Source organism: Leptidea sinapis, chromosome 21 (assembly GCF_905404315.1).
Source record: "Leptidea sinapis chromosome 21, ilLepSina1.1, whole genome shotgun sequence".
NCBI classification, from domain to species: Eukaryota; Metazoa; Arthropoda; class Insecta; order Lepidoptera; family Pieridae; genus Leptidea; species Leptidea sinapis.
Genome location: NC_066285.1, coordinates 3,589,932 through 3,734,110, shown reverse-complemented (window position 1 = coordinate 3,734,110; position 144,179 = coordinate 3,589,932). Strand labels below are relative to the sequence as shown.

The following is a 144,179-nucleotide window of genomic DNA, read 5'->3' as shown; positions in this document are numbered from 1 at the left end:
TCACGGCGCGGAGTCCTTCTTTTTTTACTCGTCCGTGGCTGACTGTAATTGTTTGCTTCAGGCCTTGTCTCGATACTCAAAACAAAATCAAACAAATGATCTGCCTTGTCTTTCACTCGCCTCGCTATGCTCTTGCACTTTCATTGCAAAGCATATTTTTTGAGAATTTGTTATACGACGTTAGATGCGAATCCGATGCAGTTCAGTTTAGATACCCAAACTGAATCACTAAAATTCGTACCATGAAGTGCCTTTTACTGAATGGCGTTTGGATCGCTTATGAAGAATGAACGAAATAAAATTGCGGTTCGACACCTAAAATGATATGATTTTAGCGGTTTTTTTGCGTAGAAAATACTAAAAATACATTTTAAAATTACGCAATTGCGTCAAATTATAAACCATTAAGACCTTTTTTATACTTATTAAATAATAGTAATATAAATAAATATAGTTCTTTGAATTACAAATTAAATGTTTGCTTATGTGTTTTCGTAAAAATAACGAGTTATGAACGCACCTCCATTGAATTTTGATTTGACAGGACCACAGAGTACTTGTTTTAAATTCGTTCCTGCGAACAGGCTATAGCCCGGGCCCTTACTGCCTCGTATTTAGTATTTCATTTTTGGTATTTATTTTCAGTATTTTGTTTTACAAAAAAGTCGAATAAAGTATTCTCATCTCATCTTTAATCAATAAAAATTTTCTTTTCTATGTTTTCACTATTTTTTAAAAGTTATTAACAATACGATTCACTATCCTCTAAGTAGTCTCGAAGTAGCAACTTTTTTCGAATCGGTCACTTCGACAAATAAGCTATCCAGTTTAGGTTGAAATAACACCTCATGGTACGAATGAATGAACGAACTAAATCAGTTTGCGATTCAGTTGATATCATTTTTTCCATTCAATTGACATCATTGCGATTTAATCAGTTGATTTGACGTCAACCTAAATTAGATAGCTCTAATCACGTCGTGGTACGAAATAGCAAAGCAGTTCATTTTAGGTTGTCAATTGAATCGCAATAAGAGTTCATGGTAGGCCCGCAGAGAAGTGGTTCGGGTTGATACCAGCGGCCGAATTCCAACACCTGCGTGAAAATACGATTTACGATCTGGATCAGGCTGCAGATCTAGTATTCTACAACCACGTTTTGCGATTTTCTTGCCTCGCACAGACACTTTATGGTATCAATCGACTGCTGTATCCCGAACTGATACGACTTAGGGATTCAGGATTAAAGCATACAACAACTTTAAGGCCGGTAACGCATCTCTTGGCCCGTGGTGTGCGGATGTCCATGAGAGGTTGCCTCACCACTCCGCATCACGTAAGTCTCTCTTATGTGAGGGCAAACGGGCAAGGTATAACGGGCATATAAATAAAACAATGACTCGGAATAATAGTTACAAAATATCGTATCTTTTAATCTTAGATCATTTATATGCATAGAAAGACTATGACAGCTGTGAATACGTTGAAACAAAATTGAGGTTGACTGTTAATCTCTATTTTGAGCAATGCACGCACACTAACTGGGACTAGATTGTGATTATTTTATAGCGACTGTACAATATTGTATATTTTTATTGAAAAGAGCGCAAGAATGCTGGGAGAGTTTCTTGCGCCGCTTCTTCTCTCTCAGAGCGCCATTTGTTTCCGAAGCGGTAGTAGTATCTTGTAGTATAAGAAATGACATCAAAAAGAATTCTAAAGGAATAAATTTTGAGAAAATAAATGCCATCGCGAGTATAAGACGTAGCTTGTCACGCACACTGAAGTAATAAACCTGGCCTGTTTGCATTGGTCGTCTAGCAGCAAAAGGCTCTATGATATGATAGATGTATAAATTATATAAGCTTTCAATACAAATATTTTACGGACTAATTGTTGTAGGTGCAGAATAATCGTAACACTATTCAAAGTTAACATTTCACGGTGTAGTTGATGTTATTGTTGTAGCGAAGTGGAATCGCATAGCATTCAACGAGCCGGTACTATGCCGTTATGTACATTAAATGTTCAACTGTACACTACAGAAAACTATCATTATTATGTTATAGTCTATGTTTATAATTTTACTTCATATTTTATTTAGTTTTTGTGTTATAAGCATTTAATTATATATATTAACCGACATGTTTTACAATATCTACCAGCCCACCCGTGACTGACAGATTTTTGTAGTAAATCTTCTTTAGAATCGTTATGATTTGAAACTCGATGAAACGAAAAAGCAAGACGATAGAGACACAAACAGGTAAATGTATATTTAGAGACTGAGCGTTTGGCGATAAATAAAACAACTGCTTGACTGTGAGGAATATGTGGAAGATATGATTTATTAAAAAAAAATCAAATTCCAAATTTCTATATTTGATCTTAAAGTATATATACAAAATTACTTAAATCTACTTATTAAAGCAATTTACAATTAAGCCTTATATGTAGGTATCAGAAAACTTATTTCTACAACCCTATCTACGTATTGAGGGATAAAACTTTATTATGCTTAAAAAACTAATACATGAGGTTTTTGGGGGGGGGGGGCATCCAGGAAACTGGGAAAACCTGGCTATTTGCTATTGATATAACGTAATATTAATCGTAACCTATCACTTAACCTAACTTAAGACTAATGACTAGAACTTAAAACTAACTAAAAACTAAGGTAAATAAATACATAGATATGTATACATACATATATTATATATAAATATAAGAGGGGTGTGGGGAGCGGGGGATCTTGGGAAAGGGAAGGAGGGAGAGGGAATAGGAGGCCAGTTTTCGCCGTTATTTAATTCTTATAACTAAACCAATTTACAATATATTGGTTTTACATTTATTCAGACCTAGCTAGAACTCTGTGTGCGTGAGTGTGTGTGTGTGTGTATACGCTAGTGTTCTGTGAGCTCTAACCAGTTGTGATTTGGTAATGCATGTTTATAACGTTTTATGCTGAGGCAGTACTCAGTGAGTGACTTACGACTACAAGTCGACCGGAGGGCGGGGTTTATTCCGTCCTTCAGTCGGCGTAGCCCTCTGTAGAAGCTATGAGATATCTCTTATATGTGTTGTTCTAGTGTTGGGATGTTTTTCTTTACATGAAGTCGTTTAAGATTTGTACGCGGGTGGGTCCGGTAGATGGTTTTAAGGGATCTATTTTGCATAGTTTGTAGTTTACGATAATTGTTTTGATTTGTGTTAATCCATACCGGACTTGCGTATGTCATGACCGGGCGTATGTAGGACTGGTATAGCAGACGCTTGTTACTAGTTGAGAGAGTGGAATTCCTGTAGAAAATGGGTCTCAAGAGGCTCAAGGCAGTAAGTGCCTTAGAGCGGGCGTAATTAATATGAGGCGTGAAGGAAAGTTTCCGGTCGAGGATAAGTCCTAGGTATTAAGCCTGTGACTGCCATTCGACCGGGTGGTTATTAATATGTGGCTTTAAAGAGATATTGAGTTTACGGGAAGTTTTGTATGAGAAAAGAACCGCCTCGGTCTTTGTGTCATTGATTTTAAGCTTCCACTTAGAGAAGTAGTTGCTTACACAATGTAGGACTGTATTAAGGTGGGAGACTATAGATTTGATGTTCTTACTGCTGCACAGATAAGCTGTGTCATCAGCGTACAGGGCGAGGACCGTGTTCGGAGGTTTTGGGATGTCTCTCATATAGAGTAAAAATGCCCTCGGTGAGATGATGGAGCCCTGTGGCACACCTGCTACTACTGGATGTGGGGGGGATAAACTATTTTTGACTCTAACTCTAAGAAATCTATTCGTAAGGAATGATTTTATTATTCTACAAAATTCAAAAGGACGTGTGCTTCGAATAATTTGTGAACTAAGGCATTATGCCAGACGGTATCGAAGGCTTTCTCAAGGTCGAGTAGAACCATACCAATCTGGTGTCTCAAGTTAAATTGGTGTGTTATATGTTCGACTACGTGCGCCAGTTGGTGAGTAGTCGCGTGTGACCTTCGGAAACCGAATTGTTCCTCAGGTAAGTTTGATTCTATAAGTGAGTTTATTCTATTATTAATTAAAATTTTAATATTTTACTTTGAGTGCAAAGTAAACTGATTGGTCTGTAGTTCGCGGGGGAGATGGGGTCTTTTCCCGGTTTGTGTATCGCGGTGATTACTGCTATTTTCCAGGACGAGGGAAAATAGGTAAGAGAGAGAATAAAAGAGGAGGCACGCATTAAATATATTAACTAAGGTGTCTATTGCTTTTGAAGGGAGGTGTTTTAGAAGTATGTTCTGTATGTCGTCGTGCCCGGGGGGTTTTCGCGGTTAACAGGTTTTTAAAATCAATTTGACTTCGCGAGGTACAACTGGCGTACGTGCGGTCGGTCCGTTTATTTTGCAAAGGTGGTCTAGAGACCGCGACGCCTCGCGTTCGGTGTCGGGATCGCTCAGATCCACGGTGAGTCTATGCTGTCGCTCAAAGTGTGTACCTAGGGCCTCGGCCTTTTCAACGTCCGACCGAGCCGGGCCCGATGGAGTGCTGAAGCAGGGTAGAGGGGTGTGTAACCGACGCGTATGAAGTCTCTGTGCGTGATGTCGGTATTGGTTTTTTAGTTTGATAAGTCTTGTTATGTCGTGTGGAAGTTTGTTTGTTTGTTTCGGTGTGAACGTCGGGATGTTCGCGTTACGGGCTTTGATTATAGGGTCAGTCAGTGTTTGTATGGCGTTGTCCACTAATTCGGGTCGGTGTAATTTTAAGGAGCCGGGGGAGGGCTTCGTTAATATGTTTTTTATAAGTGTCCCATTTAGCATTACCGTATTTAAAGATAGGTCGCGAGATGCGCGGGATGAGGCTATTAATTTCGAAAATAATGGGACAATGGTCTGAGATAACGTCATAACTCAGTGGGTCTGTAACGTTTGTGATATTTTTGGCAAGGGTGAGTTGTAATTTTGCGGCAGAGTGCCTAGGGTTGGAGGGGAGGTGGTTCGCTTTGTCCGGAATTAAAATATTATATTCGTGACCTGCAAAGTGATTAAAAAGACGCGATCCATTGGAATTTGCTCGATTGCAATCTCAGTGTCTATGGCGGGCGTTAAAATCTCCGGAACAGATGACGGTGTTGCCGAGAGAGAGAGCTTTTGCGATGGCTGTCGTGATTCTACTGTCTTGCTTAGGGCAATAAAAGTTAACTATTGTGATGGGTGTCTGTCCGCGGTGAGACTCTAATCTAATTGCAATTATATCGCATATATCATGCTCCACCGGTGGAAGTGAATGATGCGATATATTTGAATTGACAAAAATTGCGACGCCACCTCGGGCGCGGTTGTCTGTCTGTCCGTCACGTCTGTAACAGGTGTAACCGGGAATTGAAAAACGTCATGTGGGAACGAGGTGTGTTTCTTGTATGAGTGTAATGTCGATGTGGTGTGTACCTAGGAAATGTATGAGTTCTCTTTTCCTACTCACAATACCGTTTATGTTAAGCGACGCTACTCGTAGAGGACGAGCAGTGCCAGTCGGGGGAGGGGTCGCCGTCTCTTCATCCATGGATGCTCAGGAACTCAAACACTGTGATGATTTGCTCCTCGTAGCTCATGCTGCGGCGGAGCAGAGGCTTCAGTTGACCTGCGATTTTAATTAGTTTTATAATTTCATGGGTTGACATTTCCTCAGAGTCTGGCTCTTCGGTTGTTTTAAAGGGGGCTGAGTCTATCTCGACTCTTTTAAAGTCACCTGGCATAGGGCCAGTGGGCCTAAGGCCTGGGAAGATTTGTCTTCCGGACTGGGTGCCCGTGAGGGGCGGCGGTCCGGCAGTGGACCGCGTTGTGGGTGGCTGAAGTCACCGATATCAGTGCTCTTCGGGAGCGTCACTTGGTACCTTGGTACCAGTGTGTCGCCCTTGAAGGCGACAACTTTGGTGGGTTTGAACCCCAGTTCCAGAAGTGCACTACCTAGCTCCTCTGCGGAGCTATAGTACAGACCTTGGACGACAGAGATGTGGGCTCTGTCGTCCTTGTCAGTGTATGTGTGGAACTGCAAACGTTCCACACCTTTGAGCGCTGCAAGGGCCGATTCTTTATCCGCCTTAGTCTTGCAGGACAGCTGTGCCATATGAGGCTGGATATTAAAATTAAAATTTTTAATGCCCGCGGCGAGAAGCGCCGCTCGGCACCTTTCAAAATCAAAATTCTCCTTGGAGATAATAATTGGACGTTACCTTGGCTCCCGGTGTCTCCTGTACCGGGAGCGGCTTAAACACGTTGGCCGTCGCCAACGTCTTGGGGCGTCCGTTGTCCGGGCGCGGCTCGGCCGCACGCCGCCGCGTCACGGCGATCCAGTCCGGCAGGCCGCCGTGCGGCCGCTGGCCGGACTCCTGCTCCGGCGGCGAGGCCGGGCTGTCCACATCCATCTCGGCGATCACCTTCGCCGAGGGTTGCTCACCGGGGCTAGGGCAGCCCCTCTTCATGTCCTGCGACACAGAAGTACGACACACTAATTAACTTTCAACTGCTTCGAACCGTTAAAAAGCGCGCCAAAGGGGCGCGTGTAATTAATAATACTAGGAATTGCGATAGTAAGTTCCACGAAAACCAGCGCGCAAACACGTCTCGTCCGTTCAAGCGCAGGTAGCGGAATCCGATATGATTTATTAAAAAGTTACACGATATATATAAAAAATCCTTAAAACTAGTTACCCAATTACAATCGTTACTTAAAAAATATTTACAAGTTCAGAAAATACACACCAATACTAGATGCTTACATTTTAACCAATAGTAAAACGTTTCATTCAATAAGATTTGAGAATAATATTATGTGTTCTATCACGCTCTAAAACTAATGCTATCGCAGTTTGTGTAAACTCGCGACGAACCTCGATCATACGATGTCAATGAGGATTCCGCACCTACGCTATTGCTCATTGATTAAAATTGCATGAATAGCGATCGACGCCCGAGTCCCGACGCGCCATTCGTCAGTCGAGTCCGCTCGGCCTTGCTGTGCGGTTGTGTAATGCCGAGCATATGACTGATCACGTGAGTATGTCTGCGATCGTCGAGAGAAAGTACGATGCTTGCAACTTCACTGATATGACTACTGGTGATCTGTATGATTCTATGAGTTGATGTACATCATTATGAAATGGTTCTTATCAGAGCTAATATTACGTTATATAAAATAAAATGTTCTTGTCAGACCTAATATTACGTTACATAAAATAAAATGTTCTTGTCAGAACGAATCTTTCGGCATACGCTTGTTACAGTTATTATGCACGATTACTATTTCTACGATCTATAATGCTACGTTACAAGTTAGGTATTTGACATTTGTATTAATTGATATTATTGGTTGTAGGTACAGCTACATATAGAAGGATTCAGCCGTCGCGGCGAGAGATTGGTATAGGATGGATTATACAGTGTTATGTTACCAGGCGATCATAGTTGAAGTAGAGATTGTCTTATGTATTAATTAGGCGATAATACCTTAATATATCTGAGGTCATGCGCATGACGTATTACAACATAGACACCAGGAGAACATAAATATGGTTGCGGTGATAGCAATGTCTTTCATAGTGGTTTAAATCATCTGTCTTCGTAGCAACATGTACCAGGACTTCATATGCAGCTTACAGGCTTAAAGTAAATTTTGCATCGGATACAGCGATTCCGTGGATTGAGTTTTTGGACGCCAAGTTTAATTTGTAATCGCGTTGTATCAACAACAAGTTCAAAAATTCTAAAGATATATTGACAATTTTCAGACCAAAGATACTTTACTTACCATAACCCTCTTTTATCATTTACTGAAAATGTAAGTGAAACTTTGTTTCACTATGATCATTACTAAAACCTACAATTATTGTCTTCCCGAAATTTTACATTTGTTTTATTTTCTTGTAGCCAAAAATTTTTGAAAGTTTCACTTCTACCTAATTCTAATTCTCAAAAATCTCGCGAACTCTTGATAAAAACGATATTTCAAATACGTCTCACTTCATTTGAAGTTTGATCAAAGTCATATCCTTCCTAATTTATTTCCTTACACATGATAAATAAACCTTTCATATTACGTCTTGTAGCATGTACTGTTTCGGTTTATTATGCAAATGAAGGCGTGCTTTATCTCTCCCTTGGATGTATCGCTAAATTATCATTTTGTAAAGTTCATATCTTCTTAGACTTCTCTCGGATTTGAGTTTGTGTTATTTATAAAACAGGCTAGGTTTATTACTTTAGCGTGCGTGATAAGGTACGTCTTAAACTCACGATTTGTATGTCACTTTGTGTAAGTGTCCGTGAATTGCTCTAAATACAGGTTAACTGTTAACCTTAAACGTTTTCACAGCTGTGACAGTCTATTTTACATATAAATAATCTAAGTTGTTGTACAATGATTCACCACCGTCGATTATTTTAGCAAACGATAATATTAGATTTATATAAAGAAGTTGTTTTTATTTTGAAGCCTTTAGCATTCAGCCTCTGTGAACATTTGCAGTTATAGGTAGAGAGCAGGTATTTCTAAATAAACAATATTATGTATATAAATTTTGTAGACATACAACGTGGACACTATCCGACTTCAGTGATGATTCGGTGGGATATGGAGCTATCAAGGAGTGACTGAGCCATACTTTTGTGAAAAAGGTATCAAAACATCAAGATACCATACTTGAGAAGGTAGTGAAGCCCCTTAACAAAACCATGTTGAATAACCAAGAATGGTCCTTCCAGCAAGACTCGGTGCCGGGTTATAAAGCTTGATCTACGCAGTCTTGGATGGAAACGAACGTTTCAGACTTCACCAGAGCTGGAGATCCGATCTCAATTCGCGTTATAATGATATTTATGGTCAGTTTTAAATAATACGGCTTGCTCTAATGCCATGATAATTTGGTGTACCTAAAACAATCTGTGCTTCTATTGATAACTGGCCTAAACTTTTAAAGGACTGTATTGCAGAAAACGGAGACCACTCCGAATGAGGTTTTTATATTTTAAATTATTTGATATTTATGTATTAAACTAACACACTGATTTGTTTTTAAATACAATGTGAGTATTGAAAAATTATATTTTATTATTATAAATACAATTTTGAAGTTTATATCTCATTGCAATTAATTTTGAAACATTCATAACATAACCGGATTCTAATGGGGCTGCTGCCTAACTAGAAAACGCAGAAATGCTCACAATCCATAAAGAATATTTCGTAGGTAGCCGTTGAATAAACAAAAACAAAGTTGATTCTTTTAGCAGGCGAATTTTATAAGACTAGTGCAGTCTTCAGATTCACTTTTACCTTTCATATATTCTTGGATTGTTTATGCCTAATAACTAAATCCTAGCTACGCCCTTGTTCGTATATTGCTTACAACATTCCAAAACAATTTATTTTAGACAGCATCCGACCGTGTAGCGACAGAGTTTGAATAATAATATTAATTGCACACGGCTTATGGCGTTAAAACGATAATATTATGCTTTGTTGATGGGTTAATGGCTTGTTAAATTGGTTAAATTTTATTAATGATACTCTGTTTTCAATGTGGATTTCAATGCTTACGTATTTTAGTCTCCGTGTCTGTTAATGAGTATGTCGTATAACTGTTAGAATATCTTAAAATGTTTAAACGAATTAAATCTAAACATTAGACAATTAACCGACATAGATACGGCGCGACTAGTATACTTTAGATATTTCCATAGTATTATGTCCTATGGTATATTGCTAGGGGCCAACGCTGCCGCTGTTAATGCAATATTTGTGCTGTAGAAAAGGGCTATTCGCGCTATTTATAACCTAGGTCCTAAAGAATCCCTGAGAGCGATTCAAAGAAATTAACATCTTGACTGTTGCTTCTCAATATATTCTTCATAATGTTATGTATGTTCATAGGCACATAAGTGAATTCGCTTGAAACTGTGATAACCATAATGTTAACACCAGGAACAGACATAAGCATATAATGCCTACTACTCGGCTAAATCGAGTTAGTAAGTCTTTTGTGAGGCGATGTATATTCTTTTGCAACAAGATCCCAGAAAATGTTCAAAACAAAAGTATTACGTTATCAAAAAGTATTACAAAATTCAAAAGAATTGTTAAAAAACGTTTGCGTGGTAAAGGTTACTATATCATAAATGACTTTCTTAATGATACCACAGATTGGGAATGGAGCGACCGCCCTCAGGCTTTTAAATAATAAGTTTAATTGTACAATATTACTTTGTAAACATATTTTTTGATGAAGAAAAAGCCCGCTGAGTTTGTTGCGCCCATTCTTCTCACGCCTGAGGCATTCATTTTGGAAAGCGTGGTAGTTTTTTTGACTTTCAATAAGTGATGTCACATCCTATTTTAAATTAAAATATTTCAATTTGAATGAAATTAGGCAAATATGAGACATACGCGGACCAATACAAGCATGTGTAAATCTAAAACTAATTGTTTTCTTGACATAGACATATTTTCGTTCTACGCAGCAGGGGGCGTTCAGACAAATTTATATTAAAATCGTTGTTATCGTTGCCCCAAATTTCATTTAATTTGTTTTAATCTTTTGTATCAATATGCATAATCAAATTAGTTATTTCGTTTGCGTCTGTGACAGTATACCTTTGATTTTTCTTGTTATTATTGAAGTAAAACTTCTTAAGGCGTGACTTGGGGGTAACTCAGAATATTTTTCTGACGGAAGTAACGTTAGTACTTCCGGCAGAAAAAAGTCAGTATAAACAATTTTTAAACATTATAATTTAATGGTTTAAAAAATTGTTTTAAATTGCTCAGTAATATTTTCTGAAAATCTCCAAGTGTATTTGGTGATTTATGACTACTTTTTAATCATCTTTATATATATAATTCTTGTGTGCGTGTGTATGTCACTGAACTCCTCCTAGACGGCTGGGCCGAGTTTATTGAAACTTTCTGTGTGTCTTCAGGTGGATTCGAGAATGGTTCAGATTCACAATTGAACTACCTCCTGAACGGCTGGACCGATTTTAATGAGATTTTTGTGTGTTCCAGTGAATTTGAGATTGATTTGTGTCTTCGGGTGGATTCAAGAATGGTTTACATTCACAATTGAACTACCTCCAAAACGGCTAGACCGATTTTGATGATATTTTGTGTGTTCCAGTGTATTTGAGATTGGTGTGTGTCTTCAGGTGGATTCCAGAATGGTTTAGATTACCAATTAAACTACCTCCTAAACGGCTGGACCGATTTTGATGACTTTTTGTTTGTTTCAGTGAATTTGAGATTGGTTTAGATTCTCAATTACGTCCATATAATATAATTCTCCTGCTCATGTGTCTGTTAGGGAACTCCTCCTAACGGCTGGACAGATTTTTCAAATTTAAGACGTGTGTACAGGACAACGTCTGTTGGGTCCACTAGTCTATATATATAAAAATGAATTGCTGTTCGTTAGTCTCGCTAAAACTCGAGAACGGCTCGACCGATTTGGCTAATATTATATTATTATATATAAAAGGTGAATAAATAGGAATTAGCTGGTAAATTAAATAAAAACACACAGTTCTACTGTGAAACAATTTCATTACGACAGCAGGGCGCATAATTTACGAAGTAATTTTTGATGTTATGATATATTATTGACAAATTCATATTATTTTATTTATTATATACAGAGCAAAGTCTGTCGGGTCAGGTAGTAAATAATAAATAAAAGTTCTCAGTCTGACGTTTGCGACATTCGTTAATTTTTCTTCGTCCATCGGACAGGCAAAAGGTCCGAGCCCATAGAGCCATATTCGTTGATATTCAATAACATTGTTATATTGTTATGTGTGATATTAATAATTTAATTATTTTTATTCAATTATTTATTAAGAACACGGCTTTAATTAATGTAAGTATTATTATAAGTAGTATTATATAATGGTATAAATTAAATCTTCTTGTCTTTCAACTTTTTAAGAATATTTATTATATACTTGGTGTCCTAGAATAGGTGGGACAAAAAAGGGAGAACGAAAATAACACATTTTGTCTATGAGCTTTCAGATAAGCAAAAACAGTATATATATGTATCTGTTAATTATTCCTAAAGTTAATTATAATTTAGCCTTACTTCAATCGCGCGTAAAGATACCACACACACACTTTTTTGTATCTGTGAAACATGTGTTAGGACGCATCTATATTTATATTTTATATCTCTTCCTATATTGTTCAGTTCTTGTGATGTATTTCTTATGTTTCCTTGTAATAATAATAAATAAATTATTATATAGTAGTGCATTAAGGTTTATGTTTGTTCGAGCTTAAAAAGTAAAAAAAATCTCTTGGGTGTTTGACTTTGCTTTTAATGCTATTCATATCAACTTTTACATTGTTCAGTGGTTTATCATGATAATTGGTATAAATTGGTATTTAGACAAAGATATTAATTGATCATTTCGCTTCAAATGGCCACGAGATGATTCTGCATTAATAAATTATACAATAGCAAAAAGCTACAGTGGTACGTGGACTGTAAATAATAATTATAACCCGTAAACGAATGTAAATGGATTTAGAAAATATTAAGATTTATGTAAAAGTAAAAAATAGGACCTTAGAATCGGATCGTGCTCAATAGACTGAAAATACACTATATATTGACCAACTCAAATATGTACAGAAATAATCATCAAAATCGGTGCACAGGCTTAGGAGAAGTTCATTTATATACATGCACACAGAAGATTTATTTATATGAAATAGTTCTGGTAGAGTTTGAATGTACACTAAATTCTGTAAGAGAAATGCATGCAGTGTAACTTTATAAAATATTGAATCTGTACTTATTTTTACTATTGGAAATAAATTCTTTCGTCTTTCAAACATTAAGTACTCCAGGATTAAATCTTACAACAATCATTGAAACTGTTCAAAAACGTCTCAGTTTAAAAAATCATTCTTTTATATAACACTTCACTAGACATTTGCTCACTAGTATTTGAAATCTGCTGTTCTTCTGTAGGCTTATCGAGTACAATAGTGGTGCAAACAATAGGTTTAAAGCTGCTTTACGTATTATTGCTGAAGGAAATGTTCAGTTTTCCTCCTTTTGTGTTTAAATAGTTGTTTCCTTAGAACTTACCGTAAGTAGGATTCTAATGATTCGCCTATTACATCCAACTGCGATTTTGTCATCATTGAGGTTTGAGAAGTTTTTACTGTTTGAATAGCTTTTATTCTTATGAACCATAAACCGAAAAACAACCGACAAAGAGAAGTGGAGAGTCGCAATCAAGCAGGGGCGTGCATTCCATATATTATGCCAATAGGCATAGCCTACCTACCATATTTAGATTCTAAATAATATACCTACACTAGATTCCAAGTTAATTCAAATAAATTTAGTTCTTTTATTCTATAATCGAACTTCTATTGAACACCCAATCAGTAAGTTTTTCGCTAAGCGATATACTAAATACGTTCCGATAAGATAGTAGTCTTTTCCGATAATGCCTACTCAAGGCTAGTAGAATACGTTAAATTTTTATAACAATATTTATTTGTCAAGGTTATACGACCACAGCAAAAAATATACAATGACTATGTAAATCGTTCTTAAATATGACCATCGCAATTTGACTTCTTTGGCACGTTTCGGGTAGGCAAGCTTATGACAGTTAGAACTGACAACTGTATCTGTCACGGATTAAGCCAACGAAAGAAATTATACCTACATTAAAGATTTATGAGTAATTATTATGACGTATCTGGTTCGTTTAGTGTCCGAGTTTCAACCTTATTGTGCTCCCATAAGAGTTTTGACATCGCACATGACGTGATTCATGATTGTGAGATATAAAATATGACATTTCCGGAAATAAAAATATATTGTTTAGTAATCAACAGCGCCATTTTTTTAGTTGTTGTGTTTTCGTGTACTTTATATCACGAGCGGGAAGTATAGAGCTAATTACATTAGTTATTTGTTTTGTGTTGATTTGTTTATTGTTAATTATATTTAGTGTTTGTATTGAAAAAAAAAAGAAGTTGCTGTGTGTTTTGTGTTTAAAATTGGTTACAAGAAAGGAATTAAAATATAATGGAGAAATTCCAGTGTCGCGATTGTGGCGAAAATACGATTTGTTTACAGAAATTAGGTACCTACGTATCCGTTTGCACGATTTTCGTTCGTAGATAAAATAAAAATTGTTTCTCTTAATAGACCAATACCAAATATAAGCTTAACTCAACAAAAAGTTAAAACTATGAGATATTCCAATACCAAGTATTACGAAAAATACACTTGGCTAGCTGGATGCCGCCATTCCAATTTATTGGTCTGCTTGACTTGCTGTTTATTTTCTACAACGAAGACTGTGTGGAATGATATTGGTTATTGGAATGTGGAATTGAATAATTTGTCAAATCTTGCTAAAAAAACACGATCAATCTGACAGAACGGTAGAAAAATGTTGTTAAGTGAACTTATATTTATTCTTATAACAGGAACTAAATTTTAAATATTAATCGCAACTACGACTAGTTACGCTTACAGTTCCTACCGCGCTACCGGAAAACCAATGCCCCCTGCAATCAAGCAAATTGCTAACGGAGTTCAAGAGGAGATTTAGAAGAAGAAGAAGAACTGTCATATTCGGAAAATACTTTACATACCATTTTTGAAAATAAAATAAAGTAGCAGTAATTATTTCAAAATCTTGAATCAGACATCTGAAAAAATTAGACTTAATAATATAATCCAGTAATATTATAAGGCCCGAGGGAAATCTCATCAAGAAAGTATAAGTTGACAACTTGACAAGCCTAAAAACTTTGTTAAAGTTATTTCACAAACAAATTATATTTCGGTAAATTGGGCTTAATACCCATGGAAATCTGTTATCTTCATCATTGTAACGTCACCATTAATTTTAAGAAACATAGAGAAATGTTACAATTGACAATTCTTATGGCACAGTGGTTAGTAACTCTGTCATCTAGGCTGGGTTTCCCGGGTTTGAATCCCAGTGGGTGCAAAGCATTGTTTCTGCATCATGGATGTTAATAGAAATATCGTATTTGACATCCTAATTTTGGCCCAGACAGTTTGACTGTAGAATGTAAATTTAATTGTAATTTAAATGTTAAATTATTATCATTTAAATGTTATGCACACATCAAATCAATTCATTATAATTTAAAATCAAACATTATATAATAAGATTAAGCCACGCAGTTTCAATGTATGTTAAATGAATACTCTTTCTTGGCGTACAATACTCCTATATTTTTTTCAGATCATAGAAGAGTCGTTCTGTGTCATAAAAAATAACTTTATGCACAGTTACACATAACGCGCGTGAACTAGGACAAGGAATTTATATTACAAAAGCTTAGTTGGTATCCTAACGAATGTTAATTGTATAAACTCACAAGACAAAGGCATGCACGGACCGAGCAATGACATGTAAATTGTTAATTATTTTAACAAAACTGCGTTCGTATTTTCAATTCTTTGAATGTCGTAAAGATTCTTATTTTAATTGAAAATAAAATGTCGTCGACATTGACAATGATTTAGATTAAGGATTGGTCTCCGCTGCGCTCCAACTAGATTTTATTACGGCAACTATTAGATGCTTGTGTGCGTGGCTTGGCATCTTTCAAATTTTTGTAACATATGCTTCGTGTATTGTACCGCCGCCCACATTCTCTTTCAACACCAGAGGAATCACAGCAGCGTTGCCGGCCTTTAAGGAGGGTGTACGCGCTTTTATTGAAGGTGCCCATGTCGTATCGTCTCCCGGAAACACCGCAAAAGCTCCTTGAAAACCGCACTGTGGAGAACCACCACATCGCCACGTCATTAGATGGCCTATTTCCAATAGTAGCCGATTTTATCGTGGATTGAATGCTTAGATCGACTTAAGAAACCTGTACATTCTATGGGCTCCTCTCTTGAGAAGGTCTCAGAATGCGGAACCCTTGTCTCTCAATTTGTCTCCTAGAAACACATGTCTGCGCGTTAACCGTTTTAGAATGGTACAATATTATATATATATAATTTTAGAATACAATAAATTTATTGTATCACCGGCCTCCAACAATACTCCCCTTAATGCCTCGTCGAGGAGCGGAATACTGAGTCTACAAATTTTGAGTGATTGCCCATTCCACGGTTATCTGAAAGGCAAGGCCAAATTGGATTCAATGAAACTTGAGATCTAAGTAGTAACGTTACCACCATCGACGACCATTAGCCCTGGCAGCATATAATGTCAAGACACTGCGGACCGAGGAGAAGTTGGAGGAGCTGGAAGAAGCTTTGAGCAGACTACGATGGGATGTCGTGGGGTTATCTGAGGTCCCAAGACAGAGTGACGAAGCTGAAGACCAGTGACGGCAGGTCGTTTTGCCTTAATCCGAACTTTTGAGTCGATAAGTTCTACGGTAAGTTATACACGACTGCACGGGCACCTGGTACCAAAAAGACTAAAGACCCAAGAGCCAAATTAACCCGACACTATACCGAAGATATCCCAGACGTCAGCCTGTACGAGATTATTATGGCCCTAAAACACCTTAAAAACAGCAAGGCGCCGGATGATGATAGAATTAAAGCCGAGCTTCTGAGAGCTGGTGGTATTCCTGTGTTTTAGCTACCTCCAGAAGCTGTTCAATTCTGTCATCCTCGAGGGCTAAACGCCGCAAGCATGGCACAGAGGTGTAGTGGTGCTATTCTTCAAAAAAGGCGATAAAACGCTTTTGAAGAACTTTAGGCCTTTATCTTATCACTTATGAGCCATGAATATAAGCGGTTTTCTAGGGTTATGACGAAACGTCTCGTGTGAAGGTTCGACGACTTCCAGCTTCTCGAACAAGCCGGCTTCCGAAAAGGCTTAGCACCATAGACATACGCTATGGCAGGTTATACAGAAGACGGAGGATTATAACCAACCTCTATGCTTGGCGTTCGTGGACTATGAGAAACCCTTGGTTTCGATCGATGGACAAAATATAATCCAGTTGGGCAGGTTCAATTTTGGAAAATAGGCAACGTTCGGGAAGCTCCGTAATATCTTCACGTCCAAAATACTACAGTGTCTGAAGACTAAAGTTATTATTAACCAGTGCGTGTTGCCAGTGATGACATACGAAACACAGATGTGGTTGCTAACTATGGGCCTTATGAGGAACCTCATTGTCGCTCAGAGGGCAATGGAGAGGGCTATGCCTGGAGTTTCCCTGCGAGATCGAATCAGAAATGAGGAGATCCGTAGGAGAAGCAAAGTCACTAACATAGCCCAGATGGTTGCGAAACAGAAGTGGCAATGGGCAGGACGTATAGCTGGACGGACAGATGGGCGTTTGGGCAGTATAGTCCTCGAATAGCGACCACGACCACGACGGAAGACGTAATGTACTGATAATCTGGTCGCCAGAGTATGTTGGTTGTTAGTTAGTTAGAACGAGGGCAGCGCAGGGGCCATCGTCATGGAGTTCTTCTGGTTAGGCCTTAGGACTCCTTATATGCTAGGCTTATTTTTGCTGCTACTAATCAAATTGAAGTAACCTGACCTGATATAATAATATAGCTATTAAATAAATTCAGATTGTAAGAGCAATATCTAGAGATGGAAACATTGATACACAGTTCATTAATAATGAAACAGACTATAAATGACATTGTTAGGCATCATGAATAAATTATAAGAGAATCAACGTCTAGTCTATATTTAATGGCATTGTATTGTTCTATTAATTCTTATTAAGATGTAAAAATTTTTATATTTATTTTTTAGTTTAAGCACACTTTGTAGAAAATAAAAGTCGCACCTACTGTTGGAAATAGTTGGGAACTGTACTCTCGAAATTGTTGACGAGTAGATTTGTAGACCTTGGACGAATAATCCAGTTGGGAATAAGTTAAATTGCAAAGTTGTAGGAAATAAAAAGATCTACTATTTGTGTGGAAATTTCAAAAACCACATTCCTTCTACTTATTCCTGCTACAAAATGTTTTATGGAATCCATATTTGAATTATGATTTTGGTGAAGCTGTTTGGTGGAGATGGCCGTTTGACGTTTTACAGTTCATAGTAGTTTATATGATTATATCTATCCCTGTTCTCTGGTTTCGTTAATGTTAACAAAGATATGAGAAAGCACAAATTGATGTTATTTACTCAGATAAATTATATCTCTAGGTAGGCTGTAGGTATGTAATCCATTTTTCGTTTAGCTAATGTGAAGAGACTGTTTAAAGAGGCATCTGAATTTAATTTTGTATAATTCAAGTGACGAATCGTTATCTACAGATATCTGTACTCGAATGTAGAAGATCATCAATCATTTAGGTCATGGCACAGTCATACATCATGCTGACAATATTAACGTTATGCTATTTATGTAACTGAAGAATAAATATGAAATGCTTAAGCGACAGAAACAATATAAATACTTGCATGTTTTATCAGATCCATTTGTGATATGCAACCTTTTCATTTCATCTAAATCTTACTGAAGGTAGTCGCGTTAATAAAGGTTGATGCATCAAATATAATATGATTAATTTATATAGTTTATTTTTTTATTTTTTGAGGGCCTGATGAGAAAGCTCATGGTCGCTCAGAGGGCAATGGAGAGGGCTATGCTCGGAGATCCCTCGAGAGAGCGCGATCGAATCAGAAATGAGAAAATCCGTAGGAGAACCAATGTCACCGACATAGCCCAAATGATTGCGAAACTGAAGTGGCAGAGAGCAGGGCACGATTCGACGGACAGATTGCCGGTGGGGCAGAAAAATCTTCGAATATTGTCATGCAGATCTTTGGGGGAGGCCTTTATCCAGCAGTGGACGTCTTCCGGCTGATGATGATGATTTTTTTATGAAATATTTGATATTTAAAAGTCCTTACAAAATTGAACATGATTCATATTATGTTGGATGTAATATGTTACAATCTAATTTGTTATGTATTATATCTATTGTAAAATACTCATTGATTTTAATAGAGTTGCAGTTGAGTTATTGTAAGTTTTTCTCACGAGCTCTACTTTTTCCAAACATAATATTAAGTAATTTAAATGAAATAACGCGTATTTGAATAAAGTTTATTTGACTTACCTGCATCTTGTTAATGATATTTAATTATATTGGATATGAAAATACTATTTAATATGAACTAGATTTTGATTCCCTTATAAAGTATTCATGATGCCTGACAATGTAATTTATAATGTGCAACATTATTAATAACCCATGCATCAATGTAGCTATCTCTAGTTAATATTGTTGCAACTATCTAAATTTATGTGCTAGCGTTATTATTATGCCATATATGATAAATTAATCTTTTTAATTATTGTAATTTATATTAGGTTATTTCAAAGTATTTGAAAAGATATAGAGGTGTGCAAGGAGTCTTAAAGTATTAAATTAAATAAAATTATTCGCACAAATTCCTATAGAATTCATAGATTTGATGAATTACACAAATTAAAATCATTGATAAGTACCAAACACACTGCGACCAATAAATAATAAAAGATACACGTGTAGTTGGTTGTTGCGTTAAAATAAATATTTCAATTATTTGTATGAAAATAATCAGATTTTTAAAGACCGAACAGTTCTAATATTCTTGTGCAAATAGTTTTCGAATAATAAAGAGCTTTTACTTTAATATTGCTTAAAATACGAAGAGTCGAGGAATTCTTTAAAAAAAAATTGGTAGGACTTTTTTTTATGGAATAGGAAGACAAACGAGCGTACGGGTCACCTGGTGTTAAGTGATCACCGCCGCCCACATTCTCTTGCAACACGAGAGGAATCACAAGAGCGTTGCCGGCCTTTAAGGAAGTTGTACGCGCCTTTTTTGAAGGTACCCATGTCGTATCGTCCCGGAAACACTGCACATGGAAGCTCGTTCCACAGCTTTGTAGTACGTAGTAGGACTAACTGTTGAATGAATGATGATGGACTGAATGATGGAATTTTTTAGGTTGTTTATTAGTGGAAGACAATAAAATTTACAATATTTGATTAAATGATTTTTTTTTATTTACTTGAATAGTCTTTTCATAGATCTTAAATCGTATCGTAATCCACAACATAATTCTTCATAAATCGGCATACAAATATAGTAAGTAGTAGTAGTTAACATTTTAAACAAATATTTCATAATTATATCATTAATTCATATTTAAAACAAGTCTTTTAGATTTAATATATTTTTGCCATCTATACAATGATGTTCTATACATATATCTACGTTCATACGTGCAATATAAAATTAAAATTTTTCAAGTTAAATTAAAATTATATTATACATTTAAATATTTATATAAATTATAGAAACATTTATCTACTAGACACAATTTTTTTTAATTAATTAAATTTTTAGGCCTCTCCTTAATATGGGAGATGGTTAAAAATCCTTATAAATATAACCTTAGCCTTAATTTAATCATTAATAGGCAAGTTGGTTTTCTTAATTCTAATATTGAGCAGTTCTTTGCTGCTTTGAAAAGTTGACGATGCTTTTTAATAATCGTAATATGTACTGATTTCTAAAAGTCTAGTTAGCGTTAAGGCACAGTACGCTATGAATAAAACTCCACACTATTCTAGAGGACCGACATTACATAGAGCCCTTATACTTATAAATAAATAAAATAAAATAGCTTTTATTATTACTAGTGACTTAATTTTTCTTATAAATAAAACTTAGATTAGCTTAACTAGTAATTTGTCTCTCAACAAAGGCCTCCTGAACTTCCACCTAATTTGGTCTCTAGCTACTCTCATCCAGTCCGGTCCTGCTATCCTTCTAAAATCGTCCTCCCACCTTCTAATCTGTCTACCTTGCCTTCGTTTCCCGCCTCTTGGATACCATTCTGTAACGGTTTTTGTCCATTTCTCTTTCTTTTCCCTCAAAATGTGTCCAGTCCATTTCCACTTTTGCTTTTGACACAACTTGTGTTCGTTTTTTAATTTTGTCTGACTCTTAATGTTTTCTAACTTCACTTTGTCTCGTCTCCTAACTCCAATTATGCTCCTTTCTAAGGAGTTTTGGCACACTTTAACTTTTTCCGAGAGATGGTCTGTTAGAGTCCAAGTTTGACATCCATATGTTAGACATGGGAGTATACACGTGTTATAGATATACTTACTGTCTTTTTAATAAACGCAATGTAAGGTTACTCCAAGCTTAAAATTACTTCATTCTGTCATGTAATTCTGTAGTGACAATTAACTTAACTTCGCGCTTATTAATTACACAATTAATTTGCCAGAAAATCATTTGGTACATTTGTTGGCGTACCCCATAATATTATTAGCCCACATCGTAAAACTGAATTCATATTAGCGGATACATTATTTTCGTTGAACCATGTCAGTATAGTTTCTAATTATGTTAACTATCATATTATTATTATAATAGATAGCTTCATGCGTGTCAGGAATAATTATGAATATATCATCAGCAAATAAAACACATTTTCAATAACTTTTTGACTCTCACCACGGAGCCCCCAGTTCGGATCCTCGTCCGCCACATTCCAATGTGTTTTCGATTTCAGAATTCATATGTTATATATTATTGTTATTATTATATATATTATTCCACGCTTTATAAGGTCTGTAACGCTCTTTAGATTCCTCTGGTGATATAAGATAGAATAGGCTGCGATGCTACCTTACCATCAGGTGACCCGTATGCTTGTTTGTCCTGCTCTACCATAAAAAAATTAAAATACAATGGATCCCATAATGTTACCTTGGGGAACTCCAAGTATTTTAACCAGTTACGGTGACTTGTATGTAGTAGTATCTCCAGTTTCTACAGATCTACATATTGAACTAGTGAAATTAGTTATGGTCAAAGTAAAAAATTACATTCGTTAGTGTCAATTTAGCATTTTATCATTAAAAGTGAAAAGATGTTGTAGGAATCTAAAATAATATTAATCATAAAAAATTGCAATCAATTATCATTATTTGAACTATAAAAGTACAAACGGCAATCGTTGCTACAAATGAATTGCTTTAATTAAATATAATTTCATTTACAAATTACGCAATAGAACTGGAAGCGCGGTAGGTTTCTAAATGAGACTTAGCTAATTAATTTGTGAAGATGTCTGTTTCCAGCGCGGAGGCTAATTGGCTCAAATGTTTTAAATGAACTTACGAATTCCTCACATTTAAAAATGAATTTTTAATAACATTTATTTAACTTTCAGCGTTCATATGTAAGTAATCCATTTAAATATTTGCACCAATTCCTGTAGACCTACACCTATGCAATTTTTCGAACTGCTTCTATTCTGATTACACTAAATGATAGAAATATCCTTATACGACATCAAAAGTTGTTTGTTTCCACATGAGCGTACTCCTTGGATGTTAGTAAGAACGACATGAAAGTTTGATTATACGTTTTTTTCTAATATGTTCACCTGATCTTTATTATTAACTAATTCAGCAAGACCTGCGGGCATAAATACACCTCAATTAAATAATTTACTAAAAGCTTTTCATAAAAATATTTTTCGTTCCTATAATTATTATCTCATTAAATTTAAATTTAAATATTTTCGCGTTTTATAACATATAAAGTTACGTATTGTGCGAGGGTGGATGTGGGCAGCAGAGGTCATAGCAACTCGGCTTCTCGGAATTCTCCCCGTAATAATTACTTTAACGACACACAACGTAGCGACAGCGAAGCTTAAAGTCATCACGATTACAGAGTACTGGATCTCCGATGATTCGAGTAGCTCTGCATTACACGCGGTCAAATCATACTGAAGCACCATATCAGACATGACAACAATAGGACATAATATGTGGCTGGTGCCTTGCGGAGTACTAGAATGTGGACAAGTATTGCCTCGTTCTACTGATCTGCTTCGAAGCTAATTTGGCTTTGCCTTTCCAATGATCACGGAATCAGCGATCGTTCGACACTTTGAGATCCTATATTCCGATAATGGGCGAGGCGTTATAGTCCGGTCAATTTACATAAAGTCATTCTCAATTACACAATCTCAATTTACACTCAGATACGGTGGCTCATAAGAAAAAAAGTATTCAAACATTTTTTATAGATAATTTTATGATCTACAATTTTTGTCAGAGGTACTTTTATGATAAAACTTACCGTTTTGCTGAAAATCGCGAAAACTCATTTTTTGACCTTTGACCTTGAGTCAAATTTTTTCAATACACGAGAATGATGGGGAACTTTTAAACATTGCTTATAATTATGTTTTGAACAATTTCACTGATTATACAAATTATTTAAGTTCTCTTTAGTGTTAATTCCGCCAATATTTCCAATATTCCGCCAATTTCACTGACTTTCAGCTTGTTGGGACTTTATGTAACTTCACTCTCATTTTTTGGTCTAAATTGACCGGACTATAAGAGAAATGTTGTTAAAGAACGTACGAAATTCGACAGATACGGTTTGTCGCTTAATTGAGCAAGGTTCATATCATTATTCCGATTCACGACTATCTCAAGAGAGTACTCGATTGAAGACACGAGATTCTTCCGGACTGGTCGACGATTTCCCGAGAGAATATATTATAGGGACTTTTAAGCAACCTCATTTTATTCCAGATTGCAACTGTCCAGTCCAATTCAATCGTACAATTTTCGCAACAATCCGATTTTTCTGATTAAGCTACGATATACTACATGCAATCATGTAAAACTATTCCTGACATGCGTGTCCTAAAAGTAAATCAGTCTAAGTTAATTATTAGTTTGTTGTTAAGCTTTCACTAATCCAAATACAACTTGAGAATACCGCAAATACAAACCCCTAAACTTGAAACTTGGCAAGAATCTTCCTTATCACTTCTAGCTTCTCTGAGACGTGATTTCGAGATATTGCTACAGGAGCAACAGACAAGTGGAAAGGTTGCATTAAACTGGCCAAGTTTATGTTGTTAAATATTATTTAGTTACATATTTTATTTAAATTATATATAAAAAAAATTGTCTTACAATTTTTCTTTGTTAAAGAGATTTTTTTTTATATTCAAGCCTACAAATTACTTCCCAGTTAGCACCAAGGGCTTTCCTATTGCTTGTTTTTTTACTGAGTCTGGTGGTGACAAGTTTCTTCTCTCCCAAATCTGTTTCCAAAGCGGTGGAAGTTCTTTAACTGACATCAAACAAAATTCTAAGGGAATCAACTTTGAGTAAATAAATAACTAATCACTTTTACACTTTCAACCAATAATAATAAGTTATCAGTTTCAATTTCTAAGTAACTAAAGATGCCTGATTTCGCAATACATCAAAGCGAATAAGTTCTTGCAATTCGGAACTAACCAGCGATGTCAGCCGTACGAATAATATGAATTTTGTATGAACTTCCTGAAATTTATTGATACTAGTAAATCTTATGAAACTGTAAATATATGGCAGATATGTGTTATGGCTTTCGAGCTGAAGCCTTTAAATTTATGACACTGTATAATAAATCGGAGCTTGTCGCTGATATTATAGTTTTCAACAATGTAGATGATTATGACTGAAGCACTTTTCTATTTATAAGTTATAGTCAATCTTTGAAGCACTATCTCTTCTAGATTTGACTTGTCAAACATTAGGTCTGACAAGGAGCCTTCTTTCTATGAAAATAAGGGAAGAGACGAACAGGATGTTCAGCTGATGGTAATTGATACTCCCTGCCCATTACATTGCAGTGCCACTAACGATTATTAAAAAACCCCAAAAATTCTGAGCGGCTCTACAACTGTGCTCGACACCTTGAGACATTAGATGTCAAGTAATTTCACTAGCTACGGCGCCCTCCAGACCAAAATACAGTAATGTTTAAGGGACTTAGTCTAAGGGCTATTTTCACTGGGAGACCAGGGTGGTGCAACCAGTCGCACCACCGTGTCCGTAGGCTACCAAACTAGACACCATACAGACACCTGAGTCATAAAGCGTCGGAGCTGGTCGCGCCACCAAATTGGTTGCGCCACGGACACCAGGTGAGTAATTTCTATAGAGCTGTATTACCAGTGGAAAGCTCGTTTGCACCGGATGCCGGCTAGATTATCGGTATCAAAACGGCGCCTATTTCTGCCATGAAGCAGTAATGTGTAAGCATTACTGTGTTTCAGTCTGGAGAGCGCTGTGGCTAGAGAAATTACTGGGCAAATGAGACTTGACATCTTCTGTCTTAAGGTGACGAGCGCAGTTGTAGTGCCACTAGTTACGGCGCCCTTCAGACCGAAACACATTACTGCTTTACGGCAAAAATAGGCGCCGTTGTTGTACCCATAATCTTGCCGGCTTCCTGTGCAAAGGAGCCTCCCACTGGTGAATTTATATGGTATATGAACTAAAAATAATTCATATATCTAAGTTACAATGAATTTCATGTATTAATCATCTCACAGTTAATCATTGATTTACAGTATTGTGTGTAACGTACCAGAAGTAGTAGTTGGAGAACTACGACACTTCTGGCAGGCTTCCGAGAAATACTATTAAGCAAAATATAGGACATATTATATCTACACTAATATAAAAATAAAGAGGCACCGCTTTTACCCGACAGCGCAACTCAAAAGAGGCTTTTGTGTTTATAAGTCTTTACTCTTCATAAACGTATGTTATAAACATACTTTGAACCCGCAATACTACTATTACCCGCGACATCGTCCGCGTGGGATAGTTACTTTGGGCAATTTTTTTATTTGTTAGGATATACTAACTGCTCTTTACGCTGCCAGCGCGGCGCTATTCTATGATACAGCGGGTATCCCTTGTCAATGTGGACAGTCTCTTTAATAGTAGTCCTTTTATGTATTTTAAAGTAAAAAAAAATAGTTTATATCTGCCTACTTCATAGTATGTATTAATTAATCACTACATTTACTCTTTATACTTCTAATAATAAATTCTTAAGAACTTTATTCTTAATTTATTTATAAAACTTATAACACAATGTACTAGCGAACATAATACAATGTGTATTATGTTCGCTATATCATCACATACACACTTACTCACACACGCACACATAAACACACACCCACACGTTATTAGTGTTAAGTAGGTACCTACTTAGTGATTATAGATATGGTAGAGTGGGATCTTCTGACACAGGTTTTGTCACCTAAAAGAAGGCCCTCAATTATATCAAGTTAGTTAACTTTTGGTACCGATAAAGAAATTTGTATTGAATTTGAATTTCCCTGCGAACTTTTAATCTCCTATTTCATATCCATGTAGGTCTAAGTTCATTCCTTTTGTTACAAAAAATGGTAGCTTATGTCCTTTCCCAAGGTCTTTTAGGCGTAAGAGCGTGACGTTGTTTGGGCCCCCATACATACGAATTTTCATCCTTACAGGTCGATTTAAGAAACGCTAGACTAAATATTTATCCACTTCTTATCAAGTGCCTAAATACAAAGTTTTATGAAGTCATCTTCGGTAATGACAAATTTCCATACAAACTTCAACCCCTCCATTTATTTTTTCGCAACAAAAGGTAGCCTATGTCCTTGTCAAGGCACTATTCTATCTCTGCATTAAATTTCATAGAAATCGATTGAGTGGTTTAGGCGTGAAAGCGCAACAAATAAACGAACATTCACATTTATAATATTAATAGTGGGGATGTCTAAAAACAAAACGCGTTGGTCGATTCACTTAATTCACAAGCCAATTGCAATCACAGTCGCTCATTTTTTTCATTCATAATTTAAAGAGGGCGCTATTAAAGCTTCATTACTTTAAATTAATGAAATTGTAATGGAAATTTATAGAATAGAGGCTGTAAGCAGACAGTATATTAAATAAATTTAGCTAGCTGCTCTATAAAATAAAATTATTTTGTACAGATGTAATAAATGTATATCAAATTAATTTAAAAAGATATTGGTATCCAATAAGCGCATCACGTTTTACGTTAAAATAATTAATATGATAAATAAATTTACAATTTATTAACAGGTACACCCCTTAGAGTTGTCTTGTACCTTCAAAATAAGCGCGTACACCTTCCTTAAAGGCCGGCAACGCTCCTGTGATTCCTCTGGTGTTGCAAGAGAACACACACACTTTGAACTTAATACCAGGTGAACTGTACGCTCGTTTGTATATTTTTCATAAAATAATAGTTATCTCTGGAACCGAAACCAGAAATTATTTTAAAATTGTTATGCTGTCCCTGCCCGATATTTAAATAGCTATATTTTTTATTTGTAAATAATAAATATTTACAAATAGGTCAGAGTAACCTCTTAACCGGACGTTAGCAAACTAAAATATTTTTGAGAAGCCATTAGAACTATTTTGTATTCAAAATAACTCTTACAAAATCTTGTATTGGACATACTAGACAACAATGTTAATAAATTTAATTGTAAATGCAGATGCAATTCAAATTCAATTCAAATTCAAATATTTTTATTCAAATAGGATGTGAAATCACTTATTGAAAGTCAAAAAAGACTACCACCCATTCTAAAGTGAATGCCTCAGGCCTGAGAAGAATGGGCGCAACAAACTCAGCGGGCTTTTTTTTTTTCATCAAACATATGTTTTACAATTAAAGTAAGATTTACACAGTAACATTGTACAATTATACTTATTATTTAATAGCCTGAGGGCGGTCGCTCCATTCCCAATCTGTGGTATCATTAAGAAAGTCATTTATGTTATAGTAACCTTTACCACACAAACGTTTTTTAACAATTCTTTTGAATAACGTAACACCTTTGTTTTGAACATTTTCTGGGATCTTGTTGTAAAAGCATATACATCGCCCCACAAAAGACTTACTAACTCGACTTAGCCGAGTAGTAGGCATCATCAGTTTATGTCTGTTCCTGGTATTAACATTATGGTTATGACAGTTTCTGGCAAATTCACTTATGTGCCTATGAACATACATTACATTATCAAGAATATATTGAGAAGCAACAGTCAAGATGTTAATTTCTTTGAATTTTGCTCTCAATGATTCTCTAGGACCTAGGTTATAAATAGCGCGAATAGCCCTCTTCTGCAGCACAAATTTTGTATTAATATCGGCAGCCTTGCCCCATAGCAATATACCATAGGACATAATACTATGGAAATAACTAAAGTATACTAGTCGCGCCGTATCTATGTCAGTTAATTGTCTAATTTTTTAAACCGCGTATGCCGCAGAACTAAGTATGTTCGCCAATCCTTCAATATGGGGGCCCCATTGTAATTTGGAATCTAGAGTATGTAATCTATTATCAACTCCTGAACACAAATTTTTATGCAATGTATCTATCTATCCACTATATTCACGTAAAAGATCTAAAAAACTCATAAAGTTTCAAAATGCTTTCAGTGAAGATAAATTAATATAAATCAGAGATCAATTCTTATCCTGCAAGATACCTCTAACAATAAATTTGCTAATGGACCAAGCACTAACTAAATCTAGTTTTGTTCAGAAGCACTCGTTGACGATGCAATTCCTGTATTCTTTTGCCAAGATTAACGGCACCTGTCCTAGTGCATTACAGATAATCCTAACCACAACACAGACTTATCTAACTAGTGTGAATTGCAGAGCACTTACGATATTAAATTCCATGCGATGAAAAATATAATGTTACTTACTCTAGTAAGATACTAATACTTACCACATCAGCCAAGTTCTTATAAAAAAAAACATATTATATTATTACCATATTGATAGAGTATCTAGCTATCATTCTTTTTATTTATTTATTTTATTTATTAAACAACACTACCTCTATCATTACAGGTTTGACTTAAAAAAAGCGACAGAGTATGGAACATATAAAGTTACATATTGTTATATAAAACATATTTGGTAAAGAAAAACTTGGGTTACTAGAAAATGTTATTCTCGTTGAACACAAACGGTACTATAAGCAGCTCTAGTGAGCTCACCATTCACCAGCGAAACCATATGTCAACAAGCTACTGCAACAATCTGTAAGACAATAATAAAAATTCAGCTATTGAAGATTTTGATTGATAATTGGACGATCTATCAATCTATGTTAACATAGTAAAGTGACGCTGCAGAGTAACAAAGGGGGACTTATTATACTATTAACAAAATTGAAAAAATTTTTGATCAAAACGAAATCTGAGCTGGGACAATAGGGATAGTCTACAAATAAATATCATAAGACAAACAATATGACCGCCAAGTATAAGAACCAGCTTGGCGGGATATATATGCTGCAATTGTGCACTTCCAGCTCAGCTCGCAGACTCTGAAAACAGTACAATTTATTTCCAAACACATTATAAGTTTCGCAAGACTCATTCAAGTTTAACTTTGGCTTATTTACAGCTGTTGACCGTTTCCTCGCTTTGTGATTTAGAGTAGTAGTTAATCTTATTGTTGTTCATTTAGAGATTTCATTGAATATTTTGGTAAAGGTATTTTGCTAAGTTGGAAAGTAGTTTTGACAACAACATATACAATCAATATAAACGCTGTGAATTTTCAAGGATTTGAGATGCTTTCAAAACGTCTGAAACAGATTTAGGCTCGGGAAGAGTTAGTACTAATACTAACCAAATATAAGATGATATTAATAAAATAATTAACTACTATTGTACATTATGAAAAAGCTCTAAATCATTTAAAAGAAAGAAGTTTCTCTGACTTAATATTCTGTGATGATGCTAATTTACTTACTGATCTTCTCCTAAAAAAAAAAATAACTGACGCCGTTAAATTGAAAACTAACTCTACAACTACTATAATTCCAAACATAAAACCTGTAATAAACCATGGATTACCCCGGTAATACTCCGATATATCAAAAACCATAACAAACTACAATAAAAACTTTAAGTGAGACTCTAATAACACAATTTCAAAATAAAGATAATATTGTCGATAAAGGAATTATTGCAATAATCTAAATAAAATTTAAAAGAGGAGGGAGGAGATATGTGCGAGGACTTCTTATTAAATCATAAAAAAAAAATATCTGATCCAAAAGAATTGGAAAGAATTTTGAATAGGTTAAAATCAGATAGCACCCCAGAATGGGACAATATCACGACTAGATTTGTAAAGAATACTAGCAGTGAAGTTAGTATTTAAAAAGTTATAATTGTAGTAGCACTCAACTTGTATTTTTATATTTTTTGGTGCAAAAAATAAATAATATGTTTGTTCGAAGTAAATCCATCGAACAGCATTGTATTACAAATATTGCTTAGTAGATAAAATTAATTGTATTAAAACCATGTGTTGCCTTTAGTAAGGCAGTACGCGGGTGACCATTGATCGGGCCAGTCCTAGTTACCATTAACCATTACAAGACCGGCCCCAGTAACTATTTTAACCATTATTACCTATGCATAGCAGAGATGCAGTACGCGAGTAACCATTTTAACCAATTAATAGATCCGTGTACTCACAAATAGAACCATTAATTATAGTTATTTAGCAAGTGTCATAGATTAATTCAGTCTCTTAAGTAAATAAATACTTTTACCATAAAGCCAATATATATATCTACCCCTAAGTGCACCCCTTTTCAATGTTCATTCGGTTATTCATTCACATGCGTTAGGGACATAGGAATAGAGGAACTCTTGAAATGCATTTAAAAACCGACCCTGTTTAATATATGTTAAAATCGTATTTAAAATGATTTTGGTAACATTTAATGTGAAGTAATCCTATTTCTGTGTGAAAGTGTGCCTTGGCACGTTTCCAACAAATTGTTATATTTGGTTCAAACCGCGTCGTCTAAACACTGACGCTATGTTTTTGGTGTTTTAATTTAAACTAGAACTCAGTTTAAAGTGAATATTGAGTGTTTTAAACAATGCATAATAACACACGATATAAAAGTTTTGTAGTGTAAGTATCTATATTAGTGTTGTGACCTTGAGTGAAATCTCACGATGGATTTGTTCACAAATAACGTGATAAAAACAAGTAATGGGGTTTCCAGGCCAGTATCAAAAGAATGACAATGATAGATAATGTAAAGTTAAAAATTAAAAAAAAGCCAAGTGTGAGTCGGACTCGCCCATGAAGGGTTCCGTAGCATCAAGTAATAGTAATATAAAAGTTCTTTAATAAAAATAATAATATTTGCGTTGATTGAATGAAAGGTAAATTGCGGTTTATGATTTATGACGTATTTAAAAAAAAACACTTACTAGATCTCGTTCAAACCAATTTTTGGTGGAAGTTTGCATAATGTACATCATATATTTTTTTAGTTTTATCATTCTCTTATTTTAGAAGTTACAGGGGACACAAATTTTACCACTTTCGAAGTCTCTCGCGCAAACTATTCAGTTTCGAAAATAATGATATTAGAAACCTCAATATCATTTTTTAAGACCTATCTATTTATCTACCTATATATACATGTATGGGTTTGATGAAAAAAAGTTTTTGAGTTTCTGCTCTAAGTATGGAATACCGTTTTTTTTTCTATTTTTGTGTAAAAATCTTTATTCGGTTTATAGAATACATCAACTTACCAAGTTTCAACAGTATAGTTCTTATAGTTTCCGAAAAAAAAGTGGCTGTGACATACGGACAGACATAACTACGACTGAGTAGACTAAAATTCCAGATGCCGAAATCTAAAAGTCTATCAAAGGAAATATATAGGGTTTATTGGTAATTCGACGATCTCCTGTAAAAGGTGATAGAAGTGTCTATTTGCAATAATTTTATGCACATGCCCATATGCATTTTGCAAAAGTCAAACATTTTTGAGTTATAAGGTTTTATGCTTTATTGAAAATAAGTAAAAAATGTAACATCAAAAATTAAAAAAAAAATACTTATACATTTTAATCAAATTTTTTTCTTCGTTCGCTTCTTCTCATTTATAAAAACGATTAATCACTGGTTATTTATTAATATTAAAAAAACAATTATCAGTCCAAATAAAATGCGAGACGAAAAACGATATTGTTTCAATATCTTTTTTTGAGATTTTGTTCACTACAACGCATTAAATACAAAAATGGATTGTGTGGTTTTATGAAACCACGGTAAAAGTGAATCTTTTTTTCACATTTTCTTAAACACACAAAGTTCTCAAACTTTTTCGTCTGTGTGATGTTCTCGATGTAATAAAAGTTACACTTGAGATTTTTCACTAAAATTCCTAAAAAACTAATTAAAACGTTATGAAACTAGGCTTGCAGATTACTTCAAAAACTGATTGATGATTAATATTGAATTAATTACCAATTGCAGGTTGAATACACTGATTATTTTAGTGTCTGTCATAAATACAGCGACCGGCCAGTTGGGTCGCTGTGATCAGACTCCAACACAAGCGGACGTCACCACGCCCAGCGAAAACAACGGGATCTACAGGATGAGTATCAGTACTAAGGGGAATGATACCAACATATACAGACCTGATCAGACATATGTTTGTAAGTGCCGTGGTGGATTACTTGGAATCAAATTTTACCAATGGGAGGCTCCTATGCACAGGATGCCAGCTAGATTATGGGTAAAACATTATTATGTTTCGGTCTGAAGGGCGCCGTAGCTAGTGAAATTACTGGGGAAATAAGACTTAACATGCTTGTGTTTTTCAAGAATCCTGAGTGACACTGCATTGTAATGGGCAGGGCGTATCAAATACCATCAACTAAACGTCCTGCTCGTCTCATCCTTTATTATGATAAAAAAAACAATCTAAGGCCAAATTTATATATTTATTTTAAGCACACTATATCGTATAGGTACAATACAATTTTCTTAATCTTATGTTACAATTAGTAATTCTAAAGTATAAAAAAATAAAATTTATTTAGATTTAGCGCAAATTCAGCCTCACTGTCTCTGAGGGCTTCAATTACGGAGGGGGAATTAAAAATTTGATTTAAAGTACTTCAATATAATTGTGCAAATGGCGCGGGCGCAAGCAAAATATTGCAAGTTGATGATATATTACAAAATTAATATTCTCGTAAGAAAGAAACATTAAATAGGACCTTTGAGCAATTATAGTTTTATATAGCTTACAGCTGAAAACCGCTCAGAATTTTTGGGTTTTTCAATAATCTTGAGCGGCACTGCATTGTGCGGCACGGCAGGGCATATCAATTACCATCAGCTGAATGTTCTGCTCATCTCGTCCCTTATTTTCATTTAAAAAAAAACTTAGCAGTAAGCTAAAGTTAACAGAGGCTCTCACATTGTTCCCAGTGAAACAGGACTGCACAGAACTGTAATAAACCGCTTTCCAAAACATAATGTATTTGTTATGTTTCAGTAAAATTAACATCGAACAACCCAACTCGTCCGTTCCGATGGTTTATGATAACAGTAGAAGACCCCGACGTTGACAACAGTCCACAGTTCGACCACAAATCTGTCGACGTCGGCAGTCTGAAGACAATAGACACCAACCGGCAGGCACGATACAGCGAGCGATGTTATAATTCCGTTGAAAATACAGATAATTCTGATAAATATAAGGTTGAGGTACGTCGTATTATTTTATATACAAAACTAGTTTTTACCCGCGAGTTCTTCCGCGTTGAATAGTTTCATTGGGTAATTTTTCTAGCTTTTAGGATACTTTTCTAATAATACACATATATAAACTGCTCTTTCCGCTGCTAGCAGCGCTTCCTGATTGCTTGTCATTGTGTACAGTCTCTTTAATAGTATCTCCCTAAACAATATGTTGTTTTTAAAGTGATAGGGTTATCACTTTAAAAACAACATATTCTTTATAAACAACACACTTCTAGGATTAATACACAAATAAAATTTTATAAACAATGCGGGACTCGAACCCACGACCTCCGCCGTTCCGTGCCGGTGCTCTAGCCACAAGCCACAACCTGAGAGTTGAACAAAGCAAACAGTATTTCCCTGTGAACTTTAACGGCCGTTTTCAATAACGTATCTCTACATACGGATAAATTACTGTCACCGTTTAATGACTAGATCTTATCTATCCATACTTATGTCCAATATAGGTTAGATGTTAGACGATAGGTTATTGAAATGTAAGTTAGGGTAAAAGAATAGATTTGTCTTCCTCTAATAAGTTAAACTAAAGATAGATAGCTTATTGAAAACTCTAGTGTACTCCTACTGACGTTACTATGACGTCATTAAGATGGCAGTCTGTCCCTATTTGAACGCGTCGCGATTGTATTAAAGGTACTTGTAAAATGCTTTTATGAGAATTCGCTCTTATTAGACTGTATGTTACCAGATCCACTGGGTGTCACCAAAGCAAAATGATAGAAAGCAGACAGTTCGTCTTCGAGCAATGGTCGCGGAGAACAGCGAAGTGTGGTACACCGGCGAGAACCTGACCATCATTTTGGAGAAAGACAACAGGAAACCACTGGACAGTCCTCCATATTCTCCGACAGACACTTGCAATCTGTGCAGCGAAGCAAGATACGAGGTACTCGCATTGTTATATCATAGTTATAAATGTAGTGAATAAAATTATATTAACACAATTCACTTTATTTAATCATGTATAGAAAGTAAAGATTGAATTACGCTGAACTGTGAACGAACAAAATAATGATTTATTGATATTATAATTTTTTCAGTTTGGTATACTTTACTGTGCTGTATTAAAAGCAACTGTCTTTATCCGGGGTAGCACTGCCAACACACCGATGCCAGTGTACCTAGAACCACATTTACAACCACACTTTGTGCTTATTGGAGTGCACTTCACTTTACACCTTTCGTCGTTTTATGATGCTTTGCAATTGCTTGATTCCACAGTAAAAAACATGTTTGTACACACTTTTGTACCGAAATTACTGCTCATTGTTTTTATTCTGGACGTGAGCTTTCAATCGCAATTTTTCGTCAAACGTCATGCCTAAATATATGAATGTACATACTTACAAACGGTATTTCATATTTTTAAATATGGAAAGCTTGTTTTCTCTTTTTATCCCGAAATAATACTCGACGAATTAAAATCCCTCATTATCTTGTACAAACCAGTTTTGCTCAACGTTTTCCTTTGCCTTTCCTTATTTATTTAGTCAAGTAAATAAGCTAAAAAATATTACTAATTAGTCTAAATATGAATTTAAAAAGATAACTAATGATATACTGCATTCCCTAGACTACGACTCTACCGAAGCCTTGCTTAAAATAACCCACTAAGATTTTTTCAAAACGCACTCACACACGCACACTCACACATACTGTGACAGATCACTAAAATCATAAATAAATATTATGTACGTGCTTAAACACATAGATAATGGTTACTTATAACATAATATATTAATTTAAGAAAGGAGTAGGTACTTTACTTATCAAATATTTTCAGAACTCATTTAAACATTTAATTTGAAGCTCACTCATGAACCTGTTTTGTAACTTAATTGTACTTGTATGTTCACTTTTCCGCGATACAGGCATGCCTAGTGCGGAAAGCGGAAGTTCTTATGAATCCATATTTAATCATTTAACTTTACAATTTTGACATGATTGCTAATAAAGAGGTTGGTCTAAATAATTTCATGTCAGTAGTTTTCCTCTTTGAACTACTAATAGTGGTAATAAATACCTCAGATACTTTCTAAATATCTGTCACATATTTCAGTATTATTGCCTTGATGTTATGGTTCATTGCTCCAAGTCCAATCCCATTCTGGTGATTATTTTTTTTATGATTATAAGGACGAGACCAGCAGGACGTACAGCTAATGGTAATTGATACGCCCTGCCCATAACAATGCAGTGAAGCTCAGGATTCTTGAAAAACCCAAAAGTTCTGAACGGCACCACAATTGCGCTCGTCACCTTGAGACATAAGATGTTAAGTCTTATTTGCCCAGTAATTTCACTAGCTACGGCGCCCTTCAGACCGAAACACAATAATGTAGACCTAAGGGTCTATTTTTATTAGACGTATTTGGGTAATCGAATGTTGAAAGTTTTTAATAGCCCTCAAAACGAAAAGTTTCAAATGCACAGCATATATAATACACACGAATGATATCCCCTTCTTTTTTTGACATCACTTTAATAAACTATTTCAGGTTATATTCAACGGTCGCTGGTCAAGAATGACGCATCCGCGCTACTATCCCAGCCGTCCGGATGATAATGGTTACAGTTACATGGTTGGAGCTTCCCATTCTTACGATTACATCCTGTGGCAGCCGGGAGACAAAGCTAGTCCAGGATTGCAGAAGTTGGCAGAAGAAGCCGACATCAGTGTCGTTGAGAGGGAAATCATTAACGCGGTACATTTCACTAAAACGATTAAAATTAACCATAGACAATTATCCAAATGTTTTGAGACTATTGAGTCTCGTGCCAGAGTTTGGCGAGGCAACATATCCTGAGGATGCCTTGTGTAGAGGCGAAACACGTGTCGAATTTTTTAAGGACAAATATTGACGGAATTAACACTAACGAAAACTCAAAACATTTGGATATTTGGATGTAGTTCCTGAATTCGTGTTTAGTGTTTAATAAATATTAGTGTATTCCATACATGTGGGTTGGGCTACTAAGTCATGATGTGATTTAAAGAGTGACAGTAGGGCTGCCATTTTTTGTCAGTCCGTAAATATGAATCATTGTGACCAGTTTTGTGTTCTTTCATCAATATCGACATGAATGTGGTTTGGAACATTTTTCTGGAATTACGTCCAATTATGGATTTCCGCAAAGTAACGTCTACTTCAATAAATTTTCACAAACAAATATACAGTGTATTTAAAATAATACGCCAAAAACCTTCATCCCTAATAAACACGAGATTTATTGTTTATGCAATATATGGGCAGAAAAATATTAGATGCTCCTTTCACGATGACGAGCTAGTGGAGCGCTATCTCTGATCACAATCGTATATAAATGATTAGGACCGATAATCTCGTTAAAATTGAATGGGGGTTTGAAACATTTCATATAAGTTAAAGAATCCATTGGTGCTTTACTAATTCACTCATATAGTATTTTTTTGAGAGAGCAGTGTGGACTTAAAGAAGGTGAAGCCACAGAAGATAATGATCTTAGCCTCTGCTGTGATCCAACAAAATACAGCAGTTCTACCTAAGAACAATAGCTTATTTATTACGGCAACAATTAGTTTCGTGTTATTTTACATTGAAATTAATAAAATACTTACTGATGATATGTGATCCCAGAATCTTTCTTATTTCTTCTAGTATTATTTTTACAAAGTTTTACTACTCAACCCGGCATTTTAGTTTCAATTATTAGCAAAGTCCAACAGAACATGTGGCACGTCAACGACTTGCATTTTTCGAGACGAACTCGAGTAGTTATTATTTGTAATACGGCCCAAATGGGCTAGTAGTGCTGCAAACCGCACTTTGCAACTACGCCTGCGGTATCTAGTTGGAGCGGAGACCAATCCTTAATTTAAGATAATGATGAAGTAATGTGCTAATATAGTAACGATAGAACAAATATGTTAAAAATAAAAGAGCATAGACTAGAGGTTTCATACGAAGTAGAAAAGCCGAGTACAGAATGTTTTTCTAAACCTTTGGGAGACAGACGTGAATTTTATGTATGTCTTGATCCAATTTCTAGATGTCACTTCACAATGGCACCCGGACCTTGATTAGAGGTAAGCGCCATTACCATCCAGACATGCACGCACCTTCGCATGCGGTGTTCCGTGTGGATCGAATACACCATCTGTTCTCAGTGCTGGTGGGTATGAAGCCTTCTCCAGACTGGTTCCTCGGTGCCTCGCGGTTTGAGCTCTGCACGGATATCGGCTGGCTGGAATATTCGGAAATACCTCTATACCCTTGGGATGCTGGCACCATGGATGGCGTTTCATATGAGGTTTGACAATTGATATTTCATATTCATCTTTTTTTATCAAGAAGAAAGATACAGTTTTATTTTTAACGTACATAATATCGATGCAAAAAATATTTTTATGTATCAATATCCGAGAATTTGTTATAATAAATTTAAAAACTAAAAATTAGCATGCATTTTAATTAATTTTTATCGTTTTAAGTCTAAAAATAGCATCAAAAGTACTCATTCGTATATACTCTTTTTTTTCGGACGTATGTTAATATTCTGAGGATCCAAGATATTTTGTATTTATTTTTATGGAATAGGAGAACAAACGAGCGAAGGGGTCACCTTGTGTTAAGTGATCACCGCCGCCCGCATTCTCTTGCAACACCAGAAGGATCACAGGAGCGTTGCCGGCCTTAATACGCATTTCTTGACGCATTTTTCCTCAATTTCTACGTCTTGAAGCGGATAAGAATGCTTTCAAATTTTCATTTAAATACATACAGATGAAGTTATATATTATAAAGATTAAACCTTATAAAAGTAGAGTTATCTCTCCTTAAATATCTCCTTTAATAATCTCCTTATATCTTTTAACGAGCAATTCTTGTATATATTATATAATCTGAATCTCGGAAACGTCTCCAACGATTTTCATAAAATTTAGTATACAGCGGATTTTGGGAGCAATAAATCGATCTAGCTAGGTTTCAATAAAAAAAAATGTAGTTTTATCCATGTTTTAATGAGAAACAGCTGCAAGAACATTAAAATACAAAGGTACATACATAATATTATCTATTAATATTATGTGTTAGACTTTAATACATAATATAGCTCAGATGGGACATTGGGTGATCCGGAAAGCAGAAGACCCCGGTTTGAATACAGACTTTTATTCCTATTAGTTTTTTTTTTGTTCAAGTTTTCTACATTCTTAAAAATACGAGCAAGGCTCGGTCGTCCGGATATTGATAATAAATCTAAGTAATTTCCACAGTCGCCAACGTCCATGACACAACCCGTAGACACTGTAGACAGAGTAGCGGTTGGTTCGTTCAACCAGGAGTCCCCCTTCTATCAGATGAACCTCAATGAACTGAAGCCGTTTGCTATTCTGCAAGTGAGAAGACTGGACGTCTACCCATTGAATGGAGTTGAATGCAGTAATGATAAGGGTTGGAATGTAATCTGATACATATTAATCATCATCATTTCAGCCGGAAGATGTCCACTGCTGGATAAAGGCCTGCCCAAAAATCTCCACGATGATCGGTCCTGCCCTGCCCTCATCCAACCTACTCCGGCGATCGTCGGTCCATGTTGTGGGGGGCCTACCAACACAACGCCTTCCGGTACGTGGTTGCCATTCGAGGACTTTACTGCCCCAACGGCCATCTGTCCGCCGAGCTATGTGCCCTGACCACTGCCAACATTAGTTTCGCAATCATTTGGGCTATATCGGTGACATTGGTTCTCCTACGGATCTCCTCATTTCTGATTCAATCTCGCAGGGAAACTCCGAGCATAGCCCTCTCCATTGCCCGCTGACCAACAATGGGCTTCCTCATCAGGCCCATAGTTAGCGACCACGTGTGTGTTCCGTATGTCATCACTGGCAACACACATTGGTTAAAAACCTTTGTCTTCAAAACATAATAAGATGGAACTTGCTAAGATATACGTATTAATACTAATAACTAAATGTTGTTGCCTGTACTTTAAATATTCATGAAGGATGTTGGTACTTATCGAGAGCAATCGTTTTTTGAATTTTTATGTCTATGTGTTTTTCTTGGCATTTTTTACTTGTACGAAGTCCCATAAAACCATAAGGGACACTCATATGAGCATAGTTTGACTGTGAGATCTAAACAGAAATTAAATGTGACATTCGTGCACATATTTTATTATATAAGTACAAAAATATGCATGAAATGTCTTCAATTCGAGAGATATTATTTAAAACCATAAGGGGCACTCATATGAGCACAGTTTGACTGTGAGATCTAAACAGAAATTAAATGTGACATTCGTGCACATATTTTATTATATAAGTACAAAAATATGCATGAAATGTCTTCAATTCGAGAGATATTATTTAAAACCATAAGGGACACTCATATGAGCACAGCTTGACTGTGAGATCTAAACAGAAATTAAATGTGACATTCGTGCACATATTTTATTATATAAGTACAAAAATATGCATGAAATGTCTTCAATTCGAGAGATATTATTTAAAACCATAAGGGACACTCATATGAGCACAGCTTGACTGTGAGATCTAAACAGAAATTAAATGTGACATTCGTGCACATATTCTATTATATAAGTACAAAAATATGCATGAAATGTCTTCAATTCGAGAGATATTATTTAAAACCATAAGGGACACTCATATGAGCACAGTTTGACTGTGAGATCTAAACAGAAATTAAATGTGACATTCATGCACATATTTTATTATATAAGTACAAAAATATGCATGAAATGTCTTCAATTCGAGAGATATTATTTAAAACCATAAGGGACACTCATATGAGCACAGTTTGACTGTGAGATCTAAACAGAAATTAAATGTGACATTCGTGCACATATTTTATTATATAAGTACAAAAATATGCATGAAATGTCTTCAATTCGAGAGATATTATTTAAAACCATAAGGGACACTCATATGAGCACAGTTTGACTGTGAGATCTAAACAGAAATTAAATGTGACATTCGTGCACATATTTTATTATATAAGTACAAAAATATGCATGAAATGTCTTAAATTCGAGAGATATTATTTAAAACCATAAGGGACACTCATATGAGCACAGTTTGACCGTGAGATCTAAACAGAAATTAAATGTGACATTCGTGCACATATTTTATTATATAAGTACAAAAATGTGCATGAAATGTCTTCAATTCGAGAGATATTATTTAAAACCATAAGGGACACTCATATGAGCACAGTTTGACTGTGAGATCTAAACAGATATTAAATGTGACATTCGTGCACATATTTTATTATATAAGTACAAAAATATGCATGAAATGTCTTCAATTCGAGAGATATTATTTAAACTTCATTTTTAATTTAATATTATTGTTTTCATGTCTGATGTACAGGGTTCAGCTATACTCTGCTACTTTTGGCAAAAAAATCATCCTGCAGTAGCCAGTGTCATTTTCATTCGCTATACCAATTTCATTTTATGGTGTATAGCAGAGACAAGAACAAATTTTCGAATATTAGCTTTTTAGCAATGAATACAAAAATGAATTTATTAATTATACTGCGCATTTCAGGTACCGATGAAGCAGTTATCAATGATGAAGGCATCTCAAGTTATATTGATGAGTACGTAATATTTATCTAAAGATTTATAAGCTGATAAAAGTTTTCCGGGCTATCTACTACACTTCAATATGGGTGTATTGGAGATGTTCCAAATAATTTGATCGGTCAAGCCACCACCATGCCAATTACAACAGTTCCCTAATATCTAGATATATTACTTGATTTTTATTTATAACTCATCTTTACTTAAGAATTAAGCCTTAAAGTAGGGACTTTAAGGCTTAATTCTTAACTGTATGTCATCACTGGCAACACACATTGGTTAAAAACCTTTGTCTTCAAAACATAATAAGATGGAACTTGCTAAGATATACATATTAATACTAATAACTAAATGTTGTTGCCTGTACTTTAAATATTCATGAAGGATGTTGGTACTTATCGAGAGCAATCGTTTTTTGAATTTTTATGTCTATGTGTTTTTCTTGGCATTTTTTACTTGTACGAAGTCCCATAAAACCATAAGGGACACTCATATGAGCATAGTTTGACTGTGAGATCTAAACAGAAATTAAATGTGACATTCGTGCACATATTTTATTATATAAGTACAAAAATATGCATGAAATGTCTTCAATTCGAGAGATATTATTTAAAACCATAAGGGACACTCATATGAGCACAGTTTGACTGTGAGATCTAAACAGAAATTAAATGTGACATTCGTGCACATATTTTATTATATAAGTACAAAAATATGCATGAAATGTCTTCAATTCGAGAGATATTATTTAAAATGTAACTTTAATTTGTAAATGTAAATTTCCATGTAACTTTTTTCTTTCTATCTTCTCTCTTTTGTAATCATATTAAAAGCAAATATTATTTATATGAAGTGGAATAGTGTATTAAAAATATTATCTATTCGCAATAGAAATACATAGTTCATCCTTTGCAAAGGCTACATAAGTCACAAATATTATATACTAGCTGACCCAACAGACGTTCTGTTCATAATAAAAAAAATTGCGAGAGGAATTTCAAAATATCCGTTCTTAGGTGACCTCTACTCGGCGATAGGAATATTCCTACCAAATTTCAATTCTCTACGCCTAATGGTTCCAGAGATATCGTGATGAGGGACTATATACGTGGAAATCTCTTATATATAGATTTAAATAGATATATTATAGCTAAGCATTGGCTATTATATCTGAACTACACGAATTCTGAACTAAATAACATGGGAATGATATAAATGACTGATCCTGTGATTTCTCTTGTGCAGTAAGAAAGTGTGGTTTGCTTAGATGGATTTTTCATTCTTAGATTGTATTGTTCCTTTAGCATAAGGTGTCCCGTTTGCTATTTTATCTTTTTAGTCCACAGAAGATCATTAATATTTTCTTCATAGAGAACCAAGAGTACTATCGTCGCGACAAAACACTGAGGAGTGCGTGATGAGTGACTGGAGCGAGTGGTCGGAATGCAAACCTGACTCTGGTAACTGCGGACTTGGAACACAGATTAGATCTCGCAGAACACAAAGGAAGTTGAATTACGAAGGCTATTTGGTGAGTTGTACTATATCGAACAGAATGTGTGTAAAGTATAACGTTCTAACGCTCTGTAAGATGCAGGTCTAACCACAAATGGAGTATTTTAGTCTGGTGACCCAAAACATCAGCTTGAACCATTAGACCTCGTGCTACGTGGGGCTACTCCAATTGTAGGCTTGATCGCTTCATTATGTATCTTGTGTCAGATTTATCACGGGGAGTTTTCCACAGACTTGTTTTACCTGATTTCTACCCTTGAATTTAATCTTTTCACCACATAAACTAAAACAATACTGGGCTAAAAAGACTTAACATCTTATCATTAACATCATATTATGTCTCAAAGAAACGAATGCAATTTCGATGTGCGAGGGACGGAACATATATTATAAGATTGTGTATTAAAAAGTGAATAATTTTATTTCAGGTACAAACAAATGAACAAATTCCTATAGAAAACTGTCGCACAAATGAAAATGACGCCTTAGTTCAATCTCAGCAATGTTTTGTAAATTGTTAACCCAAATAAAATATTATCATATTTAGAATTGCCTATTTTTAATAGATATCATTTCAGCAAGCCCTTTTTTTGTATTTGTAGCACTTAAATTTATTTGATGTTAATTGTTCATATCTATTGTACTTGTAAAATATTTGGTGGCAGTTTTTCGCAAATAAAAAATTATTATTATTATTAAATACGTGTATCTTTGTGTCCTTTCATGCGTAGCTCTTCTGTAATGTCATCAGTTTGACTCCAAGGCTTTAAGGCATTTCAGTCTAGCTGAGAATGAAGGCATAGAATACCCTGCGGCTTACTTTGTCATGTCCCATCATCATCCCATAACGAGCCATATAGCCGAATGGTTAGTGACCCTGACTACTAAGCTGGAGGTCCCGGTTTCGAATCCCGGTAGGTGCAAGCATTTATATGACGAATTAAAAAGGTTTGTTTCGGAGTCATAGATGTTTATATGTATTGTATAAAATATATCGTTGTCGTGTAGCCATAGTACACGCTATGCCTAGTTTGGGGCAAGATAATTTGTATAAAGGTGTGTCAATATTATTATTACACAGAAATACAAAAGCGGCGTAAATAGATGTGCTGGCAGTATGTGCTTCGAAGGAATGCTGATTAAACGAATATTCATTTTATTTAAGTCCTTCAAAATGTTAAACAAGGAGGTAGCTTCATAACAATTATAGTCATAAAGCCACGTATTCAGAAAAATCTATCATGACCAATCTTAAGTTATTACCCGCTAATTCCAGATGCAGCTGAAAACATTCAAGTGTCTGAAGTATTTTAAGTTATTAAAAAAAATTAGGATCCGGACTTTTGCATAAATTAATTAATTATTATTATTAACGTCTCTTGGGTTTTGTAACTATTTATAGTAGTATGGTTATATAAAAAAATTACGATACATATTTTTATGCAATATTTTATTCTCCGATGAAGCGAACATTTCCAATAATGGTTTTCATATCAGAAAAAATATACATTATTGGTCTCGCACTTAGATAATTTTATACGTCTAGATAGAGCCTCTTGCTGCTAGACAACCGATGAAAACAGGCCAGGTTTATTACTTTGGTGTGCGTGACAAGCTACTTCTAACACTCGCGATTTATATGTCACCTTGTTAATACAAAGTAGAGTGTTAACAAAACACGTTTGCACAAAATAGAGGTTAACTGTCAACTCAATATTTTTAAGCTGTCACAGTCTATCTATGCGTATAAATAATCTAAGGCCACGCACTAATCTTTGAAGGATAACCGAAGAACATTTTCAAGTGCGTTTTTCATTAAATTGCAGGTGCGGTATTTTGAAGTATAGAATAATTTATTTTAAAATTTATGATGAAGTTTTGTTCACCTTAAAATGAACTGCTTGAAGAGCTAGATAATTTGCCTTGTGCCCAGACCGACCATTTATTTTTTCAACAAGATGGAGTCCCAGCCTGTCTTTAATTACAAACAAACCCTTACAACAGAGATCCATTTAAAAATATATTTTAATAACCACAAACATTAAATAGCATGCACGAATTTCTTTTTATATCACAACAAAGGCTCCTTGTACCAACAGTCTGGAATTTTTGCAACGTTTCATCCTGACCTAATGTTTACTGCCTAGTAACTAATAAACGTTGCTTAACTTTATGTTCAAAATATCCAGATAAGGGTCCACATTTACGATAATGTGGGCGGCTTCGGTTTTATGGTTCTGAATTAAATAACACTTACGTCAGTTATGTCCTCACCATAACTTATTTATCTTGATATATTAGGTCTTTAGTCTATGATTTTTTCATCTAACAGTTTAACGAATTTTTGAGGGACTGTTGCGTTACTGAAAAACCACAGTAAGTATTTTTTATTATTGACACACCTTTTGCACAAATTATCTTGCATCTTGAATCTAGGCGTAACCTGTACTATGTGACAAACTTAAATTTAATACGATATACAGACTTAAGCATACATAGATACATATAAACATCCATTAATCTGAATCATACATCGTATTAAATTTAAGTATCGAATTGTTTCGTATTCGAACCCGGAATAACCACTGGGCCATAATATTATGGTCGTCGTAAGTTTTTCGTCACAAATTGTAAGTTATCGGCGCTGACCTATTACTCTTGCAACGCAGCAGAAATTTCAGGAGTATTAGAAGGTATCTCAAGTCAGCTCACTACAAAATATATAATTAAATTCATTATACCATCATTGTCGCAGTGAAACAGTATTAAAACCGCGTTACCAAAGAAAACCGGCTCTTTAAGGAAGGTCTACTCGCTTTTATCAATGGTCCTACCCGGTTATCTCTGGAACTGACGTCGATGACGTCACATCGTCGCTTTGTTACGGTGTGCATAACAAGGATCACTAGGACATTATCTATATAAATAAAAATGAATTGCTGTTCGTTAGTCTCGCTAAAACTCGATAACGGCAGGTCCGATTAGGCTAATTTTGGTCTTGAATTATTTTTGAAAGTCCAGAGAAGGTTTAAAATGTGAATTAATATGAAAATATTTGGAATTAAATAAAAACAACAATTTTGTTTTTCCTTTGATGTGTCCCCCGTTGTTCAGAAATCAAATTGAAAGAATAGCATAAAATGAATTGTTATTCTTATATATATTAATTAGTTACTTAGAATCTTTATATTCTTCTCAGGAGGTAAAAAACAAACTTAATTTTAGCTACCTATAGTTAGTATATTAACTACAATTGTTAACTATGATGGCAATACAACGTTTGCTGGGTTAGCAAGTTATTAATAAATAAACAACTATTTATTTTATTTTATCAGTATTATAGATTGATGTAAACACAACAGTGTTATGATGCTGATTATTATTATAATAATGAAATATCAATGAAAGAATCTGGGTTAGGTAAAAAAGTGTTTAATTTTCTGGCAGTACAACAGAAACTACAGAACTATCAATAACAAAAGTTTTTGAATGAATTGATTGAAATTAAGAACACGTCACCCTGTCACCCAGCTGTCAAAACTCAAATGTCACTACGCTACGCTCTGTCATTATTTTCCCGCTATAAAATCCCCCTCTGTCTGTCTATGTAGTAATTTAATAAAACAAGTATTGAGTCTTTTCACGTATTTTATGTGTTTAATCCTTCAAAAGTGAAACCGTAACAAAGAAAAATTCAAAATCAAAGCATTGATAGCATGAAAATATCACAACATGTACCTACATGTTGTGATATTTTCATGCTATCAATCGTTAGGTATCATTAGGTAACGGCAATGAAACTGCAAACTTTACTCTTGAATAAATAAATTGAAAATAAGTTCAAAAGATAAAGAAAACATTGCCAGCCGTTACCCATCTTAGCGAAGAATATTAATTACAATCCAATGTTTGAAAAGTCTTAGAAACATATCAACTTAATATAAATTTCTTCACTCTTCTCGGACTAAAATCGTGGGAAGCTGTTAAAGTATTATAGAGAATTTTATATCAAAAACCCTTCCTTTTATCAAAAAGACAAAATGTAAAAAAAATGTTCTATATAATTAAGAGATCATTCTTCCGTATCTACATACAGTCAAGTCATTTTGTGTGTACTATATATTTTTATTTTGAGTCTAATTATATTATTCAGATAAAAAATTACTTTGTATTTATTAATTCATAGGAATTGGAATAATAATTTTTGTTAGTACAAAGATAATATCATTCTCACATTTCTTTGAATTAGAAATTTAACTTTCTACTTGCTGATCCGACAAACGTTGTCTTCTTCTTCGTCGTTACACTCTTGACAGAGCGGTCGTGGTCATCACGAAGTGGAATCTTTTGGGGCAGATGTGATGCCCCCCATGAGACTTCGCCACTTTTCCCTGCTAGCCGACAGTCTTGTGCACTCATTCAATGGACCGCCTACAGCGGACTTAATTTGGTCGGTCCAACGCATGGGTCACCGTCCCCGCCGTCTGGTACCCTCTACTTTGCCCTGAACGACAAGGCGCTCAATGCACTCACTCTCGCGCCGGGAGACGTGTCCGAAGAACTTAAGAATGCGATTCTGTATTAACACCGAAAGGCGTTGTTTTATTCCAAGTTCTTGGAGAATGGAGACGTTGGTGCGAAACTCGGTCCATGAAACTCCTAGCATTCTCCTCCAGCACCACATCTTCAGAGCATCAATTTTCTTTTTCTCGGCTTGTCGCAACGTCCACGTCTCTGCAGCATACAAAAATATGGGAAAAACAAGTGTATGGACGGGTCGGATTTTCGTGGCTTTTGTTATGTTTCTGTTCTTCCATATTTTTTTCAATTTGTCAAACGTTGTACGTAATAAAAAAAATAGTTTTTTTATGAATTTGTCCATAATATTTCAGAACAATTCGTTAAATCAGGAATTATTTCGTAAAATATGCTCCCTGTTGTAATAATGAAATTGTTCCACAGCAGAACTGTCAAACCGGGCCTCAATAAATTCTCTCATAGAAAATATTAAGTCCATACAAAACAAATATTGGAAATAAAAAAATAAGTTGGACTAAACTGCACTCCATGAAGTAATCCCTATTTAAGTCCATTCATTAGTTTAGGAGTTCACTGACAAACAAACATCAGAACACTAGATTTATATATATTATATCTATATTTCTATAGAAAGGAGTGCTTAAGTTAGAATTGACAGCAAGGGCTAGAATATTGTATGAATTACGGTCTCTAATATTATGACGTCATCGGGATACATTGTAATAAAAGTAATGACGTAACTTTGTAAAGGACTGAAACGCTTTTAACATACTTTGAACTATATATACAAGAAACATTATTTTGAAGATATTAATACTAAAGAGTCTTCACATTATACCGTACCACACCAAGTACTCTTTTAACTGTTTCTAAAAACACTTTCTTCTAAAATAAGAACATCTTTCCTACTAGTTTTGATTGACGCACTTGTAAATTATTATTGTTAATTCATTTTACGTTCTTTTTTTAATTGTTTATATTTATTTTTTCTTTTTTTAGTTTTTATCAATATTGGGCCCAAAAATCCGTTCAGTATTTGTATGTTGATATTCCATGTTTGATATTGAATGGTTTCGGATTTGACCATCCACACCCAAATAAAAAATCATCCTGTAAATCCAATTGATATGACATAAATTAACAGAACCGTAAATAATTAATCGAATTGCAAAATTAATTAATTGATTGTCAATATCGAATCTTAGAATATTAAATTTAGCAGTACAATGCGGGAGTTACTTCACAAGTTCATACGTCCAGCTTGAAGTGCTCACCAAATAGCACCGAGTGCATATTGCCGAGACTTTCAATAAACCGATAGCAATATATCTGAAGTGGCTGGCTAGAGCTCTAAGTCCAACTTTATGACATACACGAACCATACGTCTACAGATTTCAGCCATGTTATGATTTGAATTTTTCGCTTTTTAATTTTTTATCATAGATTGCCACTAGTCGTTAGTTTATTGCGGAGTAGTGCAAATAAATGAATTCATTTATAATTGTAGTTTGACAATGGTTTTATTACAGACTAAAATGTTGTTTTAAGGAATATGGGGATGAAGACCATTTCATTTGCAGCTATGTAACAACCAAACAATAACCAAAGTAAATATCAAGAATTACTCTTGTAGAATGGGTTTAATTTTCCATGTGCAACACCAGGGAATAAAACGAATGGGCTAGTCCTAAAAGACCTCTCTCGACGCCCCTCTTAGCATTCCCGACTCGTCGTCAGACCAAGGGTTTTACTACACCCAGTGTTGGTAATTGATATAAGTTTTGTGTCAATTTCTATTCTCATGATCTCGACATTATCGATAGTTTAGACAACGAATGACTATGGACGAAAAATGTTTTTTTCTTCGTCTTCAAACCACGGGTTTTACTACACCTTTTATAACTTAACGTTAGTAGTGTGATAAGTACAATCTGTCAAAATAGGCAAAGATGTATAACTTTTGTACATAGGTATATTAATCAACGTAGTATTTCCATAAAATGGCCTAAAGATATTTAATTACTTACAATTAATAATCAATTTATCTTTTTCAATTTGTCTTTTATTCCTTGGGCTTTTTTCAATGTCAATTTCCATGTCCTCTTTTATGACAGTTAATAGTTTAATAACTGTCACATAATTTTTGTTAGTTAAGTATTTTGTTTAGTGAAGAGTGCCAACTTTCGTAAACATTATTTGTTCTGTGTGTGTGTCTTTCTCCGTAAAAGTTTCTGCAATGAAACTTTCATATGTGAGCCAGTATTTCTTCATGTAGGTACGTACGTACATTTTTTAACGTTAAAAAACATTTTACTTTGCGACCAACAGCAAGCACTGTGCATAAACCAACAAATCGTCTGTGTAACCATTTATACCAATCGATTTTGCTTTGCCAAAGATTTGAGTACCTTCGTTGGCAAAGTAAAAGATTTTTAACGTACATGTAGATTACAATAATTTTTTCGTATTCCCGTCATTCTTCACACCATTGCTATACAAGTCCCTCAATGTCCGGAGCTTTGCAAGCGTACGTAGCAATGTAATAAACGTAAATGTATAATATGTTACCAGCCAAATTTTGGGACAAACTAGATTTTCCTAGGCCAAATCAATTCAACCTTTAGGTATTAGTATAAACCGGTACAGACTAAGACAAACTAGTTTCTACTATCGGCCTTTGGACAAACCTGTTTGTCTAGGCTGAACTAGTAAGCCTAACATGAATAAGTACACCTCAGGATAAACTGCTTTGGGCAATTCAAACTCATTTTGTTTGCTTTAACAAACGAAATGAAGTGTTGTCTATACAAGTTACGTGAGCTATAGAGAGTCCGTAGACAGTATGTGTAGAGAATTTTTTTTTCAAGTTTTGAGTATATAATATATATTCTCAAAACTTGAAAAAAAATGCGTGATTTTATAGTACGAACCCATTATTAATTAATTAATTTAATATAATCTACTAGCTCCTTTTGTGGCAATTTATAATGTTTTTGTCATAAGTTTTATACTCTGTATTAGATCAAATTGAACATGCAAGCGAAGTCGGCGCAAGTGACTCTAAATTAATACAATGATTCCCTTGTGTACCAACAGTGTGGTAAGTATTAGTATTCATGGGGTTAAACGACTGGATTACCATCGTGTAAATATTTGAATTGGACGGTTAATTTGTTTACATCCGTAGATATATTTACTAACTAAATAAAACAAGCTATGTAATTCCACAGGTAATTGGACATATTTATTGCGTACTGCGTGAGTGTAATAGAAATAGACTTATGCATATAAGGTCTGTAGTCTGTACACGATCAGACCATATATACCTACGTATACCTACGTATTGTTTATATGTATTTATTTAAGTATATTGTATTAAATATATCGTTGTCTTGCAACCCATAGCACAGGCTATATTATGCTTAATTTGGGCCAAGATAATTTGTGTAAAAGTGTGTCAATATTATTATATTATACCACGTACCAACCTCATGCACCCTTTGAGGAAAAAACTTAGACCTAGGTCTATATGTATTTCAATAATTATTAGTACGGGCAGTGTTACAGGCAAATGTTTTGTGGTGACGCAATTATATGAGAGTATCATTGTGTCGAGTTTTGTTGAAAATGGTCTCCATACTATGCAAATGAATAGTATTTTTGAATCGATATATGTGTGACTAATAGTGTAAATTTTGTTTCAAGGTGTATAAAACACCGGCTGATAAGCCCTACATCCGGGATAGTTTCCTAGTTATGAGAAAATGCAATTTAAGCATTCTTCATTTATTAATCCAAAAAAAATAAACATTTAAGTACTTACGTGGATAAATTTATTTTTAGAAAATTTATTTAAAAAATACAAATATTTTTAAATACCTAATTACTTATGTGATGTGATCACCGCTGCCCACATTCTGTTACAATACCAGAGGGAGCAAAGCGCTGCTGGCCTTTTAGAAATGAGTACGCACTTTTTTTTAATCCAGCTGGTACCCATGTCGCATCATTCTGGAAACACCATGCAAAGAAGCTCATTTCACAGCTTGTTTGTATGTGAAAGTAAGTTCCATCAAAGCCGTACTGTGGAGGAACGCCACACATCCAGGAACCAGGTGAAACAGCTCTTCGCACACATTGAGGCGACGTCTCTACGCAAAGCCAAGTGATGTAGCCGGTTATGACGTCAGGCGGTGATTTCTACTACAAATATAATTGTCAGGTGTATACAATCGCATCAGCTCATTATGAATATCAGAGGCATCTATTAAGCCCCGGCTAACTTTAAGTAAGGTAGTTGCCTGGTCGAGAGCCCGTCTGGTTTCCAGAGTGTTGTATCCGAGGCAAGCGACGAGATACGCCGTCGGGTACAAGTACGGGTAGTAACCCAGTTTCCGCTTATACAGGAAACGCAAAAATGCTTTTTGTACTTTCTCCATCATAAGGGAATAAGTTACTTCGTAGGGATTCCATACGCACGAGCTCGCTTCAAGCTTACTACGCACGAGGGTACTGTAAAGCAGTTGTATAATATTAACGCTGTGGAATCGCGCGCAATCCTTAATTCGTAATAAGTCCCTAGTCTCATAAAGGACTCTTGAGTGACTGTTATTATATGGTCGTGGAAGGTAAGCTTTTGGTCAAATGTCACACCCAGATCTTTCATTGAATTCCGTCTACTTATGAGCTTACCATTAATACAGTACTGAAAAGTGATTGGTTGTCGCATTCGACAAAAAGTGACAATATAGCTTTTAGTGAGGTTAAATTCCATTTTATTATGCACACCCCAATTATAAACAGCATCTACGTCAGCCTGAATAGCCTCACATTGTGCCTTATTTTGGATGATCGCATATAATTTTAGGTCATCCGCGTAAAGGAGACACTGCGCATATTTGGGAATCTCGGGTAAGTCATTTACCATTAATTAATTATTATGATTATCATAACTTACAAATTAATACATGGCTCTGGACTTTGCTGGAACGTGTATACCCCTCCCGATACCTTTTCACCCCCTCGCGCTCATCCTGTTGCGTCAGTACGGTTTGAAGTTCATGCATGTCGTTCATAAATTATGTTGTTCTGTATCGCTATAATGTACTTCCAGAAAATTAAATACTTATTTACTTAACCTAGATTTTTCATTATTATGTTAATAAGAATCAATGTCAAAACACAACACCTTTACATCTTTCTATAATACTGAAAAAAAAATATTTGTTAATAATATTCTAGTGATGCTTGTATTGTATACATACAGGGCGGCAAAGAGGATATAAATACTACGAAATAAGAGGCGGGACTGCCTAAGTACCACTGACCTGTTTATACAGGGTGTCCCAAAGCTATGGGACATGAAGGGAAAGTACCTTAAATATCGTAGATAGGGTATTTTATTGAAAGAAGACTTTATTTTTTTTTAAGTGAGAAATTCTGCATTCAAAGATTTTCTAAAAACTACTTGCCTCGTCTGGGATTCGAACCGACTTAAATGTAAAAAAAAAACACCCCTACTTTTATGATGCCAACCGAAAGAATGGCCAAAAACTAATAACTCTTCTTAAGTAACATAGTATTTTAAAAGAAAGGAGCAACGTAAAATGTTTGAGTCAAATTTCAAGAAAGTTAAATATTGCCGACGATGACGTTCGAAAAGTAGAGAAATTATCATTCCATAGATAGCATTGATTATTCGTAAATAAGTACTCACTTCATAATTAAAATAGTTTATAGTATAGTTTTTTTTTAGTTTAAAAGCGATACGAGAACGTGGACGTGTTACAAACAAAATTGTGCCATATCATATCGAGTATTCACCATAAAAGGATAAGAAAATCAAAAGGCAGTGGACTCATTAAATGATTATAAATATATGTATATTTCTAATAGCCAATTAAACTACACTTAAAATAAAAAATAAAATATCGACAATCGATAAGAAAGGGTCAAGCACTACCGATAGGTTATAATATTATAAATTTTACTCTAGATTAATTAAATCAATACTCAATCACTCTTACCATTCTTTAATAGCTTATTATTTGTTCTCTATACTTACTTTTCTTTATACAAAGGGAATTTAGCCATGAATTGAATGAATGAATTCTCTTATCATCTTCCCATCTGACAGGCCTGATTTTAAACCACATGTTTTATAATACATTGTATAGCTTAGAAATGTTACACGAAAAAAGTAAAAGAAAATGACAATACGTACGTGCGTACGAACATGTCACTTGACTGATGACACTCAAACCAAAACAAATAAAAGAGTCGAATATAATATGTTAGAGCAAGATTCACCACCACTGTTTTTAGTACGCGTTTCATACAGCTTCAAGTATGTATAATGTACTTGTACTGTTCATTGTCTCTGACCTGTATAAATACCACTAGTAGAGGTCAGTTGTACTATTATAATATATTATTTTTTGCTAATAGATAATTATGGGAGGCTGAGAGCGACGATGTGTCGTCATCGACGTGAGGTCCAGAGATAATTATTTAACCGGGTAGTAGGTATTTCCTATGTTGTGGAATACTTTACGCTATCTATCTACGCGCGTTCATTGCGACTTGGAAAAAAAATAGCCTAAACACATAATCGGATTTGGTACGGTCGACGCCTTGCGCCAATTGGTCCGATGACATACTCGGTATGATCCGGACGGTAATAATAATAATTTGATGGGATGATGACCGCGTCCGATGGTTCGGCCGTACCAAATCTGATCATGTGTTTAGGCTATAAGGCTTGATAATTGCTCTGAGCATTGCGACGGTTTTTTAGTTTTCACAGCTGACGACTTACAAATTACAATTGACATTTGATATTACATAAGCTTAACCTCAACAGTCAACGCGAAAAAATGTAGATTATAAAAAATGTATCAACACTCAACCATCAGATTGAGCATCAATAGCTCGTTATAAGTGTTCTATTGGTGTTCTGTGATCAACATTCAATAGTGAACTGAACAGACGAGAACTTAAAACTGCAAAGTTTAAAAAATATCAACATTTAAAAACTTACAATCACTTCAATCTGATACTTATGTGAATACATCTTGAAAAATTAAATGTAATTAATCAATAAATTATAAACGATGGCCCTAACCCTTAGACGAAAATTAGTAAGTAATGTTTACAAATCTTGTAGAAGTTATAGTGATGCAGAAAAATCGATTTATCAAAAGCATGAAGAGGCTAAACATGTCAAAGAACTTTACGAATGGCGAAAACCTTGGATAAAAAGGGACGGAGAAAACCGAAGTACATTGAACATTTTTGTTGAAAACAATCCTAAAATGAGTGTTCTTTATGCGATGCAAAGGCTGCCCCATATAACATTTCAAGATGTGAAGGATTGGTGGGCTGACATAAAAGATATACAAGAAGTAGAGAATCAAAAGTATTTACCAGAGCGAGTAGCAACCCTTGGTGTTAATTTAGCAGCTGTACATTACTTTACATATAGGCAAGCAGTAGTAAGGTAAATTATTTATTTATAACATTCTTTATGTAATAATATTAATAAAATTCACAAATTATGATTTTAAATCACAATTGACAAGTTTTTGATACATAGAATCAATTCAATTTACTAACTGAATCTATATTTCAATATTCGTCCCAAACAAATAAGATCTTTGTACTTATGTTTTGCTGCATAGGTGACTGAATTATCAAATAGTTATTTTTCGATTGCAAGTATTCAATCACCTTAAAAATTGGATTTTGTTTTTCTTGATTGCCAAGATCTCTACTACTATTATCATTTGCCACTTTATTGAAACTGTCTCAAAATATGTCATGAGCTTCACATGTAAGTTGTATCTAGTTTCTTCTTCTTTCATTTGCTTAGCAGATGTTGAAAAAGTAACTGATTGTGAAGACAATAAGGGCTGGATATCCAGCCGTCCAGCCTGATAGCTTGCCTAATCTAATATATATAAATTACGTGACATCTTGTTTGTCTTCGATGGACTCCTAAACTAATGAACGGCATTTAATGGGGATTAATTCATGAAGTGCAGTTTAGTCCAACTTGAGAGATAGGATAGTTTTTATTTCGATTTGGAACCCATAATTGTTTTCATTTCCAATATTTGTTTTGTATGGACATATTTTCTATGACAGAATTTACTGATGCACGGTTTGATAGATCTGCTATGAAACAATTTCATTATAACAACAGTGAGCATATTTTACGTAATCATTCTTGATGTTATGAAATATTTTTGACAAATTCATAAAAACAGTATTTTATTTATTATCTACAGAACAAAGTCTGTTGGGTGAGATATAAATAAATATATGATTTTAAGTTTTTTCTGTTTCCTTCACTGAATTAGATAAATAAACACAAAATAATTAACAGACCTGCAAACCAAGCTTGTTTTTTATGAGTGTTTTTAGATGAATACATGCCTTTAAAAAAATTGGACACCTTAAGCAAATGAATACTATATATCAATACTTGTTATTGAGGGGTTTCATTTGTAATGGAATAGGGCAACAATTAAGTATAGCTTTTAGTTAAACTTACATTTTGAAGTTTTTCGATCTTAAATGTGTCAGGGATCTTCAAGCATAGCGCTTACTCCCACCTTAAAGTAACAATTCTAGAAAGCAGGTGAGTTTGGTTTTTCAATCTTAAATGTGTCAGGGATCTTCAAGCATAGAGCTTACTCCCTTAAAGTAACAACTCTAGAAAGCAGGTGAGTTTGAATATACATAATTTTAAAGAAATATCATGACTAGCATGGTTTACACCACATGGTGATATTATGACCATGTAATAAAAATGTAAATGTGTAATAATAATGTGTTAAACTAGTCAATACTTAGTTCTGTTGATATTACAGACTAAAAGGTAAAATGGAGTGGATATCTGGTGATATAACTACATTAAATCTTCCCACTACTTATGCTGATGGATATCAAGTTGAAGCAGTAGACTGTTCTAAATTTCACCTCAAAGGAATCAGATATGAAGGCTTGCAGAATCTTTCAGGCCTCAACTTCCTCAAATGGCTTTCATTGAGAAACAATAAATTTATAGATGTGTGGTGTTTCGACAGATTGGCTGGCCAGAATGGTAAAACTATTGAATTCTTAGACATTAGCGGCTGTAATTTGTGTGTGGGCTCAATATTTGCTCTTTCTAGAATGTCAGCTCTTAAATATTTAGTAATTACTGACCCTGGAGAAAACATAGAAATTCAAGCTGCCATTTCTGAACTAGAACAAGAACGACCAGAACTTACAATTAAAACATTAGAAAATATAGAACATTTAAAGAAATCTATTGATCATTAATACTTACCAACAAGTAATTTGTGGATGTACTTCTTAATATCAACTAGATATGTTAAAGTGTTAAATTTAGGAACTAATGAAATAAAACACAAAAATTGTTTTGAGGTTTATCATTTAACATAATTTGACAATGATCCAATATGCTCAACACAACATCCATGCAATATTGTACCTGCTTTTTTGTGTCATTAACATTTATCTTTTTAACTGATACTAAATATTGGTCCTTAATTTGGATTTAACAAAAAAACCTTCCATTTTGAAATGATATTATGTGTATACCTTCTAGGAGGTAGTACATCAAATTGAACACTTACTTCTATATAAACTGTTCTAACCAAGATATATACATTACGCCATTCCGACTAAACATTTAGACTAATACCTTATTTAGAATCAAATAAATAACAAATATGAAATGCGTCAATAAAATGTAGATTTTTTTGAAATTATCACTATATCTTAAAATATAACATTAATTGTTATGCACAAGCAAAATAATTCAGTCTAAAATTAACTGCATACCTAATGTGCATTGACAAAACAAGGTCTAGCTGTGAACCAATTATTTAACATTCAAGTTGAAAGTCATTAAGGCACTATACATATGCAGTTATAAAAAAATTTCATATTTAATAATACACTAAAATATTGATGACAACCCTTCAAACACAAAGTAAAAGTGAAATACAAATTCAGAAGCAAAATAAGTCCGTATTTACTATTGTAATCAATGACATTCTATACACATTCAAGCACATATCATTCACATTCTGACAGTGGAACAGCAAGTGTGATTAAAGAAAATCTAAGCACACTTTTCTCCTTAATCATATATGAACTGACACGGTCCGAATCAGGTTCTAAATTCAACATATTTTTATGTTTTATATGATTTGATTTTTATATGACATGATTTGTCTATATGTATAGAACATCATTGTTTGTAATGATGAATATTTAAATGTGTTTAATGAGTTTGTTTTAACTGTTTTTGTGTTTCTGTCATGGTAATATATGAAACAATAAATAAGTAATATAAAAAAAATATTCCATTCTATTTTGCTCAGCAATAATGGTGTGCTCCATATCTTAGAAAATTGAGAATAGACAGGTAATGCATGTGCATGCATGCAATAATATGAGCTTTTAATAATTTTATAACATACTCTGTCAATATAATTAACAAGTAGCAACCACATTAATATGTAATTAATGCAATATGTTAATCCTGATCATCAAGTACTTCTTTTCATTACCTTATTAATATTATTTTTCATTACTTTGTTTTTCTGATGAAATCAATTTTGAAAGTGATTAATAATTTGTTTGATAATTTTAAAATTTAAACTGAAGTTACAACTATCAATTAGTAATCTGATGAATGTGATTTAGCTGTAACACTAAAATAATATGGATATTTATAAGTTGAATACAAAACAAATCTTTGGATTCTCTATATTTTTTATTTCCTTATTTATGACATCTGTTTACATGTTTAACACAGTGGCACATATTAAATAATCTTCAAAATGTCGCCTGTGAGAGAGAAGTAGTGTAACTCAATTTCACTTCTACCCATATTTAAAAATATAGTTTAATTAATGATATAATAAAAACTTCTCTAGTGATTCAAGAGTACTACCACAACATATAAGTGCTTCATTGTATGACTTCATACTTCATAAAACATCCAGTAATATGTATTAAATATTTTCTTACAAGTTATATTTAATCACTATTGCTCATGTAACAATAACTGAATTACGGTTTTGTTATAGTATTATGTTGTATCTATGATATATCAAATAGATACTAAAATATTCCAATCCGAATGGATTTTTGTAATAAAATAAGTGAATAACTGTAGCCCCTGTACTCTTGTTCCACCATAGGAGTTTGTTGTGTGAAGGTACCAACTATCTATGAATACTCAACTTGGTTTATTGACAAAGAGACTTAATTATTTTGTAAATATTATAATTATGTACCACAACATCTTGTGCTATGAAAATTGAAACTACCTTCACAAACAAACAACATTATGTACTTTATATGGTAACAATATAATGCATACATATCTGTATAATATGAACAACAATCATTTGCGAATTGACTAAGTTTCACATTTGTATATATCGTTCAATCTCAAGGAGTAGAATTAGAGTCGTTTCATCTGTATTCGGTACTCGGGTCGTTGAGTTTCGCATTAACTTTAAAACTACACAACTATAAAGAAGTTTCAACAGTGCGAAAATATTCTCTTAAATTACATAATAATTTTAATAAATTCTCTGCACTTCCGGACTCCTAAAGCAATTACATCTAACTCGAAAGAGATCATTTAAAAAATACAATTTTGATACAATTTGTATTGGCCGAAAATTTCACATATATATAAATAGCTATCATAATATATAATAGTATCTCATCTAATATTAGCATCATTAATTCTTAATTACTTTGAGAGCCTGGAAACTTAACTCTATGTTATAAAATTACACTAATCATATTTACAAGTGAGATTGTTAATGTATAAGTATTGATTTAACTAATGTCGATAATAATTTGAGCTGATTCCATCAACCACTGTCTTTACAACTGCAGCTTCATTTGAGACAATGATTTGGGACACGCCACATGAAGGTAATGAAACGGACAAGAATCTACTTATGTTGAAAGTTTTATGCAAACAAAGAACTCTTCATTTACAACTTACACTCTACTAGTACCTTTGCAAACTTTAGAACAGAAAAAAATATATAAAGGTGTTTGTCCACTTTATGTAAGAAAATCTTACTTGGCATTATCGAAAGTGCTTATGTGTGAATGACAATTTAGAAAAGGGAAAATGGATGATACCAATCCTTTTACAAAAATGTCTGTAATAAGAATAATGGTATCTATACATATGTGATTGAACATTAGTCTGTGTCTAAATGTCTGTTTCATTACCCATGTGTTCTGTTTGTGTTGTTTCTCTTGCTGTGAACAAAGCTTATTAGTGGATAACTATATTATTGGACAAAATGAACAAATTGATTAAATTAAGATATGAATTACATGTAACATAAAAAATGGCATATGGGACCAAACTCCTCTCTCCACCAATTCTCTAGTCATTTAGATAAATAAGTAGACATTTTATAAAAGTGATTTTATAAACCGTGGAAGACGAACATCACAACATAAATAGAAACTGATAAGACCTAAAAGATAAAGTATTACTAGTGTTATTTAATAATCCTCGAAACTTACACACCTTTGCTATTAAAAAATAGGTTTGAAAGTAATCTTTTCCTATGAAGAATACATCAATTTTGCACCAAATTTCTAGCCCTTTTAATATACAAGATATTTAATAAGGCTAAACCCACTACTATATTGCATCAACATCAGTGCACACCAAATACAATTGCATATTATACATCTACAATTTACACAGTGCAATGAAGACCTATTCCTAAACATAATAAGTATTGGGGTTGTCAGTATTCCAACCTACATAGAAAATAAAGGAATTTTAATACCAAAAACTGAAATACATGGTCAATATAAAGTAATAGTTATGAAATAATAATAAAGAAAAGTCAGTACAGAATAGATACAAAGGGCAGTTATATGAAACTTTTGATGTTAAAAAATAATATTTGATGTCAATGTTTAAAATATTAACATGCAAATGCAATCAGTGTACACATGTCATTACTACATTTGGAATTCTGTGATAAAACACACAACAAATGAACACAAATATCTACAATATAAACTTAAGATCAATTAATAATTGTACATAAATCTGATTATACAAATATTATATCTAGATAAGAATTATATACTCAACAAAATACAAATAAAACATTGAGATCGTGCACATATGAGTATAATATAAAAACTATAATGTCAAACTCGCACATTTAACTAAAATCAAGTGCATAATAAAAAGAAAAACACAAACCTCCCAAGTGTTTACGAAACAATATAATAAACAAATAAAATTCAGATTTACTATCAAAATAATATCTATAATTTTCAATGATATTCAAATTCTAAAATTTTCTATACATAAGAAAATGATTATAATATGATAATAATTACCTATTGATTTAAAACTGATTTACTGTTTGTTACAGAGATATTGTACAGAATAAAGTGCAGTGAATACTAATATTATAGAGAGGGGAAGATTAATTAATTCAAAGATGAATCACATCCACTTGCAGTCAGTCATTCACAAACATTTTTATTTGTTTTTTATTTTTATATTTTTGCAACCTTAATTAATATTGTTATTAGCTAATTACGTTTACAACCAATTAAACATCTTTCCTTAAATGCTTTCTAGCAATCTCTAATAGAAAAGAACACAAGTTCTCAAATCTAATTGCCTTCTTGCTATGGAATTTATATTAAGGTACAGAGTTTGAGCTGATGAGGAAACAAAAAACATTTTGTTAACTATAAACCAAAACCAAACATTACACTTTAACTTTTGTTACACTGGGCTTTATGATTGATAAGAACAATTTCTTATATATCAAGATCTTGATCTCAAAAAAAAACATTAATTGAAACATTTTTAAAGAAATGATTCCATACATTTGCTGTATATACAAATACCCCCATATATGTACTCATTACATCTTGCTTAAATCATCCACAGTTCTTTTTTGACAAATATGTAGTGTGTAATTTTTGCTTCAAAGATTTTGGTAGACACACTTCTCGAGAAAAAATAATCACCACACTTTCTAACAGGTAATACTTAATTTCTTTCTTGTACAAACAAGGACTTACATACTTTAAAGTATCTGTGATGATATCCAACTTTAGTAACATTGGTGCACCAAAACCTTCAATAAAAACCCCCCAATAAAACTATCAAATCATTCATCACTTAGCTGGCAACATTGTTTCTGACCGGCAATATAATGGCAACACTTATTGCCTCGCCTCAACCAATACAAACTAACAGACTCTTAGAAACAGCAAAGATATCTTCAGTTTGAATGCTCCATAATATTTTTCTGTATACAATCTTGTAATTGCTAACTGGCAGTTGACGTTGGCTGCAATACTGCGGAAACAAGCGGCGAATTCACATCTGCAAATAAACAATAACTGATTTAATACACGCACCTGGCCAGTTAAAACATCAGTAAGTTCAATGGCATGTTTGCGTGCCCATTAAACACTGAACAAAATCCCATTTGTAGTTGGTATCTACGCTATTTCGACTGGGTCTGGACATTTCGAACAATTGCCAATTCAGAGGTCGCGCCTGGAAAGAAAAACCAAATTGGAGGCCATCCATTGAGCGAGATATTTTTAACTCTCTAAAGTGCAGATTGAGTCACATATTAAGTATTGCTCTCATTTCTGGTCTGGTGCACCCCAATAACCCATATTTTGAACAATATACAAAATTCCAAAGAGGCAATGAATATTATTGCGCAAAAATCTGGGCCAAGTTGATTTTAAAACATCTACACAAAGTAAATTATTAAATGGATGTCGATCAGATACGGGTTGCTTACCATACGGTTCGGGTCACCCGATGTTGAGTGATCCCCGCTGCCCACAATCTACAACACCCGAGGAATCACAGAAGCGTTACGTGCCTGTTTTGGATGTACGCGCTTTCTTTCATGTCAGGTGTTCCATGTAGTATCGTCCTTTAAACGCCGCGCACAGTAGCTCATTCCACAGTTTGGTTGTCATCATATCAGGCGGAAGAAATCCATTGCTGGACAAAGGCCTTCCCCAAAGATCTCCATAGTGATCGGTCCTGCGCTAACCTCATCCAACATATTCCGATCAGTTTAGTTGTATGTGGCAGAGAAACCTTGAAACCGCAGTAAAAAGAATGAAACGAAACTCAAATAAATGCAGATGAATATAAATTCGCCGTCGCTTGCTAATATAATACGGCATTTTATTATATTACGGTAAATGTTAGAAGCAGTTGTTCAGGTTACACCAACAGCCGAAATTACATCTGCATCACGTCGATGTCTGGTTTTCACAACGATTTTTCAAGTACTTTTTGCCTCGTAAAGCCACTATGTTGGCGCCACTTGTATGCGTATGCTACGCCATGCTATGCCATGGAGCAAGAGTAGGGAGAGAGCGAGATAGAAAGGGATCGAAAAAAATAGACGCTATTATTTTCCATCAGGTGAGTTCGTTTGCTGTGTTAGATATTAAAAACACAACTTACTGGTTGGCGTATTGAGTTCGGAGTGCGGCGTAAGGTTGCTTTGCGCCATCAACTTCTGCCGTACCTCGCGGATCTTCAACTGCAGCGATACCTTCGTCGGGAATATATCCGTGTGAGAAGCCTGGAAGTATATTAACAGATTTTTAATCGCTGCTCGTTTATACAGGGTTGCGCCATCTTAGTGACGTCAGGTCCATGCAGATACATCAAAAACGATCATTTACTCTAGTGTTCGGAGAACTAACAGTTTTATAATCATAATACAAATAAAGCTTGGGTTACATTAAACCAATTCCAGGTTCTCGCTTAACCTACAAACTTCATGGTGATTTTGACACAACTAATGTCTGGTACAATAGTCGGAGGATGGCTAATAAATCTCGTAACTTGACTTAACATTGAGAAAAGCCGTGTAGAAATATATTGAAAGGCCTCACAAAATTAAAATTGTTTTCAAATTCAAATGAAGTAAAAATCTGTGTTTATGTGTAAAAGGTATAGTGTACCGGGCCAGGAGACTCATAGCACAGGTTCTACCTAGTTTTAGTTCCTGTCTCCCAACTGTAGTTTAACATTTTAAGAATAAGTATTGCTGTATACTACATATTGGGAGAAATATACGTATTGGAGTAAAACTTCTTTAGGCGTGACTTGGGGGTAACTCTGAATATTTTTCTTACGGAAGTAACGTTAGTAATTCCGTCAGAAAAAAGTCAATTGAAATAATTTTTAACCATTATAATTTAATGGTCAGTAATATTTTCTGATAATTTCCAAGTGTATTTGTTCGTTTATGACTACTTTGTAATAATAATAAATAAAAGTTCTCAGTCTCACATTTGCGACATTCGTTATTTTTCTTCGTCTATCGGACAGGCAAAAGGTTCGAGCCCATAGAGCCATATTCGTTGATATTCAATAACAACATTATATTGATATGATTGATATCAATAATTTAATTATTTTTATTAAATTACTTATTGATAACACGGCTCTACATGTAAGTATATATTTAATGGTATAAACTAAATCTTCTTGTCTTTCAACTTTTTAAGAATATTTGTTATGTACTGGATGTCCTAGAATAGGTGGGACAAACAAGGACAAACGAAATCGACGATGTACCTGTTAATTATAACTAAGTTTTACTTCAATCGCGCATATAGATTACACGCACACATTTTGATTTGATTAGTACCTGGAAGGCGGTGGTGGCCTGTGTGCTCGGGAACATGCCGTGCTCGTGGAACAGTTTCAGCACCAGGTGGCGCCGCTGCTCCAGCACGCGGCGGTGGCCCGCCTCGCCCCGCGCTCCCCCCGCTCCCGGCCCTCCCGCTGAGCAAGGCGTGCGAGGGGACATGTCCTCGACGCTCTCCGACACTGTTTCACAACGTATCACATTACAAAACCAGAGTCAATAGGAAAATTTATTTTAAGTTTTTTTTATGGAATAGGAGGACAAACGAGCGTACGGGTCACCTGGTGTTAAGTGATCACCGCCGCCCACATTATCTTGCAACACCAGAGGAATCACAAGAGCGTTGCCGACCTGAAGGAAGGTGTACGCGCTTTTTTTGAAGGTACCCATGTCGTATCGTCCAGGAAACACCGCACAAGGAAGTTCATTCCACAGCTTCGTAGTACGGGGAAGAAAGCTCCTTGAAAACCGCACTGTGGAGGACCGCCACACATCCAGATGGTGGGAATGATATCCTAACTTGTGGCGTGTCGTGCGAAAGTGGAATTCGGCGGCAGGAATCAGGTTGAACATCTCTTCAGAACACTCCCCGTGATAAATCCGGTAGAAGACACACAATGAAGCGACGTCTCTACGCAACGCCAAGTGATCCAGCCGTTCAGAGAGCGCTAAGTCCCCGACAATTCGAGCTGCTCAGCGTTGCACGCGGTCAAATGGATCGAGCTGATACTGGGGTGCGCCAGACCAGAAATGACAGCAATACTCCATGTGTGTGGACCTGCGCTTTGTAGAGCGCGAGAATGTGGGCCGGCTTGAAGTATTGCCGTGCTCTATTTATGACGCCCAGTTTCTTCGAAGCCAATTTGGCTTTGCCCTCCAAATGGGGTTTTTTTAGTGGTAAACGCGCAAACAATTTAACCCCCAGAAGACTCATCTTCCGGGGGTAAAATTAGACAAGGTTCAACTTACCCCATTCCACGACCTTCTCGAGAGAAGACTCGACAGAAGACACAAGTTTCTCCCGGCACTCGTCGATGTTTCCCGAGAGAGACCTGCATGGCCCGTGTATACGGCATCACCAGTGCTGTCGTCTGCATAGCAATGAATGTTGGAGGTGTCCAACATATCATTGATATGCAGAAGAAACAGCGTGGGAGATAGCACACAGCCTTGGGGCACTCCAGCGTTCACGGGCTTGGGAATCGAGCAATAACCGTCGACAACGACCTGTAAGGTGCGCTCAGGAAGCTGGAGGTCCACTTGCATAAGCTCTCGGGAAGCCCAAATGATGGAAGTTCGATCAAAGGCCTTCGCTATATCCAGGCTAACTGCCAGGCCATCCCCCTTGCTTTCAATAGCCGCCGCCCATCTATGTGTTAGGTATACCAGAAGATCGCCAGTCGACCGACCATGGCGAAAGCCGTACTGCTGGTCGGACGGAGAGAGTAGGGAGGTAATAGCAACAGGCCTGTAGTTTGCCGGATCAGAACTGTCTCCTTTTTTTGGATCGGATGGACATGGGCTGACTTCCATGAATCAGGGACTACGCCTTTTGAATAAGAGTGCCGGAATAAACGCGTTAGCACCGGCGTCAACTCAGGGGCACACGTTCTAAGCACGATTGGAGAAATGCCATCCGGCCCGCTCGACTTCCTGACGTCCAACGAAAACAAAGCTCGCCTAACAGTTGTCTGAACTGTACTTCAGGCATGGAGCTCTGACACCGCGGGATGGTCGGCGGTGTTTCTCCGTTGTCGTCAAGATTCGAGTTGGAGGCAAAAAGAGTGCACAGGAGATGGGATTTCTCTTTTGCCGTATGGGCCAGGGTGTCATTCCTCATGTGCAACAGCGGCATGGACGGCTGGTTGAAGTTAGCAAGAGCAGCTTTCGACAACGACCAGAACATGCGTGTTCCGGTCGGGTAACTGGAAAGATGCTCGCCAATTTTGACGACGTGCTTCAATTTCGCACGGGCGATTTGTCCCTTAAAAAATCTGGAGGCACGGTTATATTTCCTCTTCAGAACTTTGCAGTTCGGATCCTTTGAGCCCAGCGCCGCAACCCAAGTTCGATACGGCGCAGGCACTAAGATCATCCGAAGGGAAACAAACCTTGCCCCAAGGGTAGGATGCAAAAAAGGAACGCATCGTATCCCAATCTGCTGACTTGTAGTGCCAAACGCGGCGGGTCGCTCGTGGTCTCCGACGTTGGCGTCGGATAGGCACTACACCAGGCAATGGTCGTTCCGAGAGGGGCGTCGACGGTGACCTGGTAACTATCGGGATGTGTAGTCAGCAGAAGATCTAATGAGGACGGCATTTGGCTATCCACATCCGGGAGCCGCGTTGGCGACTCAACCAATTGGGACAGACCATACGCCTATGCAAAATTATGCACAGATCGTCCTGCGTAATCTGTGGAACGTGATCCAAGCCATTCGGCATTGAGCCGTTGAAATCACCCAAGACTACGATTTCTGCGGAGGGGATCTGTGCAAGCACGTCATCAAATGCCGCTTGAACGCAGCCCATGAGGTGATCCGTTTCTGCGTTACCACTATGGGACCTGTAGACACACGCATAGATGCGGACGCGGTCCTCTAAATCTACGCGGAGCCAGAGAGTAGACAGGTCCCTACCCTCAAAATTGCCGAGACGACGACAGCAGATATCCTCCCTAACGTACACACATTCCCCGGCATGAGGCATAAAATTATACTCAATTTTGTACGCGGGGTACGTTAAATATGACGTATCGCTAGGTCGAGATATCTGCGCCTCCGTGAGGAAACACAAGGCCGGCTGCGCCGTCTCAAGGTGGTGGTGGACGGCGTTTAAATTGGAGTGAATTCCCCTGATATTACAGAAGTCCACATTAAGCGTGGAGCGGGGTGCCGTGGTGTTGCTGCCCTGTTTGTCCTTAGATATGCGCGGTACTGTGCCCTTCCCAGAATACGAGGGGCAGCCCAAGCGAGAATGCTCGGGGAGGGATTCTCCGGCTCTGGTAGAGCCGGCACCCTCCTGGGGTAATATCTTTTGAAGGACCGCTTCCATATTTGTTGGGATTTTTTATCAATATATAAGCTGTTTCACTTTTTTTTATATGAAAATAAGGGACGAGACGAACAGAACGTTCAGCTGATGGTAATTGATACAATTGCAGTGCCGCTCAGGATTCTTGAAAAACCCCAAATATTATGAGCGGCATTACAACTGCGCTCGTCACCTTGAGACATAAGATGTTAAGTCTCATTTGCCCAGTTATTTCACTAGCTACGGGGCCCTTCAGACCGAAACACAGTAATGCTTACACATTACTGCTTCACGGCAGAAATAGGCGCCGTTGTGGTTCCCATAATCTAGCCGGCATCGTGTGCAAAGGAGCCCCCCACTGGTTCACCTGATTCCTGCCGCTGAATCAACCTTCGCACGACACGCCACAAGTTAGGATCATCTGGATGTGTGGCGGTCTACCACAGCGCGGTTTTCAAGAAGCTGTCTTCCACATACTACAAAGCTGTGGAATGAACTTACTTTTGCGGTGTTTCCGGGACGATACGATATGGGTACCTTCAAAAAAAAATAGCGGACACCTTCCTTAAAGGCCGGCAACGCTCCTGATTCCTCTGATGTTGCAAGAGAATATGGGCTGCGGTGATCACTTAACACCAGGTGACCCGTACGCTCGTTTGACCTACTTTTCCATTAAAAAAAATATTGTTACATCACACACGCCGCAGTACTTACTGCGTGTAAAAAAATTGTACTTAATTAGTAAAATAAAATATTTACATTAATTGAAAAACATGTAAAAAAAAAGCTAGTATTTTTTGTGAACATAGGTAATGTTATTATTGAAGTTTACGCAATTTCCATAAATCACTCTATTGACTAGACTTATATACACAAATAAAATTTTATTTGTGTATTAATCCTAGAAGTGAGTGTTATCACTTTAAAAACATAACTAATTGTTTAGACTTATATAATATATGAAATATAAACACTCTAAGGGTAGAACGGCGAAAGTAAGATGCCGGGTTATTTTAGAGCCATGCGGCGACAATATAGCTCGATCACACAAGCGGTAAAGGAATGTTTCTGACTTCATCAGAGCTGATCACAAGCCGTCAATTACTCGCGAGCTTAAAATCCACATGTTTAAGATTTATGGTCGCTTTTAAGCTGTCGCTTGTTGCTGTTCATAATGCCATAATAATGTGTAGTCTCTAAAACATTTCATTTGATTGGCCGTGGCGAATTTTCCATTTCGAAAATGCCTGTTTCAATCCTTATACTGGCAATAATTTTTTAAAGAACAAAAAGATTATTTTGAACATTAAATATTTTCCCATAAAAAATATTATATCGTATTTTGTTCGCATTAACAGTGGTTTTATTTTTCAATTCAATAAATAAAAACATGTTTTTGCCGTTTTGTTAATTAGCCGGTACGAACAATCACAAATGTTTGAATTGATATACTGGCATTAATTCCATGTAAACATTCAAATACATTTAGTAGAATGCTGTCATCTTCAAACAGCTCAATTTATTTATAAGCATAGACACACTAATGCAACTCACCTCTAAAGCTATCAATATTGAAGTCGGGACCGAAGAACGTGTTCCCCACAAGCTTAGTGGTTGTATGCGGCGTCCCGAACGAGTGCGGGGTCGGGATTCCGTTCCCGTTCATCACTTCCGCTTCTACCTGGGGCGTGATCACAGTGGTTTCTTCATCTGTGGAAATGTTTCATTAATACTTATAATTGAAACCGAGATAGAAGAAAAATAAAATAAAAAAATTACGGTGATTAAAACGATTAAAGTATGAAATAAACAAATAATAATGAAGCCTTTTATAAGAAAAAGCCCTATGAGCTTCTTGCGCCCGTTCTTCTCAGGTCGGAGGCACACAATTTCAAATGGGTGCTAGTTTTTGACGATCATTAAGTGAATTTAAATCCTATTTTGAATAAAAAATATTTAAATTCAGACTGTTAAGTAAAACTGAAACTAACCTTCAACCTCAACAAGTCTGTGTGCTTCTTACGATAAGGCCCTCCTCCAACTGTGACAATTCTGAGTCACTAACCAACCTTGACACATACTACCTGCCGCGCCCTTAATTCATTAAACCATCTTCGTGTGCGCTTACCTCGCTTCCTTTGTTCGGTGTAAACCAGTATTACTGTTATTGACCCTTTTTCGTGGCCCCTGTTGTCAAGACCTGTACATTTCTACTTTGCCATTCTGATGGTTTATAGTTAAATGTTTTTCAAATGCTCTTATTATATTATTATTGCTCTTAAGACTTAGATTTGCACTTAGGCTTTTAGACAATATAACCAAAGGACACGAAACCTAGCAAGCATATACTGAATATTTATTTCCAGGTACAATATAGCCGGATTCGCTAAAACCTTAAATGTATCCTTAAAAATAATCATAACATCTATTTGTTATCTGTTTGTCGTGTGCCACTAACCCGCAATGTTCGCGTGTTTCTTCCGCAGCGCGTAGATCTGCGGACTGCGCGGGACCACGCCCCCGGGGCTACACGCCTCGGGCTTGAACTGCGGGAGTGAACTGAACTTGTGCTCGAAGTTCACTGTCTCCAGTACCCTGCACAAACAGAACAACAATAAAAAAAAGGATTTTAATGTAACTAGGTCCCACCATCGCATTGCATCAGTGAAAAAAGCAAAAAATTAGAAATTTTACTCCCAGAATTTCATGTACATGCTAGCCTTGCACAGACAGTTTGTAATCGGATGCCGCATGCAGTATTCCCGAATCCAGACGACGGTCACTTTCAAGCTAAACCATACCTCGGTAGAATCTACATTTCTAAAAATCTGATCTCTGGTATTGCAGATGTCCATGGGCCTATCAGATAGGTAGGCTAGTAAAAACGATGACAGGTAAGTCTCACCTGAGTACTAATCTGTCCGTTTGACATTTCCACATATTCAATCAAACCACTTTATACATTTTTATTAAAGAAATGATACACATGAATGTCCAAAGCTATCCACTTATGTACCCACCAACACTTTAGAAAAGGTTAAGCTTCAGTAAAAGAAGAGGCAAGAAACCCATTGCCACTCTTTGAAATTAATATTTACAGCTTCAAAGTTTTACATATAATTTATATCTACGTAAAGTGATGTTACAAAAGTTTTCAACGCATCACACGAGTAAGGAACATTTGTAACCTTATATTATATCTATAATATAAGGATCGTACAACATTTCCCGCTACATTCAACCCATAAAACCACAAAAGTGAAAGGTAACTTCTTCAGTCTTCTGCTTTTCTTTAACTTTTCAATTAGTATTTAAAGTTTGGCTAATATAAAAACATCCATGACATCTTTGTAAAAGCAAATGAAAAGCATGAACTTCTTTATATTAAACGAATTTAAGAACAAATAAAGCAGACAAGTTACACAAGCCCACAAAGGTACTGACTTGTCTCTTCCATCCTCATTGCCCTTCTTGAACAAGCTCTTCTTGAGCGAAGGGCTCGGCAGATTATCCATCTTCTTAGGCGAGGGGAGCGGCCCAGAGTTTTCCGTTTGCGTGTCGTTGTGCGGCACCGCACCGCTCTCTGAGCGTGGAACGATCTGTTCACAACTGCCGGTTGAACCGGTCGATGTCCCTGGTGAAAAGAATTGCAGTTTAGTCACACACACGAATAAGGTTATAAAATGCATTATCAAGTAAAAAGCGCTATAAATATTTTTTAATTCGTATGAAATCATTTTGTAAGTTACTATTTTGGTTTTTATTACACCAATTGCGTTCAAAATTATAATACTATGAGATAAAACTACAGTGAAAATACATTGACGTACAATAAACAAATAGACTACCAATAGTCTATTAAAAGGTCGTTAAAGATGTCCGAGTGTGTTGTATATCCGTATACAATAACTTATATAGATAACATTAAAATGTTCATTCAAAATAACACCTTATTTCGTGGCAGTAATGTTCAAAGTCTATTGCATACGCTCATAAGAAACTCTTTAATCATGATGCAAGACGTGCGCACATTTCGTCGCGGATGTATTTTGTTTTAGCAATTTAAAGATGTACTTATTTAAAATACGACACTCCATTCATAATAATTGTGGCGGTCCTCCACAGTGCGGTTTACAAGGAGGTTTCTCCCTTGTACTACAAAGCTGTGGAATGAACTTCCTTGTGTGGTGTTTCCGGGACGATACGACATGGGTACCTTCAAAAAAAGCGCGTACACCTTCCTTAAAGGCCGGCAACGCTCCTGTGATTCCTCTGGTGTTGCAAGAGAGTGTGGGCGGCGGTGATCACTTAACAACAGGTGACCCGTACGCTCGTTTGTCCTCCTATTCCATAAAAAAAAAATAAGTTTGGAGATGCTGTTATTTGGACAGATTTTCACTGAACACTTTGTCATTGCGTGGCGGCGGTCGAAACACAACTGAACGAAAACTCTGCCTAATAGACGAGTAGGCAGAGTTTGCTTCAGACAATTTTTGAGCTTGAATGTGAGTCTAGTTGTTGATAGTACATCAATGTGATAATAGTCCCATACCTCTGCTGAGCCTCTTCTGTAGCGGCGCTCGGCCGAGTTGAGCCGGTGTTGGAGCGAGCGGGAAGGGACGAGGCGTGTCGCTTTCCTGCTCCCACTCGCTGTTTGTCGAGTGAACAAAACAATCGGTTATTTTTTTTATTTGAGAACAAACTAACATGTTGCCTGATGATAATTGATCACCGCGGCAATCTTGAAACGTTATTGAATATTTTTATACTCATTTGAATTCATTCATACATGCCATTCGATTAAGTGCGTTCCTCAGATTCTGGCTGCCCACAGACTCATAAGCCATCGGTGCGGCAGGGGATAATGCGTAGGTGATTTACTTAAAATAGTCAGCTTGTGCATGTTCCACACTCATGTGAAGCAAAAAGAGCAATGTAAAAACGAACTTAACAAAATATACGTACGTGTTAGATTTGAGCGGCATTGTGTTGTTGTTGAGGCTGTTGTTATTCTGCGACACGATGACGGAGGGCGCGCTCTGCGGAGTCACATTCTCCCGCGAGTTCTTGTTCGCTTCTGATTCTGTAACAATTTGAAGTTGTATTCATGAACATTTGTTTCAATATCAGAGAAAGGAAACAATTTTTTTGTATGTTTGTTTGACGGCCGAATTAGAGTTCGCTGTCTATACTAAGGCCAGCGAGGTGAGATAAAGGATGTAAACAAACGGACCGCTACTGAGTTACACTGCAATAAGCAAGCAATATTAGTTGAAACACAAATTTATGATCTTATTAAGAGTTCATTTCATGTTAGTAAGGTATCTTTTCATATTTTAAATCCTGTGTTTTTATCACATTAAAACGAATACACACACCCACACACACACACGCATATAATTGTATACTGACTAGCATCTATCCGAATACATTCATGGTGTTTTACTGTGTTTATTGCTTAAAATGTTAATCCCCTTTGGCTGTCAGATCATATTTATATGTATTAATTAAATATTTTTAAGAGCTGTGGATTATGTATTAATTAATAAATAATTATTATCTCTGTCCCTATCGTACGCAGTAATGGTGTCAGTTGGTCGACGATAGCTGTCGTTGCGTAATTCGTGGTGCAGGAACGCAGTCAGAACCGCAGTTATCAACATTTAAACCGCCATTTTGTGAAAAGGATCATTCCTGTTTGAATTGAATGATACGTATTTTTCGTTTCCGTATTTACTTAGTTTTATTGTTGTTATTAATCCGTTACTGTTAGTTTTTTGTTGATTTTTGCTTGATTTTAATTATGGAATCACAGTCTCGCAGTTATAGACAAGCTTTGAAATATATCAATTCTTTTCAATGTTCAAAGATACCGATGAAAATATTGTGAACCCTTTTTGAAACATTGTTTACATTTTTTATCTCCTCTTGTTGGCCTTAATATAGATTATTATTATTTGTTGTTATAGCGGCAATAGTAATACACAACTTTCAGCTGTCAACTATTGTAGATTATGAGACAACGTACACAATGTATACAACATGATCGCTTGGTGTTGCCTAGAAATTAGCTTAGATGTGAGTCTCTACTCACGAGTATATCACGGGGAGTGTTTTGAGAGGCCGAGATCTCGACATGATACAAACTCAATATTATTAACAACATTAGTGTGTGGTATTTTTCCACAATTTTCAAGAATCTATGGAACACACAAAAGGCCTACAACAATTCCCCGAATCCTCTGGTCTCGCAGAAAAATACAGGCGCAGTGACCACCTAGCACAGCTGGTTACTCGTACGCTCGTTAATCCTCCTCTTCCATAAAATACAGACTCGCTGATAGGCATCCGAGCTATAGCAATAGGGTTCGCCATGAATATCTTTTGGGTGTCCGACCTCCGAATGAATCCCAGTTCATCCAAAAGTTATACTAAAACTGACCTCAATCGATCTGTTGTAGTTGTAATTTTATACACATATATTAATGCAAATTAAACCTTACCGCCCTAAATATTAGATTCAATAAATATTGCTATCTAAAAATCAACGATATTCAAAACCGAATCTTATCTACGATCAGTGTCCATTCAATGAGACCTATACTCTACAATTATACCTATATTAAAAAAAAGTCACCTCTTAATGAATTTGCTCTCTTCATTTCGAATTTGTACAAAAAAAAATATTAGGTATACGATAATTTCTTGACTATATAATCACAACTACAATATATTGATTGAAGAAATATTTATCGAAGACCTTTAGAGTAGTTAAACAATGTACCTTGGGTGAAGGAAGGCACGTAGAGCCGCTGTAGTTGCACGTAGTGGAGGGCGGGGCTTGGGTCGGCTGCGGGCGGGTCGCTCACCTGACTCGTCTTGATGAACAGGTTGCCGGACGAGTCCACCGACAGGGTTATTGGACCTGGAAATTAATAAACATGCTTCAATATTCATGCAACATCATTATATTTCATAATTTATTTCGCAAATTTGTGATAAATATTAGTTTTATGACGTACTGACACATATTACATTTTTTTTTCTGGGTTTAAGGGCACACGGCGCGCCCGAGAAACGCTGAGTAATATAGAATTTTAAGTACAAGCAGAGGTTAAGAAGTATAACTTTTTTTTGTAAAGGTGATATATAATAAAATTTATACAAAATATTATATGTAAAACATTATAGAGTGAATACAGATTATTAACCCTACCTGTAGCATGGTCGCCATTGTTCCTCTTCACCAACGTGACGCTCTTCAATAGCGCATTACTGATCGAATTCGGTGTCGATATCGATGAAGTAGAGTTAATCGAATGCGAGACGCCCGTTGATATGACTTGCACGCCGCTAGTGGCGGTCGGCGAGTTGATGATGGAGGCGATAGCGTTATCCAGCGCAGTCTGAGCCATGCTGGTCTGTGTGCTGAGGCCAGGGTTGGACTGGGAGAGCGACGTCACCGCGTGGGGGGTCGCAGGTTGACTCATGTTCTTCACAGCGGTGAACGCTGTCCAATTTCTGTGACTGTCGCCTGCGAATAAATCTCGATTAGACCAAAAGCTCACTGACAATACTAACTTAAAGGTCGCCAACGCATTTCTTGCCTCTGGTGTTGCGGATGTCCATAGGCGGATGCCTTAGCTCTTGCACATGAGCCTCTTAATTATACTCGTAGGGTTAAGAGCATCCGAGGCGTTATCCCCAGAGATTATTACCATTCGAATCCCGTATACATTACATACTTACATATATACATTAATAAAAAATAAGTTTGGCAAATTAGTAAACACACTCACCACTATCAGAGTGCATAGATTTGAAGGCACCGCCAGTTGGCTGGAACACTTTGGAACCGCCAGGACTTGAAGCTGTGATACCCAAGAGATTGTCGGAGGAGCCAGCCCTGTGTACAAACAAACGCTCAGTTAATTATATTTTATGCAATAGCCGATTTGTATTTATCGAAAGACAAAGATGACAGTAGGAATTTAAAAATTCTCCATTTCGGATTAAGTGTAAGGTAGACAATATTCCAAATCATATCAATTCTAAAGTGAAACTGTGGGACCGCCACACATCCACATGGTGGGGATAATATCCTAATTTGTGGGTGCCGTGCGTAGATGGCATTCGGCGGCAGGAATCAGGTGAAACAGCTATGATATTTATAAATTACACAACATACCTAGCCTTGATGGCCTTGGGTCGCCTGGTGTGGTCGTGGTGAGTGAGAAACTCCCTCGTGTCCACACCCTCGGAGTCCGAATCGTTCACTTTCTCGCCGCATTTCAGGTCTATTTCTGTGCTGCTCTGCTGTACCATATGATTATCTTCTGGTATTTGTGTTACCTGTCAAAATAACAAAACAAAATTTAGAACCATCATGTACAACAAAACCATTGTATTTTTGTGGTTTATTACTAGTTTTGATTAAATTATTTGCGTATATAAATGTTTAAAGGGATGTAAAAACCGTTGCTTTATTTAAAATAAATGCGAAAAAATACCCTGTAAGTTTGTTTTTGGTAATTTAATTAAGTTGGATTGATTTTTAAAAAAATTTAGGTGAAGTAAATTGGGCCTAAAAATTTTGTTGCAATTCTAACAAAAGAATCAGTTATTTGCTATTTCATATTGTATTTTAGAGTAAACTCTCAAGATTTTTATGTGTATTTATTTTTATTTGTATATGTGTTCGATATGTCTCACGTTTCATCATGGCGAACAGTCAATAAATGTTGAACAGTAAAATAATTCTAAATCTATATTAACTTTAATATAAGATTTCTTGAGTTTTCAAATATAACTTGAAGAAATCATTTTCTAACGTTAAATTTCTTATGATGGTTAACGGCAGTTCCCAATATTCAGTCTATCACTTACTTGAGATTAAAATCGTTACTCTCGTTGACTTTTCTGTCCCAATAAACCTATCAACGGTAACTCACCTTATCCATAAACGCTGTCTGTTAATGAGACGACGTATAGCTTACCAGCGATAGAAGTGTGTATGGAAACTGAAATTCACGCGTCCTAATATAAGGCGATAAGAATGACTTATCGGGTATATTGGGACAGCTTCAGATTATTGACAGCTAATTACAGACAGTAGAAGGTAGTAATTTATCTCTATCTGTAGATAGTGTATTGGGAACGGCCGTAAGTGAATCCTTCGTGTGCGAGTCCTACTCGCGTTTGAATTACTTTTTTACCTCTCGTGCGATGAGACCTTGTATTTCATAGCAGCCACGTACAAACTACAAACGTACCACGTGATGGTCGTCGTCGCTATGATGCGGGGACGGAAGTTGCGTGTACGTGCACGTGCTCGTCGTGACGTCACAGGCGGCGGAAACAGCGCTGCTCATGACCAGCTCGGAAGGCGTGCGCGGGCTCTGTATATTTGAAGAGTACAATCACATATAAGTTACGATTAAATAAATAAAGAAAAAACAATTTATCATCAATTTATTACCAGTGGGAGGCTCCTTTGCACAAGATGCCGGCTAGATTATGGGTACCAACGACGCCTATTTCTGACGTGAAGCAGTAATGTGTAAACGTTACTGTATTTCTGTCTGGAGGGCGCCGTAGCTAGTGAAATTACTGGGCAAATGAGACTTAACATCTTACTCATACTCGTACCTATTACGTAATTACGCGTACCTGAGGCATAGATCCCGTTGGGTCCCTACTGCTTGATGATTTGCGTCGATCCTTGTTGCACCATTTCCATTCGGGGTGCGCCTTGAAGTGAGCCTCTTTCACCTAGAACCACGAACGTTTTCAGTTAAACTATTTATTGGAAAGGTAATGACAACATAAAAAATGAATCTATAAATATATATATATATCGCAAATATATGTAAAAATTAATTGCTGTTCGTTAGTCTCGCTAAAACTCGAGAACGGCTGGACCAATTTGGCAAATTTTGGTTTTGAATTATTCGTGGAAGTCCAGAGAAGGTTTAAAAGGTGAATAAATATGAAAATGCTCGGAATTACATAAAAACAACAATATTGTTTTTCCTTTGATGTGTCCCGCGTCGTTCAGAAATCAAATTGAAAGAATAGTTTAAAATGAATAACTAATTAGAATCTTTATATCTTTCTGTCTTTTTTTTAAGAAGGTATAACAAACATAATTTTAGCTACCTATAGTTGGTAGATTTTATGTACGATTTAATATTTGTTAGGACTGAGAATCGGTCGTCATCTATTTTTTATACCCCAAAAAATTTTCATTCTTGATTTTTTCCCTTTATTTTATATGGCAATACAACGTTTGCTGGGTCAGCTAGTAAATAATAAAATATGGGGCGACGAGAGGTCATTATGAACTTTCATTGCACAAGGGAAATCTGATTTCAGGGGTCATCTTGCGTTTTAAAGTGATTTTATCTATCATAAAAATGATGTTATATCTATATATTACCTAAAATTATATACGTGCTATGGAAAGACTCAGGTGATGACGATACACGGTTACTTAAGCTTAAATATGATTTAATGTATTGCTTATGTACATCAGCTGAAAGAAAAATGTACAAATTTTATTTATTAGAATTCACTTTATGTCCCGGGATACTAAATTATGTACGCTTTTACAACTATACTTCCTTTTTTACGGTGTTTAATTTATGTTTTAATTTTATTATTATAAGGTTGTTATTGCCACAATATTTTAAAATCATCTACACATCATGTACTGTATTAGAAACACTTGATTCATATATTATAATAATTCTTCACCACATGGAGGAACACGCTCACTATCTACTGAAAAGAATTGTTAACGTATTATTATTAATTAAAAATATTTATGAAAATGATATACTTCTTAAAAAATGAACTCAAATAACCTTACTATATTTTACCAAAACTGTGGAGGGCTTAAAACCAAACTTTCTGAATTAAGACTCAATATGCTATCTTGCGACTATGACATAATTATACTGGTAGAAACCTGGTTAACTGGCTCAATTCGAGATGAGGAAATTCATAATGATAATAATTATGTACTATTTCGACGTGATAGAAATCTGGCACTGTCTGGTAAAAAAGGGGGAGGGGGCGTATTAGTAATGGTAAGGAAATATCTAAAGGCTATCCGAATACCAGATATTGAAGCTGAGAACTTAGAAGAGATATATATATACTTTCCTTTACTCTCCGGACTGTTATTAAATGTGTTATATGTTCCACCGGCCGCTAGCAACAATTTATATAACCAATATTTTAATAAACTTCACGATGTATATTCTAGTGCACGTTACCAAAATTTTCTTATAATTGGAGACTTTAACTTACCTCATCTGAACTGGTCTTCCATTTGTCAAGACACTTTATTGTTCTCCACCGGGTGCGAGCCATCTAAACTACTAATATACACTATGTCCTTTATGAATTTAAGACAAACCAATATTATTCAAAATGAAAATGGAAGACTCCTTGATTTAGTATTATCTACTTTAACAAACCGTATCGAGCGTTCGGATGATCCTTTGCTTAATACGGTACCTCATCACCCACCTTTGGACATATCGTGTAGTATAAATACTTTAAATAATAATATTATGCCCTGTATTGCTAACATTAAAAGGAATTATTATAAAGCAGACTATTATCTAATTAACAGCGCAATAGAAGAAGTGGACTGGATTTCTCTCCTATCTTCTCTTTCAGCCGAAGAAGCCGTGAATGTCTTTTACAAACAAATTCAAATAATCATCAACTCTCATGTTCCTTTTGCCAAAATTAGTTCATCTAAATTCCCCACCTGGTTCTCTAAACCTTTAATAAAATGTTTAAAACGCAAACTCAAAATATGGGCCCGTTGGAAATCTTACAAAAACCTGCGTGATTATCAGGAATTTTCACTATTACGTAAACGAGTTAAATTGCTTCTTACTACATGTCATAATAAGTACATTAACAACGTTGAAAACTCCTTGAAGAATAATATTAAATTTTTCTGGAAATATGCATCTTCTTTAAAAGAGTCTAACTCAGGTTATCCTCGCTTAATGTGGTATGACGGTGTCGAATCTGATGATCCTAAATTCATAGCTGATATGTTCTCTAAATATTTTCACTCAGTCTTTGAACCCGGTTTCGATGGAGCATATAGTATTGACCAATTTGAAAATATAAGTTGCGACGCCGATCATACTCCGCTAATTGACAATGTACGTCTCCACAGACCCAATATTTTAGCAGCACTCCAAAATATCGACCCCAATAAAGGCGCCGGTCCTGATAACATTCATCCGGTTTTTCTAAAGCGTACTTGCAAAACGCTATCTATTCCTTTGGAAATTATTTTTAATAAATGTTTATCCTCTGGTTACTTTCCTAGTATCTGGAAGATAGCTTATATTACGCCTATATTTAAAGCAGGAGCAAAAAATCAAGTCGCAAATTATCGTCCGATCTCTATACTGTCATCTATTCCAAAAATTTTTGAGAAATTGGTACACCAAGTCGTATACACTAAGCTAAAACACACAATCATAGAACAGCAACACGGTTTCGTGGCTGGCAGATCTACTTTGTCAAATCTTCTTGTTTTTACTGATTATTTATTTAAAGGCCTTGACAATAAAAACCAAATTGAAACAGTCTACACAGATTTCCAAAAGGCATTTGACAAGGTGGACCACCTACTGTTACTAAAAAAATTATCATACAACGGTATAAAAGGTAACCTCTTGCGTTGGTTTGCTGCTTACCTAAGTGCCCGAGTACAATCGGTAGTTATTAATGGTTTCATCTCCCCTACAGTTAACGTAACGTCAGGCGTACCTCAAGGCTCTATACTTGGTCCATTGCTTTTCACACTTTTTATTAACGACATCTCTGATTGCTTTAAGTCTTGTAAGTTTTTATTATATGCAGATGATTTAAAATTGTATTCCCATATTGTTGACTTCAATGATGTCCTGCTTATGCAGGAAGACTTGAATAGGTTAGATGTCTATTGCAAAAGTAACAAACTATTTTTAAGTTACACTAAATGTAAGCATATCTCTTTTACGAAAAACAAAAATAAAATTGAAACGAGATTTACACTAGGCGATCAAGAACTTGAAACAGTTACCTGTATTCGTGATCTTGGGGTATACCTTGATGCCAAGTTGACACTTAATGACCACATTGATCACATAGCGAATAATGCATATCGTATGTTAGGCTTTATTACACGCGTCTCTAAGGCATTTAAAAATAAAGATACATATATGTGTCTTTTTCGAACACTTGTGCTGTCTCAGCTTGAATATGTCACCCCAATATGGAATCCGCTGTATAAGGTATATGACCATCAGGTCGAGATGATACAAAAGAAATTCTTGCGTATCCTAAACTTTCGCTTGGGTGGACGTCGATACCACTACAAGAATCTCTTAAAACAATTTAATATTCTTTCATTAAGCCAGCGACGGAGTTTAATTGAATTAGACACTCTGAGAAAAATATGTACGAGTGAAATCATATCCTCAGAATTGCTTCAGTTAATCGATTTTCATATACCAGCCCGTGCTACACGCTCTAATAATTTATTTCATCTCTCAAAAACCAGGACAAATACTGGTATACGTACGCCACTGCACAGAATGTTTGCTCTCCATAACTCTAGATTTAATGATGTAGATATGTTTTCGTGTTCCTCTAAAACTTACAAACTCAGAATAAAACAAATCCTGGCACAAACAGAGTAAGTTAGAAATCACGTAATTTCATCTAAATTGTAACAATGTCTACCATGCATTATGTTAGATTTATTTATCAACTGGTTGTCTGCAACTAAGTGTAATGTAAGTGTAAATTTAAATATTAAGTGTACTTAGTGAAACTGTTGAAGGAGACATCCTTGTGTCCATATTTCTATTTTTACTTTATCTACTTTATGTTTAAGGATGTATCTGTATTTGTTTCCAAATAAATAAATAAATAAATGTTGGTTCTTAGTACTAAATCTAAACACGTATTTACTGGTTTGTTCTGGTGACAAGTAAAGCATTTGAACTGAGTGATTTTTTTTTTAAATAAAAATATAGTTACAATGACACGAGGTTTCCTTTCTTTCCATTAAAAAGTATTTTTTACCTAAGTATTTCTGTAATATTCGTCACACACACACCACACCAATTGCTATTGCAAAATAGTGATGCACTAGTATAGCCAGTGTTATTTATTATTATTTATTTTAGTAACTGACCCGGCCAACATTGTTTTGCCATACAAATTATTTTTAGAGTTAGACCGTTTCTTGGACATTGCAACATTACTTTATATTTCTAAAATAAAAGATTTTTTCTAAAATAAGCGTAGCCTAAGTTACTCTTTATTACATCAGCTACCTGCTAATAAAAGTCCCGTCAAAATCGGTCCAGCCATTTCAGAGATTAGCCGGAACAAACAGACAGACACACAAAAAATGCAAAAAATGTTATTATTGTGTATGTACCGTATATATATTCATAGTATATACATGTAGTAAAAAACGGTTATTTCAATATTACAAAGAGAAACTCCAATTTTATCCAATTATTTTATTTTATGTATCGATAATTACATGCACATCGTATCTCACGCTACAACTTAGACCGTTGTGATACAAAAAAAAACAAGCATTGTGTGTTATCGATTTTCGAATAAATATGTAAGTTATTCGAAGCTCGTACGGTGAAAGTGTACTAGGACTCACTGTGCACAAATTCAAGAAATATATTAAAGCTTCTTTGACAAAGAAAGCTTACTATAGTATAGTAGATTATATATGGTATGATAATGCATGGTTCTTGCCTGGTTCTGCGCAGGCCACTAAAATTGTATAATATTAAATTAAATAGGCTAAGTTGTTATATGATTTAAAAGGTGGGCTGGGAGATTTTTATTAGTTCTTTTCCTCATGTCATGCCCCTTTCCAAAATGATGTAGCTTTTCGACGTTTACCAAGTGTTGTTGGAATATGTTATGTTATTGTCACTCCCTATCGTAAATAAATATTATTTCATTCCATTCTAAACAATAACATTACGATGACGTAGTGTGTGTGTGTGTGTAAGTCCTACACACCTGCGAATAAATTCAAAGTTTCTGAGTAAATTTTACCAACTCACACTGGTCTTACAAGGGCTTAACCCCAAGTTGTTTTCAGGTAAAATAGGGGCACAGTTGTGGAAAATAACCCGTCGATACCTTTACTTTTCACTGATACTTAGCTCATTGTTTTAAAAATGCGAACTTGACTTTTGCATTGGGCTGCCTTAGCTTAATCTCAATATACTTTCAGCTGTCAAATGACTATAAAAACTGATAATAAAATGAAAGATTAAGCTTACAGTCAGCAAGTTTCAGTAAGCAAAGTCTAAGCTAAGGATGATCTAGATGTCAGCCTCATTCCCATTAAAAGTGTTACTCACCTCGCTGGCCAGCTCATTGTATTTCTGCTTCTCGTCGGGCTTGAGCGAGTACCACCACTCGCCGAGGATCTTGCTGACGGTGCGGTTGTCCTGGTTGGGATGCAGCTGGTGCACCATCTGGCGGTGTCGCTTCGAAAATATCATGAACGCGTTCATCGGCCGCCTGATGCGACGTTCCTTCTGTGTGGGGAAACGCTTACATTAGCATTGTGTGATTCACTTTTTTTAAGAATTAGTTATATGGTCACGGGTAACATTGAGGATATAAGTAATCTTTAATTCCGTTACACGCATCAGGTCTTAAAAAAGTAATCAACTTTTATATTCATGTATGTATGTATGTATGTATGTATGTAGTAAACATTGGGGCGTGTTGCAATTTTCCATCTGAAATTATTGTTGAAAACTACCTTTTCAGAAATAATTTCAGATGAAAGATTATACAATTGACTGACATAGGTACGGCGCGATTTATTTTAACTTTACTTATATCCATAGTATTATGTCCTATGGTATAGTGCTGTGTGGCAACGCTGCCTATATTAATACAATCTTTATGCTTCAGAAGAGGACTATTCGCGCTATCTATAACCAAAGGAATCATTGAGAGTAAAATTTAAAGAAAACATCTTGATTGATGCTTCTCAATATATTCTTGATAATGTTATGTACATAGGCACATAAGCGAATTTGCTAGAAACTGTCATAACCATAATGATGAACAGACTAACAGAACAAACAGACAAACTTATAATGCCTACTACTCAGCTTAGTCGAGTTAGTAAATCTTTTGTGGGGCAATGTATATGCTTTTACAACAAGATCCCAGAAAATGATCAAAACAAATGTATTACAAAATTCAAAAGAATTGTTAAAAAACGTTTGTGTTGTAAAGGTTACTATAAAATACAAACATGACTTTCTTAATGATATAATGACACAGATTAGGAATGGAGCGACCGCCCTCAGGCCTTTAAATCATAAGTTTAATAGTACGATATTACTTTGTAACCATATTTTTTATGAAAAAAAAATAAGCCCGCTGAGTTTGTTGCGCCCGTTCTTCTCAGGACTGAGGCATACTTTTTGGAATTAGTGGTAGTTTTTGACTACTAATAAGTGATATCATATCCTATTTAGAATAAAAATATATGAATTTGAAAAAGAGGTAAGGTTAGGTAAAAAACACAAGACAAAGAGAGGCAGCTTCTAGGTGAATAAAAATGTAAGTTAATAGCGCTGTGGGATCACAATTACACCTTATTTTATTTTATAATATTGACACACTTTCTACACAAATTATCTTGCCCCAAATTAAGCATATATTGCCTGTGTTATGGGTTACAAGACAATGATATATTTAATACAATATACTTACTTAAACATACATAAATACATTTAAACATCCATGACTCGGAAACAAACATCCATATTCATAATATAAATGCATTCACCTACCGGGATTCGAACCCGGGACCTCTAGCTTAGTAGGTAGGATCGCTCACCACTCGGCTATACACGTCGTCATTGACTGCAAGAGTCACTATTTATATATACAATTGATTTTGCGGAGTGAGCCTTCTGTACTTGTATTACATATTCTTTGATAGGGTTTTTTATTCTTTGGTTATCAGTTAGGTACGGAACCGAATATAAATAGAAAAATCGTGTAAGTTATTTTTAATTAAAAAGAGCGCAAAAAAAGAATGCTGGGAGAGTTTCTTGCGGCGCTTCTTCTCAATCAGAGCGCCATTTAGTCTGTTGGAAATGACATCAAAAAGAATTCTAAAGGAATCAATTTCAAGCCTTTTAACCTTGTCTGGTGCGCCGGTCTGGTTGAGCGAGGATAGGCTGTGCGAGCGACGGTTGGTGCCGGCCTCGGGGCCCGAAGTCACCGTCTCTTCGCACTCAAACACCTCGTCGTCTTCGTCGGTGCACATTGACGTCACAGTATCTGCAATGATGCGACGAAGTTGAGTCAGTTATGTTACTATTTGACGGTGAACATGAAGAAATATCTAAAAATAAATTAGTAAAATGCAAATTTAGCTTTTGGTGTTTAATGTTCAATATTTTTTTTTTGTGTTCACTCCTTTTTTTCTAGAAAAGGATGACAAATGAGCATTCGGGGTCATTACTATATAGTTGTACGCATTTTTAGTTGTAGATAAGGTACGTTTGTCCTATTGACATGGAAACACCGCGGAAGGAAACATTTATTATGAAACTGTTATTTAAATGATAGTTAATTCACATTGTGTGATTTTATCATCATCATCTCAGCCAGGTAGACGTCCACTGCTGGACAAAGGTCTCTACGATCGCAATGATGACTGATTCCCTATTCTTGAATTGGATGTAGTACCTGAAAACGTTCCAAGCCACAAACATCACATTTTAAGAAATTCGTGTTTAAAGTTAAATATATATTAGTGTATTCCATACATGTGGGTTGGGCTACTAAGTCATGATGTTATTTAAAGAGTGACAGTAGGTCTGCCATTTTTTTGTCAGCCCGTAAATATGAATTGTATGTTGTGTCCCAATTCCGACATGATTGTGGTTTGGAATGTTTTTCTGGAATTACATCCAATTGACAAGCATAGATTATCCATATGTTTGGCGAGTCTCGACTAGCTCCCATGTCTCGAGTTCGCATACTCTATGTGATTACTACGCAGGGGAGTGCATTGGTTTTCCAGCGCGGTATGCACTGGAAGCCTAACTTGTCGTAGTTGCGATTAAGATTATAAGGATAAATATAGGTTAACTTACCAACATTTTTGTGCCGTTCTGTCAGATTGAACATATTTTTTGCAAGATTTATCAAATTATTCAAGTCACCGTAACCAGTATCATTCCACACGGTCTTCGTTGTAGAAATTATACAGCAAGGAAAGCAGAACAATAAATTGGAATGGTGGCATCCAGCTAGCCAAGTGTATTTTTCGTAATACTTGGGTGTTGAAATATCTCATAGTTTTACCTTTTTGTTGAGTTAAACTAATATTTGGCATTGATCTATTAAGAGAAACAATTTTTATTCTATTTCCGAACGAAAAGTGTGCAAAAGGATACGAATCTAATTTCTGTAAACAAATCGTATTTTCGCCACAATCCTGACACTGGAATTTCTCCATTATATTTTAATTCCTTACTAGTTACCTATTTTAAACACAAAACACACAGCAAGTTATTTTTTTTTCAACACTAAATATAATTAACAATAAACAAATCAACACAAAACAAATAACTAATGTAATTAGCTTTATACTTCCCGCTCGTGATATAAAGTACACGAAAACACAACTAAAAAAATGGCGCTATCATTGTTGATTACTGAACAATATATTTTTATTTCCGGAAATGTCATATTTTATATCTCACAATATTGAATCACGTCATGTGCGATGTCAAAACTCTTATGGGAGCGCAATAAGGTTAAAACTCAGACACTCAGCGAACGAGATACGTCATAATAGTACTCATAAATCATAATGTGTAGTCGGAAATATAATTAGAGATCAAAAATGTGAACAATGGTGTTGCCAACAACAAATAATATATTTTTTATTGTGCGTGTTTAAATGTACTAAAATATCAGTTTAAAATTAAAAGTTTAGTCTATATACATATAATTAAATATTGCACAACGTTTTCTCTTTGTAATATAGCATAAAATACATCCAATATTTAAATTGTAAATTCATTGATTGCTTTGACAGTGGCAATAAGATAGAAGCTCTAAACATTTGGCTCGTCTACAGAAGAAATAGGTACGTAAATAATGTTAATATTTGTCATGTCACTAGACAGGTATGCCTGGTTGCCATATTGTTTTGTTCATTCGGCTTCTGACGATTATCGTGATCGAATGTGCTCTTCTTGCTTATCGTTTATATATTAAACTATATTTTATTTGTTTATATAATAAATATGGGTCAATGAAGGTGCGTATTAATAAGATATACCTATACTATATACATGTTTATGTAGCGGTATATTATGTATCTCATATTTGCAAAAAAGTGCAAAGTGAATTTTGCGTTTATACAATATGAAGATTTTATTATTACAGTTAATAATAGTAAATACTTTTACAGGTCACGCAACATCGAAGATGTGGTTTGATACTCAAATTAAAACTCCTAAATTAGCCTTCTTAGAGTGCCTTATCACAGGCTTAAAAGCTCGAATCAGAATAAGAAGGCGTCTTACAATATCTCATACATGCAGCGAGAACGGTTTTGTGGATGGAGCATTATTAATGTTTGAGTCCAAAAAAAACACTGAAAATTCGCTCATTATGAAAAGTGGTAGGGCATACTGCCAAAGCTAAAAGCCAATTCGGTGTTTGTTTTAATGTCCCCCTACTAAGGTTAGAATTGAACCCGACAACTGCCCGACGGAAAGGGCAAATTCTTGAATAGCTCATATCTAAAAATATAAATAATGAATAAAGCTCAGTTACTAGACATCGTAAAAAGAGGTAAACATAATATATATTTACGTTTTATGTATTATTAATCAAAATAAGTTTATTATTAAATTACCGAGGAAAATGTTATTAATCTCTGAATTGTCATTTTGACAATGATATTTCTTTGTTTACAGTTTTGATCTCGAATTACATTTCCGAGTATAGGTATAATTTCTTTCGTTGGTTTAATTCGTGACAGCTGTAGTTGTCAGTTCGAACTGTTATAAGCTTGCCTACCCAGGACGTGCCAAAGAAGTCAAATTGCGATGTTCATATTCAAGAACGATATACATATAGTAATTGTATATTTGCTTCTGTGGTCGTATAACCTTGACAAATAAAATTTGTTATTTATTTATTTATCGCGTAACGAAGAACTTACGGGTTGGGTGTTCAATAGAAGTTCGATTATAGAATAAAAGTACTAAATTTATCTGAATTACCGGGCGGCGGGCGGGGACGCGGCGCGCAGCAGCGGCACGAGCGACTGTTACTAGGTGACAACAATACTGGTTACCGTTGCTCTCAGTCTTGATCTGCTCCTCGGTCTTGACGTGCGGCGTGTGCGGCGTGTGCGGGGTCTGCGGCGTGTGCGGCGTGTGCGGGGTCTGCGGCGTGTGCGGCGTGCGGGGCGTGCGCGGCGAGGCCGGGTGCGCGGGGGCGGCGGGCGGGGACGCGGCCCGCAGCAGCGGCACGAGCGACTGTTACTAGGTGACAACAATACTGGTTACCGTTGCTCTCAGTCTTGATCTGCTCCTCGGTCTTGACGTGCGGCGTGTGCGGCGTGTGCGGGGTCTGCGGCGTGTGCGGCGTGTGCGGCGTGTGCGGGGTCTGCGGCGTGTGCGGCGTGCGGGGCGTGCGCGGCGAGGCCGGGTGCGCGGGGGCGGCGGGCGGGGACGCGGCCCGCAGCAGCGGCACGAGCGACTGTTACTAGGTGACAACAATACTGGTTACCGTTGCTCTCAGTCTTGATCTGCTCCTCGGTCTTGACGTGCGGCGTGTGCGGCGTGTGCGGGGTCTGCGGCGTGTGCGGCGTGTGCGGCGTGCGCGGCGAGGCCGGGTGCGCGGGGGCGGCGGGCGGGGACGCGGCGCGCAGCAGCGGCACGAGCGACTGTTACTAGGTGACAACAATACTGGTTACCGTTGCTCTCAGTCTTGATCTGCTCCTCGGTCTTGACGTGCGGCGTGTGCGGCGTGTGCGGGGTCTGCGGCGTGTGCGGCGTGTGCGGCGTGTGCGGGGTCTGCGGCGTGTGCGGCGTGCGGGGCGTGCGCGGCGAGGCCGGGTGCGCGGGGGCGGCGGGCGGGGACGCGGCCCGCAGCAGCGGCACGAGCGACTGTTACTAGGTGACAACAATACTGGTTACCGTTGCTCTCAGTCTTGATCTGCTCCTCGGTCTTGACGTGCGGCGTGTGCGGCGTGTGCGGGGTCTGCGGCGTGTGCGGCGTGCGCGGCGTGCGCGGCGAGGCCGGGTGCGCGGGGGCGGCGGGCGGGGACGCGGCCCGCAGCAGCGGCACGAGCGACTGTTACTAGGTGACAACAATACTGGTTACCGTTGCTCTCAGTCTTGATCTGCTCCTCGGTCTTGACGTGCGGCGTGTGCGGCGTGTGCGGGGTCTGCGGCGTGTGCGGCGTGCGCGGCGTGCGCGGCGAGGCCGGGTGCGCGGGGGCGGCGGGCGGGGACGCGGCCCGCAGCAGCGGCACGAGCGACTGTTACTAGGTGACAACAATACTGGTTACCGTTGCTCTCAGTCTTGATCTGCTCCTCGGTCTTGACGTGCGGCGTGTGCGGCGTGTGCGGGGTCTGCGGCGTGTGCGGCTTGCGCGGCGTGCGCGGCGAGGCCGGGTGCGCGGGGGCGGCGGGCGGGGACGCGGCCCGCAGCAGCGGCACGAGCGACTGTTACTAGGTGACAACAATACTGGTTACCGTTGCTCTCAGTCTTGATCTGCTCCTCGGTCTTGACGTGCGGCGTGTGCGGCGTGTGCGGGGTCTGCGGCGTGTGCGGCGTGCGCGGCGTGCGCGGCGAGGCCGGGTGCGCGGGGGCGGCGGGCGGGGACGCGGCCCGCAGCAGCGGCACGAGCGACTGTTACTAGGTGACAACAATACTGGTTACCGTTGCTCTCAGTCTTGATCTGCTCCTCGGTCTTGACGTGCGGCGTGTGCGGCGTGTGCGGGGTCTGCGGCGTGTGCGGCGTGCGCGGCGTGCGCGGCGAGGCCGGGTGCGCGGGGGCGGCGGGCGGGGACGCGGCCCGCAGCAGCGGCACGAGCGACTGTTACTAGGTGACAACAATACTGGTTACCGTTGCTCTCAGTCTTGATCTGCTCCTCGGTCTTGACGTGCGGCGTGTGCGGCGTGTGCGGGGTCTGCGGCGTGTGCGGCGTGCGCGGCGTGCGCGGCGAGGCCGGGTGCGCGGGGGCGGCGGGCGGGGACGCGGCCCGCAGCAGCGGCACGAGCGACTGTTACTAGGTGACAACAATACTGGTTACCGTTGCTCTCAGTCTTGATCTGCTCCTCGGTCTTGACGTGCGGCGTGTGCGGCGTGTGCGGGGTCTGCGGCGTGTGCGGCGTGCGCGGCGAGGCCGGGTGCGCGGGGGCGGCGGGCGGGGACGCGGCCCGCAGCAGCGGCACGAGCGACTGTTACTAGGTGACAACAATACTGGTTACCGTTGCTCTCAGTCTTGATCTGCTCCTCGGTCTTGACGTGCGGCGTGTGCGGCGTGTGCGGGGTCTGCGGCGTGTGCGGCGTGCGCGGCGTGCGCGGCGAGGCCGGGTGCGCGGGGGCGGCGGGCGGGGACGCGGCCCGCAGCAGCGGCACGAGCGACTGTTACTAGGTGACAACAATACTGGTTACCGTTGCTCTCAGTCTTGATCTGCTCCTCGGTCTTGACGTGCGGCGTGTGCGGCGTGTGCGGGGTCTGCGGCGTGTGCGGCGTGCGCGGCGTGCGCGGCGAGGCCGGGTGCGCGGGGGCGGCGGGCGGGGACGCGGCCCGCAGCAGCGGCACGAGCGACTGTTACTAGGTGACAACAATACTGGTTACCGTTGCTCTCAGTCTTGATCTGCTCCTCGGTCTTGACGTGCGGCGTGTGCGGCGTGTGCGGGGTCTGCGGCGTGTGCGGCGTGCGCGGCGTGCGCGGCGAGGCCGGGTGCGCGGGGGCGGCGGGCGGGGACGCGGCCCGCAGCAGCGGCACGAGCGACTGTTACTAGGTGACAACAATACTGGTTACCGTTGCTCTCAGTCTTGATCTGCTCCTCGGTCTTGACGTGCGGCGTGTGCGGCGTGTGCGGGGTCTGCGGCGTGTGCGGCGTGCGCGGCGTGCGCGGCGAGGCCGGGTGCGCGGGGGCGGCGGGCGGGGACGCGGCCCGCAGCAGCGGCACGAGCGACTGTTACTAGGTGACAACAATACTGGTTACCGTTGCTCTCAGTCTTGATCTGCTCCTCGGTCTTGACGTGCGGCGTGTGCGGCGTGTGCGGGGTCTGCGGCGTGTGCGGCGTGCGCGGCGTGCGCGGCGAGGCCGGGTGCGCGGGGGCGGCGGGCGGGGACGCGGCCCGCAGCAGCGGCACGAGCGACTGTTACTAGGTGACAACAATACTGGTTACCGTTGCTCTCAGTCTTGATCTGCTCCTCGGTCTTGACGTGCGGCGTGTGCGGCGTGTGCGGGGTCTGCGGCGTGTGCGGCGTGCGCGGCGTGCGCGGCGAGGCCGGGTGCGCGGGGGCGGCGGGCGGGGACGCGGCCCGCAGCAGCGGCACGAGCGACTGTTACTAGGTGACAACAATACTGGTTACCGTTGCTCTCAGTCTTGATCTGCTCCTCGGTCTTGACGTGCGGCGTGTGCGGCGTGTGCGGGGTCTGCGGCGTGTGCGGCGTGCGCGGCGTGCGCGGCGAGGCCGGGTGCGCGGGGGCGGCGGGCGGGGACGCGGCCCGCAGCAGCGGCACGAGCGACTGTTACTAGGTGACAACAATACTGGTTACCGTTGCTCTCAGTCTTGATCTGCTCCTCGGTCTTGACGTGCGGCGTGTGCGGCGTGTGCGGGGTCGGCGGCGTGTGCGGCGGGCGGGGCGGGCGCGGCGGGGCCGGGTGCGCGGGGGCGGCGGGCGGGGACGCGGCCCGCAGCAGCGGCACGAGCGACTGTTACTAGGTGACAACAATACTGGTTACCGTTGCTCTCAGTCTTGATCTGCTCCTCGGTCTTGACGTGCGGCGTGTGCGGCGTGTGCGGGGTCTGCGGCGTGTGCGGCGTGCGCGGCGTGCGCGGCGAGGCCGGGTGCGCGGGGGCGGCGGGCGGGGACGCAGCCCGCAGCAGCGGCACGAGCGACTGCCACGGGAACACGGCGCCGCCGACACCGCCGACGCCGCTTGAAGATACTACAGAAGGGAACAATTGTTTATGACTTTTATCTACACCCATGCTATTAAAAATTTTGAAACAGTTGGCTTATTGCCAACATTAAAACACCCAATGTCCTAATAACCATTACATTATCCAAACAAGTGATGTAATGTTATACTGAATTTCATAACAACACTCCTTTGTTTTTTTTTTTTCGATCCCTTCATGTGCAAAGAGTTTCAACAGACAGCCACATTCTTATTGCTCGATGCGTGGTACGAGGGCGGCACTGAAAATTTCGGGAATCAAGGAAGTGACACAACATTACTATTTTAAAATGTTATTATTGCTTGTCGAAGTATTCTCCGCGAAATTTGACACATTTTTCCATACGATGGAACCAATCTTTGAAGCAACCATTCCATTCGGAAGTTGGGGTCTCCAAAATGGCCGTTTTTTAGGCGTCCACAGCTTCTTCAGGTGATGAAAATCTTTGACCACGCAATTTATTCTTTATTTTAGGGAAAGTATAGAAATCACTAGACGGCGGATGGTCTAATAATTCTATGTTTTCTTGCTCTAAAAACTCTTTTGTTCTGTGCGCGGTGTGAGAACTCGCATTTTCGTGATGGAAGATGATGCGGCGGTTGCAATTCTCTTTACGGAGTTCAGAAACGACCTGTGGCAAACAAATGCTAGCATACCATTCTGCATTAACCCTTCTTTGTCCCTTAAGAGGAATAGTCGCATTATGGCCGGTTTTGGAGACAAACGTGCCCACCATTTTTTTTGCAACACTCCGTGAACGAACAATTTTTGTTGGCTTTAACTCATTTTCGAACACCCTAACTCGTGACTGCTTTTTTGTTTCGGGTTCGTACGCGTATATCCAGGATTCGTCACCTGATTCGATGTTGTATACAGCATTTGAGGATCCTGCGTGCAATCTTTCGAGAATTCTGAAGCACCAAGTAACGCGAGCCGCTTTTTGCTGTTCACAGAGCAAATGCGATATCCATCGGGAAAACAAATTTTTTACACCTAATTGTTCATGCAAGATTATTTGTATTTTACTCATGCCAATGTCTAAAGTAGCCTGAATTTCGCGGTATGTCACATGTCGATCTTCCTCAATCAGCTTACGCACAGCATCAAGTTTTCTTTGGTGACTGCAGTTTTTGGACGACCTTGACAGGGATCATCACTGAGCTTGACACGTCCACGTTGAAATTCAGCAAACCAGCGATAAATTGTGGTTTTGGATGGGGCTTCATCACCAAATGCAGAAATCATCCGGTCAACACGTCGATTTTTTTAACCAAGGAGTTTTCAATTAAAAAGATTTTAATATAACAGGAACAGTGGAAATATTCCATTCCCGATACTTTTAGTGCAGCCCTCGTACCCGTATGAATATCAAAAAAAAGAATATTTTCGTTTACGCGCGTTCCACACAACCAGAACGTCGCGCGCCGTAAAAAAAAAGTAGGTTATTCGAATCCCCGCCATTTTTCTTCGATATTTTTATTGTTTTGTTTACAAAAAATGAGCGATTCAAGTTTTGACAGCACACCGCCAGATATTTTAAACGCTGCAAAAGAGCATAATATTCAAGTGAATTTTAATAATTGCACTATACAAAATGTAAATTACTACTAAAATAAATAATTCTTTCATAAATACTTAGTTTATTTGTATATTATAATCAATGATGGATGATATTAGGTTACTACTAGGACTGGCTGTTTTAATGAAAGCAGTAAGCTAACTGTTTCAGAATCTTTTAGAAGATTCATGGGTGTAGATAAAGTCTTGTATGCAACTGTTGACAATTAGGTATTAAAGCACTCATGTGATACTATTATCACACTCGGCTTGGCCTCGTATAATAAACCCACATTCGTGTTTTAATGCCCCTTTTTACACAACAGTTGCATAAATAACTATTTCACGCTTTTGAATCAACTTCAAAAAAGGAGGAGGCTCTCAATTCGTCGGTATGTTTTTATTAGCTTCACCTGTAATGTTTGTTTGTAACCGACTCATTTGGATGTCATTTTGACCCACTTAAACGGCCAGATTTCGTAAAATTTCGTAGATTTATCGAGGACCGATGACAATACACTAATTTGATAAAATTACCCATTTTTCAAGTTGCAAAATATGGTTTTTGTTGATTTTTTAGTTAAGTTTTCTATCGAAAGTGTGTTTTTTAGGTTTTTTTAAATGGTATTTTTATTTAATGTGACTTTTTTATTTTTTATATTGTGACTTTTACATACGATACAAGAAAAAATACAAATATATTAATATTAAAAACAAATTGTCTAAATATAGTTCAATATGGCACAAACCATACCATACTATGCATATGGTGACATACCAAGTTGCGATTTCCAACAAATAACTCTAAAAAAATGCAACACCTATTCTGAAAAGAAAGCATAAGTAATGCATTCAGCATTATGGTACCTATAACTTATATTGTTCCATGACTTCAGAATTTCTAAATTATTTAAATACCTCATTGACTTTCGTGACTGTGTATTTTCAATATGAAAAGTTTTTCATTGTAAATTTATATTCACATGCATGATTTTCAATAGAACTTACCAATTATGGCTGTGTGTGAAGTGGGCGGGGGTAGAACGGGTAACAACTGACTAGGGTGTACTATGACTGCGCTACTATTCACATTATTTACCTGAAAATGATATGTTTCATTTAGTAAAATGCTTTCTTTACTGCATAATAATTCCAAAAAAATGTCTGCTCGAAATACAATATAAAGTATTATTATAATCAGCTCAAAAGATTTTGTATTTTGTATTTAACTATTATTGAGTAAGATATCTATACTAATATTATAAAGCTAAATATCGTTGTTTGACCGACTAAAATCTGGATCGACCAATACAATACGAATAATTCTTTTTGTGTACAGGTTGATGGCAGTGTAAAAATTTAAATTCTATATATAATTATTATTACTAAATATCGTATATATTATGGTGAAACCGCTTGTTGTTTATATATTTTCAAGAACTATGACGATTTTAGAAGCATAACATTGGTCCTTCGAGCCGGACACATGCCGTCATAATATATTAAAAGCTCTGTACATTGTAATACTATGTTTTCTTTTTTCCAATCGCATTGCGATTTGCCAGTAATGAATACTTACATGATCTCCATTGTCTATTGTCCGTTGTTCAGGTTCAGGATCGTTGTTAATCTGCGTCGTTAGCTGATGCGATTTGTGATCTATCTGTAACGATATGCCTTGTAAGAGCACTAATTAAACTGTTATCACTATATATATGATATTTTACTCATGCTTTGAATAAACAGTAAAAACTATTTATTATCAGTACCTTATTAACTTGCTAAATATAACAGTCCTGATTTCATCTTTTAAATTTTCAGAGTATTTGAGAGATGAAAAAATTTACAACATAAATATATATTTCTTTGAGCTTAGATTGCTAAGTCCATATGTAACTTATAAAAAAAATACTATACTATGTACTATGCAATGGTGTGTTAGTAATTTATCTTCCATCATCCAATTCACTATAGATATATAATGGAAGAGACCTGATTAATTAAAATTGCATAAACAAAGACTCACTTGCACAGTATCGGGGGGCTCGTTTTTTATCAACACGATTTTCTTCTCCAAACTATTTTGCGGTATGACGTAAAACCGTTTCATCGAATCCTTCGAATCCGCGTCGACGAATGAGACGAACCGCGCCTGTATCGGCGCCGGCTTTAATATCCTCTTATTGTCCTCCATTGTGCGAGCCTCGGAAAGTTCTATTGGACGTATTTCGCGCTTCGGGTGACCGTCCGTTTGCGACACGGAACGGTCGTTCTCCTCGTACTCCGAGACTCTTCTATGCAGAAAATTTTCACGGTTACCCTGTGGTGACGTCATTTCTTCCCGCTTGTATATATCCAAGCCGTTTCTTAAGTGCGGCTGATTCATTGTCTGGTGGCGGTACACGTCCATTCCGTTTGTGGAAGGAATGCTTCGATGTAAGACTAGGTTGTGTGGAATATCGTCGACTTTCTCGCGGTTAGCAATGCTGGTCTGTAAGCTTTGGTTCATGCTATTGATGGAGGATATGCTGGTTGGAAAGTTTTGAGTTGAATGTAGCGTGGGCACACCCATGTTGGATTGCATATTGCTCTGAATGTTAATGTTTGGCGCTTGATTGCTGATGGGATTATGTTGAGTGGATTGTAAAGTATGTCCATTACGATTCTCATTCTGAAATAAATAAAAAAAAGGAAGCGTTATGCATCATATCTACTACATATCAGAAAAGAGGAAGCAAATAACTTATAATATATATCTACAGGAGCCATCACCGGCTGTTTACGATACCAAACAGCATTCATACCCCGAATACAGCTCACTTCAGTCATTTGAAAGAATCGTTTGCATTCTGAATATAATGGGGAGTATGACTTTTACTAAACGAGGCTAATTTCAGTACATCCCCGATCTAATCTTAAAATCTGCGTACATCTCTTATCTACGGCCTGTATTTGGATCAGTAATAATCCGTACTAATGCCATAAATTCTAATGTTATTTTTTGTTAACCTATCACGACTGAACTACTTAGCTGATTAACATATTTAGCACTCACGTTAACAGCCCCACAGAAAATTATACAGGATACACTGTATACGGAAAATTTGAAGGGTTCTGGAGAGAGATAATAATTAAATACATCCTGACACGTATAAACAAAACAGGCGGGATATGAGCAGTAACTCCATACTCCACTGCTCCCATTTATACTGCATTTATTCTGCTTTTCGTCTTTTTATTCCACAGTCAGCATTCATAGTCGTTAGTAAGACAAGTTTTATCTTTTACCTTTACAATTTACATCTCTTGTAAATATTTAAATAGCTAAGTGTTTCCTTACATGGTAATAAACAGGAGATACCCTGATGACACTCGTAGCGACTCCACCCGCCGGCGAACCAACACGCCCTGGCCGGAGGGACTCTGGTCTGAAAAATTATATTATATTCTAGTAATACATAGGTAAAACAAGCCATTCTTTTACTTTTACTTTAGCTTGTTCTTATAGCATATCATAGTTATTTATGCAACTGTTGTGTAATAAGGGGTATTAAAACACGAATGTGATGATAGTATCACATAAGTGTTTTAATACCTAATTATCAACAGTTGCATACAAGACTTTATCTACACCCATAATATGAATCCTCCATAAAAGATTCTGAAACAGTTAGCTTACTGCTAACATTGAAAAAGCCAGCCCTAATAACCATATCATCCAAAGGTGTGTTATTACAAAAACGGATGATATAATGTTGTACTGAATTTCATTACAATACTCGTTTGGATGATGTAACGGTTATCAGGACATTGGGTGTTTCAATATGTGGCAATAGGCTAACTTTTTTAGTCTTTAATAGAGGATTCAAATCATGAGTGTAGACTGTAGATAGAGTATAAAAACGTTGCAGCGCTATATGATAAATTGGCGAAATTTACGAATTCGTACTTCGTGATGACCGTGTTTGAAAAGCTATGTATACCAGATAGCGTGATGATCGGTTGAAAGATGTCAAATTTGATCCACTGGAGTTACGACTATATAAATAGCACGGAGGACACTGGATCGCAATGAAAGACGGCATGAGCGTTTTTGTTCTAGTTATACAACGTGTCACATACAATATTTTTTCTACGACAAAATATTGTGATATTTGTTTGTTTGTACAATAGTTTTCTGATTGTTACAATTTCTGAGTTGCCGCTTAAATGGACGGGAAATGCATTGTATATATATATATATATTATACTTATCTCTGTAGAGTGGTTTTTTCCTTCAAATAATGGCAAAGGTAAACCCATTCAGCCAACGCGGGAAAATTACAAATTATACCTAGCAGCACCTTGGCAAATTATATCAACAAGTTTTTTTTCTAAAGTTGACATTAAAATTAACTCTAATGATTTAAAGATGAAAATATTATGTATGTATTACGTATTACCTAATATTTCTATGAACCTACCATACCTACATTTAGTTGTCTGTGGCACCAAAACAACTATGCCTTATTGGCGACATTATAGTACGGTAAACAATGCTTTAAGCAATAGGGTAAAGACTTTTTCAAAGACTCAATAAACTATACACTTATATAACTGATTAAGGCTGTATAAATGAAAGATAAAAGTAGGGGAGTAGAAAAACATAATAACGGTTCCTTATATTATTATTGATAGTATAATGTATGTACATTAGTGAATTTTCTAGAAACTGTAATAACCGAAGTGTTTACAGCAGAAACAAAGCTAAACTCGTTATGCGTACTACTCGGTTAAGTCCAGTAAATAAATAATTTTTTCCTCAAATGAACTAAATCGACCCCTATTAAATATATTTTCAATAAAGAGACTATTTTTATGTGCAACTCACGCTTATTCGACAATACTAAGCGGCATTACCATAAGCTGAACGTCCTGCTCATCTCGTCCTTCAATTAAAAAAATGAGCATGAGCGAGAATGAGCTCGCCACAGCTGGAAGATGCAAAAGCAAGTACGAGAGGTTTAGCGAGACTAAATTCCTAGTACTGCTACAGGCATGTACCTGATAAGATGGTGGTATGGGTGAGGCGCGTGCGGCGGCTGAGGGGACGAGATTGGCACGAACACGTTGCTGCGGAGCACCGGGGACCCGCCCCCCACCGGCGACGCGCCCGGGCTGCCCGACCGACTGCTGCCCAGCGATACTGAAGTAAACAAAACATACATATAGCCCCGCGCCATAACATGAGTCGTCTGCCGCCATCTTAGTGACGTCAGGAACAGTACCTGCCTGTTCCTTTAAATTCACCAATCGAAAGGACCGTTTGCTAATTGACGTCATGCAGTTTATGTGACATATATGGGACCCCCACAGGCTCTTGAAATACCAAAGGAATAACAGGGGCCGTGCCAGTCGCATATTGTGCAATCACTAATTGTCAAACATTATATACTTACTCCTGGTAAGTAATAACAAATATAAGAATAGTGAAAACTGACAGGACAATAATTAAAAATATAATAAGTTTGCCTAGAACATTTTAAGCACTGTATTTGAAGGATTTATTAGTAGCTCTATTAGCCTGCATCCTCAACTAGAAGCTTTACGGATCCTCATCGGCTAGATGTCTCCTCCACGAGGTGACGTAATGAAAGATAGTGGCTAGCAGCCTCGCGAAAGTATCCTAAGAAAAAAGCGATTGCATGAAACGTGCAGTGATTGATAGATTGACAGGTGACAGCTTTAATCTTGTAAAAACCGGAGATAGCTTAAATCCAATACGTTAGTTCGCTTTCAAACTTGGATTATACTTCGTTGCCATATTGTAATTACTATATCAAACTAATTTCAAATCTCATTGCACATTTCATATTAAATTAAATTTCATTGTTTACTTAGGCAGTGCCTAATTACATAGTATTTAAATCCTCTTTGGTGGCTAGCTGAAGAACGTACCCAGCATGTTGGCAGCCTCTGTCTCGTCTGGGTCGAAGCGACCAGTGACGCGATAGTTAGGAGGCGTGGTGTCAGACTCACGGGACGTCTCGTCTCCCTCCACGCCTGTACCGCTCGACGACAGGGACTTACTGCTGCTTCTGAAATGATATTACAAACATGCAGTTAACTTGTTTAAATTTAATTATTTATTTGTATAAATCTCCAACAGTTATTGTACATATTAACTTACATCTAACACATACGATATATCTTAAATTGCTATATACTACCAATTATGTCATATGAACACAATGTCATTCTATAACAATGTCTATAATTTGCCTATAAAGTGACTAAAAACTACTTCTGAACAAAAAAATATTGCCCATTATAAAAAGTTAATGACTTAATAATTTGCCAATTTACCGCTACATTTTTTCACAAAAAGTGAGAGCCTGTCACAACCAATATCCAGTGTTGCTATGTTTTTTACATTATTCGTGGCTTCGTACGTTAAATATTGCTATTCGTTATATACGCGTGATATACGTGATATTGGAACGTCCTGTCCAAGTTTCGTTCGAGTGTTATTGGTTTTAAAGAAAGGACATGGGTTGCGAGGAGGTCTCTGAGGTACATTTATATTTAATCTATTCAACAGTTCATTGCTATTTATTTTTCTAATGCAAACTTTATGGGGAAAGATATCTAGAGAACTTTTTTCTATAACTTGAGATCTTAAATCGATAACGTGTTTAATGAGTGTCTTTTGAACACGTTCGATTCTGTTTATGTGATTTTTGTAAGTGGTGTCAATCAGGGGCGTGCATTGGTTTTGTAGTAAGGTAGGCACTGTGGATCTAACTAGTCCTAGTTGAGTTTTGGAATATGAAAAAAGTTGCTTACCGTAGGTGTTTAGTATCTAGTGTAGTGAAAAATTGTGTGAGTGGGTGTTAATTAGAAGTTAGGTTATAAAATAACGGAACGAAATGGAATAGTTGATAATTTTTGAAACCAAAAAAAATTATTTAATTAAAGAAACCAAATTATTTTCAATCGAAAATTCACCCGTCAAAATATCAGCTTTTTTCAAAAATTGGCCTGTTTTGTGTTCGTCAAAATCTCTACTTTTCGATGGTGTAAAAAAAATATAAAAAACATTGGTAAATGTTCGGAAAATATAAGCCTATCAAAAGGAGTTTCACAGATAATTCATACATGTTATTTCGTAGCGGCAATAATATGGATTACAATTAATCAAAAGTTATTGATAAATAAATTAATATAAAATTAATTTATCATTAACTAGTGCTATATTTATTAAGATTCATAACGTGGTAGGCACTGCCTAATTGCCTATATGATATGCACGCCCCTGGTGTCAAGTGTGGTCTCCCTCCACCTTCTCCTTGATATTAGATTTTGTACAAATCATTCAAGTTTTCTTTACTGTTACTTCCGCCAATATTTGTTTTTAAAACAATTCGACACGTGTTTCGCCGAGACAACACGTCCTGAGGATGCCTCGTGTAGAGGCGAAACACGTGTCGAATTGTTTTAAAAACAAATATTGGCGGAATTAACTCTAAAGAAAACTTGAATCATTTGTATAATTATGGATTTCCGCAAAGTAACGCCTAATTCAATATTTTTTTTTTTATTAGATTTTGTTCTGAACTTTGTTGGCAATATTACCTCTGCTGTGCGTGCGAGGACTGCGTGAGAGGCGTGTTGGAGGACCTGGTGACTCCCCTCAGCGACAGGTGCCGAGAGCAGAACCCACGGCGCTGACTCTCTTTCGTACAGCCGTCCTTGGAGCAAAGCCGCCGCCACTGCTTGCCGTTGAACTTCTTACGGATACCCGTGGGCGTCGACACCACGTCGCCCTTCTTGTACTTGTGAGGCGTCGCCGCTTGAGATCTACACCATAATAGCTTAATTAATTTATATGTCTAGATAGAATATCTTGCTGTTAGACAACCGATGAAAACAGGTCAGGTTTTTTACTGTGCCAGGTACTTTAGTGTGCGTGACAAGCTACGTCTTACACTCGCGATTTCTATTACACTCTTGTTGTTAGTGAAACTCTAAACTCAATTTTTTTTCGACGTTTTCACAGCTGTCATAGTCTTACTAGACGTATTAATGATCTAAGCATAATAGAATGAGAAAATATAACCAATTATTACCAAATTAGAGTACACGAACATGCCATGACGACCTGTATAGACGATTGGTTAGCGATCCTACCTACTAAGCTAGAGGTCCGGGGTTCGAATCCCGGTAGGTGCAAGCATTTATATGATGAATATGGATATGAATTTGTGTCCGAGACATGGATGTTTAAATGTATTTATGTATGTTTAAGTAAGTATATTGTATTAAATATATTGTTGTCTTGCAACCCATAACACAGGCTATATGCCTAATTTGGGGCAAGATAATTTGTGAAAAAAAAGTGTGTGAATATTATTATTATTACTATTATTATTATTAATAATAATGTACATACATAAAGCTTTTCTTGATTTACTTCTTTATGCCTGCTGATTACTTTATTTTGTGAATATTTTATGAGACTGAGCGGTCATGCTCGGCGATGTAACAACGCTTGTTCGATAACTCAAAGGAGTGACGGACTAAGATGACTTTATTTACTTAATACTTAATTGAAGCACAAACCTATTTTTTTTTGTAATCGGAGGTAAACTAGAGCAAGCGGTCCTCTGATGGTAAGTGATTATAAACAAAGTCTAATTAAATTATTTAGAAAAAAAAATAATGTACCTACATAATAATCGATAATGTTAAAGATTCCTGTTGCTTTTTTTATGAAAATAAGGGACAAGACGATCAATACGTGCAGCTGATGGTAATTGATACGCCCTGCCCATTACAATGCAGTGCCGCTTAGGATTCTTGAAAAACCCAAAAATTCTGAGCGGCATTACTATTGCGCTCGTCACCTTGAGACATAAGATGTTAAGTCTCATTTTTCCCAATAAGTTCACTAGCTACGGCGCCCTTCAGACCGAACAGAGTAATGTTTACACATTATTGCTTCACGGCAGAAATAGGCGACGTTGTAGTACCCATAATCTAGCCGGCCTCCTGTGCAAAGGACTGGTATAGCTTGCCCTTTCGGTACGGAAAGCCGAAAATTATTTGATATGAACTGTATACCATGTACGAAATAGAAGATCCAGCCATACGTCTTTCTAACTGTAAGGTTAAGTTTTTGCTCAGATACAGATATGTTTACTACCGAGGAGTGGGTGGTTGAGATCTAGGTGTGAGACTGCCTTCGATGAGACTCGAAGTGCTGCCACGACTCTGGAGACTACTTCGCTTGCTATTGCTGCAATCTGTGAAGAAAAAAGGTTTATAGGGACTAAGGACATAATTAGGAACACTCAGAAGATCTGACTAGCAAAGTCTTCTGTATCTTCTGCAAGGCCTGGTGTTAGCTTGTTTTAATAACTATAATAATGAAAATAAAAGATCGTCTTCGAAACACTAGAGGAGATATGGCCTCAGTGGACGACTCGTCGTGTGTCGATCAAGTCATCTCCGATCGGCTTAATTCTTTGGCGTTGCGTAGAGATGTGAGTTCTCTTTGCATCTTCTATTGCATTTATCATGGGAAGTGCTCAAAGGAGCCGTTCGGGTTGATTCCACCTTCGCACGACACGCCACAAGTTAGGATATCATCCTCACCATCTCCACAGTGCGGTTTTCAAGGAGCTTTCTTCTTCGTACTACAAAGCTGTGGAATGAGCTTCCTTGAGCGGTGTTTCCGGGACGATACGACATGGGTACCTTCAAAAAAAGCGCGTACACCTTCCTTAAAGGCCGGCAAAGCTCTTGTGATTCCTCTGGTGTTGCAAGAGAATGTGGGCGGCGGTGATCACTTAACACCAGGTGACCCGTATGCTCGTTTGTCCTGCTATTCCATAAAAATAAAAAAACCAGCAGCCGAATTTCACCACCGGACATAACGTGCAAAGTACCACCGCACCACGTTGACGTCTGGCATTCCACAACCGCGCGTTTTGCAAAATATTTCTTACCACGCACAGCCACTTTCCAGAATCAATTACCGGCTGCGGTTACGACTTAGGGTCCTTCAAGAAAAGAGCATACTCCCACCTTAAAGGCCGGCAACGCATCTCTTGAAACCTGTTTTTGCAGATGTCCATGAGCGGTTGTGAGCTTCTTGCCCATTTGCCCCCTATATATAATATATAAAAAAAAACTTAGCTTGATTGTGGCAATTTAGAAGGCAAAGATCTTGTAGGTATATACTCCATGGCGTCAATTAATCTCCGGATTGTTGCAGGTCTATTATTTATTTTGTAGTGTGCCGATCTTGTTATTCATAGTTTTTTTTTGAGCAATCAAATGCAGACATAAGCACAGTCATATTTAAATTTTTAAGAAGGATCTCTCACCCATATGCGAGGCGTCGGTAGGGAACATGATATCCTCCCTGGGCAGGTCGTCGTCGCTCTCCCCGTAGTCGTCGAAGGGTCGGGAGCCGTTGGAGAGCGCGCCTACCGTCACCACCTGGCTCACACCCGAGCCGGGCATGGGGGATGACGTCACGAAGTGTTCTGCGTACTGCAAATGAGATATTGTTTCTTTATGACTGGCCGGCGAGTCTTGCGTTCCATTCATAACATCCGAATCAAAAACTAAGTATTGGAATGGCTATGTGTGACCAGTGGGAGGCTCCTTTGCACAGGATGCCAGGATGGGTACCACAACGGCGCCTATTTCTCCCGTGAAACAGTAATTTACTGTGTTTCGGTTTTATAATCGGCAGGGCGTATCATTACCATCAGTCACCACTCGTCTCGTCCCGTATTTTCATTAAAAAATGTGCTGTTCTATTACACTAAATTGCAGAACGAACAAATTAGTCATCTCAGATAGATCTGAGTCTTGTTGTATTACCGGTAACATCGCTATTTCCCATCAACCTAAGACTAAGGGTGCGTTTACACCAGAGATGTGCGATGATCCATAGCGAGGGTTGTGTATGTTAAGAATGAATTGAAGCATTTCATTCACCTAGCCCTCGCTCAGGAAAGGGCTGAAAGTTTATCTATTAAAACTTAAAAAACACACCCCTTACTACTTAAATGTGTGTAAATAAAATGCGGTCGCAGCTTTCACTGAACTAATTTTTTTTTAATTTTTGTCTTTCAACGTGGGTTATCCTAAATATCGTTTAGTGAAATCGGACATTAGGGATGTTATGTAAATATTATAAGAGAAATTTTTAAATTACGTCGTATCGTATCGAAAAAAAAAAAATTTATGAGGCTTTTAAGAATAATGGGGCTACCATATGAAAATGAAGCCTGGTGTGTAAGTGTGGACCAAAGGGCAAAACTACACTATCAAACTACCTTCATTAAGAGGGTCGGGCTGACACAGCATGTTCTATTTACCAGTAAACTATAACAATAACTTACTGGTAAACTATGGTGTGGCCTCATGAGTTGCGGTTTCATAGCGGACGCGGCGTGAGAACCAGCGTCTTCTAGCTCATCAGCCCAGGGCGGCTGCAGCAGCCTTATATCGGCTCGCTTTACCTCCACAGTCTCTTTGTACATGTTGTCACCTTCCGTTACCTGGTCAAAGTCAAATAAACTTTATTCAATTAGGATTAAACTAAGCGCTTTTGAATCGGATCTCCACCATGATCGATCCTGCGCAACCCTCATCAAACGTAATCCAGCGATCTTGACCAGATCATCGGTCCATCTAGTGGCGGGCCTACCAATACTGCGTCATCCGTGGTCGCGATTCGAGGACTTTACTGCCCTAACGGCCATCAGCTGTTCGTCGAACTATGAGCCCTGCCCACTGGCACTTCAGTTTCGCAATCATTTGGGGTACGTCCGTGACTTTAGTTCTCCGACGGGTCTATACAATTCTGATTCGATCTCGCAGGGAAACTCCAAGCATAGCCCAATTACCATAACCGATAATTATCGGTCATTGAATCAGAGTGCACGCTATTCGAAAGAAAACTGTATACTTTAGAACCATCCAATTGCTCCCAATATTAAAATAGTCAGATGCAGTCCTATTTCCTGCTTTATATCTGAACAAAAAATACTTGTGAATCTCCAGCAAATATCTTATAATGTAAAAATAATAAATTTACCTTAACACGGATCCTTATAGGCGAATTGTGCACTTCGAACACCAAACCCTCAACAAACACATTCTGGACATTTTCTCTATTTAGGTCAGTAGTCCTCACAACACACGCGGCACCAATCAACAAATGGCTTAACTGCGGACTCGCATCACTAATCACATCATACTTATTCGCACCAAATATATCACTATATTCGACCGGATCTGACTCCTGGCCGTCCAATTCCACGATCACCTTGCAGCCATCCACCTGGCGTATAACTCCAGGTATGTAGATGCCTCGCTGCTTGGCCAAAACTCGATGATCACGCCATTCAGATAGGTCTATATTTGGATAGTGGATGTATTCAGATATTCTGAGCTCGTGAGGTGAGGAACGAATAATTGGGGATGGCTGGAGAACCGGTTGGTACGATGGCGTATATTCAACTGGCATAGGCGCAGAAACAGGCACGTTCAGGTTCCTTTCTGGTATGCTATTCATGCAATTCCGTTCTATCTCCTCGAGTTCTGAGGGGGCGAACTTTCGTTTCTTCGGCAAGTTTCGTATGGGAGCCTGCGTCGGCGTCTGTTGAGTCGACGCTTGGGTGTTATTGTTGTTACTGGGATTCATTGGGTTGGCCATTGTGGTGTTAGAAGTTGGATGATTCGTCGACTGAGTTAGGCTGACAGACCCCACGCTGCTGATTACGGAGGCGGGAATCTGAAAATAATAACATTTACGATTATCTTATTGCTTGCGTTATAGTATAACTTATTTAAATAATATTATCTAAGGTCACTTGATAATCAGTGATCATACTCGCATATGAGTTCGTGGATTCTGTTAGCTGTCGACACATCCAGAATTTTATCGCACAACATCGCAAAAACCACAGAAAAAAATGTTTTTGCATTAAGCCGGAAATAGAGCAAGTAAGCTGTTAGTGCCTCTGCATACGACTCGGCAGCTGCAGATTTGATTCCCGCGCGATGAGGTGTATGGATAGGCAAGTTAGCTTTTATACGACATTCATTTATCATCAGGTCGCCAACAGTATTCTAAAGTACTATTTACGTTGCCTACATTGTACGGTACATGAGCCTAATTTACCACTACTGCCTAAAGTGATTTTGAATAAGAAGGACATACATTTATCTGTTTGGGATAACCTGACCGACATAATTAAGATGACGGATAGCAATCCCAGTGACATAAGTAAAGGCCACTGACCAAAAAAGCCGCAACCAGGTTCTGAGAAGTTGTTCAAGTTAATTTATACCAGCAATTTTTTTTTTAATTTTGCAAATATTTAATTCCACCTGCATTACGTTATGTCTGGCATTCCACAACAGCGCGTTTCACTCCAAATGTTTGTCTCGCACGGCCATTTTGTGGCTTCATCTGCCGGATGCTGTATGTCCGAATCGCTACCACTCAAGAGTTTTTATATCTAAAGCATACTCCACTTTGAGATGTATTTCCAATAAACCCGGCAACGCATTTCTTAACATCTCTCTGGTAGGCATTGCGAATGTACCTAATTACCTTAATTAAACATTTAGAATTTTGGATATTGAATACCCAGGCGGCGGGTTTTCTACGTCTAATATAAAAAAACACGCTCTTTCGTATTTCACTCTTAAGTACAGCCTGGCACTGAAATGGCAATGTAGTAGCAAAGTTACTTTCACCGTAACATCCTCAATACGGATATTATGAGTATCGCACATATTATACACATACCTACTTTATATTTATTATTATGAGCAGATTTCAACCTATACCAGGTTGAAATCTGCTCATGAACAATGTCTATAATTTAATACAATATTTTTTCTATCTGAGGAGGTCAATGCCATATATTTTGCTAATATCGCGGCTGTTGTTAATAAAACCGATTTGCCTTGATGGCATCAGCTTTTGGGGCGTGTAGATATTATCTATTCAGATAAAATAGGATATTTATTTTAAATAACTGCTATTTCACAGATTTTATGGCAGGCTCTTTAATTATAAATGTTTATTGTACGATATTACATTGTAATCCATATTTAATATTTAAAAAAGAAAAGCCCGCTGAGTTTCTTGCGCCCATTCTTCTCAGGTCTGAGGCAGTCTCTTTTGAATGGGTGGTAGATTTTGACGTTCAATAAGTGATTTTAAATCCTATTTTGAATAAAAATATTTTAATTAGAATTTACGATACGTCCTTTTTGAAATTACCCACGCTATATGCGCATATAATAATATAACCTATAACACTTTTCTCGCTAGTCGAGGTGAAAAGTTGTATGTTTCACACGAGAGCAAATTTTTTTTGTCTCGTGCCTTTAAATCACTCACTACCACAGTAGTCTATATTAGAATCACTCGCTACGCTAGACTACTTCGCCAATTCGTGATTTAAAGCAGATTTCAGCACTCGCAGCAAAAAATAACTTTGCTCACATGTTGAACAAATAACTATTTTCATCTCCATTTCATTATAGAACTATAGAACATGTTCGTAATCTTTTTATCAAACTACCTTCTTATAGCTACAAAACCTACGAATATCCAACAAAGTACTCTCTAATACATACGCAGTTCCAGTTTGTTACTCACCTGTTCATCGATGTCGGGGTAGGAGTGCGCATGCGGACGGTAGGGTGTCCTTGATGGTTGGTGCGGCGGCAGCGTGGCGCTGCTCGCCTGCCCGCGCTGCATCACAGCCGCTACCACGTCTCACTCATTGCTTGCGACTCTAGAGCGCCTGCAAATTGTAACATATATAATTGAAACCTTTCTTTGGAACTTTCCAGAATCAGAATATCTTTATTCAATAAAATCTCGAAGATCACATTGAATCGTCACAAAAAAATTATTCTAATATACAAAAATACAAAGTTGTATCCATAATTATAGTATTGTACTATATTATACAAAAACTAGTCAAAGCTCTACATCGGTTTACAAGAACCTAAGGTATTGTCAAGCTGTCATTGCGAGATGGAGCGACATCTGGCCAAGCTATCTTGGGATTTTTAAAATCATCTATTCTATAATAGGCTTCCTTAATTAATTATTTTTTAATATAAGATTTGAAATGAGGAATTGATAGCTCTGTCACTTTTGATGGGAGTTTGTTATAGAAACGCACAGAGTTTCCCATGAAAGATTCGTTAAGTTTTATTCCCAAGTAAGAAACAGGATCTATGGAGGTTATAAGGGTAAGGAGAATCTCGTGCAAAATTGTCCAGTTATAACGAAATATTTAATAACTATGGGATATGAAATAGCGTTATTAGTTGTTGACAGAGAGAATTGTGGGCGTTCAATAGAATTAGGTGCAAACTCTTTGGAACGAAAACAATAAAATAATGGCTTCAGAAATGGAAGCCCTTTGTTTTCAGCTTGTCGGAGCGTGTTGTCTAAAATATATAAATTTGAATGCGTCCGGTTATAAAATATTTATGCTTGAAAGATATCAGTAAGCAGAGGATTAATGAAGATTTACAGGATACTTCAAGTGGAATATCCTCCAAAGATATCGTCGTGTCACACTACGTTTTATAGCCGAAGAAACAATGATTTCAACTGGTAGTATAGATAACATAATACGCGAACGATAAGGAAAGAAAGAGTAATGGGACCTAGAATACCAGAATGCTTACCGATTCCCAAACTCAAAATGAGTTTGAACATGTCTTGAGCTTTCTTTTATAAAGGACGAGACGAGCAGGACGTTCAACTGATGGTAATTTATGCGCCCTTCCCATTACAATGCAGTGCCGCTTAGGATTCTTGAAAAACCCATAAGTTCTGAGTTCTAACTACAATTGCGCTCGTCACCTTGAGACATAAGATGTTAAGTCTCATTTGCCCAGTAATTTCTCTAGCTACGGCGCCCTTCAGACCGAAACGCAGTAATGCTTTCTCATTACTGCTTCACGGTAGAAATAGGCGCCGTTGTGGTAATTCACATCGTTGAGCTATAAATATTCCAATAGTAAGTATATTTTGCCATAGCATAGGACATGAGATAATCTTCAATACCAAACTTGCTTATTATTTTTAAAACTGGACGAAGTCGCGGGCATCATCTAGTATAACAATAATTTAGACTTGAAATTTTGGCACAAGCCATAATATCTACACAACCAAATTCATCCCAATCGAATTCAGCCAGTTTACAATTACTTTTTGATACGATAAATAGTTAAAAGATGATATAATAATTGTGCAGAACTGTATTTTTCTGTACGCAAGCATATCAATTAAAAATTTATATGGCAATCACGGTGAAATAAGTAAATTGCACACCGTTTTTGCGTACTAACTGTTGTTATACAGTAAATAGTTAGGATCTGAAACCTTGAAATACAAATTGATGTTTTTACACCGTTCTATTTCACCGCTGAATAATTACTTTCGTATGTGTTGTATAAGAATATTGTCATTTACGGTGGTTGTTTTTGATTCGGTTTTATATGGATTACTTGAAGCACCAAAAATCCAGATTTTCGATATTAGTTTTGATTTGACAATAGGTTTAAGTACAGACTAAAATATCCTGGAACCGGGAAAACCTCGACAACAATAAATAGTATGTACTTATAGTTACTATCATCTGTCCAATCACATCTTTTGACTACATAACAATTTTCAAGAAGATCAGTCAAACAGACCAAAAATTAAAAAAATCGACACCGGTGTCATTTACAGCCGTTCCCAATATACTATCTACAGATAGAGATAGATTACTACCTTCTACTGTCAGTAATTAGCTGTCTCGATAGTTCATTCTTATCGCCTTATATTAGGACGCGTGAATTGCAATTTCCATACAAACTGGTAACTTATACGTCGTCCCATTGACAGACAGCGTGTACGTATAAGGTGAGTTACCGTCGATAAGTTTATTGGGACAGAAAAGTCAACGATAGTTACGATTTTTATCTCAAGTAAGAGATAGACTGAATATTGGGAACGGCCGTAAGTCGTAAAAGTTTGACAAAAGATTGTATGAACGGATATAGACTACCTATTTATACAGTAGTAAGAATAGATTGTACAGATAATTTTAGGATAAAATTGAAAATTTATTTTACAAAAAGCTAGAAACGAACGATCTATAATATCCAATGAGTGACACTGTTTAGTAGATAGTTTATATATGTATGTTTAACGGCCGTTTTCAATAACGTATCTCTAGTTACTGATATATTACTATCACTGTTTAATGACAAGATCTTATCTATATAATATAGTTATGTCCAATATAGTTATAGTTATTAAAATGTCATTGAAATAGTTATTTAAATATAATTAAGCGTTTAAGAAAAGATTTGTCTACCTCCAGTAAGTTAAACTAAGGATAGATAGGTTACTGAAAACGGCCGATAGTCCAAGCGCCTTCTGTCGATAGGTTATTGAAATGTAAGTAAGCGTAAAAGGATCGATTTTTCTACCTCTAGTAAGTTAAACTTAGGATAGATAGGTTATTGCAAACGGCCGTTAGTCCAATGCTATCTGTCGATAGGTTATTGTAATGTAAGTAAGCGTAAAAGGATACGTATTTGTATAACTCTAGTAAGTTAAACTAAGGATAGAAAGGTTATTGAGGATGACCGAAAGTCAATAACGTTCTACATAAACACATTTAGGGACATATCATTCGCAGTCCGATAGCGGAACAACAAGTGTGCTTAAAGACAAATATCCGGACGACCGAGCCTTGCTCGGATTTTTATGAAGTTACAAAAAAAACTAATAGGACATCTGGATTCGAACCGGGGTCTTCTGCTTTCCGGATCACCCAATGTCCCATCTGAGCTATAATAGTCTTGTATATAGTGGCGAAATTTACCTTTGTATTCTAATGTTATTGTAGCTGTTTCTCATTCAAACATGGATAAAACCATTTTTTTAAATTGAAACCTAGCTAGATCGATTTATCACCCCCGAAATCCCCTGCATACTTAATTTTATGAAAATCGTTGGAGCCGTTTCCGAGATTCAGCACATAAGCACACTTTTCTCCATAATCGTGCGTCAACTGTCACTGTCCGAATCTGGTTCTAAATTCAACATACGTAACCTGAACTAAATAAACGCTTTACATTACTGCTTATTGACCAAGAACATTTTAAACAACTGGAGTAAAAGCGGCAATGCTCCGCATGTTCCATATTTCGGCTTTGTATTTATATGACGTGATCTGTCTATATGTATAGAACCTCATTGGTTTAAGTAGTTGATAAACTGAACACTATATTCTTTTTTACGCTGATACTTAATTCTGTCTTCACAAGAAAAAAATTCAAATTAAATTTGAAAAACAAAATTTTATGAACGATGCGGGTCTCGAACCCACGACCTCAGGCGTTCCGTGCCGGTGCTCTAACCGTTCGAGTGACGTATCGTTATAAAATCTTGTATGCTTTGTTCAACTCTCAGGTTGTGGCTTCATCTACAGGATCTACTTTACAGTTGATAACCTGCTCAACCCCAATATTTGCATATTAGGAAATTGACCTGAGATGTCGCTCTGTAAATCTAAACAATTTGTTATGTTTTTAAAGTGATAATCCTCACTTCTAGGATTTATAGACAAATAAAATTTATTTTTCAAAGTTTTATTTGTGTATTTACTTGTGTTTTGTGTTTTTAGGGTGGTTACGAGTCGTGACAAATATTAACAGATTTCATAAGTCTCATTCAATAATTTTCAACAACCATTCACCAATAATAACATCGTGTCCAACCTAGTATTTGAGCGGCACCCGATAAGCATATAATTACTTGCAACGTTCGAAGCTCGGAAAAAGTAACTGATAACATAGAAAAAATCGCATGTTGATTGAAAATTAATACTGATAACAGCTCCATGTTAAATTTTTCATTTATAAAATAATTGCTATTTTCAGTACTTATAAAATAGCGTATAAAGAAATGTATTCTTATTGGTTTATCGGGAGCCCATTTTGTTTTTCATTGTAATAAAAGTATCATAGAGGCTACGGTTGTCACAAAAAAAGGCATATATTAGTGACGACAGTAGTAGGGATTCGCCGGTTCTGGCTCACAGTAGTAGGGATTCGCCGGTTCTGGCCCCTCGATTCTGGCTCACTTGCTCGTGATGCCTACTAAAAAAAAAAAAAAAGAAGTTTGGTGTCAAACTGGGGGTTTTGATGTATTTCCGAGCGATTGCGCTGATCCGTTTTTCGATATCTCTTATAGTTTCAAAGTTAGCTTTTTAAATTAAACAGATCCATAATCATTAATAATCACTGGTCATTTAGCTAATGATTGGTGAGCGACTCAATGTCTAAATTTCCATGAACGTGATACAGGTAATTTACTAATTACCTCTATCACATTCGTTACTACGATTAAAAAGACAGTTTCTGTATTTATTATTTATTTTTAAAACATGATTTAAATAAAGTATATAATAAAACATCATTGCAGATTGTATCATTTTCAAAATATTTGATGAAATCATTCAAACTCTTCTTATTAAACTTAAAGTATAGATACATTATGCAGTACTCGCCACACACTGCGGTATATTCATTCTGTACTCTTGCAGTATTGTAGTTATACATTCTGCAATTCCTTTGTAAAAACATCAGCTGGAATCCCTGAGGTGGACGACCATATGAATCGAAGTATTGTCCAATACCCTGCTCATCAATGTGTATTGCAACCCAGTGAGTGCCTGGCTTATTATCACTATCTAAATTGCTGACAATATAACAGGGCGTTACAACATATATCGGCAATCGGTTTGCCGCGTAAACATTATTTTTAATACTGGGATCGATTTTGTTCAAATAATTCTGTATCTCGATTGTATTCATATTAGTTGAGAACAGGGTCTTGTCAGTTGCGAGGATTGAATAGTTATGTGGATCATAATAACATAAGCACTCAATAAATAAGGCTTTAATGTATCTTATTCATGTATTTAAAACTTATATGGTTACAATAAAACAAAATATCATTACAAGCGATTCAAATATAAATCTATGAAATTATATTTTCATCAATTTTATTATAATATAAAAGCTGATTGAAAACGAACTTTGTACCTACATACTTACGTAGTCATTAGTACAATCTGGAAATGTTGACTCCATTAAACTATCAATAATTGAACTTATCATTTAAGTGCCATTATGTTTCACCATAATAAAACAAAATATCATTTTATATACATTTTTTATTATATAAATTTATAAGGTAGTCTAGTATTTAATCAACATAAAAAATACACAAGGATACAAACGATTCAAACATTAATTATTATATTCTAACTGCTGTAATCTACAGAAATATTACGATTTTTATCAATTTCAATAACATTATCGAATTCCGCATAAACAATACAGTTAATTGTTTGTGTAAGAGCTGATTCAAAACGAACTTCTAATCTTACACTACCATGTTTTATAAGATTCCAATGACTTGAAGAATTTGCTGATAAATCGGGTGTTAAGTCGAAGGCTAGCAAGCAAAACCCTTTGGCATATTGCTCTCTTGATACTCCATTGCCTTCATTTAGGAAATGTATACCTGTTCCTGAGAATAACGTATGATAGACCGTAGTAAAAATATTATTGTCAAACGATGGCTGTAAGGCTTTTGAAGGTATCTGTTGTCCATCTATGTATAAACAAAATGTATTAATATCATAATTTTCGAAATTGAATGGGTTTTTTGTGAGACCACCATTAAAGGATGCATTATTCACAAAACCGACTATACACCTTTTGGGTATTTGACCAAGGAATATGTTATCAAGGGTTTTCCCCTGAATGCCTGATGGTATAGTTAAAACTTTGACTTCTGCTCGCGTGATTGGATATTTTGCTGTGGTAGATGATAAAACTTTTTGATGTGCAAGTAGCACAGTTGGGTTGATTCGTGCTCTTCGAATAATAAGAGTTGCATCTGTAATAGACACTTTAAATTTATGATCAGTTGATGAAGCCATGAGATTGAAATTTTCTCTAGAACGAACTAACTTTACGCACATGTCAACGCCATTAATCAAAAATTTTTCTTGGTTGAATAAATCTCCATGTAAATGTCCTATCATTTCTATTTCTTTGCTTTCACTAGCCAATTCTTGTCTTTTAATAAATCCTTTATTTTGTTCATCAGTTGCATCCATTTTTCCAGCTGTATCTTCATACCATAGACCACAAGTGAGATGAGATTCTTTTGCAGCAGGTGCATAATTCAATAGAGTTTCAATATAAGCTCGATATGCATATGTATTATTCGGTGGCGATACAAGTTTTTGATTTAAATATACATCAAGTTGACTGAAAAGTGTATGTAACCAATTATTAACTGGGGCCACAACTGTCGGTACTGTCAGTTTTGTATAATCTTGATTCAAAACTTTAGCTTTTATATGGAGTAAAGTATGGGATAAATCCACATAGTCATCACCTGCCCCAGGTACTTGAAATTCTATTGGTCCATCATCAGCAAGTGATGAAATGGGCTTATAATGAATCCATAGTCCACTTTCAATGCTAGTTTGAGTTGATGGTAATGCAAATAAATCCAATTCGGACTTAATGCATTCACAAGACTGACTATGTAAAAATGACATATTTAATCAGTAAATATATCTTTGATTTGTTTTTGATTCAATTTTAATTTCTTAATAGCTTTCGCTTTCGCAGTCACTGATGGAATGATCGCAGAACGACGTTTTCGTTTTGTTATATACCCTGATCCAAACATGTTGATATTATCTATTTTAGCATCAGCTTTTCGTTTCAAATTTGAGCTGACTTCTTTTAGACGAGTTTTTATTGAATCTTCCATGGGGCGTGCATTAACCATATCTGATAATATACCTACACCGGTACTTAATGCTTCTTTACCAATAGTTCGAACACCACTAGACAGTAGTGGTAAAATAGATCTAAACAGCCCCCCAAGAAAACTTCCGATTCCATGACCTCTTTGATACGGTGCTCCTTTATAAATAACTCCGATACCCGATCCGGCCTGGTGAGTATAATAGTGTTCATATGGACATGAAATATTATCACGTTTGCCGTACATTATAATTTTTGAAAGTGGAGTTTAATGCACACTGTTCCAAATTGGAATGGTATCTTTTGACCGGTGCTTGTTCTTATATCTATTTCAATTGTATCAAATTCTCTACGCATCACAGGTAGGTAATGGGGAGGAGAGAAAACGTGCATTTTGTACGCTCCATATATGTATTTTGAGGGATCCAATGGTATTATTCGTAAAAGGGGTGTCATAACATCTCCAACGATTTGAGGCTCCACTATGTCACAATAAACAAATAATTGAGACGGTAAACCCAAATGCAAATTAGCTGGACACTTTCCAAAATTTTTTTCAACGAGGTTCCTGTTTGGTTCGAACCCTAGTTGAAGACATAATTTAGGTGATAGAGTTACAGATTTTATGGATTCATCCGTTATCGTAGCAACTACAATCCTTGAAACCTCATCGCACTTAAATTTAATTTTTTCACGAGTGTTATTCAGTGCCGTCAAAATATGATTTATGTTATCGTAATTTGTGGCTGGAATATGTGTCTTGTAATAAACATATGACGGTTTACTTTCATTGGGTACTTGCATCAACTTTGTTATATAAATAATGTTTTCATGTTCTTGAACGGTGAACATAGTGCATGGGTACTGAAATTCTACTACTCCAACCCTCCATTCACCTTCTAGTATTGTTGGTTTTGGCAGTTTCGTAGAAAATAATGTTGTTGTATTATCAGGAAAATAATCCATAGAACTATTGCTTAGTAAAGTTAAATAAAAACTATCTTTATTCATATTTTTTTCAAAGTAGAAGCTAATATCCAGCTATTAAATTTATTTGGATAACCTCTCCACTTCACCAACAATTCTTTTCTGTTACCGGTATATCGAGAGCGTATTATTTTATCTATTTTGTATTTAGTAGTGGGGTCGAATATGATTTTTTGTAACTCTTTTTCATAAAAAGTACCAACTATCTCTTCGCCTTCTAAATCCTTTAAAGTAAATACTACAAACGGAGATCGGTGTATTATGGTAGATACGATGAATATTTCGTCACTCCAATTTGATTCATATCCTTTTTGGAAAATATGTTTATGTTTTGTTATTCTAACATAATCTCCAACGTGAATTCTTGGATTCACCATACTAATTGATGTTTTTATCTTACTTTCTCTATCATATAAATTTTGCCATACACTCATTATATTTGTATTATTAACATCACATGGACACATTTTTATACTAGAATGAAAACTATGATTATATGAATGCACTAGATCTTGTAAAACATCAATGTATTTATGAGTATTTTTGTGTGTAAAATAGCGCCACATTTTCATTTTAAGAGTTCTCTGAAATCTTTCGACAATACTTGCTTTAATATCTGGATTATTGGTTGTATAATAATTTATGTTTTTTAATTTAAAATATTTTTGTACATATTTGGAAACAAATTCAGTTCCTTTGTCAGACTGTATATGTGTAGGTGTAGTATTAGCTTCAGCAAAAATACTTTCAAAGCATTCCTTAACTGTTTCAGAGTTTTTCTTTTTCATTGCTCGAACATACGCATATTTACTAAAGACATCAATAACACAAAGTATGTATTTGAAACCATCATTATATTCAGAATAAGATCTCATATCACTTAAATCGGCCTGCCATAACTCATTAATATTAGACAAAATATATCTGTTGCGAGGAAATTTTCTTTGAACAGGTTTATGTAATGTATATGTTTCTTGTGATTGTAACCACTTTAAGACACTATTTCTGTCCATTTTACCCTTCATTGCTTTTGACAATTTATCAATAGTGCTGTAGCCAGCAGGATGTGATGCATCATAATAAATTTTATTTATTTCTAATATGGGGTCCATTTTTCCCAGTCCGATCTTTTTTTTAGTTTCCCTGTGTACTTATTACTTGTTGGTGTAGAAAATTCTTCGTCAGGTACTGATTTAGATGCAACCTCTTTTAATTGCAAATGGTTTATAAAATCCACTCGCTTTGGGTTCCCGATATAAGTGAGTGGTACTTTTATTTCCTTTAAAGTTGTTGCGAATTTTTCCCAACCTATAGGTTCACTTTTCTGAAGAGCTCTCAAGGTATCACTCACCAAGTCCACAATATTACTCCCAGGTATTTTTTCATTATCTATAATCACGGTACCAGATTCATCCCAGCTTATTTTATTTTTATTCAAGGAAATCAAATTTAGTAAAAGTTCACCTTTTTTAGCATATGTTTTCGGTATTAGTTTCAGTATTTCAGAGCTCGTGTATATTTCTCCAAAATTTTTGTTAACCTCCACTGATGTTTGAGAAGGAACTACATTTATTTTATTCACATCATGATTTATATAATCAGTATCGATTTCATTATGACCTTGATTAAAACCAATATATGAATCATTATCATTTATAAGTGGTATGTGGTATGGTTGTCGATCCTCTTTGACGAAGTTTAGATATCTTTGAAGGGTTTGCAAATATAAAATACATTTCTTTCGATCTTCTATGTCACTGCTTAAGATATTTTGCATATCAGTATCTAATCGAGATCTTGGCGTATCATTTTCTTTGGGTTGTTTTAACTTCTCCAATAACGATGGTTCAATAAGTAACATTTTTTTAGCATTATCCATTTTCTTAAATAAATGAATTAATCAACCCACTTAGAATAGAACCCAATATTATCGGTAGAAATGAACCTCCTTTTTGTACAATTATATTTTTTCTAATTTTATTCGTACCTTTTCTTACCAATTTTCGAAGAATATTTTTATATTTCTTTAATTTAGATTTTTCTTTCTCGGCCAATTCAACGTTACCCCGCAGTACGTTATGAATACATTCACAAATGTAATTTATTTCTGTTTTGTTACATGATTTTAATAAAGCTTTTTGATATTTTGGCTTCAGTTTATGTAGAGCAATTAACAAATCTTTATGCGTCTTTAAACGTCTATGCATCATTTATAAATGATCGAAATTTCTTGATTCTTACCATATTTAAACCCTTTTGTGGGTAAATAAACAGTGCAATATCCATCGGATGGAAATATCTTTGTCTTAACGCGACACAATTCATTTGTTTCTTGTTTCAAATCAATCATTAAATAACCATGAGCTTCATTGGTAGCATCTCTGTAAGAATCTTCCAAATATTTCGGATTTTCAGGGAATACTTGACGAGATAAGTATCGAATTTGGGTTTTATCTCGAGGATTTTTGAAATATATTATATAACTTGAGTTGAGTGATATATCTCTTTGTCCTTTACCTTGATGAAACAAATTTTGAGATAAATAAAACACACTTAAGTTTCTATGATGACTTCCTTTCGTGAATATATCAACAATACGACCATCTGATTCCCTCATCAGGTCATCAATTATTACAAGTTGAGGATTTTTTCCGTCAAACATAGATAAATCAGGTAAACCTTGAAGATAATTAATGTGGTTAAGATTATATAAAGGCTGCATTTCATCAAAGCACCAGGTGATTTGGGTAAAATTTGTATCACAGAAATCATTCAAAAATTTTATAAAATTATTTACGAAAACTGATTTTCCACATCCACTTGGACCAGCAACAATTGCAGTGAATGGATGATTGAAATGATGCATTATCTACTACGTCTATGTGTGTTAAGGTTTAGTATAGTAATGAAACAATCTGTTATTAAACCACCATTTATTTAAACAGAAAAATCTATAATTGAAACAATATACAGTACATCATGTTTTACTCCGCAACTTATACATCTAAATACAATAATCTCTCATTTGGTTTTTTAAAACTATAATAATTTATTCTTAAAATTTAATATAATATTTATTCTATTTTATGATGACCCCAAGCTAAGGTATCAATATTATTTGGTAAAATGTATCGTTTGGTATCATTAAATGACAGACTAGATTTATTTATTCTTTGAGTAAAAATATTATGCTTTATCGACTTAAATCTAAGCATTGAACAATATTCGTTCTTATTTTCAAATAAGCAAGTCTTATAATTATCCATTTTCATATTCTTAGTAACACTTTTATTAACCCCCTTAGCTTTAGCTGTGAATTTTCCCTCAACATCTAATGCATACATTTTAGATCTAAGTCCTACAAATTCATTAAATATGTTACCATTGTTTTCATCTTTAAAGTAGCCTAACTTCTTTTTATTGAGTTTTGGATAGCCAAATATATTTTTTTCTGTATAGTCAGAGGTATCGAAACGCAAATGTAAATCAGGTTTTATATCTCTGTAAAAATCATCTGTAAAAATTTGATATATTAAACTATCAGTATCTGTGTACAATAATTTTAATTTGTTTTGAAACTTTTTAAACATATAGTTATAGTGAAAATCGTACATTAGAGTTTTAGAAATATCCAATATACAAAATCCCAGATAAATAGGTTTATTATGGAACAATTTCGTCTTTCGTAATTGAACTGCAACCAAATTTTCATTAAAAATAGATAAACTATGGAATTCTGGCTTAGCAATTAAATCTTGTGCGCCTAGAATTTTACCCTGATTTTCCCAATGACTCAATAATTTTACATTTACTCTTTTTTCGATATTTTCCATTGTTTTTCCAAACACTGAGTTATTCATTAATTTATAAAAATCTTTTTCGAAATCAGATGTGGCTAGTTTACGCATGTTTGTATTTAAATCTATATAATATTGTAACCATGCGCATTGTTTGAATTTTAAAATTCTATGAATTTTTTGTAATTTTAAACCCATTGTCAGACATTGCTTTAAATTTCTGTAGTGAATCACATATTTAATTTTATTACGAAGGTTTGGAACTAATTTTATGTCTTTTGTATTACCAATACATATATTCTCGGGACATAAGGGTAGGTCAGAATGTAAATCATGCAGTTCAATAGGATATTCTAGATCTACTTCCAAAATAAAACCATATTCATGATCATCAGGGACATCAAAATTAGTTGTGACATCTACCCACTCAAAACCTCCTGTAGGAAGGAATTGAGACATGGCCCATCCATAAAGGTTATTAGCATCAAGATAAGTTAAAAATGAGTTTGGTGTGTCTTTATCATATTCTCGCATATATTTGTTATTAGCTTTGGCATAACGATTGCTACATTGAGATACACCTCCTCGAATGCCCGATCTAATAAAAGCTATTTGTTCAAAGTCTTGAAGTAATTCTAATTTAATTTTTGTGCATTTTAACATAGCATCCCAACTTAACCCAGGTGCTGTATAATAATGAGCTGGATCTAGACCATATGTTTGCAAACATAAGGCTCGGAAATTTTCAAACACATCTGTTAAAAGTAAAACATCGGTTTTAAGATATAAATCAGAATAATCTGACATATTTTGACACTGAAAGTGTTGCCAAACATCCTTGGCATGTTCATAATCTTCATCGGAAATATGTGTGTCGGTTAATGTATTGTAAAATTTATCGCGACTAGGGAGTGCTGAAAGTTTTAAGGAATCATGTGATGACATAAATTCATATGGATAAATTCCTTTTTTTCTAAGACGTAAAAAATCATTATTATTTGGAAAATTATATTTTAATGTTTGAAATTGTTCATCCTTCAAATTTTGAACAAGTTTGTCTAAACTACAAGGCAAAAATTTAAACGAATCAACGAATCTCAATTGAATTTTATGATTATTAAATTTTATCGTTTTTGTGAAAGAAATGTACTTTTCTTTCGTTTGTGGAATAATATCAATTTCCCCATCAATAGAATTTAATGCATGAACAATAAAATGAGAGTCATATTGACTAAGATTGTGTAAAAAAACTGGGATGTGATAGGGGATTCTAAACTTTGTCTTACATACTTCGTGCGCAACTCCTCTAAAATGTCCTGTATGCGAGTCAAAGTATAATGCACATTCACCATTTAAATTAAATTGACATATAAAGCAGTCTTTACATTGCGAAATAATTTCATTATCATTGGAAGTCAAAGGCTTTGGACTTATGACAAAAGAATTCTTTGTGCAAATCACTTCTAAATCTTTATACAACTGATTCATAAAGACATGAGTACAATGAGGACCACTATATGTTTCATATTTTGATAAACTATCATCATATGAACATTTGATATAGTACCCAAAACTATAAACTTCGTGTTTGTGAACATTAGTTGTATAAGGTTTTGATGGATCGTTAAAGCATGTCTGAATTGGATTAAGGAAAGCTTCAAAGTCCGCGTATATAACAAAGGGTATTTGTAACATCTTATTAAATTTATCAAATTTTAGGACATTGTTTGAAATTGGTTGTCCAAACCAATCTTTTAAAGTTTTTTCTGTACTAGGCAATTCCACTTTAATATGACAACAATCATTCAATTGATGGGCTGATAACTTATCATTTGTTGAGAAGTGTAAAAGACAACCGTCACAGATGTAGATTGCATGTTCATGGTTTGAAATTTGACCACTTACTAAACGCGATAGGTTTTTAATGTAGCAAAAATGATTAATTGTTCCGTGCGAAATAAATAATAAATTGATATGAACAATTTTCCGTGATTTTGTTAAATACAATGGACCAACTAATTCATGTACTTTCTTTTTACAATTGTATTCAAGACCAAAAACATTTACACTTAAATTATTTAACCTTTCTACTTTTTGTATATCTGTCATTTTAACAGGAAACGTAACTCCGTCAAAATTTAATTTATTTGAATATTTACTGTAAGATGAAACTCTCTGAGAGTTCTTAGTAACTGGATATAATGCAGAAAGCAAAGCCCATTTAAAGCATAAATCATCCGAGTTTTGTACATTTATAACACTTTTTTTTAATTTGATTTCTTTAGGTAATTCAATGTATGATTTTCCACGTAATGGATTGAATTTGTTTATATTCATGTCTAATGCATTTATTTTCTTAAGACTCCAACCACTATCTTTTTTCTCAAATGTGCTAATTTTAGTCATCAACATATCACATAAGGACGAAAAGAAAAAATTTAAATCCTCACCCTGCATTATAGTATAACTACATGTTTGAAATTCAAATTCATTAGAAATATTTTTTGTTTCTTGAACAAAATTAGCGTGCAGAATAAAATTAACTTTAAAAATTGTAAGCAATCGAACAGATTCCTCAAATAGTAAAATAATTTCATTTTTAATAGAATTCAAAAACATTTCTGGTGTTTCGAATGTTTGTAATTGGTTGGATTTACTCTTAATTTTATATGAGATAATTCTATTACCAAAAGCCGATTCATGTACTGTGACATTTTTTAAAGTATTGTGTAATTGCATTACGTTATTCTTATGGAGGTTACTTCTAAGATGATTTGCATAATATCTTTTCCGTATTAAGATTTGACATAAAGAACAGTTCACCATTTCATCGTTCACACTGGTGAGCCCCGATGATGTGGATGGTTCCCCTTGTCTTCCTCTCTTTGTACTTGTATCATTGTCTTCACTGTCTTGTAATACTGCACTTCTTCTCTTAAAACCTCTTCCACTTTGTAGAATAGGTTGACTACAACATAAGTGAATGATATTAACCACATTCCATCAACAATATATTAAAAATCTATATTAAATAATTTACAAAGAAAATTACTCACTTGATCATTTTTTCAACCTCATCACATACAAGGCAGAGTTCCATATCGAGGGCATCCTTAAATTCTGCTTGAATACAAGCATTACAAAGTTCTTCATCAAAATCATCATCAAAAACCAATCGTAATTCAACTTGTTCACAAACTTCACATTGTTGAACATCCAAGTTGCTATACAATATTTTACTTTTTTCCATTTTACTGAGAGTATGTACAGAGGTAAGTATGTATACTAGCAATGAACTCAGAAATCAAATGACACCATAATGTTCCCATACACACAGTTTAAATATGAAGAATCCGTAAATTATAAGATCATTACCTAATTTGTTCACTAATACAATTAGCAATGTGTAATTAAATTATTTGTAACACGTAATTGCTTCATAATAAATTTGCATTTCTAATATAATATTTTGATGTTGTTAAATTTTCCAAATGATAATATTACTTGTATGAGAGAATAAATATACTAATAACTAAACTGAACTAATATTTATGTATTTTTCATAGCTACCTACTTATTGTTAAAATGATATTTCTTATAATTTTCTGTTTCTAAAATTTTCTTCGTAACATTGTATAAAATCTTTTTTGTCTCCTTATAACTTTCATTATTGTCGATCGTATAATATTTTAATCTATAATCAGCGCATTTCCATTGTTCTTTTGCAGGCGTGTTTTTTATTTTATTGAGATCATAGATTTCTATTTTAACCAAATGTGATGCAATTCTTCCGTCATCTGCATTAGTTGTAATGTAAATACTTCCATTCTCATGTGCTCTGGATATTGATGATGATATTTTCTTTTGTTTATTTTTTTTCACTTCAAATAATGCATCTATATTTTCATTTGAGCTGGCTCTCTTCAAGGATTTAAGTTGAGGAACTTTTAATGAATCCTGACTATCTTCAGACAATGGATAGTAAAATGTTTTATATGTATTTTCTTCCATTGTTGGGTTGAATGCATTCTACAACAACAATAAGACTGCTTTAGAATAGTATTATACATACATATCTTAATATATCAAATGATATTACTTTTAAATTTCAATGTGAATAATAGATAAAACTTACCTCCATTGTAACAAATCACTCAACAATTACACTACGCACAAAACATATAATTATTTGACTGAATACGTCACTTCAATGATTATGTTTCTGAACAGTTCTAGCATTTTATACTAAAATATCGTAAAACTAAATTTGTTTATGATTAGTACTGGTTTTCAAATATTGTGGTGAAACATAATGGCACTTAAATGATAAGTTCAATTATTGATAGTTTAATGGAGTCAACATTTCCAGATTGTACTAATGACTACGTAAGTATGTAGGTACAAAGTTCGTTTTCAATCAGCTTTTATATTATAATAAAATTGATGAAAATATAATTTCATAGATTTATATTTGAATCGCTTGTAATGATATTTTGTTTTATTGTAACCATATAAGTTTTAAATACATGAATAAGATACATTAAAGCCTTATTTATTGAGTGCTTATGTTATTATGATCCACATAACTATTCAATCCTCGCAACTGACAAGACCCTGTTCTCAACTAATATGAATACAATCGAGATACAGAATTATTTGAACAAAATCGATCCCAGTATTAAAAATAATGTTTACGCGGCAAACCGATTGCCGATATATGTTGTAACGCCCTGTTATATTGTCAGCAATTTAGATAGTGATAATAAGCCAGGCACTCACTGGGTTGCAATACACATTGATGAGCAGGGTATTGGACAATACTTCGATTCATATGGTCGTCCACCTCAGGGATTCCAGCTGATGTTTTTACAAAGGAATTGCAGAATGTATAACTACAATACTGCAAGAGTACAGAATGAATATACCGCAGTGTGTGGCGAGTACTGCATAATGTATCTATACTTTAAGTTTAATAAGAAGAGTTTGAATGATTTCATCAAATATTTTGAAAATGATACAATCTGCAATGATGTTTTATTATATACTTTATTTAAATCATGTTTTAAAAATAAATAATAAATACAGAAACTGTCTTTTTAATCGTAGTAACGAATGTGATAGAGGTAATTAGTAAATTACCTGTATCACGTTCATGGAAATTTAGACATTGAGTCGCTCACCAATCATTAGCTAAATGACCAGTGATTATTAATGATTATGGATCTGTTTAATTTAAAAAGCTAACTTTGAAACTATAAGAGATATCGAAAAACGGATCAGCGCAATCGCTCGGAAATACATCAAAACCCCCAGTTTGACACCAAACTTCTTTTTTTTTTTTTTTAGTAGGCATCACGAGCAAGTGAGCCAGAATCGAGGGGCCAGAACCGGCGAATCCCTACTACTGTGAGCCAGAACCGGCGAATCCCTACTACTGACGACTAACACTAAAAACCGATTATATAATGTATGTATCGCTATATTGTGTTTTTTTTTGCCAAATATAACGAATGATATGATCTAAGTTACTACAGTGGGTATCTTACATTTGCTAGTTAAGAAAGGGTTATTTAACTCGTCCTTAAGTCAAAAGCTATAGATATAGAAGGCGCATATAGCCCAATATCAATTCATTGTGGATCACCTACAAATTACCTACCAGTGGGAGGCTCCTTTGCACCCGAAAGTCGGCTAGATTATGGGTATCACAACGGCGCCTGTTTCTGCCGTAAAGCAGTAATGTATAAACAATACTTTGTTTGAAATAACTGGGCAAATGAGACTTAACATCTTATATCTCAAGGTGACGAGCGCAATTGTAGGTCTGCTCAGAATTTTTGTGTTTTTCAAGAATCCTGAGCGGCACTGTATTGTTATGGGTAGGGCGTTTCAATTACCATCAGCTGAACGTCCTGCTCGTCTCGTCCTTTATTTTCATTAAAAAAAATGTCCGATTTAAAGATACGGAGGGCACAAAAAATTGTGTGATATAAAGTTACAGGTCATTTAAAATAGTCCAAATAGCTTGAATAGTTTTCAAGTCACAGGAGGTGACAAACAATTAATTCGATCTGCAGTTACTTTTTTTATTATTGAACCAACAGCACATAACCAATACCACCAGTGGGAGGCTCCTTTGGAGACACAGAATGCTGGCTAGATTATGGGTACCACAGCGGCGCCTATTTCTGCCGTAAAGCAGTAATGTTAAACAATACTGTGTTTCGGTCTGAAGTGCGCCGTAGATAGTGAAATTACTGGGCAAGTGAGACTTAACATCTTGTCTCAAGGTGACGAGCGCAATTATTGTAGTGCTGCTCAGAAGTTTTGCGTTTCTCAAGAATCCTGGACGGCACTGCATTGTAATGTACGTATCAATAACAATCAACTGAACGTCCTGCTCGACTCGTCGTAAACTATTATGGTATGGCCGACGGCTATCTACGTTCAACAACCTTTTGAGTTTTACTACGATATCAATCTAGGAATATACTCCAAAATATGTATAAGTTATACTTATGTACATATTCTTTGATATAACTTAAAAAGCTCACACGTACTTGATATTCTCCTCAGTTATTTAAAGTTGCTAAATATCAACTGTTTAATTTTATTAGTATTCCACCTTCGCACAACACGCCACAAGTTAGGATATCATCCTCACCATCTGGATGTGTGGCGGTCCTCCACAGTGCGGTTTTCAAGGAGCTTTCTTTCACGTACTACAAAGCTGTGGAATGAGCTTCCTTGTGCGGTGTTTCCGGGACGATACGACATGCGACATGGGTACCTTCAAAAAAGCGCGTACACCTTCCTTAAAGGCCGGCAACGCTCCTGTGATTCCTCTGGTGTTGCAAGAGATCACTTAACAACAAGTGACGCGTACGCTCGTTTGTCATCTTATTCCATAAAAAAAAAGTATTTAAAAGTAGTAGTCGCTTCTGTAGCGTAGGCGTCTCCTAGTATAATAACATATTAAATTAATTAAAAATCATATATGTATATAGTTCAAACTAGATAAGATGTAAAAAATATTGTTGTAGTAGAAAATAAAGGCTATTTTTATTTTTATTTATTTTTATTAATATCAGCTGTGATTGTCGAACTATCAACCCAGGACATTGAAAACATGCTAACTTGGACATATTATTATCTAATGTCTCAACATTCTTCATATAATGACTTTTATATAAGAAACTCCAAACATACTCTCTTAAAATATTTAAAAAAAAATTAGACAACATAAATACTGAGGCATAAATATCACCATGTGATACAACTAATGCCATCAATAATCTGTTAACGTAATGATACAAATAATTAAATTTAATTGTTCATAAAACAACATAACACAAGTGCAGCACTCAAGTTAACCGCGGGTTATTGATCTAGGCTAATTCTATTTAAATCACTCCGAAATAGCTGACTGTCGCTACGATTATAAATAATTGTTATATTATATGGCAACCCTCTCGGTCGGTATAGAAGCGTCGCGCTAGCAACACTACACCCGACTAATTCACATTAGTCATCGGTTTTCCTCTTTTTGTGGCGAGAAACAAGTTTTGCCTCGATGCCTTGCAGGCTTGTAGTGTAACTCTCGGAATAATGTAATTATACAGTCGCTTTGTATGATTGTAACTAGATCTAGGAAATTATTAAATGTTTTGTCCGTCTGTTCTAGATAGCAGCAAGCTTCAAACCCAATTCATGGTAAATGATCAGCATGGAATTAAATAAATCTATTTAATATTCAAATAATAAATATCCGGACGACTGAGCCTTGCTCGGATTTTTGAGTGAAGAATGTAAAAAACTTGAACAAAACAAACTAATAGGACATCTGGATTCGAACCGGGGTCTTCTGCTTTCCGGATCATCCAATGTCCCATCTGAGCTATTTTAATCTTGTATATATAGTGGCGAAATTTACCTTTGTAATGCTGTAGCTGTTTCTCAGTAAACACGGATAAAACGTTTTTTTTTTAATTGAAACCTAGCTAGATCGCTTAATCCCCTGTAAACTAATTATGGAAATCGTTGGAGCCGTTTCCGAGATTCAGAGAGAATTGCTCGTCTAAAGATAATATAAGATAATGGCTACCATTATAATCACTCAATAAGAACCGTTACCACTACTTCGAAAGGTTGTCATTCAACGAAGATAAATTCTATATTATTTGTTTACAAATTACAAGAGACAAGGGAATCCGCCGTTCGAAAAGATGTACCTACGCCGCACTTACGAGAAAACTAAAACCATAACTTCAAATTATATATAAAACATATTATATAATAGTTTAAAAAAAACTAAAAAAACACGCTAAGAAAATTCTCTTTGCTATTCGAAAATTTCCTAATATTATAAATAGGTTAAAGATAATGGTTGAAATTTAAAATTAACATCATTTCCTGCCTTATGGACGATAGGTGAAAATTATATAAACTAACAAAAATCTTATTTTGCTAATTACTAAATGTTATTAGTTAGTTATCCAATTAATGTATTGTCATCGGTCCTCGATAAATCTATGAAGTTTGAACGAAATCTGGCCGTTTAAAGTGGGTCTACAATGCAACAATGATACAAAAAAATGAGACTTACGATTCAAAATTTAGCAGCAGTTCGGAAAAGTTGAGGATAGTAGGTACTTTAGTGTACAGCATATCTTGCGAAAGTGGAAGTGGGATCAGCGGCCCTACCATGAACTCTTATTGCGATTCAATTGACGACCTAAAATGAACTGCTTTGCTATTTCATACCACGACGTCATTAGAGCTATCCAATTTAGGTTGGCGTCTAATCAAGTCGGAAATTGAATCGCAAACTGTTTTAGTTCGTTCATTCATTCGTACCATGGCTTATGTGTCAAAGTAAGCGATTCAAAAGAAGTTTCTACTTTCATAGCGGAATGTGAATCGTTTTGTTAATAACTGATAAAAAATTGTGAAAACATATGCGCCCAAATGAGTCGGTAACAAACATACAGTTGAGGCTAATAAAAAGCGTGTAAAAAAAATTCTCATGTATTAATTCCGTCGCGTCTAATTATTGTCGTTTGACGCATGAACGGGAGGATGCTCCTTAAAAAAAGTAAACCAGCAGCCAGCCACGCTGACCATCTGGTTATTACAGCTCGCAGGGATCGCTATGTGGTCATACAGGTACGTAGCCGGAAATACGCATCATTGTTATTGGGGCTTGCTCATACTAAATTACTTAGCGTCATCTTGTTACAACACTTTTAGCTCCGTATACCAAAAGGCGTGTCAATATGTACTAATCCGTAAACCATCAAGTCTTTTTTATTCTTTTAGGTACTTGTACGGAATATGGAGACAATGACGAAATACACGTGACAATTGCGTAGACATCTTCTAAATTCGGCATAAAGAGTCCCTCTTTATGCGAGGGAGCCATCACTGCAGTATTAGAGCAGGGTTACCAGTGGGAGGCTCCTTTGCACAGGATGCCGGCTAGATTGTGGCTACCACAACGGCGCCTATATCTGTTGTGAAGCAGTAATTTGTAAGCATTACTATGTTTCGGACTGATGGGCGCTGTAGCTAGTGAAATTACTGGGCAAATGAGACTTGACATCTTATGTCTCAAGGTGACGAGCGCAGTTGTAGTGCCGCTGAATTTTTAGGTATTTCAATAATCTTGAGCGGCTCTGCAATACAATGGACAGGGCGTATCAATTACCATCAGCTGAACGTCCTGCTCGCCTCGTCCCTCATTATCATAAAAAATACATAAATCCTTGAAATGTCTAACTGCTAGGGGCCCAGCTTTACGTAGATTGTTGACATCGTAACGACATCTAATATAAGATTCAATTCTGAGGTAATTGACTTCGAAGCAACACACAACAATAGATGAATCACACACACGAGCGTTTCTGAAATCTATTCCATAGTTTGCTTGTACGGAAATGAAGACTCAAATCGCAACTTTGATGAGAAAAAAAGAAAAATCATGCATTCAATTATGTCAAACTAACACTTACGAATGTCAAAGGAAATTCGGCTGCAGGGATCAGAGGGCCTACCATCAACTTTTAATTAGCCATTCGATTCCGATGCAATTCAGTTTAGGTACCTAAACTGAATCGCTAAGAGTCGTACCATGAAGTGCCTTTAGCTAAATGGCGTTTGAATCGCTTATGAAAGAATGAACGAAAGAAATTTGTCTGTGGTCCGCGTTGTGAGAAAGAGATGACGCTGTATAGTTGTTGCATAAGTCTATCTCTTTTTCTCCAACCATATGCGTTGCGTTTCGAAACCTAAAATGATATGATTTTAGCGGTTCTTTTTGCGTAGAAATTACTACAAATACAAGCGCAATTTTAAAAATTGTGCTTTATAGCGTCAAATCATAAACAATTAAGGCTTTTTAGTACTAGTAGTAAATAATAGTAATATATATATATATATATATATATGTATAGTTCTTCGAATTACTAATTAAAGGTTTGCTTAGGTGTTTTCGTAAAAATAACGAGTTATGAACGCACCTCCATTGATATTTGATGTGACAGGAGCACAGAGTACATTTTTTTTAATTCGTTCTTGCGAACAGGCTATAGCCCGGGCCCTTACTGCCTCGTCTTTAGAATTTTCATTTTCGGTATTTCTTTTCAGTATTTTGTTTTACAAAAAGATCCGATAAAGTATTCTTTCATTAATTTCATTTTCCTATTCTGTATGTTTACGCTATTTTTCAATATCAATTTTATTATTACGCTATTTTTTTATTAACATAACGATACACTTTCCGCTAAAAATAGTAACTGTTTTGGAATTGCTCACTTTGAAACATAAGCTATCCAGTTTAGCTTGAAATATTAGTTCGTGGTACGAATGAATGAACGAACTAAAACAGTGTGCGATTCACTTTCCGACTTGTTTTGACGTCAACCTAAATTAGATAGCTCTAATCACGTCGTGGTACGTAATACCAACGTTGGTTTTCACACCAGCAAACATGCTGAGTTGGGACCATTTTTTGAATCATATATAGTAGAAATATTTCAGACTTTTTGTTTTTTTGCGTGTTTATCAATCTTAAGTTTATATTTATTTCTATCTTATATCTTTTGTATTTGTACAAAACTACTTGCTATACATTTCAAAACAAAAAAAATCTTTCCTTTTTTTTTTTTCTTAAGTAGGAAAGCAGTTCATTCTAGGTTGTCAATTATTGTAATGTACTATCATACATTATATATATTTTATTTATTATATATAGTAATAGTATGCGCATGAATCACCGCCACCACTAGCACCACGTTAGTATCAAACCATTTGCATAACATTACATTGCTCATACGATATTACGTAGATTACGGCGAAACTGATTCATTTCAACAGGCCACACATAGCAATCAAACCAAATCAAAATCACTTTATTCATGTAGGTCACGGAAATGACACTTATGAATATCAAAAAAAAACCTCATTGAATCTACTGCTACTTCGTAAAGAGAAGAAGTAAGCAACAAGGAAGCAAGAAACTCACTGCCAAGAATCTCATATTGTCTCAGACCTTATAATGATAAGTCTTAAAGAATTTAAGCGTCAAGATAGAGGCACTTGCTGTTAGGAGTTGCATGACAACAGGCTAGGTTTATTACTTTCGTGCGCATGACAGCTACGGCTTACACTTGGGATTTAACGTCAGTCACTTTGTTGTATTGTGCGTGTGTTGCTAAAAATAGAGGCTAACAGTTCGCGGCAATTTTTTTGGACGCTTTCACAGTTTGACTCTATCGAGACGTATAAATTTTCAAAGCTATAATTAATATTATAAATGCGACAGTATCTGTCTGTTTGATTAACGATGAAGACCGCCGAATCGATTTAGATGAAATTAAGAATGAGTCAAATCTTGAGGGGGTGATTAAAAAAGAAGCAGGCGATGGTATATCATTAATTTCTCAAGTAAGAGATATAAAACGCATTCTAACTATATTTTTGAGAGAAAGGATGTTTCGTCATTATCATCATCATCATCAGCCGGAAGAAGTCCACTGCTGGACAAAGGCCTCCCCCAAAGATCTCCACGACAATCGTGCGCTACCCTCATCCAACGTATTCCGGCGATCTTGACCAGATCGTCGGTCCAACTTGTGGCGGGCCTAGAAACACTGCGGCTTCCGGTACGTGGTCGCCATTCAAAGACTTTTCTGCCCCGCCGGCCATCTGTCTGTCGAAATGTGTGCCCTGCCCACTGCCACTTCAGTCTCGCAATCATTTGGGCTATGTTGGTGACATTAGTTCTCCTACGGATCTCCTCATTTCTGATTCGATCTAGCACGGTCAGTAAAATTACATCATGTAAGAAAATTATAATTTGCAATACAGTTGCATTTACGAGCCAAACGAAAATTAAAAAAAATATGGGTCTCCCTACTACGGTCTGCTGTTCAGACCAAATTGCGACACCCAAACTGGGTATCCATAATACTGTCTTATATATAATTACTAGCTGATCCGACAGACGTTGTTCTGTGCATAATTAATAATATACTTTTTTTTATGGATTTGTCAACAATATTTCATATCATCACGAATGATTTCGTAGCATATGCTCCTGGTTGTTATAATGAAATTGCTTCACAGCAGAACTGTCAAACCGTGCGTCAATAAATTCTCACAGAAAATATGCCCATACAAAACAAATATTGGAAATAAAAATAGTTATAGGTCCAAATCCAAATTCTTCTTTTCTTTCTTTAAGGAGTCCATCGCGGACAAACAACGTGTCACATAATTTATATATATTAAGATAGTATTTACTCAAAATGTTATATTTAAGGACTGTATATATGGAATTGCAATAAATTCAAATTGAAAAAAAAAAAAAAAACATTGCGTACTTTCAGACGCGATAATAAATTATGATTCGACAATTAAATCTTTATCATCGACACCTTTCACACCGCGGTCGTGACTTTCTTTTACGAGCTCGATGATTACTTTTGTAGTTTAGTTTTAAATTTATAACTCAATCTAAAAAGTTTGGTAGCAAGGAGTTTTCATACATAGAATAAAATCGCAAAGATTTTATTCCACGAAAAGTGTATAAGTCCGTACGTCTGGCATTGAATTGAAAGTTATTATATAAAATAGTTGTTTATTACATTAATTTACCAGTTTTAATTTAATTAGTTTTCACATAAATTTTTGTCACAAATCGAATGGGCTGCATGATCCCGTTGCATAGTTTCATTATATAGTTATTATTATTAAATAAGTCGAGGGAGGCGATGGCTGGCTCATGCGTCATGCTCGTGAACGGGCGCTGCTTTTGGTGGCAGGATGATCCTGTTGCCGGAGACTCAGTTTCAGATTCTTAAAAGTTATTATTTATAATCGCTTATAAAATGCTCACAGAATACCTTTATTTATTTACGGTGTGTGTGTGGATGATGCAGCTACTGTACTCAATAACTTTTGTATTAATTTACATTTACTTTTTTGACTTACTCGTGTAAGGCATTGACTTTTTCACGTTTGAGTATGTTTGATGCATCATTTTACATATTATATTGTAATTATTTCAATTACAATTACGATTTGTAAATCGATGGAAATGTAAATCTTGATATAAAAGAGTTGAGTTTCTTGCTAGTTCTTCTCATTAGCTCTTTACGAAGTAGCGGTAGATTCAATAAGAAAATATATTTTTGACATTCATAAGTGTCATTTCTGTGACCTACATGAATAAAGTTATTTTGATTTGATTTGATTATAATTTTTTGTATATTACATCAATTTTTTCACAAGCAAACACGTCTGACTTTTTGGAATGCGAATTGGTCGATTAAACAGAATTCATTAATTATTTTGAGCAATTTTAGTAAGGCGAAAAAAAATTTGTTCACTTTCAAAATTTTGCCACCCTGGGCACTTGCCCCAACTGCCCCTAGTGTAAATCCACCGCTGTCTGTGACAGTTACATATTAATATTTGCTTCTTACGGGGACATCCCAGATGGGCAAAAATTTCCTGTATATCCATTAATTTAGAATAGAACATAATATAATAATCAGTGGGCACTGTCGCTGAAATTGTAATATATAACTTTATTTTATTTTATTGGGATTGACAACAGCTTAATACAAAATAATCACTTATAATTAAATACAAAAACATAGCCAATTATAGTCTACCACAGTTTACCTAATGGAAGGAACAGCAGTGTGTACAATAATAAAGAAAAAAATGAACAATGAATAACACACGAGCAGAGAAATTAAAAAAAAAAGTATTTAAAAGTGCCTGCGTTGGTTGCATAATGGATTATATGTATAAGTCTGAAGAATGAATATAAATAAGAGAAAAACATGATAGCACACACACATACTACAAAATAATAATACAAAAGTTTGAACGGCCTTTCAATCTCACTAAAAAGATTTTCTCTAAGTTCGATTTTCCACTTTGATTTTGCTGTAGATTGTAAGGTGTAATTAGCTCTTTATATAGGCAAAATTTTATAGTACATATAAGAGATGGTTACCTTCAAAAAAAGCGCGTACACCTTCCTTAAAGGCCGGCAACGCTCTTGTGATTCCTCTGGTGTTGCAAGAGAATGTGGGCGGCGGTGATCACTTAACACCAGGTGACCCGTACGCTCGTTTGTCCTCCTATTCCATAAAAAAAAAAGAGATATCTTTAATGAAAACAACAAGAGAGATTGTATTCAATATTTCTCGGGTTGACCAGCTTACATTGTTCGTTATCTCGCCAAAACAGTGCTCAGACCAGGGCTGGGTTTCAATACTCAATATATTTATTGGGTTGGGTTAACGTTTGGAATTTGGATGACTGGATATTATGTTCAAGTTGAAGTATTTTCTACTAAAATCAAAAATCCTAAATAGCTATACTTTGTTATAATCTATACTAATATTATAAAGCTGCAGTGTTTGTTTGTTTGAACGCGCTAATCTCTGGTACTACTGGTCCGATTTGAATGATTCTTTCAGTGTTGGGTAGTCCATTTATCGAGGAAGGCTATAGGCTATGTTTTTTTTTCAAAATTAGGGATCCGTAATAAAATTGCTATTTTGTAACACAAGGTGTAAAATCGAAAACCTATTTTTGCGTGCGCTGCAAAAACTATTGACAATAGAACAAAATGATGTACAATATATATATAGGCAATATTTTATTACTTATAAAACTATCGCGTGAATTATACTTTATAGGGCAAAACAACGTTTGCCGGGTCAGCTAGTAATACATACTTCCACGACCATATTATCTCTGGACCTCGCTGTAACGTGATAAGCCCCCTCTCGTTCCCCTTTCAGCCCCTCGCGATCGTACTGTCGTGTCAGTACGGTTTCCAGTTTCATTGAATGAATATGTGGTGCCAGTCGTATACAACGAGATAGCGTGGCTGAGGAGTGTTCCTCAACTAAATAAAAATGCAGTTAAATTTAAGATGAAAAATGCGCTGTTGAATAGCATTGAATAACTCTCACTGAATGTTGTTCAATGTTATTCAACAATGCTATATGTTAATTTAGTATATAGATTTAGTAAATGTTTTCTTTTGTCTAATATTAATAATTCTAATAATGTTTAGTTGTAACTCCTAATAGTTTAGATTAAAGTAAGTAGTAGTTAAGCATGTACACATAATTAAATGTTTTTTAAGAGCATTAACTTGCCAACAAACTATTAAAGTTTGGCAAGATATATTAATAAGTTAAAAGTGTACTTATTTAGTTAAAAAAAAAATAACGTTAGGATTACATGTTGTGATATTTGAGTGCTATCACTGCTTCGTTTTTGAAGTTTTCACTGTTACATTTTAACGCAGTTGTAGTTTCTAATGTTTTTGTCAGTATAAGAGTACTGCCAGAAAAATATATATTTTTTGTAGGCGCGTTATGAAAAAATGATGAGGGTGAAATATTAAGATGCGCGCGCATCACTGTAACACAAAAGTAACAGGTTGAAGTTGATTCCTAAAATTTTCTGACGTATGTGTCATTCGTTATTTTTTGGTTTCTTCGTCCATTATTAGGATAGGCAAAGGGTTCAAGCCCATACAGCCGTATTCATCATTTAATAATTAATTGTAAAAGCCATTTTTGCAAGATTTATATACAAAACTGCTGTAAACGTGAAGAATAGCACGAGGAATAAATCATTTTAATTATTTTTGCTTCGTTACGCCAAAGAAGTATAACTTCTTGTGTGCATACATAAGTACCTACATACACTCTTTTTTTTACATAACCCTGATTTTTCATCATTATTATCATAATAATAATCAGCATGTCCCGCATTACACAACACCTTTACATCGATTTATAATATTGAAAAAATAAATTTTTTAATTTATTTTTTCAACCTAACCTAACCGCACCACAAAAAAAAAACAAAATATAGTTTATTAGAAAGCTTTAAATTGATAAACAGACTATATCATAACTGCGTGTGTGTCTGTCAATGTCAAATTGAAACTTTATAAATAGCCAATATTTCAGGAAAACTCTGTTTTGGAAGTAAGCAACATCATGTGTGTTGTTCAATTAATCGAAAAAAACAATAAAATGTCATTCATACCGAACAAGTTCTTTTATTTGTTTTAATTAAAAAATTATTTCTTTTGTTTGTTTTAAGTTTATTTTACATACAAAAGTTTAGGTCTTGTATGTATCAATCGAGGCATTACGAAGTCTGCCGCGTCAGCTAGTTTATTAATATTAATATCCTAGCGATGCTTGTTTTGCACACGTAGCAAAGCGACGATGTGACGTCATCGACGTAAGTTCCTGAGATAATGTAACCGGGTAGTAGCTATCACCAATAATTACAACATGATTAAAGATTGCATTTAATATCGAGGTTGGTAAGTTAGCATAACATTGTTCGTCATCTGGCCAGAAGAATACTCACGTCTTTGATAATGGGTTGGGTTCATATTTGCAATTTGGATACCTACTTGCACAGTAATACGAGTCATTTGTGCTATACATCTATATATATAAAAATGAATTGCTGTTCGTTAGTCTCGCTAAAACTCGAGAACGGCTGGACCGATTTGGCAAATTTAGGCCTTGAATTATTTGTGGAAGTCCAGAGAAGGTTTAAAAGGTGAATAAATAGGAAAATGCTCGGAATTAAATAAAAACAACAAATTTGTTTTTCTTTGATGTGTCCATACATAGTTTCTATGAGAGGATTTATTGACGCACGGTTTGACAGTTCTGCTGTGAAACAATTTCATTTCGACAGCAGGGTGCATATTTTACGAAGTAATTCTTGATGTTATGATATATTATTGACAAATTCATAAAAAAACATTATTTTATTTATTATATACATAACAACATCTGTCGGGTCAACTAGTTGACAGTAAAATATACTTTAATCTTTAGTAAAACATCGCGAAAGATTGCATTCAATACCACAGATTAGCGAGCTTACATGACATGGTTCGCTATCTCGCCGGAAGAATACTCACGTCTTTGATAATGAGTTGGGTTCATATTTGGAATTTGGATGCCTGCACAATTATTAGTCAGGTCATCTGTGTTATACATTGCCAATAAACCTATCCTTAGTAAAACATCGCAAGAGATTGCATTCAATACCACAGATTGGCGAGCTTACATGACATGGTTCGCTAACTCGCCAGAAGAATGCCCACGTCTTTGATAATGAGTTGGGTTCACGTGAGGAATCGAGGTGACCGGACTGTTAGCCTCGTCAGCTATGCTATACATAACAAAATATATTTATCGTCAATGAAATTAACTGAGAGATTGCATTCAATACCACAGATTGGCGAGCTTACATAATATTGTTCGCTATCTCGGCAGAGTACTCTGCTCAGGCATTGTCTAATGGGCTGGGTTCATGGTTGGATGACTGGATGTAAATTGTGAATTCATAATTCCATAACCGTGCCGTAATCAACGCGCCGCGAATTCAAACATGTTTGAACTTGTTTCACTCTTCAGCCTTAATGAGCTAGGCTCTCTAGAGCCCTCTTTTGTTACTATTGAATATAAAACATGCATGTTACAAATGAAATCCATTTAATGAATTGCTCAAATTTTACCCGTGGACTTATAGAACTACGTGGTACCTTTATTATATAAAATTTAATTTAAATTATTTTGCCCCAAACCCAATAACATATTTTAATACGATATTCATAATTAAACATACATAAATAAATACACATATATATAATACATCCATGACAAGGAGACAAACATCCATATTATTCATCCCAGTAGATGCATCTACTGGGATTCGAATTTTAGGGAGCTCTAGGCTCTAGCTCAGTGGACAGAGTTACTAACCACTGGGCCTATATATGGGTCGTATATTTTATAATAAAATACCTTATTTATTACTCTTCCTTTTGAATTTATAGGTTACAGGAATTTACCAAAGGATCAAATTAAAAATTATTTGCCACAATATACCTAATTGTTATTTAATTAATAATAATTTTTAAAAGCTTCTTAGTCAATCAGAAATCTACATAAATGTGTTTGATAGTAAATATTTGAATGTATTTAATAATTGAGGCAAGACTATATCTCTCCTCTCCTCCTCTAAGCTCGCCTGTTGGTAAGAGTGCTTTACGGTTATGTATTCGAAGACGATATCCTGATGTTTTATCTATTGCAATGACTATGTGATGTTAATTTATTCCCACGTTATAAATAAAAATAAAAATTTAGAAGTCTTTTAGTTAAGACTACACAACCGACTTCAAATTTTTTATATTAACAAAATTAGATTTCGCCATATTTTTATCATTATTTCTTGGTACCTTTAAACAACCTTCAGATACTCTACTAATTATGAAAGTTAAATTCACAATTGTCAGGAAAATACAAGAGTAGTATATATTTCTAATGGGTGATAGAGTTTGACGTTCAAAAGGTTATTTAAAAATAGATGAATAAAAGTATTTTAATTTAGAGAAACAAAATAAAAACAGACAAATAACCTCCTCTTTTGTAAGTTTGTTGAACATTGAAACTCGGCTAAGTCTAGACTCTAGTACTCAGCAAGACTAGACTCGAACCAAGACTGCACTTAAAACAAAAAGTATAAACAAGATAAAATGATACACTGAAGTTAGTATAATAAAAAAATATAATAAGTATTACAGAAATATTTTGTATGTGACTTTAATATTTTTTTTTTATTATAACTCTTTCAAGCTATTTGTTATTATTTAAAAGGCATAAAAAAGGCAATTCGTTCAATTAGTTTCAGAAAAAGCCCTTATAATTATAAATATGAAAGTTAAATAGTTTTAATTTGATTATCTACCACCTTGTTGAAAAAGTTTAGCTTAAATGAAAAGATTGAGCAAGAGAAACTCCTTACAATTCTTAGAAATTGTCAAATTAACAGCTTCAGCATTTGAAAAGTATTTTATACATTAAATAATTACTTATATAAGTTATGAACAATGATAAACTAAAAAATATTATGAGTTTAGTAGCATATACAAAAGGTAGTTTTTATGGAAAAGGTGTACAAACAAGCTTATGGGTGTTAAGTGATCACCACCACCCATATTCTCTTACAAAACCAGAGGAATCATAGGAGTGTTGCCAGCCTTTAAGGAAGGTGTACACACTTTTTAAATATAATATTTAGTATAGTATTAGTAGAACATACATTAGTTATGTTGTCTACCAAATAACATAATAACATAATCTGTTATGCTTTTGCATGATGAATTTGTCAATAAAATACCTTAAAACATATCAATATCTTCTGATGCTAAAATTAGGGTTAACTATATAATTTAATAAATTGATACTGATATTGAGACAAATTTGGATTAGAGACTATATCTTAGTCGATATAAACATTCCCAGTTGACGGAACTCTGTTCAATAAAAATATTCAAAATTTGATGTGTTTAGTACCACAAAAAAAAAGGTTGACCCATAAAGTCAAAAAGTGTAAGAAAAATAGCTTCATATGAAGAGAGAGATATACCTAAAGTACAACAGGTATGACAACTATTATTGACTACATTGAGAAATGGCTAGATTAGTAATTATCACAGCCGAAAAATTAATTGCTTGGTTATAATATAAAATTAATGTCCTAAGGAAATGTTGGTCACATACTAACAAGTGAGGCAACACTTTAAGACAACATTGTGATTGGGTGAAGCATATTATCATTTATTGTTATAAACTGTATCATTTAAAACTAGATCTGCTAAAGAGGAAAAACCATGTCCGTTTCATAGAATTGATTATGTTTATTTATTCATTTTGCTAAACTAGTTTGCTTCATTCAACAACATTTTCCTTTTCAATATATACCGTGTAGTGTGTGTACTTAATGGAACCGCACATACAAGTCTGATAACGGCCACACAGAATCGCCTGAAACACCAGAGGAATCTAAGAAGTGTTGCAAGCCTTTAAATTTCTAGAGAAGCATATATATTATATGTTAAGAAGGCATCATATAACTAATACAATGTCCTGGTGGTTTATTCATGTAACTGGGATGTACAAAGGTAGATAGTAAATTGTTTCTTAAGTATACATTCCACAATCAGATGTAGTATGTTATGTACAAGGGCCATGTTAAGAGTACCAAGAATGGGGGACCACTAAAGTATTGGTGCAAATTGAAAACGCTAGAGAGGTTTATGAGGTCTGTGACTGGCCAATATGAATCATTAATGTGTGATTATATATTTTTTTGTTTCAATACCATTGTATCTAATACCTTGTGCAATCCACAGATCACACCCCCTATTTAGGGAATAAGATTATCTTCATTGTACATTTGGAAACCTTACGGCCATTCCCAATATACTATCTACAGATACAGATAAATGACTTCTTCCTACTGTCAGTAATTAGCTGCCAATAATCTGAAGCTGTCCCAATATACCCTATAAGTCATTCTTATCTTATTATTGGGACGTGTGAATTGCAATTTCCATACAAACTTCTATCGCTGGTAAGATATACAATATGACAGACAGAGTGTACAGATAATGTGAGTTACCATTGATAAGTTTATTGGGAAAGAAAAGTCAACAATAGTTACGATTTTTATCTCAAGTATAGATATATCCCGAGATAGACTGAATATTGGGAATGGCCCTTAATCAATCATCCCACTCTCTGAGAATCAGTCTTAAACACATTTAATTAGATATTATTATATATCAAGAAAAAACTATATTGGCTCCAAATAGGTGAAACAAGTGAGTGTCAGTCAATTTATTTAGTATACAAAGCTGCATGACATTGCAATTAAGTAAACAATATTCAAATTCAATATTAAATATTATGAAAATTTACTGAAGAAGGTGTTACTTTGCGGAAATCCATAATTATACAAATGATTTGAGTTTTCTTTAGTGTTAATTCCGCCAATATTTGTCTTTAAACAATTCAACACGTTTTTCGCCTCTACACATGGCATCCTCAAGATGTGTTGTCTCGCCAAAATCTGGCACAAGACATTTAATATTGCCGGAATGAACACTAAAGAAAACTCAAATAATTTGTATATATTAAATATTATGATAAATGCAGGATATATTATCAAGCTAGTAGAACTAAATTCTGTTTTATTTATTATAAAAATGACATGAAATATAAAACTTATAAACTTAACATGAAAAAACTATGTCTTAAGAGTTTTATGTCCAAATACCATTAGAACTAACATTTAATCATGGCTAGGAACTATAACATTGTATTGTATTTTTAAAGTGAACCAGCATTACACCCTTTTAAAGGGCTGTTAGCCTTTAGAAACTTTAACCATTCTGAAAAACATTAGCTTCACTTTTATATTTATTGAAATGGCAAAGCTCATGTTCAATATATTGCACACATCAATAGTTTGTACCTACCTACATGAGTGAACCTGGGTTACAAATATATTTAAGATCTACAAAAATTTTTGATTAATCATTAATTTTTTCATATCCACAGCAAACACCACATAATATATGACTTTGTTGACATCATTCTATATGTTGGGAATCAATATTCTTACAATTCAACATTAAAGGAAATATTCATGTAGACCTCATCAAAATAAAATCTATATGCAATACCTCCCTTTTGTTGTATGAAAATATTCAAACTGAAAATTTATAATTACATTCTGACAGACAGACAAAATTCCATTCAAATGTAAACAACATTGGTTTTATCTTAAAACCACTGAACTAAAACCACTAAAGTTGTAAAATGTAATCCAATTACATCATGATCTAATTATGTTAATTGGTTGACAATTTATTTATTTTAAATCATTTACAAGCAATGAAATTGTGATGTTTAAATGCTTCGGAGTTTGAAATATGATGATATTACAATGAAGATTAGACTGCAAACTGTGAACATTGCATTACGTACAGTATTTATAAACATCAAAACTTGTACTGGAGTTGTGCATTTACTGTGTAATCAGCTGATAAGGGTGATATAAAATGATTGACGTACGTAGGCAAGTTGCACCTTATGATAGGATTATTGAAAATCATTTAAAGCACTCACATTACTTATTCCCATTTGATACAGCAAGCGTGCTCATCACCAACTTTATCTACAGACGTATTTTTCTGGGCAAGCCGTTACCACGGCTGCGCCAAACGGTGCACAAAATCGAATATCATTACTTATTCACTGATGCAAAATTACGGACGTGTGCGGCCTACATGCGCAAAGAACGTTAGAGTATTTGATGGTTTCTTTCTTATTACTCACCAGCGCTTTCCATTGTTTATGAGCAGGATGAACAATGTAAACAACCACCACTTATTAAAACAAAATGGAAGTCCATCCAGTTCGCGAGATGAGAAATGAAGGTATTCAACACCTCTCGCGAGTAGTAAAACGTTTTTACTATACTGTCATAGTATTTTGGATTCCCCCCCACCGATTAAATGTGCCTTCACTCAACGTTATTGATTATTTCGAATTAAAAGAAACATCTCCACATCACTGCAATTAACACGACACAATTATTTTTATTGGGAGAGGTAAGTAATCCACAGAAATTTAAATCCACTTTAAAATAATAGAGATCACTAAAGCGTTTGACGTCGCGAGACAAAACACCCACACCAAAAAATTTCTAGTTTCTACACTAAAATGCTGGGCTGGTGGCGAATGCCCCCGCCGTCTTGCCCATATTCCATTCGAATTGAACGTGTATTGCTATTCCACTTGCACACCATTCATGTAACCTATTTGCAGTGAGTGGGAGAGAAACAGAATGATATGAAGTTATCTTTCTGTGTGTGAATAGAAATAAACACGAAATAAAGATCCCTCCCCGACCCCGAAGCGCAGCCAGAATTCGAGTTGAATGGACCCGAGACGCGAGCTACTATTGGATAAACTTTAGTCACGTGACTGCAAAATGTCTACCGATTGAGGAGAAGTTTTGTGCGCGCGAAATTTAAGATTAGCTACAATGAATACTGATACAGTAATTTCACAAAGGGTTAGTTTCTCATAACAGCAGATAGTACAAAAATCAAATGCAATCAATGAACATACATACGGTGATTAATTTATATTATTACACAGACTTATAGAGGGTTCGTCTATTACGCTAGTGTACTAAGAATATGGTTCAAATTGATATTTTATTATATAATTTAATAAGTTTATTTCTTATATGAAGTTTAGCTAGCTTGCAATAGACATTTCGGGTCTAGGGTCCGTCGACGAAATAAGTCTCGCAGACGTGACGCTGTCATGATAGCCTTAACATATTTTATTATTATTTTTTTAAGTAAATAATTACTCAGTGGAGGAGTTTTACAAGATGCCAGTAATTTGAAGTTACTACTAACATATTTATATTTTAAATAAAAAAGAAATATAGGAAACAGTATAATAATATAATATTGTGTATGAAGTTTGGAAGTAAACCTACTTAAAATAATGATTAGAATTATTAATTTTTTGACAAGTAACGACGGTGTTCTTAGATAATAAATGATGTGGTTTGTGAAGTCAAAAGAAAGTCCAACAGTGAAGGTGTTGTGATCTTCCACGTCTGGAATTCGCTTCGGCATGTTAACCAGTTGTGTCAGACCGTATTATGCTGAAGTGAAGTCGTGAACAGATCTCTTCGCATGATCTAGCCATTCGGCGTGGTGGGCAGTTTGAAACCCTTGCTCTGTTTACCCTGAGTCAGTGCAGTTTTACCCCTCCAGAGTACGCGGGGCAGCCTGGGCATCCACCATTAGGTACAGATCCTTTTTCAGATTTATGACGGCCATTTGAGTGAAATACAGCGGCAAAGCCGCTATTTCGCTTCCCGTTTTTGGGTCAAATTTTAAGTCGGCGAGTGGTACTTCTCCCGGGTGTGCCAGCCAAGTCGGTTTTATACACACTTAATAATTTTTTATTTATTTATACGGAACATCAACATCATGTTATATTTAATAAAATCAATGAGTCTTACATTGTAAAGGAACAAACACTTATACACATGACTATAATAGATGTACACATCACTTAGTTTGGTTAATTAGTAAAATTTAAACCCAAAAACATATACATATAACATATAGATAATATATGTAAACTGAAAACAAAGTTCTACAGCATGGAAAGTGTTAATCATCGGTTATCTAGGAATTTTGAATGGAACTGAAAGAGATGTTTCATTTTGTATATCTATGCA

At 36.0% G+C, this 144,179-nt stretch overlaps 4 protein-coding genes across 6 annotated transcripts; 2 read left to right on the top strand and 2 right to left on the bottom strand.

The window, feature by feature from the left end:
* Positions 1 to 30,707: 30,707 nt before the first annotated feature.
* Positions 30,708 to 43,334, top strand: LOC126970517 (spondin-2-like). Of its 3 annotated transcripts, XM_050816476.1 has the most exons (11): positions 30,814 to 30,950; positions 32,222 to 32,406; positions 33,255 to 33,466; positions 34,212 to 34,409; positions 36,022 to 36,228; positions 37,553 to 37,589; positions 37,671 to 37,813; positions 38,781 to 38,958; positions 41,085 to 41,136; positions 42,491 to 42,650; positions 43,063 to 43,334. In XM_050816476.1, exons 1-11 carry the CDS (start codon positions 30,901 to 30,903, stop codon positions 43,153 to 43,155), a joined length of 1,515 nt encoding a protein of 504 aa, XP_050672433.1. In that variant the 5' UTR covers positions 30,814 to 30,900; the 3' UTR covers positions 43,156 to 43,334. The 3 variants fall into 3 exon arrangements, with proteins under 3 accessions (XP_050672432.1, XP_050672431.1, XP_050672433.1); XM_050816475.1 differs by having other exon boundaries at positions 30,708 to 30,856; positions 37,553 to 37,813; XM_050816474.1 differs by having other exon boundaries at positions 30,809 to 30,950; positions 37,553 to 37,813.
* A 10,677-nt stretch (positions 43,335 to 54,011) lies between these two features.
* On the top strand, positions 54,012 to 56,601 carry LOC126970533 (uncharacterized). The gene is made up of 2 exons (XM_050816500.1): positions 54,012 to 54,672; positions 56,048 to 56,601. The coding sequence occupies exons 1-2, from the start codon at positions 54,287 to 54,289 to the stop codon at positions 56,499 to 56,501; spliced, it is 840 nt and encodes a 279-aa protein (XP_050672457.1). The 5' UTR covers positions 54,012 to 54,286; the 3' UTR covers positions 56,502 to 56,601.
* Positions 56,597 to 90,891, bottom strand: LOC126970511 (putative transcription factor capicua). The gene is made up of 17 exons (XM_050816462.1): positions 90,833 to 90,891; positions 84,194 to 84,333; positions 82,380 to 82,559; positions 76,621 to 76,722; positions 76,224 to 76,349; positions 75,140 to 75,303; positions 74,751 to 74,857; positions 74,168 to 74,485; positions 73,736 to 73,876; positions 71,917 to 72,034; positions 71,504 to 71,601; positions 70,396 to 70,585; positions 69,410 to 69,546; positions 68,506 to 68,661; positions 63,920 to 64,101; positions 62,722 to 62,842; positions 56,597 to 61,605 (listed from the first exon to the last, which is right to left on the bottom strand). Exons 2-17 carry the CDS (start codon positions 84,317 to 84,319, stop codon positions 61,550 to 61,552), a joined length of 2,322 nt encoding a protein of 773 aa, XP_050672419.1. The 5' UTR covers positions 84,320 to 84,333; positions 90,833 to 90,891; the 3' UTR covers positions 56,597 to 61,549.
* A 2,913-nt stretch (positions 90,892 to 93,804) lies between these two features.
* Positions 93,805 to 142,590, bottom strand: LOC126970509 (uncharacterized). Its single transcript, XM_050816458.1, has 13 exons — positions 142,244 to 142,590; positions 107,477 to 107,624; positions 104,894 to 105,592; positions 104,196 to 104,354; positions 103,167 to 103,335; positions 101,981 to 102,080; positions 100,411 to 100,635; positions 98,734 to 98,873; positions 97,840 to 97,981; positions 96,137 to 96,224; positions 94,823 to 95,467; positions 94,376 to 94,455; positions 93,805 to 93,895 (listed from the first exon to the last, which is right to left on the bottom strand). Exons 2-12 carry the CDS (start codon positions 107,576 to 107,578, stop codon positions 94,435 to 94,437), a joined length of 2,490 nt encoding a protein of 829 aa, XP_050672415.1. The 5' UTR covers positions 107,579 to 107,624; positions 142,244 to 142,590; the 3' UTR covers positions 93,805 to 93,895; positions 94,376 to 94,434.
* Positions 142,591 to 144,179: the final 1,589 nt, after the last annotated feature.

Coding starts and splice junctions, on each gene's coding strand:
- LOC126970517 (XM_050816474.1), top strand. CDS start 30,901: ATGGATTTGTTCACAAATAACGTGATAAAAACAAGTAATGGGGTTTCC. Junction 34,410..36,021: donor GCAGCGAAGCAAGATACGAG/GTACTCGCATTG, acceptor AAACTATTTCAG/GTTATATTCAACGGTCGCTG. Junction 36,229..37,552: donor AGAGGGAAATCATTAACGCG/GTACATTTCACT, acceptor TCCAATTTCTAG/ATGTCACTTCACAATGGCAC.
- LOC126970533 (XM_050816500.1), top strand. CDS start 54,287: ATGGCCCTAACCCTTAGACGAAAATTAGTAAGTAATGTTTACAAATCT. Junction 54,673..56,047: donor TATAGGCAAGCAGTAGTAAG/GTAAATTATTTA, acceptor TTGATATTACAG/ACTAAAAGGTAAAATGGAGT.
- LOC126970511 (XM_050816462.1), bottom strand. CDS start 84,319: ATGTGCACCGACGAAGACGACGAGGTGTTTGAGTGCGAAGAGACGGTG. Junction 70,586..71,503: donor ACAGAAGAGGCTCAGCAGAG/GTATGGGACTAT, acceptor TCTTTTCACCAG/GGACATCGACCGGTTCAACC. Junction 62,843..63,919: donor AGGCCACCACCGCCTTCCAG/GTACTAATCAAA, acceptor ATATACTTCCAG/GCTTCTCACACGGATATATT.
- LOC126970509 (XM_050816458.1), bottom strand. CDS start 107,578: ATGCAGCGCGGGCAGGCGAGCAGCGCCACGCTGCCGCCGCACCAACCA. Junction 104,355..104,893: donor CTATAAGGATCCGTGTTAAG/GTAAATTTATTA, acceptor GACTTTGACCAG/GTAACGGAAGGTGACAACAT. Junction 95,468..96,136: donor TATCTCCTGTTTATTACCAT/GTAAGGAAACAC, acceptor TATTTATTTCAG/AATGAGAATCGTAATGGACA.